At 43.2% G+C, this 144,179-nt stretch overlaps 3 protein-coding genes and 1 long non-coding RNA gene across 19 annotated transcripts in view; 3 read left to right on the forward strand and 1 right to left on the reverse strand.

Moving 5' to 3' along the window:
* LOC143473592 (complement C3-like) overlaps positions 1-12,745 on the forward strand; it is a 37,681-nt gene extending 24,936 nt beyond the window's left edge. For 3 of the 8 annotated variants that reach the window (XM_076970656.1, XM_076970658.1, XM_076970657.1), the window contains exons 4-7: positions 3,781-3,888; positions 4,298-4,493; positions 10,423-10,591; positions 10,915-12,745. In XM_076970656.1, coding sequence (XP_076826771.1) covers positions 3,806-3,888; positions 4,298-4,493; positions 10,423-10,591; positions 10,915-11,021 — 555 coding nt within the window. In that variant the 5' untranslated portion in view covers positions 3,781-3,805 and the 3' untranslated portion in view covers positions 11,022-12,745. The remainder of the gene's footprint in view (positions 1-3,780; positions 3,889-4,297; positions 4,494-10,422; positions 10,592-10,914) is intronic. The other 5 variants (XR_013120564.1, XR_013120563.1, XR_013120562.1 and 2 more) reach the window with 5 other exon arrangements.
* A 5,698-nt stretch (positions 12,746-18,443) lies between these two features.
* LOC143473597 (uncharacterized) lies at positions 18,444-26,118 on the reverse strand. Of its 4 annotated transcripts, none has more exons than XR_013120577.1 (6): positions 24,224-24,398; positions 23,676-23,777; positions 22,326-23,283; positions 22,091-22,241; positions 21,095-21,589; positions 18,444-20,920 (listed from the first exon to the last, which is right to left on the reverse strand). It is a non-coding gene; the product is annotated as an uncharacterized LOC143473597 (long non-coding RNA). The 4 variants fall into 4 exon arrangements; XR_013120576.1 differs by having other exon boundaries at positions 23,654-23,777; XR_013120578.1 differs by lacking the exon at positions 24,224-24,398 and adding an exon at positions 25,686-26,118 and having other exon boundaries at positions 22,326-23,777.
* On the forward strand, positions 24,941-88,694 carry LOC143473596 (complement C3-like). Of its 6 annotated transcripts, none has more exons than XM_076970659.1 (44): positions 24,942-25,277; positions 26,968-27,108; positions 27,230-27,510; positions 54,107-54,214; positions 54,628-54,823; positions 62,690-62,858; positions 63,183-63,256; positions 64,948-65,036; positions 65,213-65,295; positions 65,384-65,471; positions 65,566-65,668; positions 65,925-66,045; positions 67,728-67,843; positions 68,017-68,163; positions 68,458-68,661; positions 68,845-69,036; positions 74,087-74,239; positions 74,443-74,572; positions 74,732-74,803; positions 74,973-75,167; positions 75,432-75,549; positions 75,873-75,967; positions 76,122-76,261; positions 76,418-76,630; positions 76,900-76,963; positions 77,111-77,197; positions 81,435-81,638; positions 82,391-82,466; positions 83,033-83,192; positions 83,287-83,382; positions 83,486-83,636; positions 83,788-83,951; positions 84,544-84,702; positions 84,861-84,920; positions 84,998-85,088; positions 85,209-85,257; positions 85,398-85,488; positions 86,380-86,469; positions 86,552-86,657; positions 86,766-86,861; positions 87,007-87,087; positions 87,255-87,338; positions 88,027-88,162; positions 88,325-88,690. In XM_076970659.1, the coding sequence occupies exons 4-44, from the start codon at positions 54,132-54,134 to the stop codon at positions 88,464-88,466; spliced, it is 4,968 nt and encodes a 1,655-aa protein (XP_076826774.1). In that variant the 5' UTR covers positions 24,942-25,277; positions 26,968-27,108; positions 27,230-27,510; positions 54,107-54,131; the 3' UTR covers positions 88,467-88,690. The 6 variants fall into 6 exon arrangements, with proteins under 6 accessions (XP_076826777.1, XP_076826774.1, XP_076826776.1 ...); XM_076970661.1 differs by having other exon boundaries at positions 27,233-27,510; XM_076970660.1 differs by lacking the exon at positions 24,942-25,277 and adding an exon at positions 25,849-25,975.
* Positions 88,695-136,148: 47,454 nt separating this feature from the next.
* LOC143473899 (syncytin-B-like) overlaps positions 136,149-144,179 on the forward strand; it is an 8,334-nt gene continuing 303 nt past the window's right edge. The window contains exon 1 of the mRNA XM_076971082.1: positions 136,149-138,297. Coding sequence (XP_076827197.1) covers positions 136,222-137,166 — 945 coding nt within the window. The 5' untranslated portion in view covers positions 136,149-136,221 and the 3' untranslated portion in view covers positions 137,167-138,297. The remainder of the gene's footprint in view (positions 138,298-144,179) is intronic.

The following is a 144,179-nucleotide window of genomic DNA, read 5'->3' on the forward strand; positions in this document are numbered from 1 at the left end:
ACTCAAGAAATGCCCGTAGGCCGAGTAGTTTACAGTAATATTGACTGATTAACCCTTCGCGTTCCTCAGTGCAGCACTTTCACATTTCCCTTGTACATTCAGTAATGAAGAATCAGGCAGATAGATCACACTACTGATGTGTTGGAAAAATTATATGGTATATTCTGGTGTATGGACTGTAACTGCATGAGGTCAGCTAGGACACTTCTGAAAATTGTTTCTTATTGAGTGAGATTAAATCTATTGGAATCAAACATGAACAAATTAAATAATTCACAAACAACTGAAAAGAATATTTTTTATGATTATGCAAACGAGTAATAAAAACTATAAACAATGAAGCAAACAGGCCTGCAGCTCTAATAATAACAGCTCATGTTATTATTGTGGCTGTGTACGTTCCCCCCTCGGCTAACCCGAAGACAGCATGTGACGTCATTCACTCAACAATAGCGCATCTCCAGACTCAACACCCGAGTGCATTCATCACTATATCGGGTGATTTCAACCATATCACCATGGCTAAAGTGCTACCGAACTTCACACAGTATGTGGACTGTCCTACCAGAGAAGAAAGAACATTGGACCTGTTATATGCGAACGTTAGGGATGCATACAGCTGTTCCCCTCTACCCCCTCTGGGTAGGTCAGATCATAACTTGGTGAATCTCAGCCCCTTGTATGTGCCCCTGGTAAAGAGCCGGCCTGTAACAACACGGACAGTGAGGAGATGGTCTGAGGATACATTTGTGGAACTGCAGGACTGTTTTGAGACTACAGTTTGGCCAAATCTCTATGAGCCACATGGAGAGGACATCGATGGGCTCACTGAGTGTATCACGGACTACATTAAATTCTGTGTGGACTCCACTGTCCCAACCAAAACTGTTAAATGTTACCCAAACAACAAGCCGTGGGTAACAAAGGACATTAAAGCTCTCTTAAATGACAAAAAGAGGGCTTTCAGAACTGGAGACAAGGAGGAGGTGAGAACGACCCAGAGGAAATTGAAGACAACCATCAGGGAGGCTAAAAATAGGTACAAGAGAAAGCTGGAGTTGAAACTTCAAAAAAACAACCTAAGAGAGGTCTGGAGTGGAATGAGGACCATCACTGGCTTCAGGACTAGTAAGAACAGAGGAGTGGAAGGCAACATGGACAGGGCTAATGAGTTAAATCTGTTTTTTAACAGATTCAACATTACAGGTTCTGTCCCCCCCTGTCTGGATCCCTCAGATGGCCCTCAGAAGCCCACTGTACCATCCACCCCTCCTCCTTCTCCTTCCCCTGATGGTCTGCCTCCCTCCCCCGATGGTCTGCCTCACACCTCCACCACCCCTTCACACATCACCTCTACACTGTCTATCACCACTGACCAGGTGAGAAGACAACTTAAAAGACTCCAGAACAATAAGGCTGCAGGACCTGATGGCATCCCCCCCAGGGTGCTTATAGCCTGTGCCGACCAGCTTGGGGGAGTTCTTAAATATGTTTTCGACTTGAGCCTGAGTCTACAGAGGGTTCCAGTGCTGTGGAAGACGTCGTGCATTGTTCCTGTCCCGAAGACGCCGAGACCGAGCGGCATCAAGGACTACAGGCCTGTAGCATTGACGTCTCACATTATGAAGACCATGGAAAGGCTCATCCTGGATCAGATACGGCCTATGGTTCAGCCACTTCTGGATCCAATCCAGTTCGCCTATCAGCCACGTCTGGGAGTTGATGATGCCATCATATACCTCCTGAACAGAGTCTACGCTCATCTAGACAGGCCAGCCAGCACAGTGAGGATCATGTTTTTCGATTTCTCCAGTGCTTTTAATACCATTCGGCCTGATCTCCTGAGTGAGAAACTGAAAAGGATGAAGGTGGATACCCCCATTGTGACCTGGATTACTGACTACCTTACCGGCAGACCACAGTATGTACGTTTGCAGCAGTGTGTGTCGGACAGGGTGGTTAGCAACGTTGGTGCTCCACAGGGGACTGTCCTCTCTCCCTTCCTTTTCACTCTCTACACCACGGACTTCAACTACTGCACAGAGACTTGCCACCTTCAGAAGTTTTCTGATGACTCAGCAATAGTTGGATGTATCAGCAAGGGTGATGAGGATGAGTATCGGACGACGGTGAATGACTTTGTTGAATGGTGCGAGATGAACCATCTGCAGCTTAATTTAACAAAGACTAAAGAACTGGTTGTGGACCTGAGGAGGGAAAAGGCACCGGTGACCCCTATGTCCATCAGGGGGGTCAGTGTTGACATGGTTGAACACTACAAATATCTAGGTGTTCACATTGACCATAAACTGGACTGGGGTATGAACACTGATGTCCTCTACAGGAAGGGCCAAAGTCGCCTCTATTTTTTGAGGCGTCTGAGGTCTTTCAACATCTGCCGGACCATGCTGAAGATCTTCTATGAGTCTGTTGTGGCGAGTGCTATCCTGTATGCTGTGGCATGTTGGGGGAGTAAGCTGAAGGTGGCAGATGCCAACAGACTTAATAAACTGATTCGTAAGGCCGGTGATGTTGTGGGTGTGGAGCTGGACTCGCTGACGGCAGTGTCAGAAAGGAGGACTCTGTCTAAGCTGAGGGGTATTATGAACAATGTATCCCACCCACTCTACAACACTGTAATGAGACACAGGAGTACTTTCAGTGAGAGACTCATAAATCCAAAATGCACTACAGAGCGCCACAGAAGATCATTTTTACCTGTGGCCATTAAACTATACAACTCCTCTTTAAAAGCATAATGCTCAATATTCATCTGTGTAATGTTTACTACTAGTATTACCTTCAAATGTGCAATACTATTATTATTACAAGATCATACAATATTATTATTACGTTTCAAATGTGCAATACCCTCTCAATAACAACAACAATTGCATCTGACACTTCACACTTTATTTTTATTTCTACTGACACTTTATTTTTTATTCTATTGACACGTTATTTTATTTATTTCTATTTCTTCTCCTAAACTCTGTTTGATTTGTTATTTAATTATGTAAATATTTTTGGTATTTTTTATATAGTGTACTTTTATTAATAGGAGCAGCCGTAACAATTGCAATTTCCCCCAGGGGATTAATAAAGTATTTCTGATTCTGATTCTGATTCTGATTCTGAGCTCTACATCTGGATAGGTCTGTGCATACAAATGTGACCCTGAAAGGGGATATGAAAATTTAATGTAATAATATATACAACTCAGTGTGTGCAAGTGTGGGATGTGCGTGTGTTGCACAACATTATTTCGGACTAGAGGTGCTAAGAGTTTGAGCTTTAAGAGTTCTTATCTCGGAAGGTTAGCAGTCCCCACTTTGTGAAATTCCATTAAAACCCTTGCACCTCTTTGCCTCACTCCCCTGTGTTACATAACCACACTACTGGGAAGGGGAGAGGGGCAGGCTGTTGTGGAGTTGAACCCAGAGAAGAGAGAGGTGTAGGTGTGTGTGTGTGTGTGTGTGTGTGTGTGTGTGTGTGTGTGTGTGTGTGTGTGAGGTGTGTGTGTGTGTGTGTGTGTGTGTGTGTGTGTGTGCGTGTGTGTGAGGTGTGTGTGTGTGTGTGTGTGTGTGTGTGTGTGTGTGTGTGTATGTGTATGGGTGTGTGTGTGTGTGTGAGGTGTGTGTGTGTGAGGTGTGTGTGTGTGTGTGTGTGTGTGTGTGTGTGCGTCTGTGTGAGGTGTGTGTGTGTGTGTGTGTGTGTGTGTGTGTGTGTGTGTGTGTGTGTGTGTGTGTGTGTGTGTATAAAAGTTTTGGTTCTGCCCAGTAACAGGCACTTGTGCAGACAGAGGATGGATCAGACAGACAGGACGCATGTGGTGTGGCTAACGGCTACACTTCTCTCCTTCCCCCTCCTTACACTATGTGACCCACTGTGAGTATACAGTCTCTCTCACACACAAAACGGCATGTGAAATTTAAATAAGTAACAATGTTTGTGTTAGGAATGCATAAACAGCATTGTAGAAGATTCTATGGGAAGTACACAGGATTTTTATACTGATACATTTTGTAAATTCATAGTTAGGCACAGAGATTGCTTTTAGCATTCTGGAGACAGACTTTGAACCTGTTGCAAACATCTGGAAGATATTTTCAACAGAAATATTTCTTCAAACTTATAGCAGTAACATCATTAGTAAGTAGCAAAAACTTCATTACTGGGGTGTCTAAAGACAACATGATCATTAATCTGTGATAGCCCGGCTATCCAGAAAATCTCCCAAAGTTAACGAGAAAAATAAGAACTCCAGTGCCCATTTCTGTACCTATTGTCCTTCCAGCTTCATAATGTCCGCCCCACATCTGCTGAGGATGGGCAGCCAGGAGAAGGTGTTTGTAGAGGCACAGGATTATAATGGAGGAGACCTGCCCGTGAGGATTACCGTGAAGAACTACCCATGGAAAACACTAGAACTAACTTCCAGTCCAGTGGTCCTCAAAGCTAGAGATGACTACCAGGCACTTGTAGATATTAAGGTTAGTGGTACCCAGCCAAGGATCAAATGTATATACTGCCGATTTTGTCTACCAGCACACTTTGTGAGCACACTTTATGTGCTGAAGGATGAGAATCAGTGTGGTGAGGTGAGGGGTGGTCACGTGTAGTCCTTTAAACTTATTGGAGATGCAATTTAAATGTCCTGACAACTTCCCAAATAACAAACATGGGTTAAAGTTCCGTCATTTGAAATTTTGGGGGAAAACATCCGTCAAATCATAATAATAAACCACACACGTGCGCGTGCTATCTGTTTGATCCTCTCACTGGCGCTTATCAGCACTGGATGGATGACGGCAGTGTCATTTGATTGACTTGCGGGTCATCCCGCCTTCTGATTTTCGGACATTACGTAGAAAAGTTACCTCCTTCCTGCCTTAAGTCCAGTTTGTTTTGGTCAGTTTATGTTTTCAACTTGTTTTGTCATGCCGAAGACATTGCTCCGATTCAATCGACATAAACATCATACAGGCGGTCCCCGGGTTACGAGGTTCCCGAGTTACGATAAACGGAACTTGGTGTTTGGTGTGCGCGGTGGAAAAATACCTCCTGACAAGGACGCCTCCAAGTGTTTCATGCTCCAACCTATCTTTGGGTCACCCAGCTGGGCCTCCCTAAATTGTTCTGCACCAAAGGATTCGAGGATCGGCATGGGCGACCTGTATGTTGGTCTGAGCGCCGCGCAGCACCTGAGCTCGGGGTCGTGCGTGTCAGCCTTCATGCAGTGTCTGCATCCTCCGTCCAAACACAGCCTGCGTGACAAGGCGTCTGCGTTCCCGTGAATTTTACCCGGTGCACAATGGAGAATTTAAACTCCTGCAGTCTGGCCAACCATCTGGCCAGCTGCCCCTCAGGATCATGAAGGTTCAGAAGCCACTGTAGTGACGCGTGCGCACCTGGAAAGGCAAGCCGCACACATAGGGCCTGAGATTCTCCAGACACGCGATCATCACAAGTAATTCATGTCTCGTCACACAGTCAGGGCCGGCCCTTCCATTAGGCGACAGGCAAATGCTAGGGGTGCCGTCTGTCCAGGGGGGCGCTCGCGTGCATGCGTTTTTTTTTTTTTTTTTTTTTTTTACAAATGAACAATTAATAAATGTGAAAACAAGCAAAGTCCACATAATCATAATTTCATTGTTTAATAATATTAGTCAAATTAATAATTCTTATAATAACAACACACAACACCTCTCACCCGCGCGCCAACCCGCCCTCCCGCACGCGCTCTGCGCACCTCGTTACTGTTTCTCTGTGGGGAAAAAGACACCACAGAGTGAGTGACATCTCCTCGAAAAGACGTCAAAAAGGCAGAAGTCCTCTGGTGCCCAGGGTAGTAAAAGGAGAAAAGTGGAGGAAGAAAGGTGGCAAAAAAACAGGTAATATAGTGGTAATATGTGGTGAATTAACACTATACCATTGGCGTCAGGGCCTTCAACGCCTTCTCTGAAGGTTAATTGATCTTTAAAAGGATGCTTTATCTATTATATGTAATATATGTTAATAACGCTTCACGAATAATAATAATTTTCCCTATAAATCGGCTTTCAAATCCACTTTTCGTGCATGTGATGGAAAAAAAAAACTTAGTGCTGAAATAAAAAATCAACCAATCAGAATATTTCACACTGTTGTTTCTAGGTAAAAGAGAGAAAGGCCCTCCCCCCAGGAACTTCTGTTTATCTGTCACCTACCCTTGTCTTTTACATTGAGAGCTTTTATTATAGATATAGTTATAGCAGTTTTATCAACCAATCATATTATCAAAATAGAATCGTGGGGGCGTGCTCCAATTGTCTCTCATTTTATTTGAAACAAATCCAAAATGTTGCCAATTTGAAACTGTTGTGTTTTTCTTCTAAACCAGCTCTCTTGACTCACAACTAACACTCAATCGTCATTGTGGCTTTTCCCCTTTGTATGATCTTAGTGAAAACCGCCACTGTCATCATACTGCCCAATCCTAGTAGGTGCTATTATTAGCTTAGCTCAGCAAGTTTTTTAAATAAATATATATTAAAACACACATATGCTCCTCTGTTCATTGCAGATGCACTTTTGAAATAATAATGTTGCAGTAGGCAAATTGCCCTAATTTGCACTGGTGGTAGTTGTTGTTTTTTATTTTTTTTACATTTATTATTTATATTTAAAAGTTGTTCTCTGCACTACGTTATGTAAAATAGTTTTAAAATATTTATTGTGCAACACCTTTATATTTATTGCTTGTTATATGGTAATATTTAAGTCATTTGCGTTTTATTTGTTTCTTTAATAGTGACACAATCAACCCAATGATTGATGATGCAGGGGGCACCAACCACAATCTCGCCTAGGGCACCACATTGGTCAGGGCCGGCTCTGCACACAGTAGTTCCTTTCTGCCTTACTCAAAGCGCAACTGTAGTACCCTACAATACGCTCAGTGCCATCGTGCACCTGAGAGAGTACGCCTCCGATGCCATCGTCGCTCGCGTCCGTATCAATGACAAACTCCCTGCCAAAATCAGGGCATGCCAGTATGGGTGCGCTACACAGCCTTTCCTTCAGTCCCATAAACGTGCTCTCACACCTGGGTGACCACACAAACTTGCCCCCAGTGAGGCCGTGAAGCGGCGCTGCAACCTCCGCGAATCCACACACGAACTTTCTATAGTAAGAGGCCAGAAAGCTCCTAACCTGTTTTGTGTTTGTTGGGCGAGGCCAGTTTTTCACCGCCTCTGTTTTTGCCGGGTCCGTACCGATGCCCTCGCTACTGATAACGTGACCCAGAAAATTAAGCCACCGTTGTAGCAGGTTGCTCGGTTAGGGGAACCTGCCAATACCCACTGCGCAAGTCTAGGGAGGTAAACCATGCAGAGCCTGTGAGCAGCTCGAGGGACTCGTAGATCCTCGGCAGCGGGTACGCGTCGAGTTTCGTGACTGCATTGAGTCGCCTGTAGTCCACACAGAACCTCCAGTCACCATTTTTCTTCTGCACCAGGACCACAGGCGAGGCCCACGGGCTACTCGAAGGCTCAATAATGCTGGCTTCAGCCATGCTATTAATTAGCTCCTCCGCCATTCTACGCCTCGTGAGTCCACATTTCGCGAACGGCCCTAGCGACCTCTGGGCGTTCCAGCCCATCCCGTTTGCTGCGCTCGTGTGTTAGTCTGCTCCCCAAGTGCACCCCCAACGGTACACCACCAAACGAAATAGCCCCGGTACCGCAGTGCACAGCCGCCCCTGCACGCCTCAACAAATCTAAACCCAGGATGCACTCATAACAGGTGTGGCCTAGCCAAAACTTCTGGATAAATGGGCCCAAGCCGAAGTCTACGCTCGCCATAGTGTGGTCATGGAGCACCACCCTTTTCCCCGACACTGTAACGAGGTTAAGATGCTCCCCCTTAATAACCTTAGCCTCAGCCCCAACTGTCGTATTCATGTGCCGCGCCAAACAGAATTCTGTCAATAGCCTCCCGAGAACTGCCACCTGCAGTAGTCTAGGTGGCAGTTCTCGCGAGGCTAGTGATAGAATTCTGTTTGGCGTGGCACATGAATGCTTTAAAAAAATAATAAAAATTGAAAACTGAAAATACGGGAAAAAAACAAATACGGGATGACGCCGGGACAGAGCGGTAAAATACGGGATTTTCCCAGCCAAAACGGGACACTTGACAGGTATGCACGGAACAAACACATATTCGTCCCCAACAACCATAACTAAAAACATCAACATAACGATCAACTCACTTATTTTAAACGGACTATTTACAACTCTCTCTCTCTCATCTCCCAGCCTCCTCTGCTGACGTGTGGGCGGGCTCAGTCCGTGTGCCCGGCGCCGTCACATAATACTTTATAAATGTGTTTGTAACGTGCGAGAACTAGGAGAAGGACACAAATGCTGCTGAGAGTCAGATTTATTGGAAGGAGCAGGAGTTACCTCCTGTCAGAGTCCTGCACGGGTCCGTTTTTTGAGACCCGTACCCACCCATACCCGCAGAGTACAGCACCTACCCATCCGCGAACCCGTGGCTATTTCAAAGTTAAATCCGTACCCACCCGGACCCGTTAATATTCTACCCATTACCCGCCCGTGAAGAATCACACAATTTGAAAGTAGTCCTATAGAGCACTTTATTTTTCAACGCGCCTCTGAAAAAACGTCAGTACAACACAAAATAAAATCTAAGGTTGCTGTGCAGGAACAGTATTCCTATCTATAAGTAGCAACTGGTAAAACACAAGAAAATGTATGTAACCAACCGGTGCCATAACACAATGCAAAACGAGAGGGAACAAATGCCAGTATAACAACTAAATAAAACCGCATAGGTTCACAGTGGTAGTAGTTGCCAATCTGCTGTGGCGGGAGCAGCACGCTAAGTTCTCTCTCGTCATTTTTCCTTGTTCTAGCATGGCCACCCATTTAGCTTTGTAACCACCAAGCAAGCTACAATAAATGCCCGGTACTGCGTTATAACCAGCCTCTGCTCATGTTTCCGCTGGAAAAGAACCAAAGTTTGGGTGTTACCCAGGGGGGTGTTATTTTAACAGGGGGGATGCATCCCCAGTGGTGTAGTTGGAGTGTGTAGGGGGGAGCAGCGACGTTCACCACAACAACTTCGCTTCGCCACCACGATCAGGAGGCGGTAATCAGGCAAAAAGTAACGTTCATTACGTAGCAAATAAAAGCCTACTAAAAATCACCACTTATTCACGTGCTACCCACCCGTATTTAACTTACCCGCCCGCATACCCACCCGTAAAATTACGGTATGTGTAAATCCCACCCGTTTCAGCATCTATTTCCCGTACCTGTGGGTACCCGACCCGGTGCAGGACTCTACCTCCTGTCTCCTAACCAGATCAGCTCGAATCGCTCTTGAACAGCAAGGCATTACATTTACATACACACACACAAACAGTTTCCAGACAAACAAACACTGCCGATGCAATGATAAAACTCCTTGGGTGAACGATAGCACAACAAACTCATTGACTAACAACTCTCGGACATGACAAAGAATACACCAAAGACGAACAGGTTATCACACAAACAGTAAACAAACAAACGCATTCAAAATGGAAATACAATTAACCGGACTAACGCAAAACAGACTTAGCGAATGCAACTACCCTTACTAACGAACGATCAGGAGACAATAACAAAAAGACTCAATAAGGAACACGAAAACTAAACATATGATGATCAATGAAACAGCTAGAAACAGATCTAACAGAATAGACCAAACGCTAAACATACAACAATCAAGGAGAAAAACCAAGGACAGATCCGATAACGAACACAGGGAACAGAACACACAAACTCTCGCAACAGTAGGTTAACCAAACTGACTTACAAGGAAAGACTGGGCACACGGGAATATAAACCAAACACATCAAGGAGTGTTTTGACAGCTGATCAGGACTAATAATGGGCGGCGGGTTCAAGGGGCGTGACAGGGGAACGCTACGGAGATTCAACTAAAAACGAAACTACATGAAACATGTAACTACATGAAACTACATGAAACATGAAGACCTCACATAGGTTGGGGCGGAGTAGATGTTACAGTGTTTATTGTGTAGAATTAGGCAAAAGAGGCTGTGTCCCAACTATACCACATTTTCAGTAATTGCTGGCATTGTCTTTTGCCAGGAAAAATTTTCAGTCAAATGAAAATGTCTTGCTTTAACCCATGATTAAAGTTCACATGAGCTAATTTCTATGGTACTCTTGAATACTATTGATTCAGCTACATGGAGAAAACTGGGGTTGAAGTACAAAAAACTACTGCATTTACCTGTATGATTAGCAATCCTTGCAAAAACATCCAAAAAGCGTGAAATACTATTGGATTACTAATGGATAATGAAGTCCTATAAAGTCCCAAACTGGTCTCTTTGCAATGGTTCAGATCCCTGATAGCAGAGACTACTTCAGTGATGACCCCCTGGAGAAGCAGTATGTGTACCTGCAGGCACAGTTTCCCTCAAGTGTGTTGGAGAAGGTCGTCATGGTTTCCTTCCAGTCAGGCTACATATTCATTCAGACAGACAAGTCCATCTACACACCGAGCAGCACAGGTAATACAGTCTTTAACACACCAACAACATGCTAAATGCTGCTCCCAAATGGCCAAACTATAAACTGTTTGTATGCAAAGATTTTAAATGAAACAGTCCTGAGGCTGGACCTGCATCCTTTCTTGAAAGAAAGCAACAAACAAACTTACTACTAAATAAATTAAAGGATTGATTCATAAACAAACAACAGGTAAACAAAGTAACAAGTAAACACCTACTGACTTAAGCTGTTATTCAAAAGCTGTCCTCAAGTTTAGTTTAAAATCAACACACAGACCTGTTCAAATCAAACTGGCCCATATTTGTTTGTCTTTCTCTTCCAGTTCAATACAGGATCTTCTCAGTAACTCCTGATCTGCAGCCTCTGGATGAGGGTGGCGTGTCGGTGGAAATCATAGTAAGGCGAGTTCTAGGTAGCACATTCAGGTAAAACTGGGTAGTACAATCAGCACAGAGGGCTGAGTTTTTGGCTGATATTGCAGCACTAAGCTGGGTGGAAGGCAAGGAAGTTAACATCTGTACACACTCTGCGTACGTGGTAGAAGTGGTTCATGTAGAACTCTGTACAAAGAGAGCAGGTTACACCACTTCAGGAGGTAAATTCATTAAATGATAAGAAGATGTAAAAGGTGTTACTGTTGGTAAGAGTTGCTATCATTAAATGTTCAAGTTATCAAAAGGGGGCAATTTAATACAGAGTGAATGCAGCTACGGACGTGGCCGCTAAAAAGAGGCAGGATATGTTACAGGAGCCCATCAGATGGTTTGCAGGGCAGAGGACAGTGGTCTCCTCTGCCATAGGATTCAGAGCTACGTAAACTACAGGAAAAATGTTGTGGTTAAACAAAGGTGGTAAATGAGGTAAGGAGGTTTGGAAAGGACCTAGAGACCGTTTTACCAAGTCAATTGATTAATTCAGTGTTGTCTGAAGCACAAGGGGTAGCAAAAATGAAGGAAAATGTGTTACTGGTCACATCCATACTTAACTGACTTAATAGCAGACTGGACTGAAAATGTGAATATCTGTAATGCACATAACTTGTGTTTTAAGACCAGGTCTAAGCAAGTTTCCTGGGCAATAGGAGCCAGGAGAGGAGATCCAGACTGACTACACTGACATATTAATACCAGTACGGGGACTAAGGTATTTGTTAGTGACTGTGGATAAATTCTTATGTTGGGTCTGCAAAATGTTGATAAAATTACTGGATACTGCACCATTGTATAATAAATTAAGTGTACTCAGATAATGGGATGCACTTCACTAGCTAGAAGCTAAAATTTGTGGAACAAAATTTGGGTTTGAGACACAAATATGGGTTGGTTTATCATTCTCAATCTCAGGGTAAATTGGAAAGGATAAATGGTAACAGGATAAAGGAAAAGATATGTGCACAAATGTATGTGTTTGTATTGTTGGCCAGAAGATCTTCAGTGAAGTTTGTTACAGGATTCACTCCGTATGAGCTCATATGACAGTGAGAAGTTTTCGGGGGCCCCCCAACGCGCTTGCGACATCCGACAGGAAAATCACAAGGTTGCACAAATAATGGTAAAATGCATTAAAAAGCTGTCTGTGAAGCTTATTCTGTCCAGGTGTAAGGAGAAGTGAGAATCAACGCCATGAGCAGATCCACCAGTCACCAAGTCATTGAGAAGACATCACACGCCATCCAATTGAAGGGCAAAGGAGAAATGTGGTATCACTTCAGCCAGTGCCGACCATCAGAACCATTGAGCGCGCAGAGATACGGAGCTCTCAAACAACGAGTTAAAATAACACTAGTGCTGGGGCACGTTAAAGGCCTAGTTTAACATTGTTTATTTGACTTTGTTTATTGTTGGTTTATTGTTATTTGTTTTTTGTTTGTTTGCGCATTATTATTAAAGTTGGCACCAATGTGATGATTATTATGTAACAGAATGTTAACGGGCCGCCCAATGGAGGATGGGTTCCCTTTTGAGTCTTGGACCTCCCAAGGTTTCTTCCTATTCCCCACCATCATAGGGAGTTTTTCCTTGCCACTGTCGCCTTTGGCTTGCTCACTAGGGATCTGGACCCGTATGATTGTTAACCTTGTAAATCCTGTAAAGCGATTTGTGACAACATGTGTTGTGAAAAGCACTATACAAATATATTTGATTTGATTTTGATTTGAATGTGAAGCCATAAAATATTTGTCTCACCAGGACATTCAGGGGACTGCCCCCTGTATGAGGGTCCATGGTGGGTCAAGGCCTTTATTATCTTAATAGTAACTGTAAAATTGTTGTTGTATTCCATGCGTAAGAAACTTAGTGTGATGCTTTATCAGCACTGTGATTGATGATGTCACTGTTGTATCATGGGGAGTCAGATGAGAGGGTAACATTGGAAGATATTTTGTGATTTCTGTTTTCTCAGAGATCAAGAGAGGGTCTGTTGTGATTTTGGGTTTATTTTTGCTTAGCACTAGCATTAGCAACAATATATTTTGCTTACCATTAACATAATATAGTAATTAAATATAACTACTGCATTAGATGTGTTTAAGCTGCAAACCCTAAGAAGGGCCTTGGGAAATCATGATGTGTAAGGAGTTTCAAAGAGAAGATGACCCGGTCAACGTGAAGTTGAGGACCGCAGTGTTAGACTGATAAAGGAGAAGTACAACATACCGGTGTAGGACAGCATCCCTTTGAACAGATATTCTAATATGTTGAAACAAATGGAAAAGTCATGTCTGCATGAACAGCAAAATCATGTTTGCTCAAACGACAACACTATGTAAGGTATAGAAGATCTAAGCGTTTGGGGGCGGAGAAATCGTATATAAAGACGGCATGTACAAACACTTGTTGGGTCTCTCTGATGTAAATGTTAGGATGTGAGATCCCCAGAGATATCTCTGTTTTAATAAAGGCCTTTTTGTTATTGCTATAATTTTGGTATGGTGGTTCCTGCTATCTCCTTCCCATCAAACGAACACACTGGGCTAAAGTGGTAGGTAGAAGTTTAAAGCCCCTCAACACCAGCCACGTACATACTGCTGTCTCTTAGGCCTTCACACTATCTGCGTTGTATTGTTTTGTTTCACTGGTCTCTGTATTCCCTAGTTTTTTGTTCCTATTTATTGATGGCCAACCCTGATCTTGAAAGGTGCTATAAAAATAAACATTATTTATTAATACAGTTTGTATCGGATATATAGATTTTGGATTATTTTTCTTGTCATTAGTTGTGCCACACACACAAACACACACACACACAATGTGCTGTGACCTTGTGATGCAGAAATGCCCTCTAATGGTCATGAAGATTACTCAGTTCTTTACATACACACACTTTCTGACACACACATATATGTAAACACTAGTTATTAGAGGGTAGGGTAATGTCCTAACTTTTTCCTCCATTAAAATGTAATACACATTTTTGTTTTGTTCATATTATTTATTCAGGAGTAAAACAATGTTAGTTTTTGTTTGTTTATTGTTTGTTGTGCAATTAAATCACACTTTCCCAGAAAAACAAGATTGGACAATGATATGTGAACATTTCTTAATAAAGTGCTGACTATTTAATGTGGAGTGTATATCTAAACTATATATAGGGAGGGAGATACACATGATAGGGATGGTTTCCTGGAGTTCTTCCTTTTGTTGAGGTGAAACACATTTCACATGACAGCTGATATGACTATGTGAACTTCTTTGACACAAAATTACTGGACTTCACAACTCAGAAAAAATCAGCACTATGAAGACTTGTGGGAACTTGTGGAAACCTGTGAACCTGTGTGGGAACCTTTGGAAGCTTGGAATTGACAGCAGTGATATTTGGTACAATCCCAAAGCTTAGTTTTCAAACATGAAGTGATACTTTGGCACTGAAAAATGTGCATGATGATGCTGAAGTATGAAGGAACCCTTTTATGCCCTCTCCTTCAAAATGCAGTCTCTTTTCTTTCTTTCTTTCTTTCTCTTTATTGCTCTCTCTCTCATTCTATATATCTCTCTCATTCACTCTTACATTTGCTTGTCATGCTGTCCAAGTCTGATCCTCGACACAAGGTTGATCCAAGAACAAGCAAAAGTGAGATCTAGACTGCATTTCATCAAATGCTTGTATATAGAGGAGACTATCAGTAGGCCTCAATGCCACTAATCCACACAATCTGGCTAATTGCTGCCCCCTCCTCCCTCCACACACACACACAGAGCAGAGTCACCTTCCTACATATTTCTTCTGTCCCCATCTGACCCAAAACTGTCCCGCTACTGTCATTACACACTGACCCACCTTCACCCTGGATCTCATCTGCTCAGTACCATAAATCTGCATTCATGTTTAGATGAGCTCTAGATAAGCTCTACATTAGCTCTAAACCTGCTGTTCCAGTGCTATGGAAGCTTTGGTTGCTACATCATCATATTTTTAACACAGACCTGCTAACATTATGACTCACCCTCAGGACGGTTTGTTGGTCATTTCTTTGATGTTCGGTGGCTGGGAAGGATTTGGATCCAGTTACAGGGTCTTGTTCTCCTAAGCGCAGGTGAGCAGAGTTATTGCTAAAGCTACACTACATGGGCCCCTTTCTTACAATCCCTGACTAACCAGCTCATCATAATCAAACACCTGCTGAGAGGAGGGGGTGGGGGTCTAAGAAGGAGGAGGGGAGAGGGGGATGAAGGAGTGTCCAGCTCAAAAGAGCAAGGACCAGAGCCCAGGGAAGGTGGCTTAACACACACACACACACACACACACACACACACACACACACACACACACACACACAGATAACACGAGAGTTAGAGGTTCAGTACACAGTACGTTCGCACACTTCTCAGCACACATTCTCGCATCCATCCGTCCGTATCTCATTCATCCACCTCTGCACTCTTTAGTTTATAGATAGCTTAGTGATGGAGGGACGGCCCTTGTAAGACAGCTCTCACTCACACTTCTTAATAGAGCTACACTTCTACATCGAAGTACTACAGTGGCCAATCAGAAGCTGGACATTTATCTGATACATTCCCAGAAGGCACACCCTCTCTAGCCCTCTCCCCAACACAGCAGACAGAAAGATGAAAAGATGCCCATTTCTCTGCAAACACGCCCATATGGCAGCGTGAACCTGAGCCATACTCTTCTCTCCCCTCACACCTCACCCTCCCTCTCCACATACCTTCTGATGGAGCTGAAAAGTGTGGCTGTGGTGATGTCACTGGTTGCCTTGCAACAGCTGTCCCTGGACTACCCATGACTAAGGCTGCGGCGGGAACATTTTGGATTATCCAGGCATGTCAGGTTCGTCAAGCCCATGTCTGAGCTCTCATCTCCGTGAGAATCACCCTCTACACACACACACACACACACACACACATTCTGACCTGTCAGTAGCTAATAAGATGTTTGCATGGGCTCGGTGACAGTGCAGATGATGCAGGGCCTGATGACACAGCACATTCACACACACACACACACACACACACACACACACACACACACACACTCTACAGGCTTGCGCACACACGCATCTACAGTGCATGGTCACACACACCACATGGGCCCACTGTTCATAAGCATGCCTCTATTTCATACAGAGGTCATCAGTGCACTAGAACAAGCCTGACTTCAGGTCTCCTTGTTCAGTCTGACTGCAGGTTTCAGTGACATTTTCTCTGATCTTAGACATTTTAACATATAAATATTAAGAAGTAATAGCCATATATTTTAATTATAAGGTAAACTGTGCCTGCAGCTGCAAAATTATTTATATAAAGCTCTACCTGTGAGACCTTTGAGCGCCTTCCTGTGGAAAGCAGTGACCTTTGAACAGTGAGCAGACTAAAGTCCGATCTGTTTATTTATGGTATAAATGTGTGACAGGATAACTTTTCATGCTATTATAAAATGTATTAATATAGGTGTCACATTGTCAAGCATAGTACTGTAACTCTAAAAAAAAGCGTAATCTTTAAGGTTGGGCTTGACTGCCACCTAGTGATAAAAGTTGGAATTGAAAATTAATCGACTGGGAAAAAACTGCTGACAATGTATTTTTATTAGCACTATGAACTGAGGTGGCAATCATTTATTTTACTCTTAATTAGGTCAGGTGGATTAATAATCTCCATTATAAATTACATACATTTACATACATCTACATTTTATATATAAATATGGCCCCCATATCTCTAAATAAAACTCAGAATATGTCGAGTACTGAGGCGGACGAGTTCCAAGGTTGTATACAGAACAATATGCAGAAATACTGACCAATGGAAACATATCAAAATCTATTCATATGATGCAGGGGTGCAGACAGGGGGACCCTCTGTCCCCACTGTTGTTTCTGGCTATAGAACTATTTGCAATTGCATTAAGGAATCATACCAACATTTCTGGAATAACTACAGGAGAACAGGAACACCGCCTAGCGTTATATGCAGATGATGTCACTCTTTTTCTTATAGATCCGGAAACTTCTATTCCTGCTTTGTTGGATTTAATTAACACCTTTGGGGCGATTTCGGGTAATAAGATTAATAAACCTAAAACTTCTATAATGCTATTAAATCAAAGGAGGAAAAAAACCCACCAGAGGCGATACACCAATTCAAAGTTGAGGAATGTTTCACATATTTAGGCATTCAGATTGTACCAAGTTTAGAGAATATAGCTACAAACCTTTGTTACAAGACATTTCAAATTCAGTTGACAAATGGGCATCTATACCAATGTTGCTAATACATTAAAAAAAAGGAGATACATGCAAAATCTGCATTACCTCCTTCAAGTAATTTATTTTCTTACTTAAAGACTCTTAGTTTTCTTTGGAGCAATAGGCAATCTAGGCTGCATGTCACTGTTGTACTGTTGGACTTAGATGCCCCAATATCCTTTGGTATTATTAGGCAGCACAGGTAAGGGGGTTAATGTTTTACTTTACAGAAAAAGGTGGCTCTCTTTGGAGAGATATGGAGCGCTATCTTTTGGGTCTGCCTCTTCCCTTTTGTCTCTATTTGGCCTCAAGTAAAAACCTTACAAAAATACTAGGAATCCCACAGTCAGGGCTGGCTCAGGGGCGATCCTTCTGTCGCCACCAGGAGGAATCCACGAGTCACACCACAGCCCAATCAGCGGTGATGACCTGCACCTGTCTTCCTTGTTTTTTAAGGAAGACAGATGCAGTGTCTCACTGCTGAGTTGTCGGTCTACTTTGCTGCCAAACTTCAGCCTGTTTCTTTCTGCATTAAGGTGTCTCACCACCCTGTCTCAAGTTTTATTTTTTCTTCTGTTATTCTGTCTATTCGAGTACTTGCCTCCTGCGCCACTTCCTGGCTTCTCAAGTTTTCCTCCCACTGTCATTTTTTCCTATACAATTTGGTTTTGTTTTTGGGAAGGGTTTTTTTGTTCTTCGCGGTGTTTGCCAGCCAGTTGCTTCCCCTGGCGTATTTTGTTGCTCTTTGGTTTCAGTTCTCCCCGTTTAGTCCACGTTGATTTTATTCCGCGACTATTTCCGTTCTCTCGGTTTTTTTTTTTCGCATCAAATATCCACGATTATTTTCAGTTCTCCCCCATTATCCGCATCGAATATTTCCACGAGTGTTTTGGTTTTCTCTCGTTTATTGCGTTGCATGCGAGTTAACACGAACTAGGCACTTGGGTCCATTACCATAAACTAACAGCGAACTAGTAAATCATTGAATCATAGATATGGATCAGAGGTAAATAGACTAGATAAACTAATTTTTTTACAGCGTGAGAAATCGAATGTGTGAGCGTGCGAAGACAGTCAAATGTGTGTGTCTCACGCTCTATGCGTGTGACAACTAGGACAGAGGGCTGAACGCAGATGCGGACTGAACAAAGGTTTAATGATACATATACACAAAGCACACAAAACATACACCAAGAATCATCAAACAACATCTAACATAGGAACCAAACACTAACATAACTGGGGGAACATGACTACAGAAAAGGAAAGACATCAACAAGCATATAACTAGAAAAACCACAATCTGAAGTACAACTGAAAGAGAACATCAAAGAACAGAGTACAAACAGGCTAAAAATACAAACAGAGAACACCAAGAAACCAACAGGTATACGAGCAAGAAGTACTTACAATAACCGACAACACAAGAGACTAAACACAAGACTTAAATACACTAACCAACCAAGGGACTCAACAAGACACAGCAGAAAGCAATAACGAGGGGCAGAAAACAAGGCAGGGGAGTGAAGTCAGACACAATGAGGAATTTCAAAATAAAAGACAAACGGAAGACATGACCAACAGGAGGGAGGCAGGCCTGACAATGCGTGAGTTGGCAACCCTGTGTATGTGACGCCTGTAGGTAGGCGTGTGAGTGTAACTACTGAAATTTGGAAGAGGTATGTAAGGGCAGGTGTGAGAGTGGAAGTGTTGAGACATTGAGACATAGTAAAATGGTGTGCAGACTGCAAGATTGTTACAGAGAAGAGTAAATTGGGAGGAAGAGAGCACATGTTCAAAGTTAGAATTTGCATGAGATTCAGTGTTGGGTTGAGTGGGAGTAGAATATCACAAAGTTGGAAATGTGTGATTATGCATGTTTATTAATAAAAAGTTGTAACAAAAGGTGGCAATAAGTATTGTGAAATCAAATTGTACATAATGCCATAAAGCAGTGGTTCTCAAACCTTTTACACAAAGTACCACCAACTGTCAAACGAAAAACCTCCACGTACCACCCCCCCCAAAAAAAAAAAGAAAAAGCTGTTTGGCGAGTTTAAGTTGTTGACGGGGGGTTGGCGAACGTAAATTGTTACCGGGAGGATGTAAAATGGACACAAGATAAGTATTATATCGCGGTGGTTGGTGCCAGAGCGAACTAGTAACTCATTGAATCATAGATGTGGATCAGAGGTAAATAAACTAGATTTTTTTTTGTCGGCGTGAGAAATCGGATGTGTGGCGTGTGAAGACGGTCAAATGCGTGTCTCACGCTCAATGCGTGAAAGTTGGCAACCCTGCTCATTACACACATATGTTATAATGTAGTTCTCCTGTAGTTCGTGTTGGTAGGGGTTTACAGCACAAAAAGTCTTCGTGCGACATGCCCTCATACTCATATCGCACGGAAACGAGCAAGTTGGCTAAATCTGCGACATCTATGGATTCATCTAACTGCAGTGAGAAGCATTTACTCATTTTAATTCTCTCGGTCAATGTTTGTCTGACGTTGTTCGCCATTTCATCAATTCTGCGAGTGACTGTGTCGTTTGAAAGATGCACCAGATCGAGCTGTTTAGCGACATTTTCTCCGCAAATAATACGAGTCATCCCTTTTAGTTTCTGAATTTCAGGACTTGTCATAATTCTGTTTTAATTAAAAAAATGTGTTGTGTAAAAAAAAAAAAAAAAAAAAACTCAAAGCATCTTTTATTTTCTGAGCTCATCTGGCGTACCACCGCGGGGTGCTCTGCGTACCACCAGTGGTACGCGTACCACAGTTTGAGAACCACTGCCATAAAGCAATGGTGTAGTCCTTGTACATTTTGTAAACAAAATGCATTCAAAGAAACAGTAAGTACAAAGATGTAATGGCTGTAGTACATAACAGCAGTAATAAAATAAGGCAAAGAAAACCATAGTGCACTCCTGCTAACTTTTCATAGTGCCAACATTGTTGTTCCTACATTTTGTTCCTTACAAATGTCTTAGAAGTCAGATTGAAGTCAGTGCTCTAGAACAGCATCTTCAAAGGAGCTTCAGGTGGTTGGTCAAGTTGTAAAGACTCTGGACCCCTTGGTGGTGACAGTGGCTCTATCTTTGGTCTCTGCGGTCACAGATTTTGGTGCAACACCGGCACTTGTGTCCACCTCTCTGGTTTTAATGGGGTGTGTAAATTCACGTACTTGCTGCATTACAGTACCTGCACAGTTTACAAGTGTGAGGGTGCCACAGCAGGAAGTTTTGCAGTCTTGCAAAATGCTTTGCATGACTGGCATCTGGTGATGAATGCTAAGAAATTTACAGATTCTTGAGGGTGTCCATTTGGGCAGAGGTGTTGTACTTGGAAGTCGACCATTGTTATTTCACCTTCAGTGGTTATGATGTCCTCTGCAACAGGATCCACTGATGGGCCGGCGTGAGGTAGAGCTTGTAAGGAATTGTCAGTGTTGTCCATCCCAGGAAGATCCGCACAGAGACGTCAGTGAAATGGTACCAGTTTTGAATGTGGAATGTATGGGTGCCCCAGACTGCAAGATGCAATGAAGCCGTCTTGTCAGACACCGCACACAAGACTGAGTGGTGTGGCCATGTTGCTTTTTGTAAATTCTTGACTCTGCTCCCTCAAAAAAAATATTAGAAGGATCATTAGGTAATAGTTTAAAATGCATAATATGGTTTATGTAAAAATACAAGTGCAAATATTAGAGCCAAAATGTACACATGGCGCAGTAGTGAAAGTGTGTTCAAATAGAGCATATGGGTAAGTAGTGAGTGTGGTGGGACTTACACATTGGAACTGGTCTGGATATTGCAGGATGTCCATTAGGGTTTTTGGTGAGTGTGGTGGGGTGGTATCAAAGGCAAAGTTGAGTTTTCTGAGGTAACTGGGTTGTGAATGCCTTTTGACCATGATGTCATTTCCACCCTCATGGTGTCGGGAGGGACTTGAGGTGACGTGAGCAGAATTGGATTTCTGGAAACCAAGCAAGTGTGATGGGAGTATTATAATACATTTTATGAACACAGTACTGTCATGTAATCAATGTATGAATAGGTTAAAATGTAGGATACTTGTCCTTTTTTGCATGACTGAAGAAGTCATGGTGATGTGGTGCAAAGACCACAACACGTGAAGTGCAGTCTGCCTCTTGAAACTGTGCAGTAAAATACTGTTTAGTGCTGGAACCAGCTTGTTGTGAAACATGCATACATCCTCCCAGATCATGTGCGGATGGTTTTTGTGGTGATGCGATGTTGGAAAAATCAAAGAGTAAATCGGCATCTGTGGGAGAATGGAGGAAAAAGAGCAGTTAGATACAAGGGGGATGATTTAGTAATTGGCGACTGAAGCCTCCCTGAAGCTTTGGAAGCTTCTTCCAGATTGTGCCTGTGATCAGGACCAGAGACGTCTGGTGGCTGAAATAAATTGTTACAGCCTGTACGCTGGTCACCCAATATCTGTTCTGATCTGCTGATAACCATATTTAATTATTAAAGTGATTCAATAAATACTTGGTTGTTGTCATTATTGAAAACCACATTCTATATATAAGTATATATATATTTTTTAAAGAATATGAATAGAAGAAATATGTCAGTGCATAGTGACCCTGGCATTTGAACGTGTGTGGTGAAATACAAACACAGCCATGTAAAGCAGAGGTGTAGATTTTTGCAAACCACAAATGGGCTCTAAACTGAGACTAGATGAACAGTGTTACAAAGAAGTTTCATAACTGTTGGGACTAAGACTTTTTCTTCTTTGGCTTACTATTTCTCTCACCTTTGAAAACACACTTTCACATGGCACAGATGAGGTTGGGGTGCAGAGGTACCGGAGAGCAACCTGAAAAAGTTGAGGATACACTGGTTTGTGTTCAGCCCAGTACTTCGGGGGGTCCCCCACCCTTGACACGTGTGCATCTCTTAGGTATCTAAATTAGAAGGAAAATAGAATAATTACAATATAGTATTTCATCCATCCATCCTTCCAAAGATAATCGGCAATAAATATTTACCTCTGCTAGTTCCATTGGGTTCCCGCTGCTCTGCCTCCTCATGGCTGTCCAGAACGCCCCAGAGATCCTGGTCCAGTACATCTGGTGGGGCAGATTCCTGGGGCACTGCAGGCACAATGAAGCTGGGACATTCTCTGGTTAGCCTGTCCACAGCTGCCTGGGCATTGCTCAGATGACAAAATCCCAATTGTTTGTATCTAGGGTCTAGCAATGTGGATAATGACAGTGCAGCCATCTTCTCGATTACAGCAAACTTGTCTTTCAAATTGATGATGTTGGCCAGTTCTGCACCGATGTGATGCGTATTAAGGGCACATTGTCTGACACTATGGTGTTTTAACATCTTGACCAAAGGAATGACTAGAGCCAGATACTCTTTTCTCCTCAGACAACTCCACTGTTGCTTGATGGATTAGCCAGAGTACTTGAACACACCGACTGATTGTTTTAAATTCCTCTGAAGAGAAGGCCACATGATCAGTGTTCAGGCTGGTGAGATATGCTGCCAGTGGCTCCCGTTGTTCATAAAGCCTTTGTAACATGCTGAACAAACTGGTCCAGCGAGTGTCCACCTCCTGTATCAGCTTATGTTTAGTGCAGCCATCTTCTCGATTACAGTAAACTTGTCATTGAAACACGCAATCATGTTTACAGCAGTCAGTTACCAGGCTTTTAACTTTGGATCTGATTCCCCATTCAGCCATTAGTGTTTCTTTAGCTTCAGCAAGGTGGGGTGCAGTGTGGGTTTGGGGAAATTGAGATTATTCCCCATCTCTGATATAGCATTCACCTTGGTCACCTTGTATTTCTTATCAAGTTTCTCCTTCAACGTTTTTCTGCTTGGAACAATGTACGTGGGGTCCAATAGCTTGATAAAAGCTAAATATTGTCCACAATTGGCGATGACAATCAATAATGATCATGTCCAGTAAGGCTTCATCCAGCTGTTGTCTAGACACTGCATAAAAACAAAACAAAGAAAATAAATTCACATACATACACACGCAGTATATTAAGACACATGTTTAGTCATTCTTTCTTCTGAAATCAAGAGCATTAAAAGGAGTTTGTCCTGCTTTTGTTGGTATATGGCTGGCATTAGGCATGGTGCCAGCACCTTAATGTTAATATAGAGTCCTGTTCTATTGGCAATAATCGGCTGTGTGAGTGCATGTACACATCTGTGTGGTCAATGGGTTCAACTTAAAGTGGCTGAATGGATTCATTATAAGTGAATGATTTCTACTTAGATACACATAGATTTGGACATATAATGTTAATTTAAAAAGACAAAGAAAAAACTTTGTAGATTCAAATGTCATAGTCACGTGACAGTAGCGACTTCAATACATGCTCCGGTACACTGTGTCGAATCAGCAGGTGTTGGGGAAAGTGACACAAGCTTCGAAGCCTCGGTGTCAAACCGCCCATTCCTAATGATTTACCTTGCACCTATGAGGGGAAAGAAGTAGCACTTAATGAAAGAAAATAAATGAACAGACCAGTGTGCACACATGCAGACATTTACAACAGAAGGAGTGAGCAGTTGTGGCCCACCGTAACAAAGTTTAATAGCTATAAATTAGATAACGATTTAAACGGGCTGACTGGACGCAAGCGCAGGAGAATGTGGTTTTAATGAAAGTAAGTAAAACGGAATTCAATACATAGACGACTGGGGAGACTATTGCAACCCAACTGAAAAGTACCAAACACTCAGTTAAACAGTAGGCACTCAATTTCAGTGCAGTGCGTTCTTTCAGTAGGAGACAGGGCAGTTTTCACAACCTCAGACATGCTACGCCCGCCATTTTACCCATGTCACATGATATCGTTATACCGCCACAGTTTAAAGACCACTATTCCATATTTTTTTTTAATATTTTCGCGATATTTACCTCGTTTGGTCATGGATTTAGAATCAGCATCAAGACGTTGTCGAAGTAAAAAGTTACAATTAGTGATGGGCAAATGAGGCCTTATGAAGCTTTGAGGCTTTCCTTAAAATTGTACCGAAAATGATTCGAAGCATCAAGGCTTCAGTATAAGTAATAAGTGACATCTGGTGGTGATCTGACGCAATTTCACGCACATTTAGCCATGTATTGCTCAAAGATGCTCCTCCACACTGATGCCATCTCATATACTTGAACATATATAAGAGGTATTGCACTTAAAGAATTGATGAAAACTACAGCTGTAACGGGGAGAGTTGACAAATAAAGAGATAAACTCATAAATTTGACTTTCAATATCAGAATTGTGATCATAATTAAAACTTATCAAAGTTATTTATTTACAACTTTTTACCATAATTATGATTGAATATCAAAAACATGACATACATGTGTTATTTAGTTTTAGCCAGGTGAAAGAAAAGGGCTTTATGCAAGGTTTTGTAAAAATTTTACCTAAATTGAAAACTTCCCAGACTGCTTATAAATTTATCTCTTGGGATAATACGAAGTTTTACATATCACAACATCGGCAATATTCTCACCTTTAATTTAAGCCATATTTTATCAAAATCGGATAAGAAATAAGGGCGCTAGGACTGTTTTGTGACAGATGGATGCACATCCCACATAGGAACTACACTGCTTTGCTGACATGACTCAATGCATAGTAATGGCGCCGAGGGCGGCGCATCGCTAGCTATAGCGGCAACAGGCCATGTCCAATCCAGTAATATAGATCATTGCACTAACCCATCGGCCCGCTATATAAATATATTTGATCCCCGATAGTAATGTATGCCAGTCCGCCCCTGACTCTAAATTACAACCATTTGTTACGTATGAGGAGGGAATCGATTAGTATTATTGCACAATTCATTCGATTTGGTGAGCGAGTATTTGCCGCGCAACGTCAAGTTCCTCACAAACGGGAAACGGCGCTGGCGGAAAAAGCCCCAACTCTGTGTGTGGTTTGACGACGAAAGGCATGAAACAGGTAGGTCACCCCGTCCTGAGTCGCTTGTACGTGCGAGATGTAGTCCAGGTCTGTAGTTTGGGGAGGATAAACGCGGCGTGTAGCGCTCAGACTCGAGCGTAACCGCGACGTGAGCGGGCCGTGTTTGTGTTTTGTACGATTTACAATGGCAGTAGTCTGCGTTACCCTGCTGTTCCTAACCCTGATCTTTGAAGGATGTGAGGAACAGGTGACTAATGTAGCTAATGGAGTGTGTGTGTGTGTGTGTGCTCTACGCCTTCAAACACACACACACGCGCGCGCAATAAGTGAAACACTGCTATCTGAGCCAAGAGAGGCTCGCACAGACTCTCTTTTTTTTCTTTGTTTCTTTCTCTCACTCTCCTTCACACGCACACAAATTTACACATTCACTGATAAAATTCCTACTGTTTGATCTGGGGAGTCCTGAAGACACACAAGCATTTGAACATGCAGACTTGCTCACACACACACTCTCATGGTCTTCCACAGAAACACGTGCATATAAATCCCAGTACCTGTATTGGGGACTACATTACCCAAGTTCCCCACCAAGACATACGTGTTTGACTAGTCATAATGCAGCTCTGTATTTCCACATGTCCTTGGGGAATATCCACATTGCTGTATATTTTCAGCCATGTGCAAAATTGGTTGTGTTTGTTTCAAGGGAAGCAGCATTTATTCCATTGCTTGAGGTGAGGTTTAAAAAGGGTCTCCATTTTATAGTGTGTGAAGGAATTCTGGGTAATTATGCAGTGTTTCTAAAGGCTGCACCGTCCTCATATGTGTGGAGTATTGGGGGTAATGGTGTGTGGTGTTCACTGCTTGGGTCCAGTCATCAGTCCAGCTGTTTGTTGCCCTGCTTTTTCTGTTCTCTTACACACACACACACACACACACACAAACCATTTACTAGTTATTCATGCACCTCTGTCTGCCTTGAATATAGTATCCCCTACAACATTAAGAACATAAGAAGGAGCAGACTGTTTTCTCTCTCTCTCTGTGAGCGTGCGAGTATTAGCCTGTAAATAAGCCCATTATTAGAGCTATTTTATTTTAGGTGAATGAAAGTATTTGTATGTGCTTTTTATACACAGTAGCTCCATGTAGAGGTGTGTTTGTGTGTTCTGTGTGTGTTTGCAGTATCTGTATAAGTTGAAATTGGATGTTTCAGAGGGCTTAACATGGATGGTGTTGTTCTGTTTGTATTTAAAAGCTCTATCCAGTGGTGTGATTTAATTTGCCATTTTTGGATATTTAATTTTTTTGTAACATACCTACTTAAAGCAGGTAATCTTACGGCTTATGTTTTTGCGATAGTGAATCTGATAAAAACAAGAGAGCTTCATACCTTTTAAAACTCACCAGGATTCACTAAATTTGACTTGATCTTTAAATAATTTTCTGGAAGAGCACCCCCAGATAACTCCATTATATAAACATTTATGTACATTTATTGCTCAGGTGTTGCATTTTGTTGCTTCATAGATTCTCTCTTCTCTCCTTACACAGGCTGTTTAGATAAATATACTTTATAAATGTGTTTATTGTGTAGAATTAGGCAAAAGAGGCCTTGTCCCAACTACACCACATTGTCAGTAATTGCTGGCATTGTCTTTTGCCAGGAAAAAATTTCAGTCAAATGAAAATTTCTTGCTTTAACCTATGCTCTACTCCCTCATAGGAGCTCCAGGATCGTTTGACACAGAGGGGCGAGAGGCAGCTGTCTGCAGCCCAGGACGGGCACTCGCAGCCTGGGGAAGAGAAGAGCTTCCACTCCCTTCCCCAGAGAGAGAGGACCATCATCGGAGGAGATAGCCAGCAGGTCTCTCTCTCACACACACACACACATACGCATGCGCATATACCTGGACACATTCTTCCTCCTTAATGACATTTTTGCCCTTAATAAGTGGTGACCTCTGACGTGGGCCTTTTGACCCCAGCAGGTAGTGCCATCTCTGTGTGACCTGCGTCTGGAGCAGACCGAGCTGAACCGTGTGCTGAGGGCGGAGCAGCAACTGGATTCCAACCTGGTCCGAGCTGTGAAAGAGCAGGACCGGTGAGGATAACCCTCTCTCCCTCTATCTGTCTGTCTGTGTGTGTGTGTGTGTGTTAGTGGCACTACAGGCACTACAGTTGGAGTTGGCACACTGGAACACCTCCGTCTAGGCCAGACTGGGCCAGATCCAGAGCAGAGGAGGAGTGGGGCAGGCCAACAATTCAGGTACGCCCATACACAACCTGCAACCTCCATACACAACCTCCGACACCCATACACAACCTGCAACCTCCATACACAACCTCCGACACAACCTCCGACATCCATACAGAACCTGCGACACCCATCCACCACCTGCGACACCCATCCACCACCTGCGACACCCATCCACCACCTGCGACACCCATCCACCACCTGCGACACCCATCCACCACCTGCGACACCCATCCACCACCTGCGACACCCATCCACCACCTGCGACACCCATCCACCACCTGCGACACCATCCACCACCTGCGACACCCATCCACCACCTGCGACACCCATCCACCACCTGCGACACCCATCCACCACCTGCGACACCCATCCACCACCTGCGACACCCATCCACCACCTGCGACACCCATCCACCACCTGCGACACCCATCCACCACCTGCGACACCCATCCACCACCTGCGACACCCATACACCACCTGCGACACCCATACACCACCTGCGACATAACCTCCAACACCCATACACAACCTAACCCTAACCTGCAACCTCCATACACAACCAGCAACCTCCATACACAACCACCAACACAACCTCCGACACCAACACAACCTCCGACACCAACACAACCTCCGACACCAACACAACCTCCGACACCAACACAACCTCCGACATCCATACACAACACCACCTGCAACATCGATACGCCACCTGCAACATCGATACGCCACCTGCAACATCGATACGCCACCTGCAACATCGATACGCCACCTCCGACATCGATACGCCACCTCCGACACCCATACGCCACCTCCGACACCCATACGCCACCTCCGACACCCATACGCCACCTCCGACATCCATACACAACCTGCAACCTCCGACACCCAAACACAACCTCCGACACCCATACACAACCTCCGACACAACCTCCGACACCCATACACCACCTGCGACACCCATACACCACCTCCGACACAACCTCCAACACCGACACAACCTCCAACACCAACACAACCTCCAACACCAACACAACCTCCAACACCAACACAACCTCCAACACCAACACAACCTCCAACACCAACACAACCTCCGACATCCATACACAACCTAACCCTAACCTGCAACCTCCATACACAACCTGCAACCTCCATACACAACCTGCAACCTCCATACACAACCTGCAACCTCCATACACAACCTCCATACACAACCTCCAACACCAACACAACCTCCAACACCAACACAACCTCCGACATCCATACACAACACCACCTGCAACATCGATACACCACCTCCGACATCGATACACCACCTCCGACATCGATACACCACCTCCGACACCCATACACAACCTCCGACACTACCTCCGACATCCATACACAACCTGCAACTTCCGACACCCATACACAACCTCCGACATCCATACACAACCTGCAACATCCGACACCCATACACCACCTGCGACACCCATACACCACCTGCGACACCCATACACCACCTGCGACACCCATACACCACCTGCGACACCCATACACCGCCTGCGACACCCATACACCGCCTGCGACACCCATACACCACCTCCAACACAACCTCCAACACCCATACACAACCTAACCCTAACCTGCAACCTCCATACACAACCTGCAACCTCCATACACAACCACCAACACAACCTCCAACACCAACACAACCTCCATACACAACCTCCAACACCAACACAACCTCCGACATCCATACACAACACCACCTGCAACATCGATACACCACCTGCAACATCGATACACCACCTGCAACATCGATACACCACCTGCAACATCGATACACCACCTGCAACATCGATACACCACCTGCAACATCGATACACCACCTGCAACATCGATACACCACCTCCGACACCCATACACAACCTCCGACACAACCTCCGACACCCATACACAACCTCCGACACCCATACACAACCTCCGACACCCATACACAACCTCCGACACCCATACACAACCTCCGACACCCATACACAACCTCCAACACCAACACAACCTCCGACATCCATACACAACACCACCTGCAACATCGATACACCACCTGCAACATCGATACACCACCTGCAACATCGATACACCACCTGCAACATCGATACACCACCTCCGACACCCATACACAACCTCCGACACAACCTCCGACACCCATACACAACCTCCGACACCCATACACAACCTCCGACACCCATACACAACCTCCGACACCCATACACAACCTCCGACACCCATACACAACCACACCCATACACAACCTCCGACACCCATACACAACCTCCGACACCCATACACAACCTCCGACACCCATACACAACCTCCGACACCCATACACAACCTCCGACACCCATACACAACCTCCGACACCCATGCGACACCCATGCGACACCCATGCGACACCTATGCGACACCCATGCGACACCCATGCGACACCCATGCGACACCCATGCGACACCCATACACCACCTGCGACACCCATACACCACCTGCGACACCCATACACCACCTGCAACACAACCTCTGACATCCATACACAACACCACCTGCAACACCAACACAACATCGATACACCACCTGCAACATCGATACACCACCTGCAACATCGATACACCACCTGCAACACCCGTACACAACCTCCGACACCCGTACACAACCTCCGACACCCATACACAACCTCCGTCACAACCTCCGACACCCATACACAACCAGCAACCTCCATACACAACCTCCGACACCCATACACAACCTCCGACACAACCTCCGACACCCATACACAACCTGCAACTTCCGACACCCATAGACAACCTCCGACACCCATAGACACCCATACGCAACCTCCGACACCCATACGCAACCTCCGACACCCATACGCAACCTCCGACACCCATACACAACCTCCGACACCCATACACAACCTCCGACACCCATACACAACCTGCAACTTCCGACACCCATACACAACCTCCGACACCCATACACATCCTCCAACACAACCTCCGACACCCATACACAACCTCCGACACCCATACACAACCTGCAACTTCCGACACCCATACACAACCTCAGACACCCATACACATCCTCCAACACAACCTCAGACACCCATACACATCCTCCAACACAACCTCAGACACCCATACACATCCTCCAACACAACCTCAGACACCCATACACATCCTCCAACACAACCTCCGACACCCATACACAACCTCCGACACCCATACACAACCTCCGACACCCATACACAACCTCCGACACCCATACACAACCTCCGACACCCATACGCAACCTCCGACACCCATACGCAACCTCAGACACCCATACGCAACCTCAGACACCCATACGCAACCTCAGACACCCATACGCAACCTCAGACACCCACACGCAACCTCAGACACCCACACGCAACCTCAGACACCCACACGCAACCTCAGACACCCACACGCAACCTCAGACACCCACACGCAACCTCAGACACCCACACGCAACCTCAGACACCCACACGCAACCTCAGACACCCACACGCAACCTCAGACACCCACACGCAACCTCCGACACCCACACGCAACCTCCGACACCCACACGCAACCTCCGACACCCACACGCAACCTGCAACCTCCACCCATACACAACCTCCGACACCCATACACAACCTCCGACACCCATACACAACCTCCGTCACAACCTCCGACACCCATACACAACCTCCGACACCCATACACAACCTTCGACACAACCTCCGACACCCATACACAACCTCCGTCACAACCTCCGACACCCATACACAACCTGCAACCTCCATACACAACCTCCGACACCCATACACAACCTCCAACACAACCTCCGACACCCATACACAACCTGCAACCTCCGACACCCACACACAACCTGCAACCTCCGACACCCACACACAACCTGCAACCTCCGACACCCACACGCAACCTCCGACACCCACACGCAACCTCCGACACCCACACGCAACCTCCGACACCCACACGCAACCTCCGACACCCACACGCAACCTCCGACACCCACACGCAACCTCCGACACCCACACGCAACCTCCGACACCCACACGCAACCTGCAACCTCCACACACAACCTCCAACACCCATACACAACCTGCAACTTCCGACACCCATAGACAACCTCCGACACCCATAGACACCCATACGCAACCTCCGACACCCATAGACACCCATACGCAACCTCCGACACCCATACGCAACCTCCGACACCCATACGCAACCTCCGACACCCATACGCAACCTCCGACACCCATACGCAACCTCCGACACCCATACGCAACCTCCGACACCCATACGCAACCTCCGACACCCATACGCAACCTCCGACACCCATACGCAACCTCCGACACCCATACGCAACCTCCGACACCCATACGCAACCTCCGACACCACCTCCGACACCCATACGCAACCTCCGACACCCATACACAACCTCCGACACCCATACACAACCTCCGACACCCATACACAACCTGCAACCTCCATACACAACCTCCGACACCCATACACAACCTCCGACACAACCTCCGACACCCATACACAACCTCCGACACAACCTCCGACACCCATACACAACCTCCGACACAACCTCCGACACCCATACACCACCTCCGACACCCATACACAACCTCCGACACCACCTCCGACACCCATACACAACCTCCGACACCACCTCCGACACCCATACACAACCTCCGACACCACCTCCGACACCCATACACAACCTCCGACACCCATACACAACCTGCAACCTCCATACACAACCTCCGACACCCATACACAACCTCCGACACAACCTCCGACACCCATACACAACCTGCAACTTCCGACACCCATACGCAACCTCCGACACCCATACGCAACCTCCGACACCCATACGCAACCTCCGACACCCATACGCAACCTCCGACACCCATACGCAACCTCCGACACCCAGACGCAACCTCCGACACCCAGACGCAACCTCCGACACCCAGACGCAACCTCCGACACCCAGACGCAACCTCCGACACCCAGACGCAACCTCCGACACCACCTCCGACACCCATACACAACCTCCGACACCCATACACAACCTCCGACACCACCTCCGACACCCATACACAACCTCCGACACCACCTCCGACACCCATACACAACCTCCGACACCACCTCCGACACAACCTCCGACACCCATACACAACCTCCGACACAACCTCCGACACCCATACACAACCTCCGACACAACCTCCGACACCCATACACAACCTCCGACACCCATACACAACCTGCAACTTCCGACACCCATACACAACCTCCGACACCCATACACATCCTCCAACACAACCTCCGACACCCATACACAACCTCCGACACCCATACACAACCTCCGACACCCATACACAACCTCCGACACCCATACACAACCTCCGACACAACCTCCGACACCCATACACAACCTCCGACACCCATACACAACCTCCGACACCCATACACCACCTCCGACACCCACACACAACCTGCAACCTCCGACACCCACACACAACCTGCAACCTCCGACACCCACACACAACCTCCGACACCCACACACAACCTCCGACACCCACACACAACCTGCAACCTCCACACACAACCTCCAAACACAACCTCCAACACCAAAACAACCTCCATACCAGGGTACCCGTGGGTCCTTAAAAAGTCTTAAAATGTCTTAAATTTAGTTTTACATATTCAAGGTCTAAAAATGTCTTTAAATGTCTGGAATTTTAGGAGGGGAGGCATTAAAAAGTGTGTTGCTCTGTTTTATTTTACCAATGTATATCCCACAGATCATTTCCGCAACGGCCGTATACTCCGCCTAATGGCAGTAGTACGTTACCTAACAGGTGGAAACAGCAGACAATGCTTTAGCTGCCAGCACGCTGCTTTTCTTATTTGAGGGCTGCGGCGGGAACAACAATATAAGGCTCCGATGCAGACATGGGTAAATGTCCATTCAGTGAAGTGGCTGGAGGATGAAAACATATTGTGGCTAGCTGAAACCTTCCAGTGATTCGTATGAGGCGCGATGTGAACTTGCCGAAAAACATTTAAACTTGGTACAATGGGCTGTAAAGCGCTGGATTCTCATATGAAATCTGAAAAACACAAGCGATATGATAGCACTCGTAATAGTAATATGCATATCGAGTCATTCGCTGCTAACTGCAGTTTAACTGTCAAAAAAAGTGCCAAAAATGATTTGTCTACTGTGTAGTGCGACCAAACGTCTGTATTTCCCGGGACGTATTTCACGTCCTGTGAGGAAATGTCCTGATTTTTAAATTGGCTTCATTGGACCATTCAATTTAAATGTACAGGCACTAGGGCACTGCGCACGGTGCTGCATGTGCCGTAACCCCTCAAGCTTTGTTTATACACGACGCGTCGCGACCGTTGCGAGGTTTCGCGTGCCGACAATGACGTAATCGCGGTGGCTCCGCCCCTGCGCGAGGTCCCCGCGTGCTGTTGCTTCGCGAGGTTGTGCACCCCCCCCCCCGTCAACAATTTACACTCGCAACCCTGGTATTATTTTTTCTTGTGAGAGGTATTAAAAAGGTCTTAAAAGTCATTGAATTTGAGATTTAAAAATGTGCAGATACCCTGCTCCATACACAACCTCCAACACCAAAACAACCTCCATACACAAAATCCATCACCAACACAACCCTCCATACACAACCTCCAACACCAACACAACCTCCATACACAACCTCCAACACAACCTGCAACACCAACACAACCTCCATACACAACCTCCGACACCAACACAACCTCCGACACCAACACAACCTCCGACACCAACACAACCTCTGACATCCATACACAACACCACCTGCAACATCGATACGCCACCTGCAACATCGATACGCCACCTCCGACATCGATACGCCACCTCCGACACCCATACGCCACCTCCGACACCCATACGCCACCTCCGACACCCATACGCCACCTCCGACACCCATACGCCACCTCCGACACTACCTCCGACATCCATACACAACCTGCAACCTCCGACACCCATACACAACCTCCGACACCCATACACACCCTCCGACACCCATACACAACCTCCGACACCCATACACAACCTCCGACACCCATACACAACCTCCGACACAACCTCCGACACCCATACACCACCTGCGACACCCATACACCACCTCCGACACAACCTCCAACACCAACACAACCTCCAACACCAACACAACCTCCAACACCAACACAACCTCCAACACCAACACAACCTCCGACATCCATACACAACCTAACCCTAACCTGCAACCTCCATACACAACCTGCAACCTCCATACACAACCTGCAACCTCCATACACAACCTCCATACACAACCTCCAACACCAACACAACCTCCAACACCAACACAACCTCCGACATCCATACACAACACCACCTGCAACATCGATACACCACCTCCGACATCGATACACCACCTCCGACACCCATACACAACCTCCGACACTACCTCCGACATCCATACACAACCTGCAACTTCCGACACCCATACACAACCTCTGACATCCATACACAACCTGCAACTTCCGACACCCATACACAACCTCCGACATCCATACACAACCTGCAACATCCGACACCCATACACAACCTCCGACACCCATACACCACCTGCGACACCCATACACCACCTGCGACACCCATACACCACCTGCGACACCCATACACCGCCTGCGACACCCATACACCACCTCCAACACAACCTCCAACACCCATACACAACCTAACCCTAACCTGCAACCTCCATACACAACCTGCAACCTCCATACACAACCACCAACACAACCTCCAACACCAACACAACCTCCATACACAACCTCCAACACCAACACAACCTCCGACATCCATACACAACACCACCTGCAACATCGATACACCACCTGCAACATCGATACTACACCTGCAACATCGATACACCACCTGCAACATCGATACACCACCTCCGACACCCATACACAACCTCCGACACCCATACACAACCTCCGACACTACCTCCGACATCCATACACAACCTGCAACTTCCGACACCCATACACAACCTCCGACACCCATACACAACCTCCAACACAACCTCCGACACCCATACACAACCTCCGACACCCATACACAACCTCCGACACCCATACACAACCTCCGACACCCATACACAACCTCCGACACCCATACACAACCTCCGACACCCATACACAACCTCCGACACAACCTCCGACACCCATACACAACCTCCGACACAACCTCCGACACCCATACACAACCTCCGACACAACCTCCGACACCCATACACAACCTCCGACACAACCTCCGACACCCATACACAACCTCCGACACCCATGCGACACCTATGCGACACCCATCCGACACCCATGCGACACCCATCCGACACCCATGCGACACCCATACACCACCTGCGACACCCATACACCACCTGCAACACAACCTCTGACATCCATACACAACACCACCTGCAACACCAACACAACATCGATACACCACCTGCAACATCGATACACCACCTGCAACATCGATACACCACCTGCAACACCCGTACACAACCTCCGACACCCGTACACAACCTCCGACACCCGTACACAACCTCCGACACCCATACACAACCTCCGTCACAACCTCCGACACCCATACACAACCAGCAACCTCCATACACAACCTCCGACACCCATACACAACCTCCGACACAACCTCCGACACCCATACACAACCTCCGACACCCATACGCAACCTCCGACACAACCTCCGACACCCATACACAACCTGCAACTTCCGACACCCATAGACAACCTCCGACACCCATAGACACCCATACGCAACCTCCGACACCCATACGCAACCTCCGACACCCATACACAACCTCCGACACCCATACACAACCTGCAACTTCCGACACCCATACACAACCTCCGACACCCATACACATCCTCCAACACAACCTCCGACACCCATACACAACCTCCGACACCCATACGCAACCTGCAACTTCCGACACCCATACACAACCTCAGACACCCATACACATCCTCCAACACAACCTCAGACACCCATACACATCCTCCAACACAACCTCAGACACCCATACACATCCTCCAACACAACCTCCGACACCCATACACAACCTCCGACACCCATACACAACCTCCGACACCCATACACAACCTCCGACACCCATACACAACCTCCGACACCCATACACAACCTCCGACACCCATACACAACCTCCGACACCCATACGCAACCTCCGACACCCATACGCAACCTCCGACACCCATACGCAACCTCCGACACCCATACACAACCTCCAACACAACCTCAGACACCCATACACATCCTCCAACACAACCTCCGACACCCATACACAACCTCCGACACCCATACACAACCTCCGACACCCATACACAACCTGCAACTTCCGACACCCATACACAACCTCAGACACCCATACACATCCTCCAACACAACCTCAGACACCCATACACATCCTCCAACACAACCTCAGACACCCATACACATCCTCCAACACAACCTCCGACACCCATACACAACCTCCGACACCCATACACAACCTCCGACACCCATACACAACCTCCGACACCCATACACAACCTCCGACACCCATACACAACCTCCGACACCCATACGCAACCTCCGACACCCATACGCAACCTCCGACACCCATACGCAACCTCCGACACCCATACACAACCTCCGACACCCATACACAACCTCCAACACAACCTCAGACACCCATACACATCCTCCAACACAACCTCAGACACCCATACACAACCTCCGACACCCATACACAACCTCCGACACCCATACACAACCTCCGACACCCATACACAACCTCCGACACCCATACACAACCTCCGACACCCATACACAACCTCCGACACCCATACGCAACCTCCGACACCCATACGCAACCTCCGACACCCATACGCAACCTCCAACACAACCTCAGACACCCATACACATCCTCCAACACAACCTCAGACACCCATACACAACCTCCGACACCCATACGCAACCTCCGACACCCATACGCAACCTCCGACACCCATACGCAACCTCCGACACCCATACGCAACCTCCGACACCCACACGCAACCTCCGACACCCACACGCAACCTCCGACACCCACACGCAACCTCCGACACCCACACGCAACCTCCGACACCCACACGCAACCTCCGACACCCACACGCAACCTCCGACACCCACACGCAACCTCCGACACCCACACGCAACCTCCGACACCCACACGCAACCTCCGACACCCACACGCAACCTCCGACACCCACACGCAACCTCCGACACCCACACGCAACCTCCGACACCCACACGCAACCTCCGACACCCACACGCAACCTCCGACACCCACACGCAACCTCCGACACCCACACGCAACCTCCGACACCCACACGCAACCTCCGACACCCACACGCAACCTCCGACACCCACACGCAACCTCCGACACCCACACGCAACCTCCGACACCCACACGCAACCTCCGACACCCACACGCAACCTCCGACACCCACACGCAACCTCCGACACCCACACGCAACCTCCGACACCCACACGCAACCTCCGACACCCACACGCAACCTCCGACACCCACACGCAACCTCCGACACCCACACGCAACCTCCGACACCCACACGCAACCTCCGACACCCACACGCAACCTCCGACACCCACACGCAACCTCCGACACCCACACGCAACCTCCGACACCCACACGCAACCTCCGACACCCACACGCAACCTCCGACACCCACACGCAACCTCCGACACCCACACGCAACCTCCGACACCCACACGCAACCTCCGACACCCACACGCAACCTCCGACACCCACACGCAACCTCCGACACCCACACGCAACCTCCGACACCCACACGCAACCTCCGACACCCACACGCAACCTCCGACACCCACACGCAACCTCCGACACCCACACGCAACCTCCGACACCCACACGCAACCTCCGACACCCACACGCAACCTCCGTCACAACCTCCGACACCCATAGGCAACCTCCGACACCCATAGGCAACCTCCGACACCCATAGGCAACCTCCGACACCCATACGCAACCTCCGACACCCATACGCAACCTCCGACACCCATAGGCAACCTCCGACACCCATACGCAACCTCCGACACCCATACGCAACCTCCGACACCCATACGCAACCTCCGACACCCATACGCAACCTCCGACACCCATACGCAACCTCCGACACCCATACGCAACCTCCGACACCCATACGCAACCTCCGACACCCATACGCAACCTCCGACACCCATACGCAACCTCCGACACCCATACGCAACCTCCGAAACCACCTACGACACCCATACGCAACCTCCGACACCCATACGCAACCTCCGACACCCATACGCAACCTCCGACACCCATACGCAACCTCCGACACCACCTCCGACACCCATACGCAACCTCCGACACCCATACACAACCTGCAACCTCCATACGCAACCTCCGACACCCATACACAACCTCCGACACCCATACACAACCTGCAACCTCCATACACAACCTCCGACACAACCTCCGACACCCATACACAACCTCCGACACAACCTCCGACACCCATACACCACCTCCGACACCCATACACAACCTCCGACACCACCTCCGACACCCATACACAACCTCCGACACCACCTCCGACACCCATACACAACCTCCGACACCACCTCCGACACCCATACACAACCTCCGACACCACCTCCGACACCCATACACAACCTGCAACCTCCATACACAACCTCCGACACCCATACACAACCTCCGACACAACCTCCGACACCCATACACAACCTGCAACTTCCGACACCCATACGCAACCTCCGACACCCATACGCAACCTCCGACACCCATACGCAACCTCCGACACCCATACGCAACCTCCGACACCCATACGCAACCTCCGACACCCATACGCAACCTCCGACACCCATACGCAACCTCCGACACCACCTCCGACACCACCTCCGACACCCATACACAACCTCCGACACCCATACACAACCTCCGACACCCATACACAACCTCCGACACCCATACACAACCTGCAACCTCCATACACAACCTCCGACACCCATACACAACCTCCGACACCACCTCCGACACCCATACACAACCTCCGACACCACCTCCGACACCCATACACAACCTCCGACACCACCTCCGACACCCATACACAACCTCCGACACCACCTCCGACACCCATACACAACCTCCGACACCACCTCCGACACCCATACACAACCTCCGACACCACCTCCGACACCCATACACAACCTCCGACACCACCTCCGACACCCATACACAACCTCCGACACCACCTCCGACACCCATACACAACCTCCGACACCACCTCCGACACCCATACACAACCTCCGACACCACCTCCGACACAACCTCCGACACCCATACACAACCTCCGACACAACCTCCGACACCCATACACAACCTCCGACACAACCTCCGACACCCATACACAACCTCCGACACCCATACACAACCTGCAACTTCCGACACCCATACACAACCTCCGACACCCATACACAACCTCCGACACCCATACACAACCTCCGACACAACCTCCGACACCCATACACAACCTCCGACACAACCTCCGACACCCATACACAACCCCGACACCCATACACAACCTCCGACACCCATACACAACCTCCGACACCCATACACAACCTCCGACACCCATACACAACCTCCGACACCCATACACCACCTCCGACACCCACACACAACCTGCAACCTCCGACACCCACACACAACCTGCAACCTCCGACACCCACACACAACCTGCAACCTCCGACACCCACACACAACCTCCGACACCCACACACAACCTCCGACACCCAGACACAACCTCCGACACCCACACACAACCTCCGACACCCACACACAACCTCCAAACACAACCTCCAACACCAAAACAACCTCCATACCAGGGTACCCGTGGGTCCTTAAAAAGTCTTAAAATGTCTTAAATTTAGTTTTACATATTCAAGGTCTAAAAATGTCTTTAAATGTCTGGAATTTTAGGAGGGGAGGCATTAAAAAGTGTGTTGCTCTGTTTTATTTTACCAATGTATATCCCACAGATCATTTCCGCAACGGCCGTATACTCCGCCTAATGGCAGTAGTACGTTACCTAACAGGTGGAAACAGCAGACAATGCTTTAGCTGCCAGCACGCTGCTTTTCTTATTTGAGGGCTGCGGCGGGAACAACAATATAAGGCTCCGATGCAGACATGGGTAAATGTCCATTCAGTGAAGTGGCTGGAGGATGAAAACATATTGTGGCTAGCTGAAACCTTCCAGTGATTCGTATGAGGCGCGATGTGAACTTGCCGAAAAACATTTAAACCTGGTACAATGGGCTGTAAAGCGCTGGATTCTCATATGAAATCTGAAAAACACAAGCGATATGATAGCACTCGTAATAGTAATATGCATATCGAGTCATTCGCTGCTAACTGCAGTTTAACTGTCAAAAAAAGTGCCAAAAATGATTTGTCTACTGTGTAGTGCGACCAAACGTCTGTATTTCCCGGGACGTATTTCACGTCCTGTGAGGAAATGTCCTGATTTTTAAATTAGCTTCATTGGACCATTCAATTTAAATGTACAGGCACTAGGGCACTGCGCACGGCGCTGCATGTGCCGTAACCCCTCAAGCTTTGTTTATACACGACGCGTCGCGACTGTTGCGAGGTTTCGCGTGCCGACAATGACGTAATCGCGGTGGCTCCGCCCCTGCGCGAGGTCCCCGCGTGCTGTTGCTTCGCGAGGTTGTGCACCCCCCCCCCCGTCAACAATTTACACTCGCAACCCTGGTATTATTTTTTCTTGTGAGAGGTATTAAAAAGGTCTTAAAAGTCATTGAATTTGAGATTTAAAAATGTGCAGATACCCTGCTCCATACACAACCTCCAACACCAAAACAACCTCCATACACAAAATCCATCACCAACACAACCCTCCATACACAACCTCCAACACCTACACAACCTCCAACACAACCTGCAACACCAACACAACCTCCATACACAACCTCCAACACCTACACAACCTCCGACATCCATACACTACACCACCTGCAACACCAACACTACACCACCTGCAACACCAACACTACACCACCTGCAACATCCATACACCACCTGCAACATCCATACACCACCTGCAACATCCATACACCACCTGTAACATCCATACACAACACAACCTGCAACACCCACCCATACACCACCTGTAACATCCATACACAACACAACCTGCAACACCCACCCACTCACAACCTGCAACACCCACCCACACACAACCTGCAACCTCCATACACAACCTCCATACACAGCCTGCAACACCCACACACAGCCTGCAACTTAAGGATGCTTGTGGAGACGGATCATTGCTGATTCGTTTTGGTCATGCCGGTACGACTTCAGCCCTTCTCTGCTTTCTCTACCGTTGTGCTGTGTTGTAAGGTGTCTCACCACCTATCTCTCTCTTTACATTTCTCTTGCAAATCCCTTATTCGAGTTACTATCTCCTGCGCCGCTACCTGGCCTATCTCAAGTTTTCCTCCATCTGTTTCTCTTCCTATCTGTTATTCATTTATTTTGGGAAGGTTTTGTTTTGTTGCGGCATTTTTGCCTGTAGCGACGAGTTTTTTCCGTGTCTTTGGAGTTGCCTTTGTTATTTTTATCCCCTCTCGCTACGGGTGAGTTTTGCTTTTTATGCGTTGATTTTTCCGCATTTTGTGTTCTATTTTCTCCCGAGTGTCTACGGTTGAGTTTCAGTTTACAGTTGGTGTTGCAACACCAACACAACCGGTAACACCAATACAACCGGCAACCTCCATACACAACCTGCAACTGCAACATCTGGTGGTTGTGTTTTTTATTTATTTATTTATTTTTTCCCCTGCCCTTGTCTTTTCCCTTTTTATTCTTTCTCTTCTCTTTTCTTGGTCCACCTAACCCAATAATTATCAATTTGCATATTGTTATCACTATATTATAGATAATTGTTATAATTGTCATTTGAACTTTACATAAAAACAAAGTTGTCCTCCAAAGATGGGGGGGGGGGGGGGGGTGGAGGTGGGCCATTAAAAGAAAATAATAAATAACCTGCAACATCCAAACACAACCTGCAACATCTGGTGGTTGTGTTTTATATTTATTTATTTATTTTATTTTTTCCCTGCCCTTGTATTTTCCCTTTTTATTCTTTCTCTCCCCCTCTTTTCTTGGTCCACCTAACCCCAATAATGATCACTTTGCATATTGTTATCACTATATTATACATAATTGTTATAATTGTCATTTGAACTGTACATAAAAACAAAGTTGTCCTCCAAAGATGGTGGGGGTGTGGAGGTGGGCCATTTAAAAAAAAAAAAAAAAAAAAAAAAAACCTGCAACATTCATACACAACCTGCAACATCCAAACACAACCTGCAACATCTGGTGGTTGTGTTTTATATTTATTCATTTATTTTATTTTTTTCCCTGCCCTTGTATTTTCCCTTTTTATTCTTTCTCTCCCCCTCTTTTCTTGGTCCACCTAACCCCAATAATTATCACTTTGCATATTATCACTATATTATACATAATTGTTATAATTGTCATTTGAACTTTACATAAAAAGAGGTGGGGCATAAAAAAAAAAAAAAAACATCCAAACACACTCTGCAACATCCAAACACAACCTGCAACATCTGGTGGTTGTGTTTTTTATTTATTTATTTATTTATTTATTTTCCCCCTGCCCTTGTCTTTTCCCTTTTTATTCTTTCTTTTCTCCTCTTTTCTTGGTCCACCTAACCCCAATAATTATCATTTTGCATATTATCACTATATTATACATAATTGTTATAATTGTCATTTGAAATTTACATAAAAACAAAGTTGTCCTCCAAAGATTGGGGGGGGGGGGGGGTGGAGGTGGGCCATTAAAAAAAAAAAAAAAAAAAAAAAAAAAAAACAAACCTGCAACATCCAAACACAACCTGCAACATCTATACACAACCTGCAACATCTGGTGGTTGTGTTTTATATTTATTTATTTTCCCCCTGCCCTTGTCTTTTCCCTTTTTATTCTTTCTCTCCCCCTCTTTTCTTGGTCCACCTAACCCCAATAATTATCACTTTGCATATTATCACTATATTATACATAATTGTTATAATTGTCATTTGAACATCCATACTCATCCATGCAACATCCATACTCATCCATGCAACATCCATACTCATCCATGCAACATCCATGCAACATCCATACACAACCTCCAACACAACCTGCAACCTCCATACACAACATCCATACACAGCCTGCAACACCCACACACAGCCTGCAACTTAAGGAAGCTTGTGGAGACGGATCATTGCTGATTCATTTTGGTCATGCCGGTACGACTTTAGCCCTTCTCTGCTTTCTCTACCGTTGTGCTGTGTTGTAAGGTGTCTCACCACCTATCTCTCTCTTTACATTTCTCTTGCAAATCCTATCACTTATTCGAGTTACTATCTCCTGCGCCGCTACCTGGCCTATCTCAAGTTTTCCTCCATCTGTTTCTCTTCCTATCTGTTATTCATTTATTTTGGGAAGGTTTTGTTTTGTTGCGGCATTTTTGCCTGTAGCGACGAGTTTTTTCCGTGTTTTTTGAGTTGCCTTTGTTATTTTTATCCCCTCTCACTACGGGTGAGTTTTGCTTTTTATGCGTTGATTTTTCCGCATTTTGTGTTCTATTTTCTCCCAAGTGTCTACGGTTGAGTTTCAGTTTACAGTTGGTTTTGCAACACCAACACAACCGGCAACCTCCATACACAACCTGCAACATCCATACACAACCTGCAACATCTGGTGGTTGTGTTTTTTATTTATTTATTTATTTATTTTTCCCCTGCCCTTGTCTTTTCCCTTTTTATTCTTTCTCTTCTACTCTTTTCTTGGTCCACCTAAACCCAATAATTATCACTTTGCATATTGTTATCACTATATTATACATAATTGTTATAATTGTCATTTGAACTTTGGAGGACAACTTTGTTTTTATGTAAAGATAGGGGGGGGGGGGGGGTGGAGGTGGGCCATTATTTATGGCCCACCTCCATATGGGCCATATGGGCCATACACAACCTGCAACAACCTAACCCCAATAATTATCACTTTGCATATTGTTATCACTATATTATACATAATTGTTATAATTGTCATTTGAACTTTACAAAAAAACAAAGTTGTCCTCCAAAGATGGGGGGGGGGGTATTAAAAAAAAAAACCTGCAACATCCAAACACAACCTGCAACATCTGGTGGTTGTGTTTTATATTTATTCATTTATTTTATTTTTTTCCCTGCCCTTGTATTTTCCCTTTTTATTCTTTCTCTCCCCCTCTTTTCTTGGTCCACCTAACCCCAATAATTATCACTTTGCATATTATCACTATATTATACATAATTGTTATAATTGTCATTTGAACTTTACATAAAAAGAGGTGGGGCATAAAAAAAAAAAAAAAACATCCAAACACACTCTGCAACATCCAAACACAACCTGCAACATCTGGTGGTTGTGTTTTTTATTTATTTATTTATTTATTTATTTTCCCCCTGCCCTTGTCTTTTCCCTTTTTATTCTTTCTTTTCTCCTCTTTTCTTGGTCCACCTAACCCCAATAATTATCACTTTGCATATTATCACTATATTATACATAATTGTTATAATTGTCATTTGAAATTTACATAAAAACAAAGTTGTCCTCCAAAGATTGGGGGGGGGGGTGGAGGTGGGCCATTAAAAAAAAAAAAAAAAAAAAAAAAAAAAAACAAACCTGCAACATCCAAACACAACCTGCAACATCTATACACAACCTGCAACATCTGGTGGTTGTGTTTTATATTTATTTATTTTCCCCCTGCCCTTGTCTTTTCCCTTTTTATTCTTTCTCTCCCCCTCTTTTCTTGGTCCACCTAACCCCAATAATTATCACTTTGCATATTATCACTATATTATACATAATTGTTATAATTGTCATTTGAACATCCATACTCATCCATGCAACATCCATACTCATCCATGCAACATCCATACTCATCCATGCAACATCCATGCAACATCCATACACAACCTCCAACACAACCTGCAACCTCCATACACAACATCCATACACAGCCTGCAACACCCACACACAGCCTGCAACTTAAGGAAGCTTGTGGAGACGGATCATTGCTGATTCATTTTGGTCATGCCGGTACGACTTTAGCCCTTCTCTGCTTTCTCTACCGTTGTGCTGTGTTGTAAGGTGTCTCACCACCTATCTCTCTCTTTACATTTCTCTTGCAAATCCTATCACTTATTCGAGTTACTATCTCCTGCGCCGCTACCTGGCCTATCTCAAGTTTTCCTCCATCTGTTTCTCTTCCTATCTGTTATTCATTTATTTTGGGAAGGTTTTGTTTTGTTGCGGCATTTTTGCCTGTAGCGACGAGTTTTTTCCGTGTTTTTTGAGTTGCCTTTGTTATTTTTATCCCCTCTCACTACGGGTGAGTTTTGCTTTTTATGCGTTGATTTTTCCGCATTTTGTGTTCTATTTTCTCCCAAGTGTCTACGGTTGAGTTTCAGTTTACAGTTGGTTTTGCAACACCAACACAACCGGCAACCTCCATACACAACCTGCAACATCCATACACAACCTGCAACATCTGGTGGTTGTGTTTTTTATTTATTTATTTATTTATTTTTCCCCTGCCCTTGTCTTTTCCCTTTTTATTCTTTCGTTTCTCCTCTTTTCTTGGTCCACCTAAACCCAATAATTATCACTTTGCATATTGTTATCACTATATTATACATAATTGTTATAATTGTCATTTGAACTTTGGAGGACAACTTTGTTTTTATGTAAAGATGGGGGGGGGGGGGGTGGAGGTGGGCCATTATTTATGGCCCACCTCCATATGGGCCATCCATACACAACCTGCAACAACCTAACCCCAATAATTATCACTTTGCATATTGTTATCACTATATTATACATAATTGTTATAATTGTCATTTGAACTTTACAAAAAAACAAAGTTGTCCTCCAAAGATGGGGGGGGGGGGGTATTAAAAAAAAAAACCTGCAACATCCAAACACAACCTGCAACATCTGGTGGTTGTGTTTTATATTTATTTATTTATTTATTTATTGTCCCCCCTGCCTTTGTCTTTTCCCTTTTTATTCTTTCTCTTCTCCTCTTTTCTTGGTCCACCTAACCCCAATAATTATCACTTTGCATATTGTTATCACTATATTATACATAATTGTTATAATTGTAATTTGAACTTTACATAAAAAGAGGTGGGCCATTAAAAAAAAAAAAAAAAAAAAAAAACCTGCAACATCCATACACAACCTGCAACATCTGGTGGTTGTGTTTTTTATTTATTTATTTTTTTCCCCCTGCCCTTGTCTTTTCCCTTTTTATTCTTTCTCTTCTCCTCTTTTCTTGGTCCACCTAACCCCAATAATTATCACTTTGCATATTGTTATCACTATATTATACATAATTGTTATAATTGTCATTTGAAATTTACATAAAAAGAGGTGGGGCATTAAAAAAAAAAAAAAACATCCAAACACACCCTGCAACATCCAAACACAACCTGCAACATCTGGTGGTTGTGTTTTATATTTATTTATTTATTTATTTTCCCCCTGCCCTTGTCTTTTCCCTTTTTATTCTTTCGTTTCTCCTCTTTTCTTGGTCCACCTAACCCCAATAATTATCACTTTGCATATTATCACTATATTATACATAATTGTTATAAATGTCATTTGAACTTTACATAAAAACAAAGTTGTCCTCCAAAGATGGTGGGGGTGTGGAGGTGGGCCATTAAAAAAAAAAAAAAAAAAAAAAAAAAAAAAAAAAAAAAAAAACCTGCAACATCCATACACATGCATGCAACATCCATACACAACCTGCAACATCCATACACAACCTGCAGCATCTGGTGGTTGTGTTTTTTATTTATTTATTTATTTATTGTCCCCCTGCCTTTGTCTTTTCCCTTTTTATTCTTTCTCTTCTCCTCTTTTCTTGGTCCACCTAACCCCAATAATTATCACTTTGCATATTGTTATCACTATATTATACATAATTGTTATAATTGTCATTTGAACTTTACATAAAAACAAAGTTGTCCTCCAAAGATGGGGGGGGGCATTAAAAAAAAAAAACAACCTGCAACATGCATGCAACATTCATACACATCCTGCAACATCAATACACAACCTGCAACATCTGGTGGTTGTGTTTTATATTTATTTATTTATTTTATTGTTTTCCCTGCCCTTGTATTTTCCCTTTTTATTCTTTCTCTCCCCCTCTTTTCTTGGTCCACCTAACCCCAATAATTATCAATTTGCATATTGTTATCACTATATTATACATAATTGTTAATGTAAATCATCAATAAATGATGACCTGTTCAATGTACAAACTTCTTGTGTGATTCTTGTACTCTTCTGTTAAGAAGTATAAAGACGAAGTCTGTGAAGAGCACTTAGTGATTCATAAGTGATTCATGTAAGGAGTGCTTATAAATGCTAATTAAATGTTAGGTGCACTTACAAAGTCATTTTTATTTTAAATATACTGATATGACATTATAGAGTATACCAGTGAGAATGGGATTATCACTGTGAATCTTTATAAAGAATTGTGAGAATAAACAGCTTTTGTTAAGCTTTATGATGCTGGTTTCACCAATATTCAAGAGAACAGGAACATACATATATTATAGGGGACTATAGCACTTAATAACTTAGTGCTATAAAGCCTTATAATATACTCTTCTAACATGTTATGTGTGTAGTTATGAACACTTATGTACAGTTACAAATGCTTGTCAAACATTATAAAGCCTTATGAATGCTTTATAGATGTTTATAAATGCCCATATAATGCATTATAGATACCAGATTCATAGAAAGTGTTACCTAATTTTCTTCTGAGAGCCGCGTCATTCCCTCGGTGAGCAATTTCACAGACTCTCTAAGGACCATGTTTTCTGCAGCGAGTGCTTCTACCTGCTGCTGGCTGAACTCCACTGACTCCTGCAAAGCCTGAAACTCTTGGTGGAGAATTTCCACTAGAGCCAGGCACGCGTCACACCTGGATAGTTTGTTGTTAATGGACTCCAAAATGTCCACCGTGCTGCCATGCTCCCGGGGAAGCTTTGGGGCGGCTCCTCTTGGTGGATGGCAACTTACCTGGTTTGCTCATGATAACTGTCAAAGCAATCTTCTATATAAGTGAATATAATGTCCAGATTCTATACGCGGTGCTCCAAAGTGGTTGAGTTTGTTGAGATTTATTAGATTACAAAAAAAAAACACCTTAGAAATGATTATTTATTTTTAGGTTGTCTAAAACTAAGCTAGCGGGATATAAAGAAATTTGCTGATAAGTTTGTTAGCAGTGGCCTGCCGCCTTTCAAAAGCTCCACCTTGTACCTTCTACTGGTTTGCAGTCTGCCATCTAGTCAGTCATTTTTCCAGCTGATTGAACTTAAGTACAGACTAAAATGCGTGAAAAGATTCGAAATGTATCGAAACTACGTGACGTAACGAACCCTGTTTTTGGAACAGTGGATGTATTGATGGCTTTTCCAGGAGCCTCATATTGCTTGAAGCATATAAAACAAACAATGATCCAAGTGTCATTGCTGGTTACTTTATGGACGCAGTGATCAAAACCGGGGGTTGTCCTGCAAGACTGAGATTAGATTTAGGTACAGAAAATGTTCATGTGGCCGAGATGCAAAGAGTTTTGCACTTTTCAGATGGTCAACCTGAAGCAGATAATGTAACATTTGGTCCAAGCACTGGACATAAGCTAATTGAAAGATGGTGGCTCGTCTTGCGTAGTGAATGTATCCAGTTTTGGATTGACCTTTTTGACAAACAGAGAGGATGGACATTTCTCAAACACCTTCTTGGACAAATCACTTATCCAGTTCTGTTTTCTTCCCACAGTCCAGGTGAGCTTGATTTAGTGACTAATATACATGCACACTATTTGTGTTTCATTTATACTTCACATATAAAGTTTTTATATATATATATATATATATATATATATATATATATATATATATATATATATATATATTGAAAGAATTAATTAATGACTAGATTATTTTTTACTTGATTGCTGGGGAGAGATAATGAGCGTGACTCAAATGCTGAGTAGAACGAGATTTATTCAGTGCAAGTCCAGAACCTTACTTGTTGTCACAGTTCAAGTCATAATCCAATACCAGAGAGTTATCCACCATTGAACAATAACCAGCACAAATATATTAGACATAATGTAAACTTTAGATGACTAGGTAGATAGCTTAGCTTCTTTCACTGAAGTTTTTTTTTAAATTGCTACTTGTTTGTACATACAGAACAGAACACTTGTATTTGTGGTCTTTGACATCTTTGATTTGTAAGTGATATATAAAAACAATTGATAATCAAACTTTGACGGCTTTCTTTAATTAATTCAAAACACAATACTTGTACTTTTTACTTTCAGTACTTGAGTAATACATTTTAGAATAAACTATTTGCAATACTTAAGTACAAAAAATGCTGAATGCTTCTGTACTTCTACTTAAGTAAAGTTTTTAAAGAACACTTCAACTTCTACTCAAGTCAATTTTTTGATAGAGTACTTGTACTTTTACTCAAGTATGGGTCTCTAATACTTTATACAACACTGGGTGTGGAGGGACAGGTGAGAAACTTCATTGCAGGGTTGCAACTACATACTTTCAGAGGTGTATGCAAACATACTATCGGCGCCCCCCGCACTCCACCCCCCACCAACTCTGCAAATAATTTTCTCAAGTGTTGGCAATTTTTCAAGATCGCTTGGAGTGAGATTTGAACCTCTAGTGCAGCGCCCCTATGCTTCGCATACGCTGCATAGCCCCTTTTTGCGCCACTGCTTCGTTGGTCATACCAACTGTAAGGAATCGTATGGAATTCAGGAAGGAAAGACCTACCTCATCATGGGCCAAAGTGTCCACCTACCAAGGGTTGGAGGAAGGTACTCGTACATAGGATTGTATATCTGGAACATTTTTGGGATTTGCTTTCAGTATGCACATATGATTGCAATTCTATATTCTGAAAAGTCTGTTAATTGACTTTATTGTGAACTTCATGTTAAGAGATGTTCATGAGAGATGTTGACCATATGTGTGTGGACCCTCACTTGCAGACCAAAAAGACTAATACATTTGTTTCATCATCACTTTGTGTATGTATTGAGGGTGTTCCATACCACTCCGTAGTGTTTCTGTCTAATATGGTGTACTATATTGCAGAGGTGGGACCAAGTCAGTGTTTTGCAAGTCTCAAGTAAGTCCAAGTCTTTATACCTCAAGTCCAGAGTCAAGTCTCAAGCAAAGACACTCAAGTCAAGTCAAGTCTCGAGTCAAGACAGGCAACAGTCAAGTCAAGTCCCAAGTCTGAAACTTGGAATTTCAAGTCCTTTCGAGTCTTTTTTTTTTTTTTTTACCAATGTTGCAGGTATATTTTAAATGTAAATAATAGACATGCGTTCTTTTTAAAATCTGTATTCTCCTCAAATCTTGATAAAAACATGTGCAACTGAAAACACGAAGTATAAAAAAAATTAAAATTACACCTCTTTATTGCACAGTTCAATTTGTTAAACTTAGCTGCAAAAATATTCATACTTTAAACTACAATTTTCCAGAAATAAATATTCTGTGAAAAAGTCATAAGTAGAACTCCATGTTCAAATAAAAAGTGCTGATATTTTCACAGTACAATACAAAGAACCATAACAGCATTTTCCCTCTCTTCTCTTATCTGGTTTCTTGGAGAACATGTGTGAGTGACACAAGACAAACAAATATAAGAACTGAACAATTAACAGGAATCTACAACTTTAGACATTTCAGTAAACTATTCTGCATTGCATTTGCTGGCCAAAAGTCTGTATGTCATTTGTGCACGATGAATGATGTCCCCATAGCTGAAAACTCGCTCCACTTTTGTCAATATATTTTTTTCTCAACGTAGATGTCTTCAAATGCACAATCCATGCTGAGATAGAACTGGATATTATGATGGTGACAGAGAGAGGCTCTCTTCCCCGAGTTCAGATACAGAACCCAGGGTTGCCAACTCTCACGCATTGAGCGTGAGACACACGCATTTGACTGTCTTCACACGCTCACACCACACATCCGATTTCTCACGCCAGAAACTAATCTAGTTTATTTACCTCTGATCCACATCTATGATTCAATGAGTTACTAGTTCGCTCTGGCACCAACCACTGGCGATCGATCGATCGCGATATAATACTTAATTTGTGTCAATTTTACACCCCGCCCGGTAAAAATTTACGTTCGCCAACCCCCCATTTGATTGGTTGTGCTGCAGCTCATGCACACACACACGTACAGAGTGTGGAAAAGCAGAGGACCGGTCTGCGTCAGAAGGACGGAAATGAAATTAATGGGGCGCACTTTATAAATATTAATATGCGCTTTAAAACTTAGATTTGGGGTAAAAAAAAATCAAGTCTTTGCAAGTAAACAGGTTCAAGTCCAATTCAAGTCCCAAGTTATTGGTGTAAAAGTCCAAGTCAAGTCTAAGTCTCTGAATATTTTTTCAAGTCAAGTCAAAAGTCTTAATATTAATGACTCAAGTCTGACTCGAGTCCAAGTCATGTGACTCGAGTCCCCACCTCTGCTATATTGTATAAATATAGTGCGCGTGTGTCTATGTTGTACAATATTCTCATCTGGTAGTCATGAACACTGAGTAAAAGTGACACAATTAAGACCTACAGACCAAGGTGACAGGACAAAATTATCTTAAATGAATGGCAGGTACCTCATCTTGTGAGGTCAGTCTAAGGTCAGTCTAAACAATCCTGTTGGTAAAACTAATAAAGACAGTCTCACTAATAACCTGAAGGTGATAAGATATCATTTTGTAAAAGAATAAAAAAAGTAATTCCAGTAAATCCAAATGTGCATGGTCAAGCACCCAGCCTGAGGGACCAACCTCCCCCGCAACACAAACACACCCCTCCACTATCTTCTCTCAATCTGTTCATTAATGATTTCCTGCACCTGTCCCTTCCTTGCCTTTTGGGTCTGCTGTTTTAGCCCACAGCAACGCTCATCCAGGACTGTACGTCGTTTCCTCTCTGCTCTTGACTTCTAGCTTTACTGCTAGTGTTATTCTTCATGTTTGCTTTTAGAGAGTGTGCTGCTGTGCTTCTTTGGGTCTTATCAGTATAGAGACACTCTACACCTGGACTTGTGTTTCACTCCCTCCATGCACCCATCACACAAATCAGTTAAATGCCAGTAGCAATATTCCAAAATTCACATAAGTTAATAAATATATTAATCAAATACTTTATATGTTCTGGACACACATACAAAATCATTATTTAACTTCTAGGGGGGATTGCCAAATTATCAAAGGTTGAATTTACTCAAGAAATGCCCGTAGGCCGAGTGGTTTACAGTAATATTGACTGATTAACCCTTCGCGTTCCTCAGTGCAGCACTTTCACATTTCCCTTGTACATTCAGTAATGAAGAATCAGGCAGATAGATCACACTACAGATGTGTTGGAAAAATTATATGGTATATTCTTGTGTATGGACTGTAACTGCATGAGGTCAGCTAGGACACTTCTGAAAATTGTTTCTTATTGAGTGAGACTAAATCTATTGGAATCAAACATGAACAAATTAAATAATTCACAAACAACTGAAAAAAATATTTTTATGATTATGCAAACGAGTAATAAAAACTATAAACAATGAAGCAAACAGACCTGCAGCTCTACATCTGGATAGGTCTGTGCATACAAATGTGACCCTAAAAGGGGATATGAAAATTTAATGTAATAATATATACAACTCAGTGTGTGCAAGTGTGGGATGTGCGTGTGTTGCACAACATTATTTCGGACTAGAGGTGCTAAGAGTTTGAGCTTTAAGAGTTCTTATCTCGGAAGGTTAGCAGTCCCCACTTTGTGAAATTCCATTAAAACCCTTGCACCTCTTTGCCTCACTCCCCTGTGTTACATAACCACACTACTGGGAAGGGGAGAGGGGCAGGCTGTTGTGGAGTTGAACCCAGAGAAGAGAGAGGTGTAGGTGTGTGTGTGTGTGTGTGTGTGTGTGTGTGTGTGTGTGTGTGTGTGTGTGTGTGTGCGCGTGTGTGTGCGCGTGTGTGTGTGTGTGTGTGTGTGTGAGGTGTGTGTGTGAGGTGTGTGTGTGTGAGGTGTGTGTGTGTGTGTGTGTGTGTGTGTGTGTGTGTGTGTGTGTGTGTGTGTGTATAAAAGTTTTGGTTCTGCCCAGTAACAGGCACTTGTGCAGACAGAGGATGGATCAGACAGACAGGACGCATGTGGTGTGGCTAACGGCTACACTTCTCTCCTTCCCCCTCCTTACACTATGTGACCCACTGTGAGTATACAGTCTCTCTCACACACAAAACGGCATGTGAAATTTAAATAAGTAACAATGTTTGATTTAGGAATGCATAAACAGCATTGTCTGTAGATGATTCTATGGGAAGTACACAGGATTTTTATACTGATACATTTTGTAAATTCATAGTTAGGCACAGAGATTGCTTTTAGCATTCTGGAGACAGACTTTGAACCTGTTGCAAACATCTGGAAGATATTTTCACCAGAAATATTTCTTCAAACTTATCGCGGTAACATCATTAGTAAGTAGCAAAAACTTCATTACTGGGGTGTCTAAAGACAACATGATCATTAATCTGTGATAGCCCGGCTATCCAGAAAATCTCCCAAAGTTAACGAGAAAAATAAGAACTCCGGTGCCCATTTCTGTACCTATTGTCCTTCCAGCTTCATAATGTCCGCCCCACATCTGCTGAGGATGGGCAGCCAGGAGAAGGTGTTTGTAGAGGCACAGGATTATAATGGAGGAGACCTGCCCGTGAGGATTACCGTGAAGAACTACCCATGGAAAACACTAGAACTAACTTCCAGTCCAGTGGTCCTCAAAGCTAGAGATGACTACCAGGCACTTGTAGATATTAAGGTTAGTGGTACCCAGCCAAGGATCAAATGTAAATACTGCCGATTTTGTCTACCAGCACACTTTGTGAGCACACTTGATGTGCTGAAGGATGAGAATCAGTGTGGTGAGGTGAGGGGTGGTCACGTGTAGTCCTTTAAACTTATTGGAGATGCAATTTAAATGTCCTGACAACTTCCCAAATAACAAACATGGGTTAAAGTTCCGTCATTTGAAATTTTGGTGGAAAACATCCGTCAAATCATAATAATAAACCACACATGTGCGCGTGCTATCTGTTTGATCCTCTCACTGGCGCTCATCAGCGCTGGATGGATGACGGCAGTGTCATTTGATTGACTTGCGGGTCATCCCGCCTTCTGATTTTCGGACATTACGTACAAAAGTTACCTCCTTCCTGCCTTAAGTCCAGTTTGTTTTGGTCAGTTTATGTTTTCAACTTGTTTTGTCATGCCGAAGACATTGCTCCGATTCAATCGACATAAACATCATACAGGCGGTCCCCGGGTTACGAGGTTCCCGAGTTACGATAAACGGAACTTGGTGTTTGGTGTGCGCGGTGGAAAAATACCTCCTGACAAGGACGCCTCCAAGTGTTTCATGCTCCAACCTATCTTTGGGTCACTCAGCTGGGCCTCCCTAAATTGTTCTGCACCAAAGGATTCGAGGATCGGCATGGGCGACCTGTATGTTGGTCTGAGCACCGCGCAGCACCTGGGCTCGGGGTCGTGCGTGTCAGCCTTCATGCAGTGTCTGCATCCTCCGTCCAAACACGGCCTGCATGACAAGGCGTCTGCGTTCCCGTGAATTTTACCCGGTCGGTGCACAATGGAGAATTTAAACTCCTGCAGTCTGGCCAACCATCTGGCCAGCTGCCCCTCAGGATCATGAAGGTTCAGAAGCCATTGTAGTGACGCGTGATCCGTGCGCACCTGGAAAGGCAAGCCGCACACATAGGGCCTGAAATTCTCCAGACACGCGATCATCGCAAGTAAGTCACGTCTCGTCACACAGTCAGGGCCGGCCCTTCCATTAGGCGACATAGGCAAATGCTAGGGGCGCCGTCTGTCCAGGGGGGTGCTCGTGTGCATGCGTTTTTTTTTTATTTTTTTTTTACAAATGAACAATTAATAAATGTGAAAACAAGCAAAGTCTACATAATCATAATTTCATTGTTTAATAATATTAGTCAAATTAATAATTCTTATAACAACAACACACGACACCTTTCACCCGCGCGCCAACCCGCCCTCCCGCGCGCGCTCTGCGCACCTCGTTACTGTTTCTCTGTGGGGAAAAAGACACCACAGAGTGAGTGACATCTCCTCGAAAAGACGTCAAAAAGGCAGAAGTCCTCTGGTGCCCAGGGTAGTAAAAGGAGAAAAGTGGAGGAAGAAAGGTGGCAAAAAAACAGGTAATATAATGGTAATATGTGGTGAATTAACACTATACCATTGGCGTCAGGGCCTTCAACGCCTTCTCTGAAGGTTAATTGATCTTTAAAAGGATGCTTTATCTATTATATGTAATATATGTTAATAACGCTTCACCAATAATTTGTATTTTCCCTATAAATCGGCTTTCAAATCCACTTTTCGTGCATGTGATGGAAAAAAAAAACTTAGTGCTGAAATAAAAAATCAACCAATCAGAATATTTCACACTGTTGTTTCTAGGTAAAAGAGAGAAAGGCCCTCCCCCCAGGAACTTCTGTTTATCTGTCACCTACCCTTGTCTTTTACATTGAGAGCTTTTATTATAGATATAGTTATAGCAGCTTTATCAACCAATCATATTATCGAAATAGAATCGTGGGGGCGTGCTCCAGTTGACTCTCATTTTTATTTGAAACTGTTGTGTTTTTTTTCTAAACCAGCTCTTTTGACTCACAACTAACACTCAATCGTCATTGTGGCTTTTCCCCTCTGTATGATCTTAGTGAAAACCGCCACTGTCATCATACTGCCCAATCCTAGTAGGTGCTATTATTAGCTTAGCTCAGCAAGTTTTTAAAATAAATATATATTAAAACACACATATGCTCCTCTGTTCATTGCAGATGCACTTTTCAAATAATAATGTAGCAGTAGGCAAATTGCCCTAATTTGCACTGGTGGTAGTTGTTGTTTTTTATTTTTTTACTGTAACGTGGCACGCGCCACGGAGCGAGGAGACGGACACAATCGCTGAGATGAGCGAGATTTATTACGGGGAATACCATAAGCAGAGTCGAAAACACAGGCATGGGTCATAACAGGCAGGCAGTCCAGACATGAAATACGAACAGACATACTCGGGCGGATAAACCAACACGACGGGGAAACACGGAACAGGCAGGAATACTTGCAGCGGGAACAATACTCACAAAGAACAGGATAGAACAAAGCACAAGACACTAAGTAGACAAAATCACGGATGACACGACTGGGGAATGACGGGACTTTATACATAGAAACTAACTAGGGACAGGTGATGGTAATGACACTGGGCGTGGTAACAAACAAGGAAACACGAAGACAAACGAGCAGGGCGGGACAAACAGGCAGGGAACACGGACATGAGGGAACCCAGAGTGACAGCTACGAGAGGGGGCGTTGCCCTACGTGACAGAACCCCCCCTCAAAGCGTGCCACTCCGGGGCACGCAAGGGCAGACAGGACAGGGACAGCGGACACAGGACAGACCGGAGGGACAGGAACCGGCGTGGACTGCCGACGGGCAGCGGGAACGGGAACCGGCGTGGACTGCCGACGGGCAGCGGGAACGGGAACCGGCGTGGACTGCCGACGGGCAGCGGGAACGGGAACCGGCGTGGACTGCCGACGGGCAGCGGGAACGGGAACCGGCGTGGACTGCCGACGGGCAGCGGGAACAGGCCGCAGACGTGACATGACGTCCTCGGGGGGCGGAGTCGCCGCACTGACGTCCTCGGGGGGCGGAGTCGCCGCACTGACGTCCTCGGGGGGCGGAGTCGCCGCACTGACGTCCTCGGGGGGCGGAGTCGCCGCACTGACGTCCTCGGGGGGCGGAGTCGCCGCACTGACGTCCTCGGGGGGCGTGTCCGCCATACTGACGTCCTCGGGGGGCGTGTCCGCCATACTGACGTCATCGGGGGGCGTGTCCGCCATACTGACGTCATCGGGGGGCGTGTCCGCCGCGCTGACGTCCTCCGGGTTCCGCGCCGGCCACTCCTGGGGTGAGTGGCTAGTACTCCCCCCCAAAAAATTATTTGGGAGCCTTAGGGGAGCGGCTTCCGGGATCATCGGAGGGAGGTCTGCGTCACTGGGGTCCTGGGCGAGCCTGGAAGAACACACAGACACAGAAGCCTCTCGGTTGCTCTCTCTGCGACGGCTCCGCCTCCTCCGAGGCGTCGGGAGCTCGCAGTGGCCACCGAGAGCAAACCGAGGGTTAAGCCAACGCTCGTCTGTGCGCTCATTCCGTCTGCCCGCTGCAAGCAGGGCAGACTCACAGCGCTCAATAGGAGTCTCGTCGCGAAAGCCAGTAGTGAGAGACTGCGCTTTCTTCGGTCTGCGACGAGACTTCCTTGTTCCCACAGCGCCAGGGGTATTCCTGTCTCCGGCTCGTTCGCGCTGTAACACATGAGAGTTAAACTGCACGGAAGCAGCCAACAACTCGTTACAGCGACAAAACTCACCGGAGTCTCGCTCTCTCGCTGTGTCCTGGTATGATCCGTGGTTATGTAACGTGGCACGCGCCACGGAGCGAGGAGACGGACACAATCGCTGAGATGAGCGAGATTTATTACGGGGAATACCATAAGCAGAGTCGAAAACACAGGCATGGGTCATAACAGGCAGGCAGTCCAGACATGAAATACGAACAGACATACTCGGGCGGATAAACCAACACGACGGGGAAACACGGAACAGGCAGGAATACTTGCAGCGGGAACAATACTCACAAAGAACAGGATAGAACAAAGCACAAGACACTAAGTAGACAAAATCACGGATGACACGACTGGGGAATGACGGGACTTTATACATAGAAACTAACTAGGGACAGGTGATGGTAATGACACTGGGCGTGGTAACAAACAAGGAAACACGAAGACAAACGAGCAGGGCGGGACAAACAGGCAGGGAACACGGACATGAGGGAACCCAGAGTGACAGCTACGAGAGGGGGCGTTGCCCTACGTGACATTTACATTTATTATTTATATTTAAAAGTTGTTCTCTGCACTACGTTATGTAAAATAGTTTTAAAATATTTTTTGTGCAACACCTTTATATTTATTGCTTGTTATATGGTAATATTTAAGTCATTTGCTTTTTATTTATTTCTTTAATAGTGACACAATCAACCCAATGATTGATGATGCAGGGGGCACCAACCACAATCTCGCCTAGGGCACCACATTGGTCAGGGCCGGCTCTGCACACAGTAGTTCGTTTCTGCCTTACTCAAAGCGCAACTGTAGTACCCTACAACACGCTCAGTGCCATCGTGCACCTGAGAGAGTACGCCTCCGATGCGTCCGTATCAATGACAAACTCCCTGCCAAAATCAGGGTATGCCAGTATGGGTGCGCTACACAGCCTTTCCTTCAGTCCCATAAACGCGCTCTCACACCTGGGTGACCACACAAACTTGCCCCCAGTGAGGCCGTGAAGCGGCGCTGCAACCTCCGCGAATCCACACACGAACTTTCTATAGTAAGAGGCCAGAAAGCTCCTAACCTGTTTTGTGTTCGTTGGGCGAGGCCAGTTTTTCACCGCCTCTGTTTTTGCCGGGTCTGTACCGATGCCCTCGCTACTGATAACGTGACCCATAAAATTAAGCCGCCGCTGTAGCAGGTTGCTCGGTTAGAGGAACCTGCCAATACCCACTGCGCAAGTCTAGGGAGGTAAACCATGCAGAGCCTGTGAGCAGCTCAAGGGACTCGTCGATCCTCGGCAGCGGGTACGCGTCGAGTTTCGTGACTGCATTGAGTCGCCTGTAGTCCACTGCAGTAGTCTAGGTGGCAGTTCTCGCGAGGCTAGTGATAGAATTCTGTTTGGCGTGGCACATGAATGCTTTAAAAAAATAATAAAAATTGAAAACTGAAAATACGGGAAAAAAAAAAAAAACGGGATGACGCCGGGACAGAGCGGTAAAATACGGGATTTTCCCAGCCAAAACGGGACACTTGACAGGTATGCACGGAACAAACACATATTCGTCCCCAACAACCATAACTAAAAACATCAACATAACGATCAACTCACTTATTTTAAACTGACTATTTACAATTCCCAGTCTCTCTCTCTCTCTCATCTCCCAGCCTCCTCTGCTGACGTGTGGGCGGGCTCAGTCCGCGTGCCCGGCGCCGTCACATAATACTTTATAAATGTGTTTGTAACGTGCGAGAACTAGGAGAAGGACACAAATGCTGCTGAGAGTCATATTTATTGGAAGGAGCAGGAGTTACCTCCTGTCAGAGTCCTGCACGGGTCCGTTTTTTGAGACCCGAACCCACCCATACCCGCAGAGTACAGCACCTACCCATCCGCGAACCCGTGGCTATTTCAAAGTTAAATCCGTACCCGCCCGGACCCGTTAATATTCTACCCATTACCCGCCCGTGAAGAATCACACAAATTGAAAGTATTGCTATAGAGCACTTTGAAAAAACTCTGAAAAAACGTCAGTACAACACAAAATAAAATCTAAGGTTGCTGTGCAGGAACAGTATTCCTATCTATAAGTAGCAACTGGTAAAACGCAAGAAAATGTATATAGCCAACCGGTGCCATAACACAATGCAAAACGAGAGGGAACAAATGCCAGTATAACAACTAAATAAAACCGCATAGGTTCACAGTGGTAGTAGTTGCCAATCTGCTGTGGCGGGAGCAGCACGCTAAGTTCTCTCTCGTCATTTTTCCTTGTTCTAGCATGGCCACCCATTTAGCTTTGTAACCACCAAGCAAGCTACAATAAATGCCCGGTACTGCATTATAACCAGCCTCTGCTCATGTTTCCGCTGGAAAAGAACCAAAGTTTGGGTATTACCCAGGGGGGTGTTATTTTAACAGGGGGGATGCATCCCCCCCAGTGGTGTAGTTGGAGTGTGTAGGGGGGAGCAGCGACCCCCCACTTATTTTAACTGGATATTGCTCTTGCTGAGACTGTTACGTCAAACGCTAGGTTTATACATGATACGTCAGTAATTCGTCAACTCCTGGCAATCGAGCGCCACTCCCCCCCCCCCTGCTCAACAACTTACGTTCACCACAACCCCCCCCCCCCCGCTCAACAACTTTCGTTCGCCCCCCCCCCCCCCCCCCCCCACTCAACAAAATACACTCGCCACCTAAAATCTCACTCCAAGCGAACGTCAAAAGTTGGCAACCCTGCACCTAGGTCTGACAAACTGAACTAACCTAGTGAAAGCCAGGACATTAAATGAATTTTTTTTTTTTTGCCGGGACTGAATATTAAAAAGAAGGAAAACCGGGACAGCCTGGGAAAACCGGGACAGCGACGTGAAAACCGGGACAGTCCCAGGAAAACCAGGACAGGTGGCAACCCTAGTAAAGAGTAAAGTTCAGCCCGCTCTGGCCAACGAAGTTACGGTATAAGTAAGCTCCCCCTGAGCTTCGCCACCACGATCAGGAGGCGGTAATCAGGCAAAAGGTAACGTTCATTACGTAGCAAATAAAAGCCTACTAAAAATCACCACTTATTCACGTGCTACCCACCCGTATTTAACTTACCTGCCCGCATACCCACCCGTAAAATTACGGTATGTGTAAATCCCACCCGTTTCAGCATCTATTTCCCGTACCTGTGGGTACCCAACCCGGTGCAGGACTCTACCTCCTGTCTCCTAACCAGATCAGCTCGAATCGCTCTTGAACAGCAAGGCATTACATTTACACACACACACACAAACAGTTTCCAGACAAACAAACACTGCCGATGCAATGATAAAACTCCTTGGGTGAACGATAGCACAACAAACTCATTGACTAACACCTCTCGGACATGACAGAGAATACACCAAAGACAAACAGGATATCACACAAACAGTAAACAAACAAACGCATTCAAAATGGAAATACAATTAACCGGACTAACGCAAAACAGACTTAGCGAATGCAACTACCCTTACTAACGAACGATCAGGAGACAATAACAAAAAGACTCAATAAGGAACACAAAAACTAAACATATGATGATCAACGAAACAGCTAGAAACAGATCTAACAGAATAGACCAAACGCTAAACATACAACAATCAAGGAGAAAAACCAAGGACAGATCCGATAACGAACACAGGGAACAGAACACACAAACTCTCGCAACAGTAGGTTAACCAAACTGACTTACAAGGAAAGACTGGGCACACGGGAATATAAACCAAACACATCAAGGAGTGTTTTGACAGCTGATCAGTACTAATAATGGGTGGCGGGATCAAGGGGCGTGACAGGGGAACGCTACGGAGATTCAACTAAAAACGAAACTAAGGGAAACATGAAGACCTCACATAGGTTGGGGCGGAGTAGATGTTACAGTGTTTATTGTGTAGAATTAGGCAAAAGAGGCTGTGTCCCAACTTTACCACATTTTCAGTAATTGCTGGCATTGTCTTTTGCCAGGAAAATTTTTCAGTCAAATGAAAATGTCTTGCTTTAACCCATGATCAAAGTTCACATGAGCTAATTTCTATGGTACTCTTGAATACTATTGATTCAGCTACATGGAGAAAACTGGGGTTGAAGTACAAAAAACTACTGCATTTACCTGTATGATTAGCAATCCTTGCAAAAACATCAAAAAAGTGTGAAATACTATTGGATTACTAATGGATAATGAAGTCCTATAAAGTCCCAAACTGGTCTCTTTGCAATGGTTCAGATCCCTGATAGCAGAGACTACTTCAGTGATGACCCCCTGGAGAAGCAGTATGTGTACCTGCAGGCACAGTTTCCCTCAAGTGTGTTGGAGAAGGTCGTCATGGTTTCCTTCCAGTCAGGCTACATATTCATTCAGACAGACAAGTCCATCTACACACCGAGCAGCACAGGTAATACAGTCTTAACACACCAACAACATGCTAAATGCTGCTCCCAAATGGCCAAACTATAAACTGTTTGTATGCAAAGATTTTAAATGAAACAGTCCTGAGGCTGGACCTGCATCCTGTCTTGAAAGAAAGCAACAAACAAACTCACTACTAAATAAATTAAAGGATTGATTCATAAACAAACAACAGGTAAACAAAGTAACAAGTAAAGACATACTGACTTAAGCTGTTATTCAAAAGCTGTCCTCAAGTTTAGTTTAAAATCAACACACTGACCTGTTCAAATCAAACTGGCCCATATTTGTTTGTATCTTTCTCTTCCAGTTCAATACAGGATCTTCTCAGTAACTCCTGATCTGCAGCCTCTGGATGAGGGTGGCGTGTCGGTGGAAATCATAGTAAGCCCTCAAACAACAATTGCGCAGGCATTTACTGAGTGTGTTAGTGAGTGTTAGTTCCTGTGTTCATGTAACTGAAATTGTGTCCAGTCCTTTTATCCATCAATCATGCGATTCATCTAATGTGGGTGAAACTTTATTTTATTTTAAAATATGAATTGAATGAATATTGCCTTGTTATATGCTAAAGTTGCACATTTGGGGTTGATTTGTTTCAGTCTTTAAGTGATCATATCAGTGTGGAGTGAAAGATTTGTGGGAGGGGCCTAGCAGAGGAGGCAGGTTAAGTGTGTTGACATTCAGCAGGGCATCTGAGAATGGTGCTGCTATCAGGAAATCAGGCTAGTTGGGTATCTGTGAACCTTCTGACATTTAAGCAGAGGTGGGTAGGAACGCGTTACATTTACTCCGTTACATTTACTCAAGTAGCTTTTTGGACAAAAATGTACTTGTAGGTGTAGTTTTAATATGAAAAACTTCTACTTTTACTTGAGTAAATATGTGGTGAGAAAAACGCGACTTTTACTCCGTTACAATCGGCGTTACTTTCGTTTTGTAAATAATTAGTCTTTTCAGTGAGAAGACTGACCAACGTCTCGTCACCCGAGAATGAGTGACCAATCAAATGAAGCCGGTCAATCACGTGATCACATACGCAAACTTTCTCCACCGTAGCAAGAAAGTGACAGAAAAACCTATCGAGCATCCCTGACCTCATACAGCCAATGTTTACATTACAAACGATTTTAAACCGGGGTGGGGGGTGGGGGTTTGGGTGGTGAACGTAAATTGTTGACGGGGGGGGGGGGGGTGTATACTTAATACAAATTAAGTATTATATTGCGATCGATCGATCGCCAGTGGTTGGCGTCAGAGCGAACTAGTAACTCATTGAATCATAGATGTGGATCAGAGGTAAATAAACGAGATTTTTTTCGGCGTGAGAAATCGGATGTGTGGCGTGTAAGCTTGTGAAGACAGTCAAATGCGTGGGTTTGCAACCTTGGCGCTGCCAATTGTGTCTGCAAACGTGTGGACATTTCAGCCTACAAGAACTCAACATCAAATATGAGGAAACACGATGCGATACGTTTGCTGTATGTATAATTTTGTGTAATGCTATATCTCTGAGGCATACTGTTTGTATGATGTAATTATTAAATGTAACGCAGTGCAATACTAAAAACCAGTTCTCACACTGATTGCACACACTAGCAATATAGGATCATTAAGTCTGCTACAAATTGATTCAGTTGGTGTCAAGTTGTAGCTACACGTATTGGCTGACAGTCTCATCAGTTAGTGCCTTTGTGGAACACATTAAATTTACACAGGCCTAATAATTAGGAACAAACAAAAATACATATTATTTATAATAAATAATTTATATATATAATATTTATTTATAATAAATTATTTTTGTTATCATTAAAAGTCATTGTTTCCCGTAATTCAATTTCCCATGATGTAATTTACTGACACGAGACAGTACTCATGCATTTACTCACTACTTGAGTAGCTTTTAATCAAAGTACTTTTTTACTTTTACTCAAGTAAATTTTTGGGATGCATACTTTTACTTTTACTTGAGTAACATTTGGTTCAAGTAACTGTACTTTTACTTGAGTAAAATTGTTGAATACTCTACCCACCTCTGCATTTAAGTAATAATTATGTTTCTACTTTTCAAGAATCCTCAAGGAATTACAATTCATAGGGATACAATCTTCGCTAAGCAAGGAACTCTTACTGGGAAATACAGTATCCCTGATCTTGCCAGGTTAGTCTACTGCTGTAATGTTTCTGATAGTACATGTACTGAGAATAACAATTCTAAATACACTGTGAGATGTCTGTATAACTACTTCCACGAAACAGTATCTTGAAACACTGGTTGTCAGTGTGGTCTCTCAGTAGAGATTTGTAGTTTGAAATGTTCTTCTCCCCCATCAAAAGTCCTGGAATGTGGTGTGTGGCAGCACGCTTCAAAAACACCCCACAAAAGAACTTCACTGCTGAATTTGAAGTTAAAGAATATGGTGACACTCACTTCTTATACTAAGTCAAATATCATCCTGCTTGTTGGATCTCTACATGTTTACTAAAAACCTGTGTGTTGTTTTGCAGTGCTGCCAACCTTTGAGGTCACCTTAACCCCCTCCAAGTCTTTCTTCTATGTGGACGACAATGACCTAACTGTGGACATAACTGCCAAGTAAGAGGAACTCATCAATCACTTGATATACACTGTGTATTCTATGTATATCTGTACAACACAGCTGTGTGTAACCAGTGTGTATTGTCTGAAGGTACTTGTTTGGGAAGAAAGTGGATGGAAATGCATTTGTGGTGTTTGGTGTGATGCAACATGACAGCAAGAGAAGTCTACCAACTTCTTTAAACAGAGTCAAGGTGAGCTTCAAAGAACATTCAGTTGTACACACACCATGAGAGTCTGTTCCACAAAACAGATGGTTAAAAATATAATGGTTGTATAACAATGATGCACTTAGTTTTTTCAACATGAAAAATGTTATGTTTTTTATTCTGTCTGACATTATAGGAATACATGTATATGCTAGCACTTTCATGTTTACCTACGTGCCTTTAGATAAATTTGAAATACCAAAAGATTCAACATTGTGCCTTATTTTAAATGTCATTACAGATCAATAATGGAGAGGGCAGTGCTAAACTGACTAGAGAGATGGTCACGAAAACTTTCCCCGACATCAGCCAACTAGTTGGAAACTCAATATACATATCTGTCACTGTTTTAACGGATACGGGTAAGAGCCATTTGTGTGTCTGTATGAAATGGATTTATCTGGGTTTTTTTAGGTTAAGATTATCACTTTTAGGATTAGAAAATTTGGGTGGTTATATGTGTTTATGTACTGCCCTCATGTAATGAAAATTCACTTAAATACTGAACACATGCCTCCATATTAAGTATTCATGTCAGTCGTCATTTGTATCAATGTTTCAACCTTTTGCATGAATCATTTAATTAACGCTTTCGTTCATACCAGAGGTGGGGACTCGAGTCACATGACTTGGACTCGAGTCAGACTTGAGTCATTAATATTAAGACTTTTGACTTGACTTGAAAAAATATTCAGAGACTTAGACTTGACTTGGACTTTTACACCAATAACTTGGGACTTGAATTGGACTTGAACCTGTTTACTTGCAAAGACTTGATTTTTTTTTACCCCAAATCTAAGTTTTAAAGCGCATATTAATATTTATAAAGTGCGCCCCATTAATTTCATTTCCGTCCTTCTGACGCAGACCGGTCCTCTGCTTTTCCACACTCTGTACGTGTGTGTGTGCATGAGCTGCAGCACAACCAATCAAATGGGGGGTTGGCGAACGTAAATTTTTACCGGGCGGGGTGTAAAATTGACACAAATTAAGTATTATATCGCGATCGATCGATCGCCAGTGGTTGGTGCCAGAGCGAACTAGTAACTCATTGAATCATAGATGTGGATCAGAGGTAAATAAACTAGATTAGTTTCCGGCGTGAGAAATCGGATGTGTGGTGTGAGAGCGTGTGAAGACAGTCAAATGCGTGTGTCTCACGCTCAATGCGTGAGAGTTGGCAACCCTGGGTTCTGTATCTGAACTCGGGGAAGAGAGCCTCTCTCTGTCACCATCATAATATCCAGTTCTATCTCAGCATGGATTGTGTATTTGAAGACATCTACGTTGAGAAAAAAATATATTGACAAAAGTGGAGCGAGTTTTCAGCTATGGGGACATCATTCATCGTGCACAAATGACATACAGACTTTTGGCCAGCAAATGCAATGCAGAATAGTTTACTGAAATGTCTAAAGTTGTAGATTCCTGTTAATTGTTCAGTTCTTATATTTGTTTGTCTTGTGTCACTCACACATGTTCTCCAAGAAACCAGATAAGAGAAGAGAGGGAAAATGCTGTTATGGTTCTTTGTATTGTACTGTGAAAATATCAGCACTTTTTATTTGAACATGGAGTTCTACTTATGACTTTTTCACAGAATATTTATTTCTGGAAAATTGTAGTTTAAAGTATGAATATTTTTGCAGCTAAGTTTAACAAATTGAACTGTGCAATAAAGAGGTGTAATTTTAATTTTTTTTATACTTCGTGTTTTCAGTTGCACATGTTTTTATCAAGATTTGAGGAGAATACAGATTTTAAAAAGAACGCATGTCTATTATTTACATTTAAAATATACCTGCAACATTGGTAAAAAAAAAAAAAAAAGACTCGAAAGGACTTGAAATTCCAAGTTTCAGACTTGGGACTTGACTTGACTGTTGCCTGTCTTGACTCGAGACTTGACTTGACTTGAGTGTCTTTGCTTGAGACTTGACTCGGGACTTGAGGTATAAAGACTTGGACTTACTTGAGACTTGCAAAACACTGACTTGGTCCCACCTCTGGTTCATACTGACGTAGAAGTGTGCATGTGTTTCAGGAAGTGAAATGGTAGAAGCACAGAGGAGGGGCATTCAGATTGTGACATCACCATACACCATCCACTTCAAAAGAACCCCGAAATTCTTCAAACCCGGAATGTCTTTTGATGTTACGGTATTATGAATGCAGTTTTTATACAGAATACAGTCCCTTGATTTTTAAATTTGTAAATGTCTATGATATATAATGAAATAGTGTTCCCAACCTGTATAAATGATCCATTATAGTATACTTATTTTGTGTTTACACTTTGTGTAAAGTGTAATGTGAATTTTCAATTCGCAAAGGTTTACGTGACGAATCTAGATCAGACACCTGCTGAAAATGTGGATGTGGTGGTCAGTCCTGGAGCGGTATCAAGTCGCACCAAAGCCAACGGCATGGCAAAGGTCACCATCAATACTCAGGGAGGAGCTGAGGGTCTACAAATCACTGTGAGTCAGGGGAGGGTCCTCTGCCCAGAGTATACCAGTCACTGGTATGGGGTGGGAGTGGAGATAGGATTGAAGCCAGAGTGGAATGCCATTTCACAGACAACTCGCATTTCAGTTACAACTCTAAATTAATAAACAACTCTAAATTATAATATAACTCTAAATTACAAGTACTGGATGCTCAGCTGTTTTTAACTGTCTTCATATTAAGGATAAATATTTACATTAATAAGTATGGTATGAATTATAATACCATTCTGAAAACATATCTGGAATGCTTTTGTTGGTTTGCAGGCAACAACCAAAGATCCAAACTTAACTAATGTCAGACAGGCTGTAAATCACATGAATGCTGTACCCTATACTACCAGAGGAGGTTCCAGTAATTACCTTCATATTGGCACAGATGCTTCAGAACTGGTTATTGGTGATCAGATCAAAATCAGTCTATACTTTGGCAAGTGCCCAGGTGTCCAAAATCAAGATTTCACTTATTTGGTTGGTACTGCATGAACGCATACATGCTCTATACACACACACTTTTATTTTGTAATAAAAAGAAAATGGTTACTATGCTTATAAAGATATATACAATAATTCCTACAACATTAAATAACTAAATGCATCTTATAATTAAGGGTATCTCTGCTAATCATGTCTTCATTTTCTTTCTTCTTGCAGATCCTCAGTAAAGGACAGATTGTGCAAGCAAAGAGGTTTAAGAGACAAGGACAGTCTCTCGTGTCTCTGTCAATGCCTGTCACCAAGGACATGGTCCCCTCGTTCCGAGTGGTGGCGTATTACCACGTGGGACCATCTGAGGTCGTGTCTGACTCAGTCTGGGTTGACGTGAAAGACACTTGCATGGGAACGGTAGGCCATTTCTTCACATCCCAAAGAATAAAAACATTGAACTGATGGAGATAATGTTGAGGTTGAGCAAATCTTCAGCAATTTTACTTAACGTTATAGACCCAATTGTGTTTTTAAACCATGAGGGTATAAAAGGAATAAGGAAAGGGTGCAAAATTGTTCTGTAAGTAAGCCAATGTCTGGGCTGCCAGACGTGTGGACTCAAGTCACATGACTTGGACTCGAGTCCGACTCGAGTCACTAAACTGATGACTTGTGACTTGACTTAGACTTACCTTTACTGACTTGGACTTGGAATCGGACTTGAACTTTAAGACTTGAAATCCTTATTTTAACATAATAAATAAGTAATATAGAATCACATAACTGGATCATTTTGTATTAAATGGCGCTGTAAAATGTGAACTGCTCAGCTCAGTTTATCCGTAACCTAACTACAGGTGAAGTTCTGCAGCCGATCGGGGGAGAGGGGGAGGGGGGGCAGCAGCGTTGAATTTGTGTGGAGAGGACATGCAACATGCTCACAAAAATTATCCTGTTCAATTATAAACATTATGCTGTTGTGAATAAAATAAGAACTGCGACATGCAAGACATGTGGAGTTAGGATAAGAGATGGAGATGCAACCACTTTGTTCGACATTTGAGGCTGCACAAACAAAAGTAAGTCTCTGCTATGTATATTTAACATAATGCTATAACGGTTAGCTAGCTAGCTGGGATGTGATAACTCAGGGGTCGAAAATTAACTTTTACAAGGGTCCACATGAGCAACTTGACTTGTGTCAGCGGTCTGCACCAACGATAATTCGGAAGCGGGGACTGGGGGGGACGGACGGACGAACAAATGGGAGGTGGGTGGGGGGGGGTACAATTGCGACGACATCTCACTCAAGCGAACCAAAACACTCAAATGCCTAACGTTAGTTAGTCTGACTACCTTAATATACTACTAATCAACTGCATCAATTGTGTTAAATATTGAAATTACATCTGGTGACTTGACTAGGACTTGAAGTTTAAGACTTGGGACTTGACTCGAGACTTGATTGTATTGACTTGGGACTTGACTCGAGACTTGATTGTGAAGACTTGAGACTTACTTGTTACTTGCAACTAAGTGACTTGTTCACATGTCTGTGGGCCGCAGTCATGGCACAGTGGTTCTAGTTTATCGGTTCTTCACAAACACTAATGTGACACGTTCCCTGGCTGAGTGCTCTCTTCCCCCCAGCAGGAGGTGTTATCCATAATCAGCCTTGTTTCTTTTATCAGAGTACATTCATCACTTTACTGAAAACAAAACATTTTACATTTAAGGGTTTTTTTATTTGCCTTAAATACTTTATGTTAAGCCATTTTAAGCCATGCATGTTAAGCCATGCTGAAGGAGAGGAGGCAGAGCAGGAGGGTGGAGGTTAGAGTTGGTACGTTGAATGTGGGCTCTATGACAGGTAAAGGGAGAGAGTTAGCTGATGCGATGGAGAGGAGGAAGATGGATATACTGTGTGTACAGGAGACCAAGTGGAAGGGGAGCAAGGCCAGGAGCATTGGTGGTGGCTTCAAACTCTTCTATCATGGTGTAGACAGGAAGAGAAATGGAGTAGGGGTAATCCTGAAGGATGAGTTTAGTAAGAGTGTAGTGGAGGTAAAGCAAGTAAGTGACAGGGTGATCTGTGTAAAGTTAGAGATGGGGTGATGGGGGGGGGGGGTGGGGGGAGTTACCGGGGGGAGTGTAGCTAAACAGCATAGGATGGTGATATGTAGGATGGTTTTGGAGGTGAAGAAGAGGAAGAGAGTGAGAGCAGAACCTAAGATCAGGTGGTGGAAGTTAAAGGACTGTGGTGTAATATTCAGGGATGAGGTGAGGCAGGTACTGGGTAATGGTGGTGGTGTTGCGAGATGTGGCTAGGAAGGTACTGTGACCTCAGGACAGAGGAAGATAGACAAGGAGTCGTGGTGGTGGAATGAAGAAGTTCAGGAAAGTTTGAGAGGAAAGCGGTTGGCTAAAAAGAATTGGGATTTTCAGCAAGATGAAGGAAGTAGACAGAGGTACAAGGAGATGTGTTGTAAGGCAATGATAGCAGTGGCAGAAGCTAAAGAGAAGGCATATAGCAAGCTGTATGAGAAGTTAGACACTAAGGAAGGGGGAAAGGATCTGTACAGATTGGCCAGACAAAGAAACTGTGATGGGCAGGATGTGCAGCAGGTTAGGATGATAAAGGATAAAGGTGGAAATGTGTTGTCTGGTGAGGAGAGTGTCTTGGGAAGGTGGATTGAGTATTTTGAGGAACTGATGAATCAAGAGAATGAAAGGGAAAGAAGGTTAGAAGAGGTAGAGGTTGTGAATCAGGAAGTGCCTCAAGTGAGCAAGGAGGAAGTAAGGGCTGCAATTCGGAGAATGAAGTGTGGTGAGGCAGTTGGACCAGATGATATTCCAGTGGAGGCATGGAAATGTTTGGGAGAGACAGCAGTGGAGTTTTTGAGTGGATTATTTAACAGAATTTTGGAAGGTCAGAAGAGGCCTGAGGAGTGGAGACGAAGCATAATGGTGCCAATTTTCAAGAATAAGGGTGACGTTCAGAGCTGTAGTAATTACAGGGGAAAAAGTTGATCAGTCACAGCCTGAAAATCTGGGAAAGAGTAGTGGAAGCTAGGCTTAGAGGAGAGGTAGAGATCTGTGAGCAGCAGTATGGTTTCATGCCAGCTAAGTGCACCACAGATGCTATGTTTGCTTTGAGAGTGTTAATGGAGAAGTATAGGGAAGGACAGAAGGAGTTAGATTGTGTTTGTTGACTTAGAGAAAGCTTATGATAGAGTACTGAGACAGGAGCTGTGGTATTGTATACAGAAAAGTATGTGAGGGTATGTATTAGGCCTGTGTTGAAAAAATCGATTTTCCGATTCAGAATCGATTCGCATATGATGATCTAATAATCGATTTGTACGTCCAAAGATCGATTTTTTAGTGAACTTTTACCCCCGCCTCGTCACTGAATTCACGCAGGCGTGCTCGGTCTAACTAACTGTAAAACAACATGGCGTCGGACAGTGCCGGTAACGACGATAGTCAAATCGGCAATGTAAAAGCAGAAGGACAGTTTATCCAGTGTCAGTGACTATTTACAGTTAGTCCATGTCACTGACAGTTTACCCAGTGTTTTTACAGTTTAAAAAAGTAAAAAATGTTCTTGTAACGTTGGGCGCAAGGCGATGGACGAGACAGAATCCTTTGCACTTTCCAAATCGTTACGTTTATTACATTTACCGAAGCGCAGACAGCGCACATAAAACACTTTTACATAGAACGTGTGCGACTCAAACAACGACGAGCACAGGACGCTGCGCGAACGCACAAACCCCACGAGGTGAGACGGATTATCACAAGACGCACCCGCACCCACGGAGATCTACAGACGCAGACGAGTAGACGCAGACAACGTTAAAACACGCCCAAAAGGGAGGGGTCGGGGACAGTATCATGACAGTTCTGTTCTTATATTCGCACTTTAAAGAAAAATACACGTTTACATTTTATACTTTCAGTTTATTAAGTGTGAGCACTTTTAAAATAAAAATTTTGGGTGAATTCTTAATTATTTCAATCATAATAATAATGCACTGGTTAGTGTCCCAGTAGGAGTCCACTGTTGCAGACACCTCAAATATGTCCTCTGTTTATTGTCCTGGATTACCTTTCTTGAAGGTAGATTTATGATGACCCTTTTCACCAGTCTTCCAGCCATCAGTAACTACCAACTACCAGTAACTATTTGCTGATTAATATCGATATAATACTAGTTTTAACATGTTGCTTCTGTACATAGTCAGGAAACAGCTCAAATACATTTTTAATAACACTAAACCCCGAATTGGATCGAATCGGATCGAATCGATTAAATCGGATTAAATCGAAATAAATCGATTCTTAATCTTCAGAATCGGAATCGGATCGATTCTTGGAATTTGAATCGATACCCAGCCCTAGTATGTATGCAAACTGTGTGACAGCAGTGAGATGTGCGGTAGGAATGACAGATGGGTTTAAAGTGGGGGTAGGACTACATCAGGGATCAGCCCTGAGTCCCTTCCTGTTCACAATTGTCATGGACAGACTGACGGATGAGGTTAGGCAGGAGTCCCCTTGGACTATGATGTTTGCTGATGACATTGTGATCTGTAGTGAGAGTAGGGAGCAGGTGGAGGTGAGCTTGGAAAGATGGAGATATGCTTTGGAGAGCAGGGGAATGAAAGTGAGCAGGAGTAAAACAGAGTACATGTGTGTGAATGAGAGGGCAGACGGTGGACAGGTCCAGTTACAAGGACTTGATTTGGTGAAGGTTGACGAGTTGACTTAGGGTCGAGGGTACAGATTAATGGAGAAAGTGAAAGAGAGGTAAAGAAGAGAGTGCAGGCAGGGTGGTGTGGATGGCATAAAGTGTCTGGGGTGATCTGTGATAGAAGGGTGTCGGCTAGAATGAAAGGAAAGATCTATAGGACAGTAGTGAGACCTGCTATGTTGTATGGACTGGAGACAGTGGCACTGACAAAGAGACAGGTGAGGGAGATGGAGGTGTCTGAGATGAAGATGTTGAGATTCTCATTTGAAGTGACAAGGAAGGATAGGATCAGAAATGAGTTTATTAGAGGATCAGAACATGTAGCATGTTTTGGAGATAAAGTTAGAGATGCGAGATTGAGATGGTTTGGACATGTACAGAGGAGGGAGGAGAGGTATATTGGTAGGAGGGTCTTGAGGATGGAACTTCCATGCAAGAGGAGGAGAGGTAGACCTATGAGGAGGTTTATGGATGTAGAGGTAGAGGATATGAGAGTGGCTGGTGTGTCAGTGGAGGACACTCAGGACAGGGCCAGATGGAGGAGTTTGATCCGCTGTGGCGACCCCTAAACGGGAATTGCCGAAAGAAGAAGAAAGACTATGTTAAGCAATTTCTGTTTTATTATTTTATGTAGGGGGTTTACCTAAAGAACAGTTATCGTAAGGTTCCATTATATTTAGTTTGTGTATCTTTCCTGTCACTTCAATCTAGTTGGAATTGAGTGTACAAGACCCCAAAAGTGCCTATGAGCCTGGAGATGAGTTTATTCTTACAATCACTGGAGATCCAGGTGCCAAGGTTGGTCTGGTAGCTGTGGATAAGGGAAACTTTGTTCTTAATAAGAACAAACTCACACAGACCAAGGTAAGTAATGACACGCAGGACTGATCTGTACATTTCTGGCAGTTTCAGTTTGGGTTTTTATTCAACCTCTGCTAACACAAATTCTTTCAAAGCAAGGAGTACACATGACTAATTTTACATTTTTCTATTGAAATGATAACAGAGAATCTGTTGCTTAGTACTCTGGTCCAATTGTGTGGTTGTTTTTCCACATCCACCAACAGATCTGGGACATCATTGAGAAGCATGACACAGGCTGCACTGCTGGCAGTGGTAAAGACAGTATGGGGGTTTTCTACGACGCAGGTCTGCTGTTTGAGTCCGACAAAGCAGGAGGGACCGTCTCCAGATTAAGTACTTTGGACATTTTTCCCCCAATGACATTGTAGATTGTAGAATATAAGTAAACGAATTGAGAATTATTTCTGACTTGCTTCCTCACTATGATAGCAATGCAGTTCACAGTTTAATTTGGACTGGGGCTGTGAAAATTCATATGTGATTGCATTGTAGCATCTGACTGTCCTGCTCCATACAAGAGAAAACGGAGAGCTGAGAGTCTTCTACAAATCACCACCACACTCAGTAAGAAGTGCCACTGGTTTCAGACACTTCTTTAGTTGTACCAGCACATTCCTGTGACATTCCTTGTCACAGATCTGTAGAAAAATGTTTTAGGTCAATCATAGTTACTTTCTTTACACCCCAGTGTTTGTTTGTACTCATGCTCTTCCACTTGTCTCTTCATCTCCAGCTGGGAAGTACAGCGGTGATCTGAAGAAATGCTGCTCTGATGGTCTGAAGCAGAACAAGCTGGGCTACACCTGTGAGCGGAGGGCTAAGTTCATCATGGATGGACATGAATGCACCCAAGCATTCCTGCACTGCTGCGAGGAGATGCTGAAGCGTAGACAGGAAGAGGGGGAGGACAAGATGATGCTGGCTCGCAGTAAGAACCCACTGTGTTGTATGTGGTTTTAGTCCCACCCGATGTGAACTGAATTATTGCATGATGACTTTTATAGCTCACATTTTAGACAACATTCTAAAGCACTGATTTTTAAAGCCAGCCATGCAATGAAAGATCAAACTTAAATTAGCACATTATTACCAACGTGTCTGTTAATGTTGTCATTGATCCTTCACAAAGCTTTTGTTCCTTCGTGCGCTCATTTCTTCTTTAATGCGCATGTGTTTGCCAATACCTTCTCAGGTGAGGAATACGATGATGATTACATAAGCTCTGATGACATCGTGTCACGCACTCAGTTTCCTGAGAGCTGGCTGTGGGAGGATCCACAGCTGCCCCCCTGCCAGGGAAACCAGCCATGGTACACTCAAAGATTCTGGTTTTCCTTCTTAATAACCCTCATACGCAAAGGTTTTGCACATGATTATGGCCTCTTTTATGCACACACTAATTACTTTGAATTTGATAATTGCAACTTATAGTATGTAAGTATTTTTTAGAAGATGCACCATAAATTAATATAAACGTGTAAAAAAAAAAATTATATTTTAAATATTAGATATGGTGTTTGTGATTCATATAGGTTTTTGTAAGGACCTTTTGCACATTGGGTTGAAATATGTGCTGTCTCTAGCTGAAATTGACCTGTCCTTACAATGTTATATTGATCTTTCGTTTTTCCAGTACAAAAACAACTCTCATCATGAGAAACTACACGAAACTACCTGACTCCATTACTACCTGGCAGGTGCTGGCAATCAGTCTGTCTAAGACCTATGGTCAGTCCCAGTCCTTAAGCCCACAGCCATGCCTGACCATCTAAACACTTACACTTGGTTTAAACAATGTATAGAGTGGCAATAAACCATAACCTTTGATAATCTTAAAATATGATGCAATATGGTGTTTCTCTCTCCCTCTTTCTCTATTTAGGTATCTGTGTGGCTGATCCTTATGAAATGGTAGTTGTAAAGGACTTCTTTGTGGACCTGAAGTTGCCATACTCGGCAGTGCACAACGAGCAATTAGAAATCAAAGCCATTCTGCACAACTTTTCAACAAAAAGACTCAAGGTGCGTTTCCTAATCTCTCATAATTGCAGAATCATTGATGCTATTCTCACTGTGCTGTATTTTGCTTATGGAATTCAGCTGATCCAAGTCTAGTCTATACATCTCACACAGAATGTGCATTTTGTTTTTGATTTGTTGTGTTTCCTGTTCCACCAGGTACGAGTGGACCTCTTAGAGACGGAGCACATCTGCAGTGCAGCAAGCAAGAAGGTCAAATACCGTACGATGGTTTATGTAAACGCCAGATCCACCAGGTCTATTCCATACATAATCATTCCCATGGAGCTCGGGGAACACTCCATCGAGGTAAAGGCCTCAGCCTATGAAACTACTCTCTCTGATGAAGTGAAGAAGACCCTGAAGGTGGTGGTGAGTAACTGTTGCATTTTTCCTAGGTGGGACAGGATAGATTCAGAAAAAATATTCTCATCTGCCAACATGTTAGTGCTTTACACAGGGTACTGCATATTGAGTACTCTGACATCAGTATTGTTCACCATAAAATAAAAAGAAATAAAGATAATGTAAAGCCAGCACCAGTTTTAACAATTTCCACATTACTGCTAGAAAATGACAGAAGAAGAATATAATAATAAAACACATTATGATCACCATGACATAATCTGCTTCTTACTCAGTCTGAAGGAGTGCTAACTGAAATTGTAGAGACAAATGAGGTTCTCAACCCCTCTAAATTCGCTGGTAAGCATTTTCCTTCTCCTATCAAGTCATTATTATTATTGTGCTATTTTTAGTTCCATGTTCAATGTTGGTCAGTGTTAATGTGCATATATATGTGTATATATTTATTTCTGTCTCACTCTTACCCAAACTCCATCCCACTGAAAGATGGGGTGCAAGTTGTGCATGTGAAGAATGATAGTCCAGAAGGACGGATTCCAAACACTCCTGCTCACACATACATCACTGTGTCTGGTAAGAAGAATTTTGCATGTGCATTTTGCATGTTTTTATAGCCAATAAAACATATCATTTTGTCTCACCTTTTTGGTGGATGGTCATATCTTATTGCACCTTATACTTGGAGACAACATGGTGATAAGAAATAATACACTTATTCACTATTCTAATATATAAACAGCCTAAATGGCCTAAATGGAAACAAGCTAAATGGCTATTTAATATGAAGGTAAATCTGTTGCAAAACTTCAGAGCATGAAGGACATGATCTGAGAACTCATAAAACCAAATCTGTACTGTATTTTTACTTGTAAACTAAAGGTTGCACTTGTATTTTTGTACACAAATTCAGCACAACTTCAAATCTGCCCGCCTGGACTTTTGCAACACATACCTCGGTGTACTTGTTGCAAAATTGATTTGTGCACTTGTACGCGAAGTGGGGGCAGTGGGGGTGGGCCGTTAATCGTGACTCGCTAGCTAATTCTAGAAATAGAGAGATGACAGAGCATCTCTTTGAAGTTTAAAATTGTTAATATTTCAAGACTGAAAACTAATAAAATGCCAGGCGCCGATGGTTACCCATCGGAGTGGTTTAGAACCTCTAGAAAGATAATAATACCGTTACTTAAGGACTTCTTTAATTATGTTCTTAAGGGGGGAGAACCCCCTTTGTCTTGGAGACAAGCAGTGATCTCAGTAATACCTAAAACAGGCAAAGATAAAACAGAATGTGGTTCCTATAGACCTATTTCTGTTCTAAACATAGATTACAGGTTATTTGCATCAATACTAGCAAATACGAATGGAAGATATTATCCCAGACCTGATAGATACAGATCAAACGGGTTTCGTAAAAAACAGACATACCCAGGACAATGTGAGACGTGCTCTTCATCTTATCGCCCATATGAGAAACAGCCAAGCTGAATCTTTGGCTCTTAGTCTGGATGCCGAGAAGGCATTTGACTCCGTTCGATGGGAATATCTGTATTTAGTTCTCAAACTATTCGATTTTGATAATCAAATGATTAACTGTCTGAATTGCTTAAATTGTTCTCCAACAGCAAGAATTAAAATAAATGGGAATCTATGCAAAACAATATCTCTTGAAAGGGGATGTCTACAAGGATGCCCTCTTAGCCCCACACTTTTTGCTCTCTTTATTGAACCTTTAGCACAGGCAATTAGAGAGGTTAAAGATACAACAGGCGTGTTGATTATGAATACAGAATATAAAATATGTCTGTATGCAGATGACATACTTTTGACCCTGACCAAGCCAGAAACAAGTTTACCTAAATTGTTGTCTTTACTTAAAAGATTTGGAACATATTCAGGCTATAAACTAAATTTACACAAAACTGAAATTCTTACCTTTAACTATAATCCACAGGAAAAAGTTCACAAAAGGCAAATATTTAAATGGGAAAGTACCATAATTAAATACCTAGGTGTGTGAATACCTAAGGACCTATCTGGTATTTATTTGCATAACTACACTCCACTCACAGCTGAAATCAAAGCAGACTTAAATCGTTGGTCATTGTTGCCAATGAATATGTCCAACCGAATAGATGTTATAAAAATGAATATATTACCTAGGCTACTTTTTCTTTTTCAATCATTATCGGTGCCGCTCAAACATATTCATGAGTGGAAAAGAATGATCTCAACCTTTATTTGGAGAAAACAAAAACCAAGAATTAGGCTACAGACACTACAGTTACCCAGGGAACGGGGTGGAATGGCCTTACCCTGCTTAGAAGACTATTACAGAGCGGCACAGTTGCGTTTTCTGGTATGTTAGTGTGATCCGGAACATGATGCAAAATGGAAAGATTTAGAACAAAGACAATTGAATATACCCTTGCCATCTATACTAGGTGATAAAAATATTTTAAAGAAATACCTGGATAAGATTACCAGCTGGATGGCTGTCCCTCTAAATATTTGGTATAAAGAAATTAAGGATTAAAATTTTGAAAGAAATGCACGAAGTTTACGTTGGAAAACATATGACACAGAATTCACACCAGCTAAACTGGACACCAGATTTAAATATTGGATGGATAAAGGTATAACTTCATACTGTACAATATCTGCCAAAAAGATCCAAGTACCTTTCAACAACTTACAAAAAAATATAATTTAGAGAAACAATGTCTACTACCTCCAGCTCAGGTCTTTGGAGAGAATTTACCTGGAAGAACATTTTAAGATGGTTTATAACTCCGAATATAAAAAAAATTACAAAGTAACAATGCAATACATGGTCAGTGTTGGAGAATGTGTGGTAATATGTCTGCAGGTCATTTTCATATTTTTTGGGAATGTCCAAACATTTCTACTTACTGGGTAAAGGTGGTAAAGGAGATCAGAGCAATAATTAATTTTGAACTTGATTTTAATTTCAGTGTCATTTACTTGGGAAACATACCAGCTGGATTGAGAAAACAGGATAGATACCTGTTACAAATTCTATTAGCAGGTAGTAAAAAAGCAATAACTAAGGAATGGCTAAGCACAGAATCCCCAACACTCTCTGAGTGGGTAGAAATAATTCAGGAGATTTATGCTATGGAGAGAATGACTTTCTCATTAAGACATGCCTTTAACAGATGTGGAAAAAATACTGGAGAAACTGGATATCATATTTGGCTTTGAAATGATATACCTGCCCATGTAATGTTGCTGATATTCTGACACGTGTGTGGATGTATATGTGTGTATGAGCCCCCCCCCCCCCCCCCCCCCCTCTCCTTACACATATATGTGTGTGTATATGTGTGTATGAGGCTCCCCCTCTCCTTTTTACCATTCTGTAATTGCTAAAAACTAGGGGTGGGCATAGATTAATTTTTTTAATCTAGATTAATCTCACTGAAATCTTGAAATTAATCTAGATTAATCTAGATTAATCTATATTAAAATGGCTCATATGCGTGCTACCCAAGTAATGACTAAAAGTCAGTTTTTGAGATAGGGTTTCTTAATACAGGGGGTGCATTCGATCAGGGGCTCATATTCTGTTTCAAAATGCAGCTTGAGAAAGCTGTTCTACTTTGATACTTGAAGAAAAAAAAGCATGCTCAATAAATGTAGGCTACTCGTGTTCAACGGTTTATTCAGTTAAACATGAATTTGTAAGCCTACTGTACATTAAAAGGGGTTGATAACATGTTTATTCAGCTAAACATGATATTTGAAATGTAAGCCAACATTTAGTACATTTAACCTCATGGACGTAATTTGGGGGGGACTTTTTCAAAAGCCGGTTTTGGTCCTCTGCAGTTTTAACGGTTAAAAAGAAATATTTAAATAGTTACGAATCTAGCGCTAGGACCATGCAGAAAACGACCGCTCCGAGCTCCGCTCCGGTAACACTTTACGTTCCTAAAAATTAATTTTCCATGAAGCAAACCTGGCGACTTCGTGGCTGCATCCATGTAAATACACGAACGATTTGTAATTCACAGGTTTGAAAACTCGTTCTTGCCCCTACTGTGCAATTTGGTTAGGAATACAGCCGAGCTAAACTATCAAGGTTAAAGTCATCATAGTTTGCTTGCTCATTTTGACCCAGTTCCCAACCCAACTTTAAGAATAGATTAACGGCGATAATTTTTATATCGCCCGATAAGTATATCAAATTAACGAACGCCGTTAACGGCCCCACCACTACTAATAACCCACCAACATTGAAACTTAGCAACTATGTAACCTTGCTGAGGACAAAAAAGGATAACAGATATATAGCACAATGTAACTCTTTATTCCTTACATATGCATGTATGTGGAAAGCATTTCAACTTTTTTTTATATTGGTCCCTGACTGCTCCCGATCTGCCTTTTCTGTTTGTTATTGCTGTTGATATCTGTGTTCTCTTTTTATAAAAAATACCAATGAAAATAAATTCTAAAAAAAATTAAATTGTTAATATTCATTAATATTAATATTCAGCAATGAGACAAGAGGGAATTCACCACCTTTGCAAGCTTGTCTGAAAGAACTGTTGCTAGCATTGCCGATCAGGCATTGCTTGGATTACCCAGATAAGGAAATGTGCTTTTCAGCTGTTTGCTGTTGTTCAAATGTTCACCTAATACTGATGAAGAAAGAAACAGAGAGACATGACAGAGCATCTCTTTGAGGTTTAAAATTGTTGAAAGGAAGTAGCATATATCAAATGCCTTTGATCAACAAATGCTTTTTCTCTATCTCTTTTCCTTCTCGTTTGCTGTTCTGCAGGTCAAGAGGTCAGTCAGACTATTGAACAGGCCATCAGCGGTGACTTCATGGGACGCCTAATTGTGCAGCCCACTGGCTGTGGTGAAGAGAACATGATCGGCATGACTCTGCCCCTCATCGCTACACACTACCTAGACAGTACCAAGCAGTGGGAGACAGTTGGGTTGAACCAGCGTAACGAAGCCATCAAACACATCCAGACAGGTAAGAATGAAAAGCACTCCTCGTGTGCCTTCTGACCTTTGATACAAGCAGTTAAGAGATACTCTAGCCTTAACTGTCTAATTAGACAGCTAGGCAGGTATTCTGAATATTACCTGTATTACCTTGCAGTAAAGTCATGATATTGGCTACTTTAATCCAAAAACATTGAATATCTGAATGCAGCCACTTTGCATGCATGCAGCTGGTGTTTCTTTATGAAGGACAAAGGTGTTTCTTCATGAAGGACTAAGGTGTTTTAGATACACCTATCTTATAGGTCCAGCTTAAATGTTTACAATTACAGGTTGCAGTTCATTACCAGCCACTCTCAACCTCATTAATTACTGGTCAGATTCTGTGTGCATATTGAGTGCAGTGTATTTACCACATGTAGATCTTATTGTATAAAAATATTTTTAATTTAAAGCATCACAAGTCAAGGAGTGTAATGGTAAGGTCCAGGGCTGGGTCATCTGCACCAAGTAATCAAGGGAATAGTCTCCATTGAGCGGGCCGCCCAATGGAGAATGGGTTCACATTTGAGTCTTGGTCCTCCCAAAGTTTCTTCTTTTTCCCCCCGCCATCATAGGAAGTTTTTCCTTGCCACTGTAACCTCTGGCTTGCTCATTAGGGATCTGGACCCATACAATTGTAAAGCTACTTTGTGACAACGTGTTGTAAAAAGCGCTATATAAATAAATTTGACTTTGACTTTTACCCCTGATAAAGTTTGCCCCTTTTATCTCTTTCAGGTTATGGGAAACAGTTGACTTACCGTAAACAGGATGGATCATACGCCGCATGGACACACAGACCTAGCAGCACATGGTGAAAATCCTCCCTTGCAAGAGATGACATTCCACTCCTCTTCTACATTTTTACATTTACGGCATTTAGCAGACACCCTTATCCAGAGCGACTTACAAACTGCTTTGCATCCGATCACAGAATTCATCCTAGGAAATAGTATGGATAGGCCAGAATTCAAGATACCATTGAGTCAGACTACTACTAAACTACAGGAGTCAATGTCATTACCAAGTGTATTGCAAGTTAGACATTTGCCAAGAAACACAAATAAACATAGACAGACATACAATTTAAAGAACAATGGCAAGTGGTATCAGCTGAGTTAGTGCTCTGGTAAGAACTCAACAAACAGGTGGGTCTTCAGTCTACGCTTGAAGATAGCAACAGACTCTGCAGTCCTAGCAGCTAATGGAAGATTGTTCGACCATCTTGGAGCCAGGACGGAGAATAGTCTGGAGCTTTGTCTTCCATGAGACTTTAAGCATGGAATTTCGAGTCGAATTTCTCTTCTGAAATTAATTTGCATTATACTAACTAAACATTTTTTCATTATTTGCTCATTTCTGTTTGTTGTTTTTATAAAGGCTGACTGCATATGTGGCAAAAGTGTTTGCAATGGCCAATGATCTCATTGCCATCCAGGAAAATGTCCTCTGCAGCGCCCTCAAGTGGCTAATCCTGAACACACAGATGCCAGACGGCATGTTTAAAGAGGGCACAGGTGTGATTCGTGAAGAGATGGTTGTAAGTTAAGATTCATCTTTGGCTTTTTGTTGAACGTATTCAGGTTAATTGTGTCAGTAAAATCCCATGGTAAAGGCTTTCATGGTGTTTTCAGGGTGGTGTGCAAGGGAATGATTCTGATGCCTCACTGACTGCCTTTGTCCTAATTGCTTTGCAAGAGGGTTACGATCTCTGTGCCAAATCAGTCACTGTAAGCCAAACTGATATATAACAGCAAAAATTGTATCATGCTCTGGAATAAAATTTCAAACACCTTTTACCTCTCTGTAAATCTTTCTTGTGTAACATTTTAGATTCTTCCATATAGCATTACAAAGGCCACTGAGTACCTGCAACACAGAATTCCGACCTTAACCAATCCATATGCGGTTGCTATGACTTCCTATGCCATGGCCAATGCTGGCAAATTCAACAAAGACTTCCTGATGAAGTTTTCCTCTAAAGGTCAGTGCTGTTCAAATCTTAAATTAATGATTATTTAAAAATCTGAAGCATGTTTATGACTTACTTATCAAAATATTTTACTGCAGTGACCGTTTGGTGCAGCCTTTGAGACAACCCCTCCATGGTTCCCTTTTCTCCATCACATAAACAGATGGTTCTTTTTGGCAAGTTCCCAGAGTGCTCAACTTCTCCCTGGAGGCCACGGGCTACGCTCTGCTGGCTCTGGTCAAGGCGAAGGAGTATGATACAGCAGTGAAAGCAGTGCACTGGCTCAATAAACAGATCAGACCATATGGGGGTTACGGCACCACTCAGGTAGGCCACACAGCCCATATGGAGGGTCTGACACCACTCAGGTAGCCCACACAGCCCATATAGAGGGTCTGGCATCACTCAGGTAGGCCCACACAGCCCATATGGAGGGTCTGGTACCACTCAGGTAGCCCACACAGCCCATATGGAGGGTCTGGTGCCACTCAGGTAGCCCACACAGGGTTCACACACTAAACTCAGCTGTTCAGCAGCACATGGCTTGGACAAATTGGTTATTGGGAAAACTAGCTTAGAACATTCCAGTTTTAAAGTAAGTGGCACAGGTCCAGACACTCTGTAATGAAGTGTAATGTATCGAAAATGTGTATACTCAAAATATAATAAATGGGAAGTCTGAGTAGCTCCAGTAAGGTTTACTGAGTGTACTCAGGACTGGATGAAACTGGAAATGTGTGATTTACTTGGAGAATTTACTGGATTCCTTTGATCATAATTTCCTTTTACTGCACTGAATTCCTTTGGTCTGCCTGAATTTAAACTGATTTGGTTTCTTTTCTCTTACTCAAAGCATCAGAGGTGAAAAAGAAGGTAAAATTCAAAAAGCACGTTTAATCTCAAGTTTCATGTCACTTAGGCAACCATCATAGTGTTCCAAGCTGTGGCAGAGTACTTTAAGCAGGTGAAGAAAGCTCAGAAAATGTACTTGGATGTGGAGGTTGTTGTGAGTGGACAGACAACGCCCAATAGATGGACTTTCAATAATGAATATTCAAATCTCACATACTCTATAAAGGTAAAATGTAAATTTTTACTCAGATAATTTCCTTTATTGTCTTTATTCATTATCTTCTGTTTTCCCTGAGTTAAATCAAACTTATAATATATTCGGGATGTTTAAGTTAATGTTTAAAAAAAAACGGCCCTGAATAAAAGGTTTTGTTGCTTGTACAGGTTAATCTTGCGCAGGAATTTAAAGTAACAGCTAAAGGAACTTCTGTAGGATCTCTCCAAGTAAGTATTTACCAAACAAGCCTGCTTTGTTTCTAAATGCTTGGATTTTAACTGAAAATCAAATATTTATCTTATAGGTCTGGACAGTGTACTATGCTAGGCCTATTGAGAAGCAGAATGATTGTAAAATGTTTAATTTGGCTGTTAAGATGGAAGCACAAGCTCGTGGTAAGGTTCCTGATCTCTTTTTTGGCTTTAATTCTGATATAAAAGCAAGCAAATTAAATGAACATCCCGCCCCCTCTTTAAAAATGAAATTGATACTCATACTAATGTTTTGAACTTCAGTAACATATCCAGGAGCCAAGGAAAGTTTTTTGCTTACCATTGAAACCAAGTGAGTATTTGTCACCTTTCGTTTGATTTTCACTTGGGCACTAGCTAATATAACATTTTGCAGTTACATCCAAAATGTTTTTTCTCAGAATTGTAATAATGTGTAAATGAATTTCAGTGGTGTTTCATTATTCTGTAAAGGTACATGAATCCAAACAGAGATGCCACTATGTCTATTTTGGATGTTGACTTGCTGACGGGCTTTGTGGTGGATAAGAATGATCTGACGGATGTAAGGAAAACTCAGACAGATATGTCATTTTGTGATTTGTTTTTTTAAATATGTGATATTGCACAGTCTATGTGCAATGCATGCTTTTAACAGCATTATTTGAGAATATATTTCACTTTCAACTGAGCAACTCAGCATTGTCAAAGTAAAATAAAATCCAAATTTTGTTCAGTTTGTTCACCAACTCACAATTCAAATATATTTAGTAAAATTTCATTTCTGTAATTTGCATTCAATTCAGTGCTCCTAGAGAACCTCAAAGTTGTCTATGCACTTTTTTTCAAAAAGATTTTTGTTTGTTGTCAAACATTTGAGCACATTTTCCTGTAATGTAATGTTATTTTTTATGAACTGAATACTTGGTAGGAGGAGATCTGGGCTGTGCTGAAGAATGCAGAATGCACATGCTCAACTTCTCATTTTTCTCCCCCTTGCAGTTTTAAGTATTGTAGCTGTAACAATCAAGTTGAGGCAGGAATGTAGAGACAGGCATACAGAAAAACACACAGTTTATTTTAAGTTAACAACAGCAGCACAAGGCTTACATTCAACACAGAACATGTACTGTATTGGACTCACAAAGACGAGCATGGGACAAGACTAACTCACACAATATATACTTAATACATAACGAGCACCATGTGTAACACATTGGATTAACAAGACGGGTGAACACATACACAAACAGCCACACTCACAGGAAGTACATATATAGATGTAGACTACACATACACATGCCCGAAGGGAGGGGTCTGGGACTGTACCATGACAATAGCAGATTTTGTTTAGTTTATAAATGCCTAATTTTATCAACAATCGTGAACAGTTTACAAAATAGACGAATCCATAAGATTAATATGCAATCTTTTTTCTGTTCCATAAAAAAATTAGCTAACAACTGGTAAGGACAGATATATATCGCAGTTTACGGTGGATAAATGGCTTTCGGATCGAGGTTCCCTCATCATCTATGTAGATAAGGTACATGTGGCATTTTCTGGGTACTTGGACTACAATTAAGAAATTAATAACTGTCTGACATGATTTTGCTGCTGCTTATCAGATATCTCATTTAGAGGTAGACAGGATTTCTTTCAGACTGCACAAGGTCACAGACATGACAATGATTAAGCCTGCTGCAGTCACTGTGTATGAGTATTACTCTCCAGGTATGTTGAACAGACATGTGCGCACACACTGTGTCTTTCTGTCTCTCTCTGCACACACATTTCTTTCTGTCTCCCTCTCACACAGATAAAATTTTTGTGTTTTCACAGAGGACAGCTGTGTAAAGTTCTACCAGCCTATAAAGGAAGGTGGCACTCTAAGCAGACTGTGCATTGACCAAAAGGATTTGTGCCAGTGTGCTAAAGGTGCATTTAAAGCTAATTCTATGACAACCAAAAAGCAACATAGGCCTCATTTTTGTTTGTTTGTGGCTCATTTCCACTTATTTTCTTCTAGTGTTTAATTTGCACATACAAATGCACTCCAAAACTTTACTGTCTCCTTAAACAGATAACTGCAGTGTTCAGAAGAAGAAAATAATAATTGATGATGATCGGGACAAAAAGGCTTGTGAACATGGCGTGGATTACGGTAAACATGGAGAACAGTGTTCTTTTGTCTTTCCCTGTGTGATGTGTGTATCCATTCTTACTGTACACTCACACAATCCATCCACAGTTGTTACAGCAATAGATCAACGTGGATATATGAATAACAGTTAAATGAATGATGACTGTTGTAATGTGTACTTTTTCCAGTTTACAAAACCAGAGTTGTGGGTATGGATTTCACACCATTCACAGACACCTACAAGATGAAGATTGAAAAGGTCCTGAAAAACGGTATGACAGTTGAAAAAAAAAGACATAAAATTCATGTAAACAATCTGTTCCATAACCTTCTGAACATGTAAGTTATAAAGATGGGGGTGAAGGTTGTGAGAATTTTATTGTGCAGGTGCAGGTCCTCTGCTAACCACGAGGGTGTGGTGTAGCACCCTCTGCACCCCTATGTCCCACTTCCTTGCCTTGTCCAAGAAACGTGTCATACACATGTGTGATGCGTTGTGCTATGTACACCATGGCAAAAAAAACTTTGTTTTTGGAAACACCAGGTGGAAGTGCTGACTGAGTCTTATTTATCTTTTAAAAAGCTAAAGAACTGAATTAAGCATTTCAAAGCAGGGAAAGGCAGGAACTGTTCCAGACTGGTGGCCCCATGACTGGAGGTGAAAATATCTGAAAATATAACAGTCCACGCATCTTCCCAACCTGATGAACATTTCTGAATTTGTCAAACATTACAAAGTCAGTTCTCCTGTAGCAAATGTGTACAAAAATAAATAAAAATGTAGTTCATTTATTGATGTTACAAAAAATCTACAGGGAAATTTAAAGATTTATCTGGCCTACTTAAACTACTTAAAAGACGCATGAAGTTGTAAAGCTTGCTCACATGTTCAATGCCAGGATAATTTGTGTCACCCCTGTAGTTTGGTTATTCATTTGTATTTTTATAAATCTTCTGTAGGCTCTGATGTAGGTGTGGAGGGACAGGGGAGAAACTTCACTGGTCATGCCAACTGTAAGGAATCGTATGGATTTCAGGAAGGAAAGACCTACCTCATCATGGGCCAAAATATCCACCTACCAAGGGTTGGAGGAAGGTACTCGTACATAGGATTGTATATCTGGAACATTTTTGGGATTTGCTTTCAGTATGCACATATGATTGCAATTCTATATACTGAAAAGTCTGTTAATTGACTTTATTGTGAACTTCATGTTTGAGAGATGTTGACCATATATGTGTGGACCCTCACTTGTAGACCACAGTACATCCTGGATGAGCAGACATGGATTGAATACTGGCCCACAAGTGAGGAAGGGCAAACCGCAAAATACAGAGAGAAATACGTTGGAATCAGTGAGCTTTCTCAGATGTTTAAAGACTTTGGATGCACTACATAAACAAGTCTGATTCAAGACAATTAATAAATATTCAAAGAGTAACACATCTCTGCACACACATATCTGCCTTTTCCTATTAACATGGCTCTGAATTTGTGTCACCATTTACTTGCTAAAAACAGCATCACATTTATTCCAAAAAATACACCATTTCTCTTTCCTCACGTAGAGCATCAAAGGCAAAAAATAAATATAATAAACTTTACATAAATAAATAAACTTTACAGAAAATGTTACTAAAGGTATTCTTGGCTTTTTAAATTCTTATTTTTTTATTTTATGGGGGGAGGAGGCAGGCACGACAAGTGGGTAACATCAATAGACAAACGTTTATTGTGAGGTACAAAGAACAAAGTGTGGTGCGGATAGCACAAGCACTCCACAAACACACTCACAAGGCACGAGTTTCAGACAAAGATGAGCATGAGACATTGCGCGAATGCACATTAAATAAGTGTAGAACACATACCCACGTGATCATGAGACAAGGCACAGGCAAGACTAACGAACACGCTCACAAAACAACCCACCCCCCTGGAACCAGGGTACCCGCGGGTCCTTAAAAAGTCTTAAAATGTCTTAAATTTAGTTTTACATATTCAAGGTCTAAAAATGTCTTTAAATGTCTGGAATTTTAGGAGGGGAGTCATTAAATAAGTGTGTTGCTCAGTTTTTCTGTTTTATTTTACCGATGTATATCCCACAATAATGATCATTTCCGCAACGGCCGTATACTCCGCCTGCTAAATGGCAGTAGTACGTCACCTAACAGGTGGAAACAGCAGACGATGCTTTAGCTGCCTAACAAGCTCCTTTCCTTATTTGAGCGATGCGGCGGGAACAACAATGCAAGGCTCCAATGCAGACATGGGTAAATGTCTATTCAGTGAAGTGGCTGGAGGATGAAAAATATTGTGGCTGGCTGAAACCTTCCAGTGATTCGTATGAGGCGCGATGTGAACTTGTCGAAAAACATTCAAACTTGGTACAATGGGCTGTAAAGCGCTGGATTCTCATATGAAATTTGAAAAACACAAGCGATATGATAGCACTCGTAATAGTAATATGCATATCAAGTCATTCGCTGCTAACTGCAGTTTAACTGTAAGTGCCAAAAATTATTTGTCTACTGTGTAGTGCGACCAAACATCCGTATTTCCCGGGACGTATTTCACGTCCTGTCCCGGGTTTTTTTTTAAGTGAGGAAATATCCTGTTTTTTAAATTACCTTCATTGGATCATTACAATTTAAATGTACAGGCACAAGGGCACTGCACACGGTGCTGCATGTGCCGTAATCCCTGAGCCGCATCAAGCTTGGTTTATACTTGACGCGTCGCAACCGACGCGAGGTTCCGCGTGCCGACAATGACGTAATCGCAGTGGCTCCACCCCTGCGCGAGGTCCCCGCGTGCTGTCGCTTCGCGAGGTCGTGCGTTGGAAGTACATCGTCTGTACCTAAAGGGACCAAGAATCATTAGGACCAAACCGTGATCATGGTCCAAATTCATACAACCAACACAGAAGAGAATCAGGTTGCATGATGAAAACAGAAAGAAAAATTAGGGACCAGAAAAAAGCTAAGACATGATCAAATGAAAACCACACAGTCTAAAATATTAGCTTACATAACAGGCAAGGACAAACAGAGGCTACATACAACACAGTGCTTACAAAAAGTAAAACTGCAAAGGAAAACTAAAAACACTGGCTTTAAATACACTGGGAAATTAGAGTGAACAATAAATAATGTGGGGCCAGAGATGGAAAATTTACTTGGGCCGACTGGATGGAAGTTCAGAGTCCGAGTGGGTGAGCCACCATGAGGTTGGGAAGATAATACCCAAATGCTTTGCTTACTGGAAGTGCAAGTATGTAATAAGTGAACCCATGAAGACCGGGAATAGGACCCCGTTGCTAAACTGGCACATTTACACTGTAAAAGTGGAATATAAAAAACAAAACAAAGAGGAAACAATCCTTAAAATGGTTTGGGGTGGGAAAAATTAACAAAGGATGCTAGTGGAAGGACTGACTATCTCAAATACAGAGGCAAAAACAACCACAAAACTTCAAAACTAAAAGAGTAGCCAGAAATAAACAAAAAATATTCAATAAATACTTATTGCGAAGGGAAGGAAAAGGTATCACCCAAGAAGAGAGAAAGACTCGAGAGGTTAGGAAGACAAAAGAGGCCCAAGAGAAATTCTCAATCATCTTCCTGGGTTACTGGGTAGTCACAGCGCTGACAAAACCTCAATCTGAAATGGCATACTTAAGCAATATGCACAAGATTTCAGCGCAGTACGTTCTGCTCAACCGTTAAAGCAGTACATTCTTTCAGTAGACAACAAGTATGCATACAACCTCGGACATACTACATCCGCCATTTTATGACATATGACCGATGACATCACACGATCATAGTAGAACGCTATTCATTTAAAGCATCATTCAACTTTTACCCTCATTTGGTCATGGATTTTTGACATCAAGAGTAGTGATTATCAACTGGTGGGTCGCGACAAAAAAGTGGGTTGCGGACAGCTTGTAAAAAAATTCATAGGCTACTCTTCTAATTTTGTACTCGTCTTTCATCTTGAAAAAAGACAGAGAGGCACATGCCAGGGCTCCAGACTGCGACTAAAATGGTCGCAATCGCAACTGTAGAAATTAGTTCCTTGTCGATGATCAGACTAAATAATAAATGCAACGTTTTATTCAGGAACATACAAAGCACCAAACACCACTGAGCAAGTAACCCACGGGCTGCACATGGAGAGAGAACGAACACTGAGCATTCCGATTGATTATGCCATAGAACACATGCAGATATGGTGGCCCATATTTAGCCAAATCATTTAGCCAAATGATCTACATCCCTTTCCTTTAGCATGTATCTCCACGTGAAATAAATCAGTACTGTTTAAATATCAACATGAAACCTTTCTTGCCATGTTGTTTTAGGATTTATAATACACAACACTGTAATGTAGTATTGGTTATCTAACAGCAAATCAAACTGAATTAACGCATTCCTCCAAGAGGACATTATTCATAATACTATCACAGCATGAGTAAAAGAATTTAGTGCCAATATCCAAAATACATTACATACAGTGGGGAAAATAAGTATTTAGTCAGTCACCAATTGTGCAAGTTCTCCCACTTAAAAAGAGGCCTGTAATTGACATCCTAGGTAGACCTCAACTATGAGAGACAAAATGTGAAAAAAAATTGAGAAAATCATTTTGTCTGACTTTTAAAGAATTTATTTGCAAATAATGGTGGAAAATAAGTATTTGGTCACTTATGTGAAGGAAATATTGATTATATTCATGTGTGATTCATGTTAATCATGTCCATGCAGACACTATAGCACGGTCTGTGTGAAAAGTACTGCTTAGTAATTAACTGTAACCATATTGAAGATGTTTTTCTGTAAGACTGAAGTTTTCTGTGCAGCAGCAGAGTTGGTGATAATATTGCTTATCCGTTTCTAAGCACCCAAGGTTGAATCCCAGGGAAACTGATAACTGCTCCTGGGAAGCAGGCATCCTTAGTTTTTTCTACACACACACTTTGACTATAAGAATCTGGACTGAGAGAGACAGTTCAGAGTTACTGCATGAAGCGTAAGCTTCACATTATACTTTTATATTTTGTAACTCTCTTGCTATCAAATAAATACTGCTTAATATATTATAAGACCTCGAATTCTGTGCCATCAATTCCACCACACTTACAAACAAGCAAGATTTCTGGCTGTCACAAACCTGTAACTTCTTTTTTAAGAGGCTCCTCTTTCCCCCACTCATTACCTGTATTAATGGCACCTGTTTGAAGTCGTTAACAGTATAAAAGACACCTGCCCACAACCTCAAACAGTCACACTCCAAACTCCACTATGGTGAAGACGAAAGAGCTGTCGGAGGACACCAGAAACCGAATTGTAGACCTGCACCAGGCTGGGAAGACTGAATCTGTAATAGGCAAGCAGCTTGGTGTGAAGAAATCTACTGTGGGAGCAATAATCAGAAAATGGAAGACCTACAAGACCACTACTAATCTCCCTCGATCTGGGGCTCCACGCAAGATCTCAGCCCGTGAGGTCAAAATGATCACAAGAACGGTGAGGAAAAATCCCAGAACCACAAGGGGAGATCTAGTGAATGACCTGCAGAAAGCTGGGACCAACGTTACAAAGGCTACCATCAGCAACACACTACGATGCCAGGGACTCAGATCTTGCAGTGCCAGACGTGTCACCCTGCTTAAGCCAGTCCATATCCAGGCACGTCTGAAGTTTGCTAGAGAGCATTTGGATGTTCCAGAAGAGTATTGGGAAAATGTCATGTGGTCAGATGAAACCAAAGTAGAACTATTTGGTAAAAACACAACTCGTCGTGTTTGGAGGATAATGAATGCTGAGTTGCATCCAAAGAACACCATACCAACTGTGAACTATGGGGGTGGCAACATCATGCTTTGGGGCTGTTTCTCTGCAAAGGGACCAGGACGACTGGTCCGTGTACATGAAAGAATGAAGGGTGCAAACCTCCTTCCATCAGCAAGGGCAATGAAGATGAAACGTGGCTGGGTCTTTCAGCATGACAATGATCCCAAGCACACTGCTAGGGCAACAAAGGAGTGGCTTTCAAAGTCCTGGAGTGGCCTAGCCAGTCTCCCGATCTCAACCCCATCGAAAACCTTTGGAGGGAGTTAAAAGTCCGTGTTGCCCGCCAACAGCCCCAAAACATCACTGCTCTAGAGGAGATCTGCATGGAGGAATGGGCCAACATACCAGCAACAGTGTGTGCCAACCTTGTGAAGACTTACAGAAAACGTTTGACCTCTGTCATTGCCAACAGAAGATATACAACAAAGTATTGAGATGAACTTTTGTTATTGACCAAATACTTATTTTCCACCATTATTTGCAAATAAATACTTAGTCAGACAAAATGATTCTCAATTTTTTCACATTTTGTCTCTCATAGTTGAGGTCTACTTATGATGTTTACCGGCCTCTCATCTTTTTAAGTGGGAGAACTTGCACAATTGGTGACCGACTAAATACTTATTTTCCTCACTGTACATACAAATTTTACATATGTATATGGCAGGCTGTATCCTACTGCATGTATTTTGGGTTGGGTCTGCAGATGCAGCCTGAACGTGTCATGTTGGGTACCTTGCTATTCTCAGTGGGGATATGTGTTGTAGGTTTGACCTGTGGTGGCGATGTGTGTTGTGACTGCATATCGTTTGACTCTGGGGTGTGTGTGGTGTTGTGGGGAACACTGTTGTGAAAGTGTTCTCAGAGTCTAGGTCAGGCATACTCAACTAAATTTGTCCGCGGTCCAATTTTGGCTGATACCTGTGACCTGAGGTCGAACGTAAGTTGTTGAGCGGGGTGGCGAACGTAACACTCGTGACGGAGTGTTTTTTCAATAGCCCTGAAATAAATGCTACGGTTTTTTTTTTTGGTCCGTGTCCAGTTAATCAGGAATGAGATTGGGTCCGGACAGGACTGTGTTCGGGTCCGGATCCGGACCGCGGTCCGCCAGTTGAGTACCCCTGGTCTAGGTGCTCTGTGTACAGTAGTGGTGGCTCTGCAACAAGACGAATGTGTCTGTGATTTCCTCTATATGATTTCCTGTTGGATTGAATGATGTAGGAACGGGGCTCCTTGCACCTCTCCTTCACAGTCCCAAGTTGGGCATGTCCTTTGTCCTTACGTATCGACATCCTTCTTTGAGAGGCTGTAGCTGGTGATTTGACTTGTCGTAGTGGCGCTTTAGAGCAAGCCGCTTGTTGAGAAGCTGTGCGCCGACTTGCTGGGTGTTTTTTGGGGATGGTTCCAGTAGTTTTGTACATACCGGAATGGCTGCGTGTGTTTGACGTGACATCCAGTGATGGCTAAGTTACCTTGAAAAAGTAATCCGACTACTGATTACTCCTTTTAAAAGTAACTTAGTTACGTTACTGATTACTTGATTTTAAAAGCAACTACGTTAGATTACAAGTTACTTTAGTAGTTACATTCAGCAGCAAAATTAATTTTTCCAATATTCACTTTATTGCAAGTGCATTTTTAACAGTAACAATGTATTGAAGCAGGTTCGGTAACTGATGTAGAAACTGCTTAATCCAAAAATCCCGAGGAGGGAAACTTTATTGATAACGCAACCCTGGTGCGAGCAGGCTCCGCCCCCCCCAGTGTCACTTAAAGGGCTAAGACTCCTTGAGTGGCCAAGTGTCCATTAGGGAATTCACTGTGAGGAGTAGTAGTCGCTACAGTATCTCCTGACATTACGTTTGTGTAGCTGCGCGGTATTATTTGTACATTTATTTGTAAACGTAATACAATCGAACTGTTCCGTCAGACAGCTTGTGAAACGAAATACCATTACAATTTCAAGCATTTTAAAGTAGGCTACATTAGTCAAAATTCCAGCACTTTTCAAACGTGGAACACAAAGCAACATTCAAATTCATCAGGTAAATGTTCATTCCCCTGTTTTTGAGGGGTGTTTCTTTACACTACCACATATCGTTACGGGAGGACACTGCAAAAAATGACTTGTAAAACGTGCTCGCGCTCTCACAGGGTCGCGTGCGGAGTCGAGCGCTACGGTCAGACGAAAAGTAGAACTGAGCCAAGAAGAAAGCAAAAATATTTATTTTTACTAGGGAAAATAAAAATAGTAACGCACAGTTATTTGGATAAGTAACTTTAATCTGATTACTGGACTGGAAATAGTAGCGCATTATATTACTCGTTACCGAAAAAAGTGGTAAGATTAGAGTAACGCGTTACTAAGTAACGCGTTACTGACATCACTGGTGACATCAGATGTTCAGCGGGTGAGCCTAATGTTGGATCACAGGGGACATTCCTAAAGTTTAGAAGATTGGGGTATTTAAATCAGTTCCATCTCTGAGATTTTTCCATCAGCTGCTTGGCACTGTGGACTGCTCTCTCCACAAGGCCGTTTGACTGGGGAAGCTCAGTGCTGCTGGTGGCATGAATGAAATCCCACTGTTTGGCAAAACAGGATGCGTGGTGTACCGTGGACTGAGAAATGTCTCTTCAGTTTGGAGATCACGGTTGATGACGTGATATCACGGTAAAGGTCGATTTTGAATAATCCGGAATATGAATCCACAAGCACCTGGTATTGTTTGCTTTGCCACTCAAATATGTCTGTGGCCACTGTGGACTATGGAAGTCCTGGAACTGGCTGCAGCTGAAGAGGTTCTTTTTGATGATGAGACTTGGTACTGTTAGACCAGGAGTGGCCAACCTGCGGCTCTTTGCCTGGTTTCATGCGGCTCCCAGCCGGTCCGCACTCTCACCTGCACGAACGGTCTGTGCCGTGGCCCGGTTACCTCATCAGCTCTGAGGACGACACACTGCTACATCTTCGTGCTGCATGGTTTGTTTACAAGCCTAGCAAGCTGCTAATACTTTTTAAACCGGCGTGGAAAACACGCATTTGACTGTCTTCACACACTCACACAAGTTACTAATTCGCCAACTACTGGCAATCGACCGATCGCGATATAATAGTTATTTTTTGTCCATTACACCCCTGGTCTCTGGCGGGTTAGCCACCCCTGTGTTAGACACTGCACATGAGAGTAATTCCTCTATGTTTTGTGACATAGTTGGCCAAAAGATGACACTTCTACAGGGTGGCCGCGGGTCCTTAAAAAGTCTTAAATGGTATTAAATTTCATTTTTGTCAAATAAGGCCTTGAAAAGTCTTATTTTGTCTTAAATTTTAATCCACAATGTCTTAAATTTGCAGAGCTAAATTTAGGGATGAATAATTCCGTTAGCGGTGTGTTGAACTTAAATATTGCTCGCAAGTATTTCGGGCTTAACGAGCACCGGTAGTTGTTGGACTGGCGGGATCATAATTTCATGCGGGCTGTATGTACGTTAACGTCTGTTCGGAGAGATGGGGAAATGCAAACTTAGCCAGAAATGGTTGGAAGACCCGACATATTCTTGGTGGCTCAGAGCTGTCACAGATACCAGCGAGGCTCGTCAGCAGCAGCCTGCAATATCTACGTTTTGCCCAACAAGAGAACTATTCAGTCGAGCTCTGCTCAACGTCGCATTCACGCTGTAGGCTATGCGGCTCTACCAATACTTTGAAGGCTTAGGTAATATGGGCGCTAAAAACAGTTAAGAATCACCAGTCATACAGATCCAACGAAGGAATTGACTCATTGTTTAAAACCACGTTCCCTGATGCCGCCTTCAAGTCTGGTTATACTTTCGCGAGTGACCGTAGCGCGTGAACCTCCGCGAACGGCGGGACCGTTGCAGTGTTGTCCGAAACGATATATGTGTTAGTATAAAGAAACACTCCTCAAAAACAGGGGAAGGAACATTTACCTGACCAATTTAATGTTACTTTGTGTTCCAAGTTTGACAAGTGCTGAAATTTAGGCTAAAGTACTTGAAAATGCTTGAAATTGTAACTGCTTCATTTCACAACAAATATCTGTCTGACTGAACAGTTCTCTTTACGTTAACAAATACGAGCCTCTTGTAATTCCAGGACGAAACATGAGAGAACGTGAAGACGTTAAGATTGGGCGTTTTGAAAATAAACAACCATTAAATAATGTGATAAAAAAGCGAATTATTTCGAATCATTGAGTATATGTATAAATATTTTACTTATTTAAGTTTAATGTGCTGGGATATATAGAAATGGACCATGAAAGTGACGTACAAATGATTTAATTCCATCTTGTTACGGTGTATGAACCCTGCAAACACGACTTGGTTAATTGCAAGCCGCTCGCGCATGGGCGAAACCACCGCGATTACGTCATTTTCGACGCAGCGGCTGACGAGCGGCTCGCGCGCTGTCGTACACCTTAGAGGTCTGCACTCCCGCGGTAATCCCGCGGGTCCCGCGGGACCCGACAGAATATCTTGCGGCGCGGGACAGAATTTAATTGTTATTGGCGGGAGCGGGAGTTGAATTAGTCCAGGCGATGCGGGAGCGGGACCACATATACATGTAGAAAAATCCCGCAAATTAATAGTCTAGAAAATTATAATAATAACAACGCAATGATTTCCATGCATAAGGAACAGGACGAAAACAACTAATCATTCAGTAAGTAAGCAATAAACTAATTCAAAATATTGGCTAAGCAACTGATCACGTGAACATGAAGTGTGCGTCATTTTGTCATTTTGAATCAGAAATGGCAGAGACTGTAGACCAGGGGTCGGCAACCTTTGAGACATGGAGTGCCAACTTTAACATGTCCAGTCAATGAGTGTGCCACTATGGCGGCGAGTTTAAATTGTTGACCGAGGAGGGGGGGAGGTGTAAATCGACACAAAAAGTATTATATCGCGATCGATCGCCAAGTTTAAACGCCTCCGCCGTTCGCGCGAGGTGTGCGTGCGGAGTCGCGCGCTACGGTCACTCGCGAAAGTATAATCCATTAATATAATAATTTATATTAAAATATATATTTTTGCTGATGCTGGTCCAGCGTGTCGCGTGCCAGTGACTATGCCTCGGTGTGCCAATGGTGGCACGCGTGCCATAGGTTGCCGACCCCTGCTGTAGACGGTCAACCAGTTTCAGCTGTGGAAAATTCTATTAAAACAGGCGAATACACCACAATTAAGCCAACTACAGGAAAGTCTGATGTATGGAAGTCATATTCCATTGTAATTAATGGAGATGGAAATCGGCTTGTTGTGATACATGTCAGAAAGTGTTGGTGTACGTCATCTAACGGGATGTGTTTGGACTGTGATAAGAAATGGGACAGCGCGATCAATCGCTATATTGCTGTTTTAATAAATACATAAGAAAATTTCAAGTACTAAATCTAATTAACTCAATTCATATTAGGATTGCGGGCGGGGGCGACAGAAATGTGTATGTGGTGGGCGGGTGCGGGATTAAAACAAGCGATTTTTTGGCCGGTGCGGGCGGGAGCGGGATTAAAACAAGCAGGTGCGGGCGGGAGCGGGATTAAAACAAGCGATTTTTTGGCGGGAGCGGGCGGGAGCGGGTCTAAAACAAGCGGGAGCGGGATTAAAAAAGCAGTCCCGCGCAGACCTCTAGTACACCTCTCGAAATTTGTAAAAACTTCGCGCGCGCCGCGCTTCAGCGCAATTAACCAAGTCATGTTTGCAGGGTTCATACACCTTAACAAGATGGAATTAAATCATTTGTACGTCACTTTCAAGGTTAAGTATAAACCAGTTATAATAATAATTTACTTGCTGAACAAGCCGAAGGGAAAGCAGGAACCCTGATGGCCAAAGTGATCACAAAATCAAACATCCTTAGAAAGAGTTTCAGAGAAAAATTAGCAGAACTGAAAGGGGTTGAGCGTGAGCTGGAGTGTGGATCAGAAAAACAGGAAAAATGGCCTAGTTTGTGTGTGTGTGTGTGTGTGTATGGTATGATGCTGTTGTCAGTGTTTGAATTTTGTTTTGTATAAAGTTTCATTGTGTATACTGTACAGTGAAAAAAAATGTAATGTTTGTGTCTTGTATTGTCCGTCTTGTGCATTAACATTTGAAGTTTTCAAGCAGCTAGATTAATTAATGTAAATAATCAGTTGGTTTTTGTGCTTTATTTTAACGTGTATGATCTTGCGAGTTGGTCTTAATTTTATTTGGAAAACGGTATTAAAAAGTCTTAAAATGTCTTAATTTTCCCTTGGTCAAACCTGTAGACACCCTGCTTCTAGCTCTGCGCATGGTCACTTCAACACCTGGGTGGCCTTTGTGCACAATGTTGATGTATTCTTTATGCAGGGATTTGGGAATGACCACCTTTGACCCTTCATGACAATACCATCCAGTTCATCTCTGTAAGGGAAAAAGAGACCAACAGCAGGCTGGGGCAGGTTTTGTCTGGTGGGCCATCCTCGCTGGATGACTGCACTGAGGGCCTGTAGTACATTGTCCTCTGCTGTGTGCCTTCGGAGTTCCTCTAGATGGGCTGTGGAGATATAACTGACTGACATGACTACATAAGCATCGTTTTCAGGAGGGCTCCGAGAGATTTGAGAGCGTGGGGCTCTTGAAAGCGTATCTGCCACATGTATTTGCCCTTTGAACACCAAGTTAATGTTATAGCTCTGAAGCCAGAGTAGCATTCTCTGGACACAGGCAGGGGCTGCGTGAATGGGTTTCTTCAAGATAGTCACCAGAGTTTGGTGGTCGGTTTCCACAATCGTGGGCTTTCCATATACATAGTTCCTGAATTTTGTGCATGCAAATACAACTGCTAAAAGCTCCTTCTCAATTTGTGCATAACGTGTCTCTGCATCTGTGAGGACACATGATGCAAACGGTCTTCCATTTTGCATTCACGCAGGTCTTAGCCCATAACATGATGCACTACAGATGATGAGTGGCTCCCTGACATCATAATACGCTAATACTGGTGGGCTGGACAAGCATGACTTTAGGCTATCGAATGCCTCCTGATGCTACTGTAACCAACACCATGCAGTCTCTTTGTGGGTCAATGTCCTCAGAGGTGTTGCAATTTCACTTAGGTTTGGGATACACTTGCCAAGGTAGTTAACCATACCAAGAAAACACTGTAGTGATGTGACATCAGTGGGGACTGGCATATTTGTGATTGCTGTCATTTTAGAAGTATCAGCTTTTAAGCTTTCGCTTGTGAAAATATGGCCTATATAGGCTACTTGTTCCAGGCGAAATTTGCATTTGCATTTGCAAATCTGATACACTACATCAGGGGTGCCCACAAGTTTTCAGCTTGCGAGCTACTTATTAGATGACCAATTCAGAAAGATCTACCGGGGTTGGGTGGGGGTTGTGAGGAGGCGAACGAAATTTGTTGGGGGGGGAGACGAAATTTGTGGGGGGGATTGCAGATTGGCTACCATGAATAGCTACCATGATCGACCGACATCGATCGCGATCGACGTAATGAGCACCCCTGCACTACATATTTCTCCCCCTTAAATATGAAAGTTCTGAACATTGGTTATACACTTGACTATATAACATTAACAACAGAATGGCAAGAACAATTCTCTTAAATGGGAAAGAGGGTAGACTGCCTCTATTCCCTGCTAAGTCCCAGGGGATTATTCTGCCCCATTCTTGAGGGTTAGCATTTTTATTTTACAAGTCAAGACGACCAGGTGGCTTCCTGATCCTCTGTGGATTTTTTCTTAGGGTTGAAGTCTCTGAACTAACAGCAACATCAGAAGCTTGTGGAGAAGAAGCAAAATAAGTCTTTGGTATGTTCGTATTTGACAGTTCACTAGCTAAAGCTAGATCTGAGTCATCGGTCACTGCATTTCCAGCAGGTTGACTTGAAAGTAACTGCTCAACATGTCTCCGCCAAACTTGGTTGTCCTGAGTACCGACCTTATATGAAACGGGTCCAGTCCTTTACAGAACAACTGCAGGAACCCACTTTTGTTTTGTGCAGTAGTTGTGAGCAAGAACATGATCTCCCTCCGAGAACTGTCGGTCTTTGGAACACTTGCTGCGTTGCTTGACCTGGCTTTGTTGTTTCTTGCGGATTCACCTGCACTAACGGGGCGACACACTGCTACATTTTCATGGTGCGCAGTTTGTTTACAAACCTAGCGAGCCGTTAATACTTTTAAAACCGGCGTAGTGGGAAACATGCATTTGACTGTCCTCACAGCTAATAATTTACACTCGCCGCCACCCACCCCCCCGCTCAACAAATTACACTCGCCCATGTATGATGTGGCTCTTTGCCGTAACACAGTAAGAAAAGTGGCTCTTGGTCTATGACGGGTTGGCCACCCCTGCTCTAATATTACAAAGTGCACTACGGATACCTGTTTAGCTCAGCGTACAAAATCTGATACACTACACAAACAACAAAAAAAAAAACGAAAAATAAAGACACAACTGACAGGTCGGAAGGATCTAACCGTGACAATCATATTTTGTATTTTTATTTTGTGATTGTATCTGACTTACATTTGTAAACAGCCAACTTGCTGCTTTCCGCCACTTTTCTCTGCTTCGAACACCTTTGCTGCTCCAGTTGAAGTATGGCATAGGACAGTGTTCCATAATCAAATACTGTCTGGTGCTAGAGCAGGGATGTCAAAGTCAAATACACCGAGGGCCAAAAAAACAAATTTGCTACAAGCCGAGGGCCGGACTGGTTCAATGTTTATTAAAACATATTGAAATGATTGCACATAGCCTATTGAACCAAGACCTAACACAGTGTATATTATTTAATGCTTAAATTAATAAAGCAATATTTTCTTATGGATCTGTCAGTAATTTCAAGTGAAAACATTTTTCAACAAGCAAACAGATAAAAACAAACTTCCTTCAAAGAAAACATGTCCTGTACATTAAATGAATAAAGTAATAAAGGTTTGAAAAGTGCTGGAATTTAGGCCAAAGTACTTGAAAATGCTTGAAATTGTAACTACTTTGTTTCACAACAAATAGCTATCTGACTGAACAGATCTCTTGTATTATGTTAACAAATACGAGCCTCTTGTAATTCCAGGATGAAACATGAGAGAACGTGAAGACGTTAAGATTGGGCGTTTTGAAAATAAACAACCATTAAATAATGTGAATTAAAAAAGCGAATTATTTAAAATCATTTCGACTATATGTATAAATATTTACTTAATTAAGTTTAACTGGTGCGCGCAGTTACAAAATTCGAGAGGTGCACGACCTTGCGAATCGACAGCGTGCGACGCCCTCGCGCACGGGCGGAGCCACTGCGATTACATCATTTTCGCCGCGCAGACCCTCGCCGCTTGTGTGCAGGCCCGTCGCGATGGGGCAGGCAAACCAGGCAATTGCTTGGGGCCCCAAGCTGGCCTGGGGCCCCCAGACAACAACAGGTTAAGAATTAAATGCAGCGACAAACTGTGTGAGCCCCCCTTTACATTCTCAAAGTCATGATCAATGACATGATCAGAATCCCCCTTAAGGGGGCCCCTCCCACCAGCTGCTGAAGGCAGGCAGATACTGTCCTGGCAGACAGCCAAGTTTTAGACGCCGGCAAATATGAAACGAATTTATCCATCAGGAAGCCAAAAGAGAAAACAAAAGAAGGAAGAGGAACACAAAAAAACAAAAGACAGTGGTAAGTGATTTACACTGGATAAATTAGGCCTACCTGTACAAATGGTGTAATTTAGCAGCAGGTAGGCTAAAACAATATATACTATATACGTCCCGGGCAGGGCTTAATTTGAGCCGGATCCTGCCGGAACAGGATCCGGGAACTCTTTAATTTTGAAGCGTGCGTTCCGGTAACTGTCTGCCTCGATCCGGTAACATTTTATGTTGTCCGCTGGGTTACCAACTCTCACGCATTGCATGAGTTACTAGCTCGCTAGCTCTGGCGCCAACCACCGGCGATATAACACTTAATCTGTGTCCATGTAAAAATGCGTTCCGGCATCGTTTGATTTACAAATTAAGCCCTGGTCCCGGGTAATCCCATACTTAAATCTGCTATGTTCAGCTACAAGTAGTAAATTTGTAAAGTAGTTAGTTTGAGGTGTTTAGCATTGGTAGCTATATCAATGCAGCTGGGATCCATCTAAATATCAAAATCAGAAAAAAATATTGTAATGCTATCTCTAACCATATCTTTTCTTTCTACCTCAAGGTGCTTTGCTTAAATTTCTAAGCCCTCTTCCTAAAGATGCCTCTGATGAAGGTAGAATGAATTTCTCTCACTAAGCTGTTATTACTGACCTCTTACAATTTGTTAATATTGTTATAAAATGGTCATGCATATTTTTGCTGGACATTTCAGATTTTTAAATACGGCCCCTCCTCATGTCTATGTGATGCACGCTGTACCTGAAAAGTGTGTTATATTAATAAAAACGTTCTTTTCCCAGCTGTACCATCAACAGCATCTCTCATTGATGATAAAGACAATGAGGAAGAAGAAGACATGGAAGAAACTACATCCACTGGTGCCATGGCCTCAGCATCAACATACATTGAGTCTGCACTACATCTCAGCACTGGTGTTACCTCAACAGCACAAGGTACCACAAGCACTTTCATTATAGATGATGACCCTGCGCAGTGGCCAAAAGTCCTAACTGATAGTGAGCGCTGTCAAATTGTTAGGAAAGGACCAGTGCAAATCACAGATATAGAATTCCCCCAAAATTCTGAAAATCCACCTCGGAGATTCACAAAAGAGAATTACAGAAGAACCATGAAAAATGGTGAGAAAATTCTTCGATCATGGCTGATATATTCCATGAGCACAGACTCAGTGTTCTGTTTCCCTTGCACTGTTTTTGGGAAGCGTGACAATGCCCTAAGCAACTGTGGGTTCCATAAATGGAAGAACCTAACTTATCACTTAAAAGAACACGAATATTCAAAGGGGCACTGTGACAATATGAGAAACTGGCATGAGCTGCAGAGGAGACTGCAAAACAAGACAACTATAGATCAAAGACAGCAAGCCTTGATGCAGATTGAGATTGAGCATTGGAAAGCTGTCATAAGGAGAGTGCTTGCCATAATTTGTCACTTAGCAGAACGCAACCAGACCACAAGTGAGTTGTATGACCCTCACAATGGGAATTTTCTGGCACAAGTTGAACTGATGGCAAAGTTCGATCCAGTTATGAATGAACACATAAGGATACAAAACCAAGAGGCAAAAGTGCATTACTTGAGTGGAACAATTCAAAATGAAATAATTGCACTAATTGGAAACAAAGTACTTGAAGAAATTGTGAGAAGAGCACAAAGAGCAAAGTATTACTCTGTTATTATGGATTGCACGCCTGAAATCAGCCACAAAGAACAGCTTTCCGTTGTTTTGAGACTTGTCAATTGCGATCCATTTGTGTCTATTGCAGAACATTTTTTTGGATTTATAGATGTTGAAGACACATCTGGTAAGGGCCTGACTGAAGTCCTGCTTGACCATCTGCAGAAACACAACCTGAGCATTTCTGACTGCCGTGGTCAATCTTATGACAATGGCAGCAATATGATGGGCCAAAAACAGGGTGTTCAGGCAAGAATTTTGCAATTGAATAACAAAGCATTGTGCATCCCATGCAGCAGTCATACACTTAATCTGGTTGTGGCAGATGCTGCCAAATCCTCAGTGCTGTCCACCTCCTTCTTTGGTGTGTTGCAAAGACTGTACAACTTGTTCAGTTCTTCTGTACAACGCTGGGCAGTTCTAAGGAAACATGTAAAGCAGCTCACTTTAAAACCTTTGTCAGCAACAAGATGGGAGGCTCGAATTGACTCTGTGAAGGTGGTGCGATACCAGTTGCCAGAGATCCTGGAAGCATTGTCTGCTCTCCAGACATTTGGTATGGAGAAGGGGGACTCAGAGACCATGTCCTCTGCCAAAAGCTTACATGATGAATTGAAGACATGGTCTTTTCTGCTTTGCACAATAATCTGGTACAATGTTTTGTACCAGGTCAATCATGTCAGCAAGCTGCTACAAAGTCCAAATGTGTCCATGGGAACACTTAGAGCAGAAACAGAAGGAGTAAGAGAGTACCTTGAAGACTTCAGGGAAAACGGGCTTGCTTCCTGCCAAACCGATGCAAAAGATATTGCAGAAAATCTGGATATGGAAATGAACCTTCCTGAAAAAAGGCAGCGTAAAAAGAAAAGACAGTTTCAATATGAAGGCACAGAGGAAACTCAGTCCACTCCAGATGAGACTTTCAGAAGAGACTTCTTTCTGCCCTTAGTTGATACAGCCCTCAGAAGCCTGGGTGACAGGTTTTCAAGGTTGAAAGGTGTTTATGACCTTTATGACTTTCTCTTCTCAAAGGATAACATGAAGCAAACAATAAAGAATGGAAAGCTTCATGAGCGATGCAAGAAATTGGAACAAACCCTCCATGACATTGATGCAGATGACTTGGCACTTGAGATCAATTCATCTCTCCACACTTTTCCAGACCACGTAGCCACCTGTCCATTTGACATGCTTAATTACATATACAGTGAGAAGCTGTTGGATCTGTACAGTAATTTAAGCATTGCCTTGCGTCTACTCCTGACACTGCCTGTGTCAGTGGCCTCAGGTGAGAGGAGCTTTTTAGGTTTGAAGCTGATAAAAACATACATGAGGTCCACCATGGGTCAAGAGAGACTCACAGGATTGGCACTTATGTCAATTGAGCGTGAAGTTTGTCGATCTTTGGACATGGAGGACATTGTGGTTGCCTTTGCTGAAGCAAAGGTTCGCAAACAGAAGTTCTAGATATTTTGCACACAATGGCCTTAAAGGTTATTCTTTTATTTATGTTGGATTTTAAAAAAGACTATGCAACTTGCACTATAGGTTGTTTGTGAAGAATGTGTTCTTTTTTGCATATGGGAGTGTTTTGTTTCAGCTGTTCAAATTTACCTTGTGTGTATTTATACTTACTATGCAATTTGCACTTTATTTTTTATAATTGTTGTTATGGGATACTATTGCTGTGTTTTTTACATAAAGTGTGTTGGACCTAAACTGTGTGTATATGCTGTGGTTCTTGAAGGTGGACCGCGGCCAGATATGTTTTTTTTTTGGCCGGAGGGGGGTTTGGGCATGAGATTTCTGGTGTGGAGGTTGGGGGGGCCCCGGTTGGTGTCTTTGCTTGGGGCCCCCAAATTCCTTGAAACGGCACTGCTTGTGTGTGCTGCAGTGACTTCGCGGGCTACCATTGCATTGTGGGGAATGTAGTGTTTGTGCGTGCAAAACACCATCGGGCGGCTGTGGCCTGCGGGCCGGTTCTAATAGTAATTAAATATCATCCAGGGGGCCATAGATAATCAATTGACACGTGCGCTAGAGGAACCCTTACAAGTGAAAATCAAAACAAGGACTGTAACAGTACTGGGGGCTATTCCATTAAGCAAGCTCATGAAAGCGGGCCTTATTAGAGTAAGCCTCGCTTGAGTTAGCCAAACAGTAAACTCCCGTCTAGTTCCGTTCCACTAACGAAATCCAGACGCAACCTGTTCCCGCTAATTCAAGCCTGGCTTTTGTAATCAGCAATCATGCGCGTGCACACAGTATTTAAACAGCCTCACTAATCGATATTCGAAAAGGCAAGAAAATGTCGGAAAAGCTGAAGGAACGAGCAGCTTTTTTTCTTCTTCTGCTGAACAGGAGCTACTTATACGTCTGTATGAGGAATATAAATACATTATTATGAAGAAAGGCAACACGTCCTATATTTATAAAGTCAGAGAAGCTGCCTGGCAGAATATTGCAGACAGATTAAATGCGTGAGCATATAATTTAATCCAGTCATTGGCATTTTAAAAGTGTTATAGTAAATTAATAATGTTAATTAATCATTTCCTGATTTAGAAGTAACATGAGCGGGGTAAAGAGAACGTGGCTAGCAGGTTAAGGTGAAATATAAAAATTAGTGGTGGGCCGTTAACGGTGCAGGAAAAACACCATATTAAATAACTGTATAAAATATTTTTGCAACCAGAAAGAAAACTACTACTGCTGCTACTGGTGGTGGGCCTCCTGTAGCAGCCCTCACTCCTGCAGAAGACCTTGCTTTAGAGCAAAACAGCAGACGCCCCATCATTGTGGAATTTGATGAATATATTAAGGAAGCGCTTATGCGCAAGGGAAACCTTTTGAATTTCGTGGCAGACCGTTGCCTTACTAAGATGTTCTGCATCCCCAACGCTGTACAGAAATGCGCCACTGGCAAATAAGCGCAAAGCCGCAGAACGTTTGGTAAGAGCTTTACTACGTCTAGTGGTCTTCTCAATATATAGCCCCAATAATTTACAGAGATATATAATACTGTGTCTTCTGAACCTGTAGCGCTCAAATAAGTAGTCATCCGGAAAGCCCAGTGGATCTGTCCTGTCTGCGCACTACACACGCTCCCTCATCTACTGGATTTTCTACAAATGGGCATGCCATGGTCAATCAGCCTTCACTGTTAGCTGCTCTTTTTATAGCATGAATAATATATATAATATATATATATTCATAGTATGAATATCTTGGTAAGGTAGTTGTCTGTATCCATTTCCTTTTTGCACCATTAAGTTAACCACACATTTACGTTATTTATACTGAACATATTGCGGAGAATTGCGGAGTGATCTGATTTGCTTGTAATTTGAACACAAAAGAGGAAGTATGGGGATAAATATATACCTAAAAGTATCTTCACCTAAATGACTCAGTTATTATTAAGACTCAGGTACAAATAATTGTATTTGTGATATAGAGTTGATGCTAATGTATGTTTGTGGACCATAACTGCGATTAGACACTTTATTCCATTTTACACTGACCTGAATTTAAGATTAAACCAATACATTGAAATGTGCAGAAACCTCACTGAGTAAACAAGAATAGCACACAGGGAAACCATGGAAACAACTGACAGGGAGGGGCCAAATGTGACAGTCTGGTCTGTATATTTACTGAATAAGCCTAGTTATTCTCACTTTTGTTATAAGGGAAGATTTGAGATGAGACAAAATGATAAAAACAAATCTGTAAAATGTATTTAAAGGATTTTTCTTGTACTTAATTTAAAGGAAGATTCTTGTCTTTTCTCAGTGTCTTGTCTGAAACTTTCTCTGATCGCCTTCCAGAATCCATCACCACATGGGTGATCACTGCAATCAGCATGTCAGATGACTATGGTGAGTGAGTGTGTTAGTTGCTTTGGTTTTAATTGTCATTTTTGATAGCATGCTAAACAAATGATTACATATAAATTTGATTATAAGTACACTCTATTTTGTAAACATCATATACATGCAACATTATAAACATGCAAACCCATCCATAACCTACAGAAAGTTTCTAAACTTTGAAGATTACTTAAAAACAAGTCATTTTAAACATTTAAAAAGCTTTCAGGTTCAGCAACATAAATTTATCAAGAATAAATGCATAAATATCTTCACAAAAACATGTATTTAAACAAATTCATTATCATAGCCTTTTAAACTACAACAGGAAATGAAAATGTTTTTTACAAAGTTTTTTTTTCCCCTAGGTATTTGTGTGGCAGACCCATATGAAGTTTATGTTACGAAGAAGTTCTTAATTGATCTAAAGTTACCTTACTCCTGTGGTTGTCAATGAGCAAATAGAAATAAAGGCAATTCTCCACAACTTAAGCAAATATCAATTAAAGGTTTCTGTCCTTACATGTTACTTTATATTTCTCACATATTACTCATATTATTCCTCTGTGCTGGCAAATGAAATGCTCTACCACAAATCACAGTTGGAGACCCAGCACTAAATGCTAAAGCTCTGATCTCCATGAAAACTTTGATCCAACACAGATTGATGTGTACCTAAAGGAGACTGCGTCCATATGCAGCATGGCCAGCTATAAGCAGAAGCATCGAATCACCGTGAGCATGGATAGCAAATCATCCCATTCTGTTTCCTTTGTCATCATCCCCTTAGTTGTAGGAGATTTTGACATCGAGGTGAAAGTCTTCACGTCAAAGGGAATTAGTGATGGTGTGCAGAAAACACTGCAAGTGGTGGTGAGATATTTATTTATATCTCACTAAAGAATCTTCATTAAATCAGTTCATTCTGGTGCCTAATCTAACTTTTTAAGTTAATGTTCTCTGTTTGGCAGGAGGAGTGCAACGATTAGAAATTAAGAGACCCTTCCTGGATAATCTGATGCCAGGCACAAACGCTCACACATACATAGCTGTTACAGGTAAATCATTCACATGCTCAAGAAACCACCTGAGCCCAAGGCACTTTGTATGTGTGTCATTGTATGTGTGTCATTGCCTCTCTACATGCGGAGGGATTAAAATAAGCGATTTTTAGGCTTCATTTCCTTCATTATTGCAGGTGACTTTAACCACTCACACTGTTCTCCCCAAATTCCATCAACATGTCTTCTGCCCCACGAGAGGTGACAAAACTTTGGACCTTAAATAAAATTAAATAAAGAATAAAACAATTAGACGATGATGTCATGGAATCTGGCAGTAGAGACGAGGCTCCCACGTTTTAAAAAGTATCTCCTGGGAAGTATGACAAAAAATTCGTCAGCACAGCAATGAGCTCCAAAGTCTGCAGATTATGCTAGAAAAGAAAAGTAATGGCCCAGACGAGGTCCTTCAGAAGGTGTTTTTGCACCAGAAGGGTGTTATGCTGTGGTCGTTAAGGAGCATCGAAATATATCAGGAGAGATGCCGGGAAGATATTGTTTATTTGGATGTTACAGGCAGCATCAAAAAGAAAGACAAGGGTTCCCCTCCTTTCTATGTTTATGAGCTAGTGGTCAGGAATCCCAACAAAGGTTCATCTCCCTTACCAGTGGCTACATATCTCACCTGTGACCACAACACAGCCTCTGTATCCTATTTTCTTGAGGCATTCCAAACTGATGTCTCATGGACTTATGGACGCAAAGGCATGCGGGTACATATAATGCTCATGTGTGATTGCTCAATGGTATTAATGCAGGCAATATGGCTATCATTTACCAAGAAAAATCTGCAGGATACCATCAATCATTATTACAACATTGCCAGTGGAAAAGCTACAAGGGAAGATTTTGACTTACCCATTCTCCATCACGTCATGTCATGACAAACGCTAAGGAGATGTGCAAGCAAACTTGTTACTACAAAATAATTTAAGCCTAAATTATACAATAAATCACTGACTGAAAATTTTGGACTAATAGTAAGAGCTTGTGTGTTACATATGAAGCATTGCATTGTGAATGGTAGATAAATGCAACACCAAGGTGATATTGTGTATTGAATGAAAAATGTTGGTTGTAAACAATCATACAAATATACAAACCTTAGAATTGTCTTAGCGGAGGTTACCATAGAATACAAAATCTAGAAAATCCCAAATCTATATGAAGCAGTAAAATTGTATAAATAAGTTTGTTTATACAGTACATTGTTCCATATTTGTAATTTTTGTTTTGTTTTGTAACATCTCGGCAGCGCACCGAACCATTACCATCTATGCATGCGTGTGTTTGGCATCCTCGTGACTGCAAGTACATTGGGAGAACTCGATGACATGTTACAAAGTGATGCGGTACTGTTTTCCAGTACAGCCACTGGGCCCAATGTTGGCTAGGGAATAAACAAATTCAAGTGGATGAGACTGCCAGATACCACAACATTTCGGAAGACTGAGGTAAATTCTGGTGCTTTTACATATACATGAATTAGTCCAACAGACCTTTCCATCAAAAGCAACAGAAAGATAAAAAAAACATCCATGATGTTTGTGACAGGGTGACCAAAACAAAAAGGAAGCGATCATGCCAAGTCTCAGGGAAAAAAGATGGTTTAATAGAAAAAGTGCACAAACCAAAACCCATGACTTAATCCAAATGAAGGATATAATAACCAGCGGTCAACTGGTACAAAGACAAGACATACAGTATATAGACAAACAAACGACCCTCAGGTGAGACAGATCGTGGGCTCCGACCACCTGAGGGACGAACACAACACAACAACAACAGGACAACTGCCGCTGTAGACGGAAGTGACCAGTAGGGGGCCTGCCGTACCGTGACAGTCCCACCAAGCCGCACTCCCCTCTACCGGGTGTGCAGAACACAGAAGCAGCACACAAAACAAAGAGGCGGGGACAAGGCAGGGACCTGCTCCCTGCAGTCCTGGAGCTGTAACACAAACACACAGATAGGGCCCTGGACCGACTGGGCCATCAATGAGATGACAACCACGCCCCAGTCAGTCACAGGGCCATCGCACCCTAGCGGGCATCTGACCGCTGAGCCCCCCATGGTGTGCGGACGGAGAGCAACAGCTCCCCACTCATCTGTGGTGCCTGAGTGCGCAGGGTGCCTCCCTGGGGCACGGCTACTCCACCCACTAACCGCTCCCGGCTACCTTACATCTCGACGCTGACCCCTGCCCTTTGCTAGGGGTCACCCCAGGTTCGTGGGGAGTCAACCCCTCCCGGGGCCACTCATCGCAAGGTGGACTCTTATCTGCATAGGCATCACATATTTGAAAAGTTTCAATCTGGTTTTAGGCCCCATCACAGTACTGAAACAGCATTAGTTAAAGTAACAAATGACCTCCTCCTTGCTTCAGATCAAGGTTATGTATCGCTGTTAGTGCTTCTTCATCTTAGTGCAGCTTTCGACACAATTGATCATAGGATCTTGCTAGAAAGGTTAGAACGCTGGGTTGGAGTCTCTGGCACAGCCCTTTCATGGTTTCATTCTTACTTAACAAATCGCTATCAGTTTGTAGAGCTCAATAATATTCCATCCAAACGTACAAAAGTTAAATATGGGGTCCCGCAAGGCTCCATTCTAGGACCACTATTATTTACATTATATATGCTACCATTGGGCACAGTTATAAACAAACATGGTGTCAATTTTCACTGCTATGCAGATGACACTCAACTTTACATATCAGCCAAACCTGATGACAAACTCAGTTTAAGAAAAATTGAGGCCTGTGTAAGAGATATTAAATGCTGGATGTCTCTAAACTTCCTCCAACTTAATGAGGACAAAACAGAAGTTCTCCTTCTGGGCCCTAAGGCCTCAAAACAGAAAATTCCAGATCTAATGCTTAATCTCGCAGGCTACCCCATTACACCTGGCACAGTAGCCAAAAACCTAGGCGTCATACTCGACTCTGACCTATCATTTGATAAATACATAGATAATACTACTAGGATAGCTTTTCTACATCTCTGTAACATTGCTAAATTAAGAAATGCATTATCACAGGATGATGCGGAAAAATTGGTGCACGCCTTTGTTAGCTCTAGATTAGACTACTGCAATGCACTACTGTCAGGATGTTCAAATAGGAATCTAAATAAACTTCAAATAGTTCAAAATGCCGCAGCCAGGGTTCTGACCAGAACTAGAAAATTTCAGCATATCAGTCCAGTCCTATCAGCCCTGCATTGGCTCCCAGTTAAATTCCGTATTGACTTTAAAATTCTTTTATTAACTTATAAAGCATTGCACGGGCTTGCTCCTGAGTACCTTCAGGAACTTATTTCCTATTACGAACCCCCACGCCCACTAAGATCACAGGGTGCTGGTCTTTTATTAGTTCCAAAAATTAATAAGGTAACAGCAGGGGGAAGAGCCTTTTCTTGTAAGGCCCCCCAGCTTTGGAATAATCTTCCTAAATGCGTCCGGGACTCCGACACAGTCACAATCTTTAAGTCTAGGTTGAAAACCCACTTATTTATTTAGCGTTTGATAATTAATATCCCCCCTTAGATAAAAGTACAGATCCAGGGGTTCATAGACGAAGGGTTTTATGGTAGACTGGGGCGCTGGTGCTGTCGTCCTGTCACTGCTCGTGGTCACTCAAGTTTGTTGACAGTGCAGTGGACGGATGCCATTGTCTCAGAATGCCCCCAAGCCTATGTTACCTTCTGGTTCTGCCTTTTTAGCTAGGCTGTAATAATTTAACTAAATGCCGGAGTTGCTGCCACACTCCGGAAATGTTTATAATTTTACCTGTCCTGTATATGTCCTCATACAGAGCTAATTTTCCCTGTTTCATTTCTCCACATGGCTGCCCTCCTGCTTGAGGAATAATGAGATGAGGAGACCAGCGATCCATCCTGGACCAGCCACCTCCTGCCTAACCGGATGCATACATCATGATGGACATTATTACATATTTTTCCTTTTCTTTCTCTTCTTTCTGTCTAAATTGTTGTTGTTGTCATGGTGACCGGTGTCGGCCAGAGGAGGATGGGTTCCCCCCCTGAGTCTTGGTTCCTCTCAAGGTTTCTTCCTCATGCAAAAAAACTAGGGAGTTTTTCCTTGCCACTGTCGCCTTTGGCTTGCTCACTGGGGGCTAGGACTCGGCACTTGTAAAGCTGCTTTGTGACAACAACTGTTGTAAAAAGCGCTATATAAATAAAATTTGATTGATTGATTGATTGACTCCTCCACCCAACCCAGGAGCACCAGAGACCAGGGCCCTGGGCACCCCAACAGGCCTGGGAAATACGCCACAGGAACACCTACCATTTTGACCAATTTAACCCCACTACACAGGGGGGAGAGAACTCCTTCTCAGCAGGAGGCGACATCCTATTTCACAAACCCCCAGGCATACCTTGCCTATTTAATAGAGTTCAGGGGCACCTACTGGCTCACGAATCCCTCCAAATGGTCAGGGCCTCCTTACGGAACTACGCTCTCCGAGCCACATGGGGACTTGGGACCCCATAGCCCCCCCCCCCCCCAAAAAAAATTATTTAGGGGGCGGTCCCTCTGGGGAATTACACACAACAAATCACGCAACACGCTAGGACAAAACGAACTCGAAAAGACAAAATACAAAAGACAAATGGACAGGACCCACACACGCACGCTCTGCAAACCATGAGGCACACAGGGAACACACAGAGAGTGAGGCGACAATGACGAGAGGCTCTGGTGTCTCACACGCACACCATTCAAATGTGTGCGTGCAGCACACTTCGGTCCCACTGTCCACACACTTCATAACAAAAAACACATGTTCATAAAAAGAGGAGCCTTACGGAGGCCATGGTCTCTAGTCCTCGCCGTGTTACATAAAATACACCAGACAAACATTTAAACATGGCGGGACGAGTGGAGACTGACCCAGCTCACTTTCTTATACAACATACATACTCCACGCAGACAAACACTTACCACGAGACATGACCACGAACGAAGGAGAAAGAAAAAGGATACTGGCGGCTTCCGAAAGTGGCTGGTCATTTAAAATGTAGATAATCATTAAAATGTAGGTAATCAAGGGAAACCCCCAAAGCATATCTCCTCGCCTCAGCTGCCTGTTCCCGTGACCCGGAGGGGGTCTACCACGCCTCGTTCCTGCGACCCGGAAGGGGTCTACCAAGCCGGTTCCTGTTCCCGCGACCCAGAGGGGGTCAACGCCCCGGAGTGGCACGCATTGAGGGGGAGTTCTGTCACGTAGGGCTACGCCCCCTCTCCTTGCTTTCACTCCGGTTTCCCTGTTTCCTCGTGTCTGTGTTGTTCCTTGCCCGTTAGTCCCGCCCTGCTTGTCTGTTGCCCTGGTTTCCCCATTGTCTGCCACGCCCTTGTCGTCAGTGTTTCCAACTGTGTCTGTTTAAGTTCCGTGTATTTATAGTCCATGTGTCTCCCATGTCTGTATCGGTTATTTTGTTCATTCAGTTCTCGTGCCCGTTCATGCCTGTGTGGATTTTGTAGTTTTGTGAGTATTGTGCATTTATGTTCTGGTCTTCCTGCCTTGTTGTTTTCATTCCCTGTCAGTATGCCTGTGTACATTTTGTGTTCGGACTGCCTGCCTGGTATGACCCCTGCCCGTTATTTTGACTCTGCCTATGGAATTCCATTTAATAAATCTCGCTCTCCTCAGCATTTGTGTCCACCTCCATGATCTGCGTCACGCAGTTCGTTACAATAAGACACAGGGAATCATGGAGAAGAGCCAATGGGACTTGAAACATATCCGTTTCCAGTCAAGAAGGCTCACCAGATTAGATGATTTTGTTGTCCGGTATCAAATCACCAATACTGCTCTGCTGAAGGAGTATGAAGACAGCAAAAGGGTTTTTCAAAGAAAGGTTAGCGCATTACATTAATCATATCATGCTCATAACACACAAAATAGCAGTAAGCACCATACCTTTTTGTAAACCACAAATCAGTTTAAGTATTTAATAATTTATTATAATGTCTCTATTTGCAAAATCCAGCAACGAACATTAAAACATTATGGTTACAATAATGCATCCAACAAATATTTTTTTAAAGCGTTACACAACCTGTCCCAGTGACAAAAATATTGTTAATGTCACGGGAGCCCCACATCTTCCTCGGACTCACGTCTGTGTGTGTGTGGGCGTGTCGCCCTATTCTCACCTGTCAATCCATCTCGTCTGAGTTACTCGTCACACCTGCGTCTCATTGTTGTCTGTCTATTTAAGCGATGTGTGTGTTTGTCTCACATCCACTGTTGACCGAGCTACTCTGCGTATGTTTTGCTGTGTATCCTATTACGCCAATAATAAACCAAACCACGTTACATCTGCGACGTCTTGCTTTCTCTCAATCCTCACCATTACAGTTAAGTTATATACTGTCATGCATTATAGGGTACATTTATGACAATAGTGATTGGCCAAACTTTGTAAAGTCCACAGCATGTACAAACTCCAATTTCTACAATGTATTAAGCAATTCTGATTTGACTTATAAACATCAGTGTCATGCTATAATGTGAAATGTATGTTTGCTTTATAACTGGATCTCAAATCAATTTCAGTTCTCACCGATTGCTTCTCACTATATATATATATATATATATATATATATATATATATATATATATATATATATATATATATATATATATACGTTGTTGTTGTATTTCGCGATCGATCACCAGTGGAGGGCGACACACTCTGAAATGAATTCAAAACTTGAGCCCTGCATAAAGTTACATTTGGAGAGGTGTCAACAAGGCTTATGATGAAAGGAACACCATTCCTACGGTAAAGTATGGAGGTGGATCGCTGTTGTTTTGAGGATGTGTGAGCTACAAAGGCACAGGAAACTTTGTCAAAGTTGAATGCAGCACATTATCAGCAAATACTGAAAGCAAATTTGCACTCATCAGCCCGGAAGCTGCGCATGGGATGCACTTGGACGTTCCAACACGACAATGATCCAAAACACAAGGTCAAGTCGACATGTCATAGGCTACAGCAGAACAAAGTGAAGGTTCTGGAGTGGCCATCTCAGACTCCTGACCTCAATATCATTGAGTCATTGATCTGAGGAGATCTCAAGCATGCAGTTCATGCAAGACAGCCCAGGAATTTACAGGAACTGGAGGCTTTTTGCCAAGAAGAATGGGCAGCTTTGCCATCTGAGAAAATAAAGAGCCCCATCCACAACTACCACAAAAGACTTCAAGCTGTCATTGATGTTAGAGGGGGCAATACACAGTATTAAGAACTGGGGTATGTAAACTTTTGATCAGGGTCATTTGGATGTTTTTGGTTGTCATTATAATTTAAAAAGAGAAAACATAGTGGTTGGACAATAAATGGCTTCACCCAACCACTAACCATGAGTGGAAAAAAGGTTTGTATGTTATCATTAATATTCTCTGAGAAAAGGCCAAGAAAGCAAAAATTCTGCTGGGGTATGTACATTTTTAGCACAACTGTATGTGTAATGCAGCAGAAAAAAAACAGCATAGCAGTAAGGCTAAAACTAAGACTGAAAGACAACTAAAAACTAAATGAGATATGTCAGGGATGGGCAACTTCCATGATAAAGAAGGCCAACATTTTTTCAGCTCTATCATTGAAGGGCCACGTGACCACGCACTTCAAATAATTGGATATGAAAGACACTACAAATTATTCTCAATAAGAACACATTTTAAATGAATTCAGATCTGTATGTTTATTGCACCAACATACATCTATTTTCTGCATATAAATGCATTAACATGTCCTTAATAAGCAACAAAGACAAAACATTTGCTTAATAAAAAAAGTGCAAAAAGGAATTTGAACTCCTTCATATCAAAGAACTGTAACGCGTAGCGCGCTGCGGAGCGAGGAGGCGGACACAAACGCTGAGAAGAGCGAGATTTAATAAGGGGAATTTCATAGGCGAAGTCGTTTGTACAGGCACGGGTCAAAACGGGAGAGCCGTCCAAGTGGTCAACAGGACAGGCAGGAGTCGTAACAGGAGAGCCATTCACAACGGAGAAACACAACGGAGACAGAAAATACCAGAACAGCGATGACAGATAATCCACAAAACCGAACAAACCACAAATAACCGACAACGGGCGAAACACAGAGATACAAGTACACAGGACTAAACTAGACACAACTGCAGGCCTGATATTTTTCAGGTGCCACGCCGGAATTCCGGCGTACCGATATGTCCGCGAGAAAAAAAAAATTTGAGGGGGGGAAAAATCCGTCGAATCATAATAATAAATCACATGCGCGCGCATGCCGTTTTGAGGAAATATGATCCTTATGATCCTTACGAGGTTCCCAAGTTATGATTTTTCGTGGTTACTACACATCTCCCATTTATGGCCCATTTCCACTAGGGCCTGCTTGGCGCGGTACGGTTCGATTCGCGACGGTTTGAGTTTTTCAATTAGTACCAGGTCCCAGTTTGCCGGTCCCTTTGGGTACTTTTTTCGTACCTACTTGCTCGAGGTTCTAACCGTTCCAAAGTGGTACAGTTCTGTGACGTGGAAGAACAGCATGACACTGATTGGCCAGGGAGTGTCGTCACAGGTTGCGGCACAGGAGAGCGACTCCTCCGCTATGCTATGGACTCCTCAGCCATTTTTAAAACCCAAGGAGCGAAGTCTGTTCCCTGGTCAAACGCCGAGGTACAAACCTTTCTGTTAATAATCAGCGATCAAAAAATCCAGGGTGAACTGGACGGGGCCACTAGAAATGTAAAGGTTTTTAGCGAGGTTTCCGCGCTAATGGCCACTCATGGCTACCAGCGGTCCATTCAGCAGTGCCGGTCGGTCCAAGCTAAAAAAGCTTAAAAGCGATTACCGGGCAGTGAAGGACCATAACGGACGCAGCGGAGCAAACCGCAAAGACTGGAAATGGTTCCAGCAAATGGATGCCATATACTGGTCACCGGCCAGCCAGTAACGGAAGAGAAAACGTGCTGGACACGACAATGTCGGTGCTGGAGGCCACGGAGAATGGTGAGTGTATTGTGATTTCACAGTTTTACTACTAGGCTCGTAAAAGATGTAATATGAACGTAATATGAACGCATCTATTGTAAACGCAGGAATTTAGAGCTGTGTTTGTAGTTAATGTTACCACCACAGTCACTAATGTACAATAGCTAGCTCTTAGCCTTGCTAGTTGCTAGTTAGCTGTAGCCATAAACAAAGCATGAGCAGCGATGACGTGCTACACATTTTGTGCAGTTACGCTATATTGTTGTTGCTTTCACGGGAATGCTTGTGTTTAATATTTGTTATTTTTTACGTTCAAGATTCTCCTTCCACTGAAGAGGCGAGCAGAGTTGGCGGAAATTGTTTCCTTCAACCGGGCTTTCCACGGGGTGCTTGGCGAACTTGAGAACACCATGCGAGACAGACGCCAGTAAAATCACGCAAAATGTTGCTTGTAGTACTATAAATATTTATTTCATATAAAGCTATACGTTATTTTTAGGTAATTTGCTTTTTGCACTTTTTTTTACTATAACTATATTATTTACATATGTTGTACTTTATTATGAAATATAGATATTTAAAGTTTGATTTCATTTGATTGTATGACTGATGCTTTTTATGCAGGGTGTGTTCAGCCTGTTTGAGTAATACCAAATTATTATCAATAATTAGAGCAACCACATACAATAATGAAGATAAAGGTAAATAAGGTACAATAATGGTATGTGTTAAGGGGCATCGACCGGTGTTGTGGTCGCGTATAAATGATGTCACGACACTACAACCCGCGTGCCAACAGCGACTCCACCCACATTGTGGTGGTCCACCATTGTAATGGAAACACAACGCGACCGTACCGTTCCGTTGCGAATCGATCCGTATCGAACCGTACCGCGCCAAGCAGGCCCTAGTGGAAATGCGCCATTACTGTATAAAGCCTCGTTTGGACCCAAGTGGTTCTGCGTTGTAAACGGAACTTGGTGTTTGGTGTGCGCGGCGTCAGGATTAGTTAAACGCAGTTATGGATAAAGTATTTGCCAAAAGGCTAGCTTTAGGATAGGATAACTGTGTATAGTACGTTATTTACGTACAGTATGTACGTATGTTCCGATTTACACCGAAAATTGATTTACGACGGATCAACGTCGTAACCCGGGGACCGCCTGTATTTCAGACATCGGAAGAGCTTCAGAGGTAGATACAAGATAAATTCAGTATTTTATCTTTATTCTGATTAAGTTAAATTTTTATCAGAAATATAAGAGTGTTTTTTTTTTAGCCGGTACAAGTGGTCAGATGATCTGGTTCATCTTGGCCGCCTTACGGCGTAAGGTGTAATACATGAACAAAAGCACAAAATGTATGTCCTAATAAACCAACACAAAATATTTATTAAATTTATAAAATTTTATATATAAAAACTAACTATAATCATAATTGTGACGGGTAGGGTGAGCGAAAATAAATGGAAGCGATCATGCCAAGTCTCAGGGAAATAGGATGGTTTAATATGTATATAAAGTGTAAAGTGTGCAAACCAAAACCCATGAACTGATCCGAATTAAGGATATAATAACCAGCGGTCAACTGGTACAAAGACAAGACATATATAGACGAACAAACGACCCTCAGGTGAGACGGATCGCGGGCTCCGCCCCCCTGAGGGACGAACACAACACCACACCCACAGGACAAGCTGCTGCTGTAGACGGGGGCGACCAGCAGGGGGCCCGCCGTACCGTGACAGTAATACTTGTAATTCTTTTAAACTTAATTTGCATAATTTCTTTGAGTTGTCTGGTATCCTATAATTTACTAACAGTAATGAATAAATAATTAATAATGCCTGTTTTTAACATTGTGTCTAATCTAAATCTTTAGGTTACAGCATTTTCTCAGAATATTAATAGAAATTATTTTTTTATTTCACTATAATGATTACCTGACTTATTATTTATTATTAATAAATTTAAAGATTAATTATTAAATATGGTACATTAAGCCTAAAATATCAAAGAAAAGGTTGAACAGATATTTTTTATAGCTGTGGGAAAGAACATTCCAATATTTATGTTTACCCTTATGCGTATTCTGTTTGTTTTTAATTAATTATATGCAGGTCACATGTGGAAAAAGAACCACACAGAGGTTGTGGTGTCTGTAATTCCCTCCCAGGTCAAAGGAAACTGTTTTATTGTCCACCATAGTGAACTGTGTACACTTCAACCTCACCAGTGGCTAACAGGCGAGGTACACTTTTATTTTTCAAAATTATTAGTAGCATTGATGAAATACATTAAAGCATGGGGTTATATAATGTCATAATTATGTCTAGGAACAAAATATATTTGTGCATATGCATAGTGCAGTTATGCATAATTTAGGTTGCTGCCAGGGCTGGACTGGTAATCTGGCGTACCGGGCATTTGCCTGGTGACCCGACAGTCCTCGGAGGCCGATGGAGTTTTTTCCTCCCTTTTTTCCTTAGCGACCGGCCCACAATTTAGAGGGAGCAGCCCATTGGCCCATCTTCAATATAGACAGTGGACTGAACCAATCAGGAAATAGGACGGAAGCGGACCCTTTCCCTGCGTGGTCCGCTGTAACTCCCGCTACGTTCAGTGTTTAGCGCGTTGTTAAAGGAGAGGCAGCATGAAGCAACAGAAGTGGCAGAAAGGGAGTGCGGAGAAGTTACGTGCGAAGAAATTGAAGAGTCTCAATGTAGATGCTACTTATTCTGCCCTTATTCTGATAAAATAGCAAATGGTCAAGACTGAGAAGTGTTGGATGAGCAGCAAGTGTCCATTTTAGGCTATCATAGCATTTTAGATATTTAGGTTAAAGGTATGTTGAAACGCTGCATAGTAGTTTGAATTTGTAGCCTCTATGCTGTGGTTCAACGGGTTTTAAAAACTCATACAAGTGAAATTACAGATTTTTAAACTTAAAAATGATAAATAAAAGCTTTGCAATTTAAGAATGACTGCAGTAAGTGTAAAAATATATAAAAGATTGCAAAAAATTGCAAAAGATATGACCACACTGAATAAGAGTAAAACTGTGTCATGCTTTTAAGACATATTTGCGTTGCATGAATTCATAAATCAGCTTTGTTTGTAGCCGGATGCATGTTATAGCTGTTTAAAGGAGGGAGCACCTTTAACCTGAAGAATTAGAATTGAGCTGTTATCAGAGATATTCAGAAAATACATATTAGAGATTTCAATAAAATCATAAAAGTGATTGTGATATAATAATGCTAAGATTGAATCCAATGACTAACCTTTTTTAAATTATTATTTTTTCTACGTCGTACCCCACATACATAAATTACAAGTCGGTTGTGTTCCGCTAATTATGAGGGGCCGGTCTAAACCAAAAAGGCCAGGGCCAATTTTTTGTCCCAGTCCAGCCCTGGCGTTAACTCCAACATGTTTTGCGTTGAGGTGGTAAGTGGTAACGAAGGGTGGAAGTGCTCCTGTGATAAGCGAACTCCTTCCTGCATAAAGTGCACATAACACTATTTTTGTTTGTACTTCCATCTGGAAGTTTCTCATGTTAAAATTTCCCATCCACCAGCGTAGCCTATTAGCAGTGTTGTATAAAGTATTCGAGACCCATACTTGAGTAAAAGTACAAGTACTCTATCAAAACATTTACTTAAGTAGAAGTTGAAGTGTTCTTTAAAAACTTTACTTAAGTAGAAGTACAGAAGTATTCAGCATTTTTTGTACTTGAGTATTGCAAGTAGTTTAGTCTAAAATTTATTACTCAAGTACTGAAAGTAAAAAGTACAAGTATTGTGTTTTGAATTAATTAAAGAAAGCCATCAAAGTTTGATTATCAATTGTTTTTATATATCACTTACAAATCAAAGATGTCAAAGATCACAAATACAAGTGTTCTGTATGTACTTAAAAAACTGGGGTTAACACTTCGTACACAAAAAACAGATAACCTATGTCCCGCTACGTTGTAGGTTTGACGCAAAAGTACAAATTCGCCATAATTTAGCTGAGAAAATGAGGTGTATTTTGGACGTAAAATCCGTCCGTCGGATTCTAAGGGTGAGCTTACTGCCCTGCGTTTACCCACAATAAATGCCCTTACCCTATAAAAACACTACACTATAAAATGGGCACATGATTAGTCAGCACATCGCCTTTATTGCCAGCTAATGTTAAGTGAATTCTGCAGCACGCCATGAACATAATTAGGTTAGTTAGCTAAGATATCTAACCTAACTAGTGCTTACTGCGCTCTTCTACTGTTACCAAAGACGGTACCATCTCTTTTAATGAGATAAAAAGCGAATTATTTTGAATAATTTCGAATATATGTGTATTTGTATAAATATGTAAATGAAGCTGAAGGTGCTGGAAAATACTGAAAATGGACCTTCAAAGTGCCGTACAAGTGCATGAATTCCACCTTGTAACTTCACACGCACAAAAATCGAGAGGTGCACGACCTCGCGACGCGACTGCGCGCGTGGTTAACGCGCATGGGCGGAGCCACCGCGATTGCGTCATTTTTGCCGCGTGGACCCTTGCCGCAGTAACAGCGTGTAAAGTGAACCTAGATTACGAAGCTCAAGTGTTCAGTGAAGGCAGCAGCAGAGTTAACGAGACGCGACCGGAGCATGCGCAGTTTTCATAAGACAGCCTGATCGCTTGACCCGGTGACAGCGCCAGCCAACATGTATATAATTGTAACGAGTAACTATACAGCACGTAAAAAATATAGAGTAAAAGTATTAAACTGATGGAAAATATGTAGTGAAGTAAAAGTGGAAGTAGGAGAAAAAAATAATACTCCAGTAAAGTACAGATACAGCATTTTAGTACTTAAGTACAGTAGCGAAGTAGTTCTACTTCGTTACTATACAACTCTGCCTATTAGTCATCCCCATCATGCTCATCTTATTGTGCGTCCATATAATCTGTATACCTGGAACTCGTGCACTGAGAAACATTCCACGGTGCAAAATGTGTCTCATGCGTAAAATGCGTTAATTTGTTTAGTTCGTTATTTTCCCTGTAATTAATTAATCGAAATTAATGCGTTAAAGTCCCACCACTACTAATAAGTGTAGAAATGTCAAGTATAAGAAAAAAAAATTTGAAGAACTCTAAAATTATTACCTTTGCAATTCTTACTGTATATCAAGGTAGAGGTCTGCGCGGGACTGCTTTTTTAATCCCACTCCATACATTAGACTTACCTGTAGTTGGCTTAATTGTGGTGTATTCGCCTGTTTTAATTGAATTTTCCACAGCTGAAACTGGTTGACTGTCTCTGCCATTTCGGTATCAAAATGACGCTCACTTCATGTTGACGTGATCAGTTGCTTAGCCAATATTTTGAATTAGTTTATTGCTTACTTACTGAATGATTAGTTGTTTTTGTCCTGTTCCTTATGCATGGAAATCATTGCGTTGTTATTATAATTTTCTAGACTATATTAATTTGCGGGATTTTTCTACATGTATATGCGGTCCCGCTCCCGCATCGCCTGGGCTAATTCAACTCCCGCCCCCGCCAGTAACAATTAAATTCTGTCCCGCGCCACAAGATATTCTGACGGGTCTCGCGGGACCCGTGGGATTACCGCGGGAGTGCAGACCTCTATATCAAGGATATACAGTGGCAAGAAAAAGTATGTGAACCTCTTGAGATTTTATGGTTTTCTGCATTAACTTGTCATAAAAAGGGATCTGATCCTCATCCAAGTTAAGCATATGGCCAACTTGTAGCCATTTAGTTGCAAAACATACATTAATTGGGAAAGTCTGATTAACTACACGATGATGAACAGAGATATTTAATTAAATACTGGGAACATATCAGCTAATGCTAAATAATTCAAAGTAGTACAAGTGATTTTTGTTGACAATGTTGTATATGCGATGTAATTACTTCAAAAGAAAATACTAATGCACATAAACGCAAACGTTGTAATGCCGTGCTTAAATTTAAGTGCGAGTGACATTAGTGCCTCTATCCTTTTTGAGGTAGAACTGCACGTGAGCTTCGAGTTAAGAAGTACTTGGTGAGTTACGAATGGATCCGGATATTCTTAAGTTACGAATGACTATAAGTACGATGCAAGTTACGAACGTTTCGGGAAACCCACCCCTGATCAACAGGGAGCTTTCATCAAGCAAATACTCACTTTGTCAAATGAAGGATATTAATTTCCTGTTTTCTCTGCACCTTTATTTTTTTGTTATGCATATGGAAATAAACAAGTACATACAAAATTTGCAGAGACAGACCAAGGAAGTACTGCGGATGGGTCCAAATGGAAACCAACATGCAAGGTACACAAATGCATATAGGGGTAGACAAATATATGTAGTCACTATCCACTGTTGTAATTCACGGAGAAGCCTGCATTTGGATTCTTTTTGTTCAGCTTTTAAGATACAAGTAATGTTTTTGTAACTCAACATTAGGAAATAATGTAAATTTTTTAAATTCAGCATTAAAGTATATTATATTACCTTGTGCTCACAGAATGTGAGGAGGAGGAGACAATTATATTTTCCAGATGCAGAATTACAGCCACAATGAGTCCAATAGCTCCTGTGGCAGCACATTTTCATTGTCTATGTTCCCAGCAGAGCCTGAAAATTGGGTAAGTATATATTTTCCATTTTACTTTTGAAAGTGGTCTCAACTAATCAGTTTTATTGTATATTAATCAATCAATCAATCAATCAAATTTTATTTATATAGCGCTTTTTACAACAGTTGTTGTCACAAAGCAGCTTTACAAGTGCCGAGTCCTAGCCCCCAGTGAGCAAGCCATATTTATGTAATGTTTTCAAATTAATAGATTTTACATAGGACAAACTCTTGAAATTGTACAAGGACATGTACCTCAGAGATCTCAAGAGCATGACTGAAATGGTAATGTATAACAAGCATACTTTGTATTAGTGATGGGACATCTGAAGCGAGGCTTCGAGGCGTGTACCGAGTAAAAAGGGGGCGTGTCCGATGAAGCCCCGCTTCGGAGCTTGTGTCATATTGAGCAAAATCACGTGATCAGCAACAAACGAGGCCTCGCATAATATCGGCCATTGCTTCATAGTGATGGGACGAACGATACTGGTGTGTGTATTGCTTTAAACCAGGCGTACTCAACTAAATTTGTCCGCGGTCCAATTTTGGCAGATACCTGTGACCCGGGGGGGGGGGGGGGGGGCGTTGTTGTATTTCGCGATCGATCGCCAGTGGAGGGCGACATATATATGGATCAGAGGTAAATAAACTAGATTTTGCATGAGAGCGTGTGAAGACGGTAAAATGCGTGTGTCACACGCTCAATGCGTGAGACTTGAGAACACTGCTGTGACCTGAGGTCCGGTGCGGCGGGGGTGGCGAACGTTAGTTGTCGAGCGTGGGGGGGGGGGGGGGGGGTGTCGAACTTAAGTTCTTGAGTGGGGGGTGGCGAACGTAACACTCGTGACAGTGTTTTTTCAATAGCCCTGAAATAAATGCTACGGTTTTGTTTTGGTCCGTATCCAGTTAATCAGGAATGAGATTGGGTCCGGACAGGACTGCGTTCGGGTCCGGATCCGGACCGCGGTCCGCCAGTTGAGTACCCCTGCTTTAAACAAAAATCACGTGACCGATACAAGAACTGTATCGTTTGGCTGTACTGCGCCAAATTGTGTTTATAAGGAAACGAACTGTATCGGCATGTTGTGGGTTTGTTGGATGGAGTTTTGCTGTTGCTTTTGGATTTTGTATTTTTGCCCTCACGGATCGAACCAGGAAGTTTTCCACTGTCTGGAATCATTTTGATCTTTTGACGCCAAATAAGGTATTGTTTCTCCTTTGGACATTATTTTTTATTAAATATGTTTGTATTCTTTTCTGGTAAAGGTTTTTAAATTGTATTCAGATAGTCACTTTTGATTTTATTTTATTGTAGGTGAAGTGTCGACTCTGCTCCACGGAGCTTTCTTACATCAACAAGAGCACTTCATCAATGCTGAGGCATTAGAGAGCTCGGCATGGCAATGAAGAATCAGTACATACTGGTGAGAGTATCCCAGGTGTGTTAAAATTCTCAAATAAAATTAAAATGTTTTAATTTAAAATTGGTTTTTTTTTTACACACAAAATGCTTTGTGTAACTATGTAATATTGTTTGTAAACTTGTCAGTACTTTAAAAAGGCAAAAAAAAAATTCCTTACTGTTCCTAACAAGCAAACTGTGGATGAGGCTGTGATCAACATGATCAAAGACTGTCAGCCTCTCTCCATTGCACTTGAATATTTATGCACACCATCATCGTCTGTACCCTGTGAAAGAGTTTTTTCTAAGGCAGGAGAACTTGTATCCAAGAGGAGAAATCGCCTTGGAGCCAACATTAGGGTTGCCACCTGTCCTGGTTTTCCCAGGCTGTCCCGGTTTTCCTTCTTTTTAATATTCGGTCCCGGCAAAAAAAAAAACCAATTCATTTAATGTCCCGGTTTTCACTAGGTTAGTTCAAACGACTATTTAGACATATATATGGTCACTGGTGTCAACACAGTTTGTGTAGTGTGTCGAACGTTCTAAATTCTTTTTGTTTGATCAGGATGTACATCAGATTCACACATCAAAAGCAGACTAAAAATCATTGGAAGAGGCAAACCTTATTTGTAATGTTAAAAACCAGATCTAGAACCCCCAAGAAGCGATTATTTTAACACATTCTGTTTTTAACTCAGTTTCTAACTCAAAATATTCAGTCTGCCTCAACAATCACTCAATTCCCAATATAGTAAAGTACAACATATCTTCATTGTCAAATAAGTCCATGACATACAAGAAAATCCAACACAACCATTGATGGTCAAGGATTAGATTGGCTACAAATCATTTTAATAATTAAAACATGACAATTAAGTATGATTTAATTGATTCTCCTGTTACTAAACATGAGTTTGATGGAAACTTTGTGACAATATTGCATTTACAAATTTTTGAAAGTATGATCCAACTGAATGAAGGCTGTCACAGTTTCACCAGCAGATGTCACTAGTGAGTGATGAATGAAGCCTCGAGTAATGAACCTTTTTGCAAAGCAAAGGGTTGGAAAGCTTCAATGCTTCATGAGGCTTCATTTGCCCATCACTAATTTGTATTATTAGACAACTGGAGTAGAATTAGTACTAATCTGTACCTAATGGCTTTTTTTCTGGGGGGGGGGGGGGGGGGGGGGGTAGGTGCAGTGTGATTTCTGCAGTAGATGGTGTTGGAAAAAAGAAAATTAAAGGCTAATAACTTGATGTGTCAATTTAGTGTTTTTCAGGAAGACTGTGGGAAAGCAGGAGTAAGGAGGCCTCAGTGGCCTTGAGGAGAACAGAAGGGGCCTATTCAGTGCAGGATGTGTAGCAAGCAGTTTTTAGATAACCAGGCACACAGGCTGGGAGAAGAGGAGCAGGTGAATTTCCATGGAGAGCAGCCAGGATTGGGGGAGTTATCGAAACTTAACAAATCGAAACTTATGGACAGGGAGTATGAAAGAAAGGACATCGCCCAGCACGAGAGGCTTTTCGCTTGGACACTGCTGAGATCCACTTGGGTTAGGTAGATTCCTAGGCAACTAGCACCAGTGCACTGAAGAGTTTGTGCCACGAATACTTCTATTATATTGCATTCATTAATATTCTATATAAATCATTTTAAAAGAACTTTTGTTGTCAAGACTTTGCTTGGACCACTCAGTCAAAAACCAGTCGGTTCATCGGGGCGGTGTTGGGGCCCGTCTGGGTCGGAGAAGAAAATTCCCAACAAATTGGTAGCAGAGGATGGTTTTTGGCTGGAGTCGAATTCTGCAATTAGGACAAGAGAGGAGGTCAATCCGTCCGTGAGGTGACTGAACTAAACCGCGCGGTCTGAAAAAAGGTAAGGAGCCATTCTCTCCTATTGGCTGATGTTACTACGTCATAGGCTAAATTAAAGTTCAGTCACTAAATGGTCGAGGCGAAATACTCTCTGTAAATTTAGTATTGAAATTGTATACGTGTTACAAACTCGATATATAGACAGGAGGATTGCCCTACGACTCATAAAGTCGGGAGGAGGACGCCCTGTAAACTGCAGTAAACGGTTGAAGAGTAGGCAGCCCACGTTCTAAAAAGAACCTTGGTTCTAAAAGAGAACGGTGGAGGACGTGCCCAGAGAAAGAGCAGGTAGCCCACGTTCTTAAAAAGAACTTTGGTTCTAAAAAAGAACGGTGGAGGACGCGCTCAGGTGACGAGTAGGTAGCCCACGTTCAAAAAAAGGGAACTATTTTTTTTTTTTTTTTTTTTTTAGAACAAAAGAGAACGGTGGAGGACGCGCTCGGTCACGGTTAAATGAATGAGTAGGTAGCCTGGGATTTCAAGAAAAATAGATTATTTAAAGAAATCCCGGAGGACGCGCTCAGCCGGTTTTGGGGGGCCCCCGTGTGTTTTGTTGAAATTGCGTGCGTGATTGGTGAAACTACAGCTGTATCTGTGTATGCGTGTTTGCAAATTTGCAGTGTTGGGTTGGTTTTCATGTACCGTGTGGTTTTATGTTGAATAAAGACCTGTATAAATTGTTTGAGCATACGTGCTATAATAAAACTTGAGAGCCTTTCATTGGGGGACTTACAAACCCACGCCCATAAATCCATGAGCCTCTTATGTGAGGACAGTTGAACCCCTGAGTAAATTGCATGAGCCCCCAAGAAAGACGTTCATCATTGTGTACACAAGCACAAGAGAAACATTTCATAAGAGGTTAAAGTGTAAAACAAAAATTATCATATATCTTCATGCATGAAATTATGATTTGGTTTATGACGCTCCGTAAACGTACGATTTAAGTGCTGGAAGTGAAACTCGCGCGAGCTGTGTTGAGCTGGAGTTGTTTGGAGTGTGGAGATATTAACTTGTGTCTGTCTGCCCTTGGGGTGCGCGCTGGCGAATCAAAGCGCTTGCGAACACGACGATAAAGTGATAAAGTTTACTGAATTAATTCGGGGGTATTAAAGTGCTAGTGAGTACGACGAAAAAGTTTTAAAATTTACGGAATCGAATTGCAGAAAAAGTAATTTGGAAGTGGTTTAAAAACCGGAGTTATATCATGGATAATATTAAGGGTTTGGAGGATTATTTGGTTGATACTATGGAGAAACGTGCTGTGCCGAAAATGAGGTCAGACACAGTGATGTATGTGAAAAAATGTTTTGAGAAGATGCGATCCGAAGGGTTGTGGCCAGACCCGGACGATCGTGGTGTGTCTCAGGTTGATTGGGAGCAGATCGAGAAGCATTGGGTCACACGGGTTAATAAAGAGAAAAAAAGATTAGAGGCTAGCGGAGCCCTAACTAAGCAAAAGCGCAAAAACCAGCTGGAAGAAGCTGAAACTTATTTGTCGTATGTGAGAACATTTCGAAAAATTTGTCAAAATATTAATGATAAAGAACGAGTTGAAACCAAAAAGACAGAACTCCCTGTGCCCCCTCCCTATGCAGAAAAAGCGTGTGAACCCGGTGCTCCTCAACGTCCGCATGCAGCGCTGATGGCGCCTGTGTCTGTGAGTGAAATGAGTGACGTTGATGTGGACGGGGCTTCTGCACGTCCAAAATCAGTGAGAGAGCGTGAATGTGATGAGGGGAGACAAGTGGTAATGGAGGTTGTCAGTGATGTGGCTATGGATAAAATAGAGAGTAGACTAGCGAGGCTCGAAGACCGTGATCGCGAGAAAGCTGGAGAAACAGAGATAAATAATGCATTGCAAAGAATTGAACAGCGAATGGATGAGAGTTTGAGTCTGAGTGCCCCCACCCGGTTCGAACAGACGTTGAACAGAGCAGAGAAAGTGGTCTGTGACGTGGAGAAAGCCATCAGGCAGGAAGAGGCTAAGTTGGAAAAAGAGCGTGCGAGACAGCAAAAGAAATGCGCTGCGGATGATAAAAGGAGAAATAGAGGCGCACCTGACTGTAGAGATACATTGATTGTGACTGGTGAAAATTTAGAATGGGAAGCGGAGAATGACGAGGGTGGGGCGAACAGACGAGTGAAAACTCCCTCTTCAGAGGAGAGCGAGGTGGGAGATGAATGTATTAACCTGTCTGAATCCGAGGAATGGGTGAGAGTGCCCGCCTACTATGACAGGCACGGTGTAGTCACGCGATCAAAAGCCAAGAACATGTCGACCCCTGGTGGTCATTATCCGATAATAGCAGTACCAGGGAGCAGTTACGCACACACATACGCTCCGTGGACACACAGAGATTTGCACACTATGATAGATAAATTACCCAATCCTAAAAAGGGCGTTCAGTATTTCTTGTCTAACAGTGCCCAATTAATTTGTTAGGTAGAGATTTGTTGTGTCAATTTTCAGCTATTATTGAATGCACACCGAGTGAAGGTAAATTAGCTGTCTCTGTCACCAACCATGATGAGCGCCTCAGAATACTTAATCAACAAGCAGCGGACGGCCCAGCTCACATTTACTGGGCCACATTACAACATCCTGAGGAACAAGCAACTGCAAAAAATTTGCTTTACACGTTTAATTTATGGAAACCATGGTTCCTGTCACTTCAGAGTATGACCCCACCAGTAGACAGCACACACTGCACTTTTAATTACATCAGAGGGGAGGATGGGGTTTATGGACAGCTGTGGAATAACATTGAAGGTCAATTACAAAATATAAATTGTGAATCAATGATTTTTGGACCTGAAGGTGTGGCTGCACTAGTTGTGTTAACAGGAGAACAGATGACGTACTGGAGAAACCCGGACCAGCAGGATTCACTACCACATGTCTCGCTGTTGGTCTCGGCTGGACACGAACCTCGTGAGCTGGGCCCCATGCTGGCCACTGCCATGAAGGAACAGTTTCGCCCAACCTGTCTGCCAGGGGTAGAGGGTACGTCGGATGGTAAGTACTGGAGAGTCGCATGTGACACCAGTGACTTGGCGTACTTCTGTAACCAGCCCCTGACAGCCACACACGGCAGAGCACTGTTGGATCACCCCCAGGCCAAAGAACAACTAGAGACGGTCCCAGCTAACTTGTGGACCACGACAAAGGTAGATGTAGGATGTGCATCACACCACATGGCTCCTATTAGGTTAAAGCCAGGAGAAACAGTTGTTCATCAGCCACAGTACCGAATCAAGCCAGAAGCCATGGCAGGTATTACAGACACCATTGCAGACTTAATCAAAGTTGGAGTTCTGAAACCCACGACGTCACCGTGGAACACGCCCATACTACCTGTTAAAAAACCTGGAAAAGATGAGTATCGTATGGTGCATGATTTGAGGCACATTAATGATGTCACTGTAACTGAGAACATACCAGTACCTGACCCCTATCGATCTTTGCAGAACCTGACGACTGAACACTGCAGCTTTTCATGCATAGATTTAGCTAATGCTTTCTTTTCTATACCAATTGATGAGAATGTGAAAGACATTTTTGCGTTTACCTTTAAAGGTCAACAGTACACATACAACAGGCTACCTCAAGGCTACAAAGACTCACCAGGCATCTTCAATCAATGTCTGTTGAAAGATCTGTCAGTTAATCTAGACAATGATTTGATTGACCCTAACACCGTACTAATACAGTTCGTGGACGATTTGTTAATAGCTAGTACTTCACCTGATAAGTGCCTTAGAGACACCATAACCATTCTAACCTTGTTAGCTGAATTAGGTTACAAAGTGAACAAGTCAAAACTCCAGGTGGCCAGGCCGATGGTCACCTTTCTGGGGAGAAACATCTCACACAAAGGTCACACCCTGACTCCAAATCAGAGACAGTCAATACTGTCATTTCCAAAGCCCACTACAGTGTCCCAAATGATGTCATTTTTAGGCCTGACAGGCTACTGCCGCAACTACATACCTAACTACAGTGATTTAGCTCACAGCCTCAGAAAACTCGCAGTGTCAAAAGGTCTGAGTAACGGGAAGGTGGAGCTTGACTGGACGGTTGAGGCAGAGAGGGATTTTATAACTCTAAAACAAGCACTTGCTAGCGCTACTGAATTAGCAGCACCAGACTACACACAACCTTTTCATTTAAATGTCTCTGTAAGAGACAATCATGTTCATGCTTGTCTCTTTCAGAAGGGGGAGAGTGAAGGAAGGAACATTTTATTTTTTCACAGTTCCAAATTAGATCAACCAGTGATAGGAACAGGACCATGCACAACATACATGGCAGGACTCACCACAGCGATAGAGAAGACAGCACACTTGGTAATGTGTCACCCACTAATAGTCAGCACCAATCACGGAGTAATGGCGTTCATAAACTCACAAGCCTTTTCTTTGTCAAGAGCACGACAGAACAAGATAAAAGCCATACTCACACAGCCACACATCACGTACAACACTGTGTCAAAACTTGTGAATCTGACTGATAACATTGAAGTAGCCGAAGATGCGACACCACATGACTGCGCTGACGCCACAGAAAGATACATTCAGCTCAGGCCAGAACTGCACAAGGTCAGAATTGCTAAACCAGGAGCATGGGAACTCTGTTCAGATGGGAGTTGTTGGAGACAAGGTAACGAACTGAAGGCCTCTTACGCTGTGGTACAAGCGTGTGGGGAAGAGTGGGAGGAGGTGGAATCAGGAGTGGTTCCACAACCAGCTTCAGCTCAGCTGGCAGAAATGGTCGCACTCACTAGAGCACTGGAACACGCGTCAGGTCAGATTGTGAACATTTACACAGATTCAGCATACGTGCACGGGGTCATCCACCATGAACTAGTCAGGTGGATGGATAATGGGTACACTAACGCCACAGGACAGCCAATCAAACATTTGAGAGCAGTACATGAGTTGAGTGAAGCTATCATGTTACCCAAAGAAGTGGCTGTGATAAAGGTAAGAGGACATCAGGGTAATGACAGTTTTGTTTCTAGAGGTAATGAAGCTGCTGACAGAGCAGCCAAAGCTGCTGGAGGGTACAACCCACAGAGCTTGTTGTTGCTGGAAACTCATAACATGCCTGAGTTGACAGAGAGCCACCTGGCACAGATCCAAGAACAGGCCACGGTCTATGAGAAGCAATTGTGGATAGACCGGGGAGCCACTGTCACTAAAGGACTCTGGAGGAGTCCAGAAGGGAGGGTAGTTTTGCCCTTAGAGAAGATGAAATTGATACTATGCGAAGCACATGGGCCAACTCACTCCGGAGTGTCGGCCATGGTGACCAAATTAGAATGTTTATGGTGGCATCCATACCTCAGAGACCATGTGAAGCAATACGTGAGCGAATGCGATATCTGTCAGTCATACAATGTAAAGAAACCATACCGGGTGAGAATTGGAGGATACCCAGTGCCCGCGGGGCCATTTGAGGAGATTGTGATCGATTACACAGACATGGGGCCAGACAACAGGGTAAGGGGGTACAGGTACCTGCTGGTCATGGTAGACAGATTCACCAAGTGGGTAGAAGCTATACCCACCAAAAAGGAAGATTCAAAATCAGTCATAAAATGGTTGCAAAATGAGTTGATTCCCAGGTACGGCCTACCAAAAGTGATTAGGAGTGACAATGGGTCCCACTTTGATAACAAACACTTGGCAGAAGTAGAACAAAAGCTGGGCCCAACCCACAAGTTTGGCACTGTCTATCACCCACAGTCACAGGGGTTGGTGGAAAGAGCCAACCAGACCATTAAGACTAAACTGGCCAAAGTGTGCGCAGCAGGAGACATGGACTGGGTTCAGGCGCTGCCACTAGTGTTGATGTCCATGAGAGCGACCCCCACGGGAGAATACAATCTCTCACCACACCAGCTCATGACAGGACGACCCATGCCAGCGTGCCCTCGACCAAGGATTGAGGGACCAGCTTTGGAAATCCAGGAACAGGAGATGTCAGAGTACATGAGAGAATTAACCAAGTTGCTTTGTGAAATCAATAAGTCTGTTCAACAGGAAAAAGGAGAAGAAGACCTGGAATCACCCAAGGTGAAGGTGAAGCCAGGGGATTGGGTAAGGATCAAGGTGCACAAGAGGAAGTGGAACGAGCCACGGTGGACAGGCCCGTGGGAGGTCGAAGGTGCCAACGAGCACTCAGTGAAAGTGAGGAAAGACAAAGGTAAGACTTGGTACCACATTTCACACTGTGTTGCAGCAAAAGAACCAACAAGAACCACAGGAGAGATCAAGACACACCTGGAGGAGACAGGAGAAGCCCCAGGGAAGGAGTTGGTGGTAAGTACCGACCCCAGTGTAGCTTTTTACAGAGAATACATCACAGCCGAGGACTGGTGGGAGGAAGGTGAAGGAGACCTGTTGGAGACTGACTGTGAGGCTATAGCACACTGTGTGAGCGCAGACCTGAACCTGGGAGCTGGAGTGGCTCTGCAGATCAGACAAGCGTTTGGCACTACAGGTATAGCCAAGGTGCCCATAGGCAAGTGTGCCACACAAACCACACAGACACACATCATATTCCATTTAGTGACCAAAAGATATTACAGGGAGAAGCCAGAATTAGGACATCTGATTTCAAGCATACAACACCTGGCCACATTGTTAATATCATTGAACATTAACACTCTAGCCATACCGAAGCTGGGTTGTGGATTGGACGGATTAGACTGGAGGACTGTGAAACCAATCATTAAAACTTTACTTAAACCAACCGGTACCAAGGTGGTGGTGCACCATCTTCCATCCTAGGATGGAACTGTGGGAAATAAGAGACATGTTGTCGGGACGTGTGGGACGTCCAGATGAGGCTCAGTACCAACAATATGTTAGAGTAGGGAGATTAACTTTGAGAACATGGACTTGGCTATGGGGGGGAACATTTCTAGCCGCGGTGATAATAGGAGCGGTGGTAATATTTAGTGTAGGAAATCAGAAACAACCCAATAACGTGAACGTAACTTTGTGTCGGTGGGACGACAATCACACTGTCTGCAAAGAAGTGAGGCCCGATGAGATCCACAGCCCTAACCCGCTAGTAAACGTGACCAAACCAGAGAAAATAGACTTTAAAGTAAGAAAACCAAGAGAAGCTGGAACCAGGCCAGTAGGACAGTCCAAGGACCGGTGTGTACGGACATACGGAGGTGTGGAATTGAGTTATAGAGATGGTACAGCCTCGAGCTGGACTTTTGACTTATGTGAGGTAGTGGACTGCGGGGGAGCCAATGCCTCATACAGAGGATGTGATTTGTACATATGTTGGACCAATCAAGTTAATGCGGGCTGTCAAGGAAGGGGGAGTTTCTATAGTGCAGACTGGTGTCCTGGTTGGGGGTCAGTGATAAAGTACTCAGGGAGATGGAAACCGACATTAGGAGATAAGAAAGGTAACCCTTCCACGACCTCTTTGAGCAAATGGTGGGTCGATGTGTCGTTTCAGCGAGATTATCACGTGTCCCAAAATCCAGTGACTTTTTCTGTCAAATGGAATGGGCAGTCTGTAATAACAGACCGTTGTACTTCACCCTGGGGGTGGAACAATCAGGACGTGACATATGGGGAATAATTAAACTCAGCTATTTAGCCAAACCCAAGCCACTCAGCCCAGCAAAACCTGAGGCAAAAATAGAGAAGATGGAGGATTCAGCAGACAAGTTCACTCTAACCACAGATTTCACTAAATTATCGTCCCAGCAGTTAATAGAATTAGCAACCGGTTACAGCGGCTCGAATTTGTGGTTGTCATGGCTAGAACAAAACAGTAGAGAAAATGGGTTAGAAGGTTGTGTGGCCTGTGCAGCGGCCCGACCCGCGTTAATGACCTCACCAGCCCCAATGAATCCTGAAACAGATCCAGTAGGATATCAGTGTATGTTGAATTTAACTAAGGTGAGAAGTATTACGACCTCAAATTGTTCCAGCCTGGACAGTATTTTTCCGTATGTCAAAAATTTGGAAGGAGGTAACGCTCCTTCCGTGCCAGTAAAACTTAAAGGACAGTACCAATGTTTTAACTTGACCGAGAAAGACGCAATCATGAGTGTGGGAGAAATTGAACCAGATTGGTGTAACGCCACAACGAAGGTCCCGGGGATAGGGAGAGTAGCCCGGGCAGGGATCTGGTGGTACTGCGGAGGACACACTCTGCTGGCATTAATACCAGGAAAAGCTAAAGGAATCTGTGCTATGGTTAGACTAATCACACCAATAACAATGATAGGGCTGAGGGAAATCACACCGCAGCCTGCTATAGCCCAAGGGAGAAAGAAGCGTGATGCCTTTGATTTGTCCATAGGGTCACCAACATACATTGACTCCATAGGAGTGCCTCGGGGGGTTCCCAATGAATACAAGCTAGTTGATCAAATAGCTACGGGCTTTGAGAACATTCCAATTATATCAGCCTTGTTTCCAGTAACACCGAACAAGAATGTAGATAGGATCAACTTTGTCCATTACAATGTGCTGAGATTAACCAACCTAACGAGAGACGCAATAGAGGGGCTGAGCGAACAACTGAGAGCTACCTCACTGATGGCCGTACAAAACAGAATGGCTCTAGATATGCTCCTGGCGGAAAAAGGGGGTGTATGTTTCATGTTTGGCGACAACTGTTGTACCTTCATTCCCAATAACACAGCACCGGATGGGTCGGTGACCAGAGCTCTGGACGGACTGAAGGCTTTATCTAAGGAGATGCAGGAGGCCTCAGGTATCAGTAACCCCATGGAGGAGTGGTTCACGAAGGTGTTTGGGAAATGGAAGGCACTAATTATGTCCTTGTTTATGTCAGTAGCAGTGTTTATTGCAATTGTTGTTATTTGTGGATGTTGTTGTATACCATGTATCAGATCTCTCACCCAAAGGTTGATCACAGCCGCGATTGAGAAGGGGGATGCAAAGAACCCACCACCATACACCATGCCACTGATGGTGGAGGATGATGATGACATATCATCTGAAGAAGACGATTCTGTGTGAAAAACTTGTTGTTTTTGATTAATTATGCTTGCTTTGTAGGTATTGGCAGCGTCAGCGACTGATGAAGAATGAAGACGCACCACACATTAGAGCACAACCAACAGCACATGAAAGCTGATTCACTAGCTTAAAAGTAATATGCATGACACATGGGCACATTAATAGAACGGGTCGAGGTGATCTCCCACCAGGCGGGACCTGGGTCTCGGGGACAACGTCAAGTCACGAGACCGTGGGAGATGAAGGGGGGCATCTCCGAATAGTCTGAAAGGTCTCGGCCCACGACTGGGGAGTGATCCAGAACCCACCAATCACATAAAAGAACACATAGACGTTGTACTAACTGACATAGTCACACTATGAATGTATACACATTTAGGGATTTTTATGATTGTCTTTCTTTTAATAAGTGCACTGGGCTAGATAGATTTTAGTATTAGACTAGAGTTAGACCAATGTTTTGGTCTAAAAGGGGGAATGTTGGAAAAAAGAAAATTAAAGGCTAATAACTTGATGTGTCAATTTAGTGTTTTTCAGGAAGACTGGGAAAGCAGGAGTAAGGAGGCCTCAGTGGCCTTGAGGAGAACAGAAGGGGCCTATTCAGTGCAGGATGTGTAGCAAGCAGTTTTTAGATAACCAGGCACACAGGCTGGGAGAAGAGGAGCAGGTGAATTTCCATGGAGAGCAGCCAGGATTGGGGGAGTTATCGAAACTTAACAAATCGAAACTTATGGACAGGGAGTATGAAAGAAAGGACATCGCCCAGCACGAGAGGCTTTTCGCTTGGACACTGCTGAGATCCACTTGGGTTAGGTAGATTCCTAGGCAACTAGCACCAGTGCACTGAAGAGTTTGTGCCACGAATACTTCTATTATATTGCATTCATTAATATTCTATATAAATCATTTTAAAAGAACTTTTGTTGTCAAGACTTTGCTTGGACCACTCAGTCAAAAACCAGTCGGTTCATCGGGGCGGTGTTGGGGCCCGTCTGGGTCGGAGAAGAAAATTCCCAACAAATTGGTAGCAGAGGATGGTTTTTGGCTGGAGTCGAATTCTGCAATTAGGACAAGAGAGGAGGTCAATCCGTCCGTGAGGTGACTGAACTAAACCGCGCGGTCTGAAAAAAGGTAAGGAGCCATTCTCTCCTATTGGCTGATGTTACTACGTCATAGGCTAAATTAAAGTTCAGTCACTAAATGGTCGAGGCGAAATACTCTCTGTAAATTTAGTATTGAAATTGTATACGTGTTACAAACTCGATATATAGACAGGAGGATTGCCCTACGACTCATAAAGTCGGGAGGAGGACGCCCTGTAAACTGCAGTAAACGGTTGAAGAGTAGGCAGCCCACGTTCTAAAAAGAACCTTGGTTCTAAAAGAGAACGGTGGAGGACGTGCCCAGAGAAAGAGCAGGTAGCCCACGTTCTTAAAAAGAACTTTGGTTCTAAAAAAGAACGGTGGAGGACGCGCTCAGGTGACGAGTAGGTAGCCCACGTTCAAAAAAAGGGAACTATTTTTTTTTTTTTTTTTTTTTTAGAACAAAAGAGAACGGTGGAGGACGCGCTCGGTCACGGTTAAATGAATGAGTAGGTAGCCTGGGATTTCAAGAAAAATAGATTATTTAAAGAAATCCCGGAGGACGCGCTCAGCCGGTTTTGGGGGGCCCCCGTGTGTTTTGTTGAAATTGCGTGCGTGATTGGTGAAACTACAGCTGTATCTGTGTATGCGTGTTTGCAAATTTGCAGTGTTGGGTTGGTTTTCATGTACCGTGTGGTTTTATGTTGAATAAAGACCTGTATAAATTGTTTGAGCATACGTGCTATAATAAAACTTGAGAGCCTTTCATTGGGGGACTTACAAACCCACGCCCATAAATCCATGAGCCTCTTATGTGAGGACAGTTGAACCCCTGAGTAAATTGCATGAGCCCCCAAGAAAGACGTTCATCATTGTGTACACAAGCACAAGAGAAACATTTCATAAGAGGTTAAAGTGTAAAACAAAAATTATCATATATCTTCATGCATGAAATTATGATTTGGTTTATGACGCTCCGTAAACGTACGATTTAAGTGCTGGAAGTGAAACTCGCGCGAGCTGTGTTGAGCTGGAGTTGTTTGGAGTGTGGAGATATTAACTTGTGTCTGTCTGCCCTTGGGGTGCGCGCTGGCGAATCAAAGCGCTTGCGAACACGACGATAAAGTGATAAAGTTTACTGAATTAATTCGGGGGTATTAAAGTGCTAGTGAGTACGACGAAAAAGTTTTAAAATTTACGGAATCGAATTGCAGAAAAAGTAATTTGGAAGTGGTTTAAAAACCGGAGTTATATCATGGATAATATTAAGGGTTTGGAGGATTATTTGGTTGATACTATGGAGAAACGTGCTGTGCCGAAAATGAGGTCAGACACAGTGATGTATGTGAAAAAATGTTTTGAGAAGATGCGATCCGAAGGGTTGTGGCCAGACCCGGACGATCGTGGTGTGTCTCAGGTTGATTGGGAGCAGATCGAGAAGCATTGGGTCACACGGGTTAATAAAGAGAAAAAAAGATTAGAGGCTAGCGGAGCCCTAACTAAGCAAAAGCGCAAAAACCAGCTGGAAGAAGCTGAAACTTATTTGTCGTATGTGAGAACATTTCGAAAAATTTGTCAAAATATTAATGATAAAGAACGAGTTGAAACCAAAAAGACAGAACTCCCTGTGCCCCCTCCCTATGCAGAAAAAGCGTGTGAACCCGGTGCTCCTCAACGTCCGCATGCAGCGCTGATGGCGCCTGTGTCTGTGAGTGAAATGAGTGACGTTGATGTGGACGGGGCTTCTGCACGTCCAAAATCAGTGAGAGAGCGTGAATGTGATGAGGGGAGACAAGTGGTAATGGAGGTTGTCAGTGATGTGGCTATGGATAAAATAGAGAGTAGACTAGCGAGGCTCGAAGACCGTGATCGCGAGAAAGCTGGAGAAACAGAGATAAATAATGCATTGCAAAGAATTGAACAGCGAATGGATGAGAGTTTGAGTCTGAGTGCCCCCACCCGGTTCGAACAGACGTTGAACAGAGCAGAGAAAGTGGTCTGTGACGTGGAGAAAGCCATCAGGCAGGAAGAGGCTAAGTTGGAAAAAGAGCGTGCGAGACAGCAAAAGAAATGCGCTGCGGATGATAAAAGGAGAAATAGAGGCGCACCTGACTGTAGAGATACATTGATTGTGACTGGTGAAAATTTAGAATGGGAAGCGGAGAATGACGAGGGTGGGGCGAACAGACGAGTGAAAACTCCCTCTTCAGAGGAGAGCGAGGTGGGAGATGAATGTATTAACCTGTCTGAATCCGAGGAATGGGTGAGAGTGCCCGCCTACTATGACAGGCACGGTGTAGTCACGCGATCAAAAGCCAAGAACATGTCGACCCCTGGTGGTCATTATCCGATAATAGCAGTACCAGGGAGCAGTTACGCACACACATACGCTCCGTGGACACACAGAGATTTGCACACTATGATAGATAAATTACCCAATCCTAAAAAGGGCGTTCAGTATTTCTTGTCTAACAGTGCCCAATTAATTTGTTAGGTAGAGATTTGTTGTGTCAATTTTCAGCTATTATTGAATGCACACCGAGTGAAGGTAAATTAGCTGTCTCTGTCACCAACCATGATGAGCGCCTCAGAATACTTAATCAACAAGCAGCGGACGGCCCAGCTCACATTTACTGGGCCACATTACAACATCCTGAGGAACAAGCAACTGCAAAAAATTTGCTTTACACGTTTAATTTATGGAAACCATGGTTCCTGTCACTTCAGAGTATGACCCCACCAGTAGACAGCACACACTGCACTTTTAATTACATCAGAGGGGAGGATGGGGTTTATGGACAGCTGTGGAATAACATTGAAGGTCAATTACAAAATATAAATTGTGAATCAATGATTTTTGGACCTGAAGGTGTGGCTGCACTAGTTGTGTTAACAGGAGAACAGATGACGTACTGGAGAAACCCGGACCAGCAGGATTCACTACCACATGTCTCGCTGTTGGTCTCGGCTGGACACGAACCTCGTGAGCTGGGCCCCATGCTGGCCACTGCCATGAAGGAACAGTTTCGCCCAACCTGTCTGCCAGGGGTAGAGGGTACGTCGGATGGTAAGTACTGGAGAGTCGCATGTGACACCAGTGACTTGGCGTACTTCTGTAACCAGCCCCTGACAGCCACACACGGCAGAGCACTGTTGGATCACCCCCAGGCCAAAGAACAACTAGAGACGGTCCCAGCTAACTTGTGGACCACGACAAAGGTAGATGTAGGATGTGCATCACACCACATGGCTCCTATTAGGTTAAAGCCAGGAGAAACAGTTGTTCATCAGCCACAGTACCGAATCAAGCCAGAAGCCATGGCAGGTATTACAGACACCATTGCAGACTTAATCAAAGTTGGAGTTCTGAAACCCACGACGTCACCGTGGAACACGCCCATACTACCTGTTAAAAAACCTGGAAAAGATGAGTATCGTATGGTGCATGATTTGAGGCACATTAATGATGTCACTGTAACTGAGAACATACCAGTACCTGACCCCTATCGATCTTTGCAGAACCTGACGACTGAACACTGCAGCTTTTCATGCATAGATTTAGCTAATGCTTTCTTTTCTATACCAATTGATGAGAATGTGAAAGACATTTTTGCGTTTACCTTTAAAGGTCAACAGTACACATACAACAGGCTACCTCAAGGCTACAAAGACTCACCAGGCATCTTCAATCAATGTCTGTTGAAAGATCTGTCAGTTAATCTAGACAATGATTTGATTGACCCTAACACCGTACTAATACAGTTCGTGGACGATTTGTTAATAGCTAGTACTTCACCTGATAAGTGCCTTAGAGACACCATAACCATTCTAACCTTGTTAGCTGAATTAGGTTACAAAGTGAACAAGTCAAAACTCCAGGTGGCCAGGCCGATGGTCACCTTTCTGGGGAGAAACATCTCACACAAAGGTCACACCCTGACTCCAAATCAGAGACAGTCAATACTGTCATTTCCAAAGCCCACTACAGTGTCCCAAATGATGTCATTTTTAGGCCTGACAGGCTACTGCCGCAACTACATACCTAACTACAGTGATTTAGCTCACAGCCTCAGAAAACTCGCAGTGTCAAAAGGTCTGAGTAACGGGAAGGTGGAGCTTGACTGGACGGTTGAGGCAGAGAGGGATTTTATAACTCTAAAACAAGCACTTGCTAGCGCTACTGAATTAGCAGCACCAGACTACACACAACCTTTTCATTTAAATGTCTCTGTAAGAGACAATCATGTTCATGCTTGTCTCTTTCAGAAGGGGGAGAGTGAAGGAAGGAACATTTTATTTTTTCACAGTTCCAAATTAGATCAACCAGTGATAGGAACAGGACCATGCACAACATACATGGCAGGACTCACCACAGCGATAGAGAAGACAGCACACTTGGTAATGTGTCACCCACTAATAGTCAGCACCAATCACGGAGTAATGGCGTTCATAAACTCACAAGCCTTTTCTTTGTCAAGAGCACGACAGAACAAGATAAAAGCCATACTCACACAGCCACACATCACGTACAACACTGTGTCAAAACTTGTGAATCTGACTGATAACATTGAAGTAGCCGAAGATGCGACACCACATGACTGCGCTGACGCCACAGAAAGATACATTCAGCTCAGGCCAGAACTGCACAAGGTCAGAATTGCTAAACCAGGAGCATGGGAACTCTGTTCAGATGGGAGTTGTTGGAGACAAGGTAACGAACTGAAGGCCTCTTACGCTGTGGTACAAGCGTGTGGGGAAGAGTGGGAGGAGGTGGAATCAGGAGTGGTTCCACAACCAGCTTCAGCTCAGCTGGCAGAAATGGTCGCACTCACTAGAGCACTGGAACACGCGTCAGGTCAGATTGTGAACATTTACACAGATTCAGCATACGTGCACGGGGTCATCCACCATGAACTAGTCAGGTGGATGGATAATGGGTACACTAACGCCACAGGACAGCCAATCAAACATTTGAGAGCAGTACATGAGTTGAGTGAAGCTATCATGTTACCCAAAGAAGTGGCTGTGATAAAGGTAAGAGGACATCAGGGTAATGACAGTTTTGTTTCTAGAGGTAATGAAGCTGCTGACAGAGCAGCCAAAGCTGCTGGAGGGTACAACCCACAGAGCTTGTTGTTGCTGGAAACTCATAACATGCCTGAGTTGACAGAGAGCCACCTGGCACAGATCCAAGAACAGGCCACGGTCTATGAGAAGCAATTGTGGATAGACCGGGGAGCCACTGTCACTAAAGGACTCTGGAGGAGTCCAGAAGGGAGGGTAGTTTTGCCCTTAGAGAAGATGAAATTGATACTATGCGAAGCACATGGGCCAACTCACTCCGGAGTGTCGGCCATGGTGACCAAATTAGAATGTTTATGGTGGCATCCATACCTCAGAGACCATGTGAAGCAATACGTGAGCGAATGCGATATCTGTCAGTCATACAATGTAAAGAAACCATACCGGGTGAGAATTGGAGGATACCCAGTGCCCGCGGGGCCATTTGAGGAGATTGTGATCGATTACACAGACATGGGGCCAGACAACAGGGTAAGGGGGTACAGGTACCTGCTGGTCATGGTAGACAGATTCACCAAGTGGGTAGAAGCTATACCCACCAAAAAGGAAGATTCAAAATCAGTCATAAAATGGTTGCAAAATGAGTTGATTCCCAGGTACGGCCTACCAAAAGTGATTAGGAGTGACAATGGGTCCCACTTTGATAACAAACACTTGGCAGAAGTAGAACAAAAGCTGGGCCCAACCCACAAGTTTGGCACTGTCTATCACCCACAGTCACAGGGGTTGGTGGAAAGAGCCAACCAGACCATTAAGACTAAACTGGCCAAAGTGTGCGCAGCAGGAGACATGGACTGGGTTCAGGCGCTGCCACTAGTGTTGATGTCCATGAGAGCGACCCCCACGGGA

The sequence above is a fragment of the Brachyhypopomus gauderio genome, chromosome 13 (genome assembly GCF_052324685.1).
Source record: "Brachyhypopomus gauderio isolate BG-103 chromosome 13, BGAUD_0.2, whole genome shotgun sequence".
Classification (NCBI taxonomy): Eukaryota; Metazoa; Chordata; class Actinopteri; order Gymnotiformes; family Hypopomidae; genus Brachyhypopomus; species Brachyhypopomus gauderio.

Coding starts and splice junctions, on each gene's coding strand:
- LOC143473596 (XM_076970659.1), top strand. CDS start 54,132: ATGGATCAGACAGACAGGACGCATGTGGTGTGGCTAACGGCTACACTT. Junction 75,168..75,431: donor CAAGATGATGCTGGCTCGCA/GTAAGAACCCAC, acceptor ATACCTTCTCAG/GTGAGGAATACGATGATGAT. Junction 75,550..75,872: donor TGCCAGGGAAACCAGCCATG/GTACACTCAAAG, acceptor TCGTTTTTCCAG/TACAAAAACAACTCTCATCA.